Consider the following 144,179-nt stretch of genomic DNA (forward strand, 5'->3'; position numbering starts at 1 on the left):
CAGACTACATGCAATTTGTTTTAATTAGTCTGTGTTGTCAGTGACAAGAATTCAGTTAACAGATGGGCAATGTCATGCTTTGCTTCCCCTTCTCAACTGTCAAATTCTTACCATCACCCCTGTGATGACACAAAACCCCTCTTAGTGTTTTATATTCTGTTCACACATTAAAATGTGTCAGAAACAACTGAATCAATAAGAAACATACTGATGAGACAATAGAGTACCCACAGTTTGAAACAGTTTCAGAAAGTATACAATTGCTTGTGGCCACTTAAAAAGCTACATGTTGTAATGTGTACATAGATGCTAAAATCTTCCAACAAGATTAATTTAAAGTCTCTTTACAAAAGAAACATTGAGCAACAAAATGCCAAACCTGTTCTTAATAGTTTCAGTGAGATTGCTTATCAAAGTTTGTTAGCCTTGGAGGAACATTATCTTACTGAAAGTTTTGAGAGTACTGCTAAATTCATCAAAATTAATCTGTACATGGTGGAATATTTTAAGTGTTTGCTGTCCTTGTAGAGGTATACCTTTCAAAGATGCACTGCAGGAATCACTTTCCAGCACAAGTGAAGAAAATATCAGATATTTAGAAAGTGTTTTTTTATCATGGGTGGATGTATGGAAATGTTGTCCTGATCACACATTTGGATTATCCAATAACACACATTTGGCCATATCAGATACCACTCACATTCTAGAAATGTTCAAGTATTGCAGTGGGGACTCGAATTTTAAATATGTTTTGCCAGGTAATGTTCAGACAGTTGCTCTAGAAGCGAGATTTGGAAAACATCGAACAATGGCAGGATCTCAATGGTTGGTATCTTGAGACAGGTATTTGATAATTAATTGCTGTCCTTCACAATTCCATTATCTGCTCATGGAGAAGTTGAGATAGATTCAGACACTTTTAAAACTGACTGTGTAGATGATGTGAGCTCTCCTCCACCACCACCAATAAACATTTACAGTATAATGAAGTTCAGTGAGGAACAAATACAATATGTTCATGAATACTTGCCTGTTTTCACATACTTGTCAGGGTATTATACCAGAGCTGTTCTTGAGAAGCTGAGATGTGAAACATCTAAAACGTATTTAGAGCTAGATAAATGTCTTTTAGTAATAGAAAATGATGAACATGTAAGAAAGATGGACGGAAATAGGACGTATTGCCCTAATAATGAAGTTATTAATGCTGTTATTTTTACTTATTTGGTTGCTAAAAACTTGATGTCTAGAGAACATGAACACAGCTTCGTGAGATGCTCTTCCCAGAGAAATTTACTGTTGATGTAATTAAAAGAGGAGACTTCTACCTAAGGGAGTTTTCTTGTTGCAAGGTAGATCACACTGACTACAGATTTCTTTAGTGTGTAGTAAATGTAGGGTGTAATATGTTTCTCAATAATTATGTTAAAAAAATTGAAGATAGCCTAACGGTAATAACAGCAAAAAGAGAAAATTGTCAACTGTAAAGTAGTTTGGAATAAATTTTGTGACAGGTTAACTAACATACACATTTGTCGTTTTCCCTTGATTTCTAATTTTCCCTTATAGATATGCATAATTGCATTTTTAACACTGAATGTGCATAATATTAAGCCTATACTTTACTTACAATATATCTGTAAAGAGGTTGACATTCTTGCATACAGGTGTTAATACTACATAGTTAACCAACGTACTGCCATGAGCCAAAGACTGACTACCGCGCTGCTATCTGTTGGCGACGCAAGGCAACAGCTGTGTGGCCCACCGTTCGCCGTCCAGTGGCAGCCTACAGCGGCAGTCAATTTTATTTCGCATTTTGTCATCTTGTCGCAAAGTATTTTAATTAGTGCTCTGCTGAACAACTGCATATCTCTTGTTCTTTAAATACCTTCATATAAGTGAACTATGCTTTAGAGTACTTATACCAAAAATATTTAATACTCGTTGTCGAAGTCAGTGGCCAATGCTGTATAGCTTACAGCATTTATACCTTCTGCACACCGGGATACACTTACCAGCCACCGGCAATTACAGCGACACATCCGCAACCTGCTTGTTGCGAAGAAACGCCGAGCCTGGCGCCAGACATGTACACAACTCAACACCACGCTCCCCATCAACTCTTCCAAGTATTGGTCTGCTTTCCACCGCCTTACTGGGAACCGCCCCACCCCCCCAGTACCCTCTCCTCCTTAATGACCGTCCCTTTCCTGACAACCTCAGTAAGGCCAACCACTTTGCCTCCCACCTCTCTGATGTTTTTTCCATCCCAGATGATCCCCACTTTGATTATTCCCTCTTCCCTGATGTCATGGACCATACGAATACCTCTGTTCCTCCCCTTGCTCCTAGCTTCCAGTACTTGGGCCACACCCCTCCTTCTGCACTTAACACTCCCATCACTACACAGGACATCAGCCTCACACTCCGCACTAAACGCAACACTGCTCCCGGCCACGACTGCGTTACCTACCGCCACCTCAAACACTGCCCTCCCTCCTTCCTTTCCCTCCTTGCCACCCTCTACAAGGTCATCCTTACCACTGGCTTCTATCCCGCCCTGTGGAAAACCTCCCGTATCCTGATGTTCTCCAAACCCAATAAGCCTCCATCTGATGCCTCTTCCTATCGTCCTATCTGTCTCACATCGGTGTTCAGCAAGCTCTTGGAATCCATCCTTTCCCGGCGCATCCATCTCCACCTCCGCCAAAACCACCTCCTCCCAAACACCCAATGTGGCTTTCGACCTTCCTTCTCTGCTGATGACCAACTCCTCCACCTCACTCATCTCCTCTCCCTCCAGCTTCCGTCGCTCCGCCATTTTTGTCTCACTTGACCTCGAAAAGGCCTACGACCGTGTCTGGCATCCCGGTCTCCTGTTTAAACTCCAAACCTACGCCCTTCCTATCAACTATATCCGTCTGGTGGCCTCCTTCCTCTCCCACCGCCCCTCCTAAGTTACCATCCATAATGCCAATTCCCACACCTTCTACCCCTCTGCCGGTGTGCCCCAGGGCTCTGTCCTCTCCCCTCTCCTCTACCTCCTGTACACGGCAGATATGCCCCAACCCCCCCCTCCAGTACACCTCTTGCAATATGCTGATGACACCGCATTCCTCGCCCTCGCTCCTACCCTCCAACGGTCCCAACGCCTTCTCCAGAATCACCTTGACCTTTTTGCTGCATGGTGTAACCAATGGCTCCTGAAACTCAATCCTTCCAAGACCCAGGCAATCATCATAGGTCGTACCACTCGCTCCTTCCGGCTCCTGGATTTCTCCCTTACTGTCTGCGCACGTCCTGTCTGCCTCACCCCCACCCTCACCTACCTTGGCCTCACCATTGACCGTCACCTCACCTGGATACCTCATCTCCGCTCCATCCAATCCAAAGCCCGCAACCGCCTCCGACTCCTCAAACTCCTCTCTGGCCGGACATGGGGGTTGCACCCCTCTACCATCCTCCACACCTACAAATCCTTAATCCGTCCCAACCTCTGTTACGCCAGTCCTGCCTGGATATCTGCCCCCCCCCCAAATTCTATCAGTCCCTCCAGATCCTTGAGCGTCATGCACTCCGCCTTGCCTTCCGTATCCGCCTCCCGTCCCCCACGCGGATCCTCTATGATCTCATTCCTTTCCTCCATCTCCTCCTATTCCTCGAACATATCCACATCCTCTACACCTCCCGCCATCTTGATCCCCCTCACCCAAGGTTGCTCCTCTCCTCTCCCATCCCCGCCCCCTGCCACGTCTTCACCGTTGTGTCCCCCCTACCCTCCATCTCTACACCCCCCATCTCCTTTCCCAAGGTGGCTTCCGTCAACTCCCCCTCCCGGATGATGCCCTCTCTCCCTCCATTTATCCTTCCTATCAACTCTGATCCTCCCCCCCTCCTTTCCTCCGTCCTTTCCCTGGGCTCCCTCTTCCTCCCCCCCTTCCCACCTGTGTTTTCTCCCCGCCCATCATCACCCTAGGGCAATTCTCCCCCCCCCCGAGTCCTTTTGCATTCCCCTCCTCTGCCTTCCCCACTCCCTGGCCCGTCTGCTCAGCGCCCCCCACCCCTCTTATGGGTCCTCATTCTCCACTGGCTTATTTCCCCCCTCCCACCCTTCCCCTTTTCCTCTCCTTCCCCCCCTTTTTTATTTCTCCGTCATCTGTCCTGTTTCCCCCCCACCTGCTCTCGGCTGTGGTATGTCATGTTTGTGCCCACTTTTTAGTGCCGTGTTTAAGTGAGTGTTCAGTGTTGTGCGTCCTTCCACAGTGATGCGAACAGAAATCATGCTGTCGCTGGGTGTGCATTTTATATTTTGCGAACAGAAACCAGACTGTCGCCGTGTTTTTTAACTGTCTGTCTGTTATTTTTCTGCTTCTTGTGTGTTTTCTTAGTATCATCAACCCTGTGTTTTATGTTTTAAGTTCTAGAATTTTCTGCCATTTTACCTTTACGTCAGCGTTTTTATCGCCAACTGTTATTTTTTCCTATCTTCATCTTTTTAACACAACTTCTGTAGGCTGAAGAGCAGCGTAGTAAGCTGCTGCCAGCCCGCCCCCTTCGGGGGGAATTGAAATTCAATAAAGAAAAAAAAAAAAAAACGGGATACACTTACCCGCCACCGGCAATTACAGCGACACATCCGCAACCTGCTTGTTGCGAAGAAACGCCGAGCCTGGCGCCAGACATGTACACAACTCAACACCACACTCCCCATCAACTCTTCCAAGTATTGGTCTGCTTTCCACCGCCTTACTGGGAACCGCCCCACCCCCCAGTACCCTCTCCTCCTTAATGACCGTCCCTTTCCTGACAACCTCAGTAAGGCCAACCACTTTGCCTCCCACCTCTCTGATGTTTTTTCCATCCCAGATGATCCCCACTTTGATTATTCCCTCTTCCCTGATGTCATGGACCATACGAATACCTCTGTTCCTCCCCTTGCTCCTAGCTTCCAGTACTTGGGCCACACCCCTCCTTCTGCACTTAACACTCCCATCACTACACAGGACATCAGCCTCACACTCCGCACTAAACGCAACACTGCTCCCTGCCACGACTGCGTTACCTACCGCCACCTCAAACACTGCCCTCCCTCCTTCCTTTCCCTCCTTGCCACCCTCTACAATGTCATCCTTACCACTGGCTTCTATCCCGCCCTGTGAAAACCTCCCGTATCCTGATGTTCTCCAAACCCAATAAGCCTCCATCTGATGCCTCTTCCTATCGTCCTATCTGTCTCACATCGGTGTTCAGCAAGCTCTTGGAATCCATCCTTTCCCGGCGCATCCATCTCCACCTCCGCCAAAACCACCTCCTCCCAAACACCCAATGTGGCTTTCGACCTTCCTTCTCTGCTGATGACCAACTCCTCCGCCTCACTCATCTCCTCTCCCTCCAGCTTAACTCCCGTCGCTCCGCCATTTTTGTCTCACTTGACCTCGAAAAGGCCTACGACCGTGTCTGGCATCCCGGTCTCCTGTTTAAACTCCAAACCTACGCCCTTCCTATCAACTATATCCGTCTGGTGGCCTCCTTCCTCTCCCACCGCCCCTCCTATGTTACCATCCATAATGCCAATTCCCACACCTTCTACCCCTCTGCCGGTGTGCCCCAGGGCTCTGTCCTCTCCCCTCTCCTCTACCTCCTGTACACGGCAGATATGCCCCAACCCCCCCCTCCAGTACACCTCTTGCAATATGCTGATGACACAGCATTCCTCGCCCTCGCTCCTACCCTCCAACGGTCCCAACGCCTTCTCCAGTATCACCTTGACCTTTTTGCTGCATGGTGTAACCAATGGCTCCTGAAACTCAATCCTTCCAAGACCCAGGCGATCATCGTAGGTCGTACCACTCGCTCCTTCCGGCTCCTGGATTTCTCCCTTACTGTCTGCGCACGTCCTGTCCGCCTCACCCCCACCCTCACCTACCTTGGCCTCACCATTGACCGTCACCTCACCTGGCTACCTCATCTCCGCTCCATCCAATCCAAAGCCCGCAACCGCCTCCGACTCCTCAAACTCCTCTCTGGCCGGACATGGGGGTTGCACGCCTCTACCATCCTCCACACCTACAAATTCTTAATCCGTCCCAACCTCTGTTACGCCAGTCCTGCCTGGATATCTGCCCCCCCCCCCAAATTCTATCAGTCCCTCCAGATCCTTGAGCGTCATGCACTCCGCCTTGCCTTCCGTATCCGCCTCCCGTCCCCCACGCGGATCCTCTATGATCTCATTCCTTTCCCCCATCTCCTCCTATTCCTCGAACATATCCGCATCCTCTACACCTCCCGCCGTCTTGAACACCCTCACCCCCTGGTTGCTCCTCTCCTCTCCCATCCCCGCCCCCTGCCACGTCTTCACCATTGTGTCCCCCCTACCCTCCATCTCTACACCCCCCATCTCCTTTCCCAAGGTGGCTTCCGCCAACTCCCCCTCCCGGATGATGCCCTCTCTCCCTCCATTTATCCTTCCTATCAACTCTGATCCTCCCTCCCCCTCCTTTCCTCCATCCTTTCCCTGGGCTCCCTCTTCCTCCCCCCTTCCCTCCTGTGTTTTCTCCCCGCCCATCCTCCCCCTAGGTCAATTCTCCCCCCCCCCGAGTCCTTTTGCATTCCCCTCCTCTGCCTTCCCCACTCCCTGGCCCGTCTGCTCAGCGCCCCCCACCCCTCTTATGGGTCCTCATTCTCCACTGACTTCTTTCCCCCCTCCCACCCTTCCCCTTTTCCTCTCCTTCCCCCCTGTTTTTTATTTCTCCGTCATCTGTCCTGTTTCCCCCCCACCTGCTCTCGGCTGTGGTATGTCATATTTGTGCCCACTTTTTAGTGCCATGTTTAAGTGAGTGTTTAGTGTTGTGCGTCCTTCCACAGTGATGCGAACAGAAATCATGCTGTCGCTGGGTGTGCATTTTATATTTTGCGAACAGAAACCAGACTGTCGCCGTGTTTTTTAACTGTCTGTCTGTTATTTTTCTGCTTCTTGTGTGTTTTCTTAGTATCATCAACCCTGTGTTTTATGTTTTAAGTTCTAGAATTTTCTGCCATTTTACCTTTACGTCAGCGTTTTTATCGCCAACTGTTATTTTTTCCTATCTTCATCTTTTTAACACAACTTCTGTAGGCTGAAGAGCGGCGTAGTAAGCTGCTGCCAGCCCGCCCCCTTCGGGGGGAATTGAAATTCAATAAAGAAAAAAAAAAAAAAAACGGGATACACTTACCCGCCACCGGCAATTACAGCGACACATCCGCAACCTGCTTGTTGCGAAGAAACGCCGAGCCTGGCGCCAGACATGTACACAACTCAACACCACACTCCCCATCAACTCTTCCAAGTATTGGTCTGCTTTCCACCGCCTTACTGGGAACCGCCCCACCCCCCCAGTACCCTCTCCTCCTTAATGACCGTCCCTTTCCTGACAACCTCAGTAAGGCCAACCACTTTGCCTCCCACCTCTCTGATGTTTTTTCCATCCCAGATGATCCCCACTTTGATTATTCCCTCTTCCCTGATGTCATGGACCATACGAATACCTCTGTTCCTCCCCTTGCTCCTAGCTTCCAGTACTTGGGCCACACCCCTCCTTCTGCACTTAACACTCCCATCACTACACAGGACATCAGCCTCACACTCCGCACTAAACGCAACACTGCTCCCGGCCACGACTGCGTTACCTACCGCCACCTCAAACACTGCCCTCCCTCCTTCCTTTCCCTCCTTGCCACCCTCTACAATGTCATCCTTGCCACTGGCATCTATCCCGCCCTGTGGTAAACCTCCCGTATCCTGATGTTCTCCAAACCCAATAAGCCTCCATCTGATGCCTCTTCCTATCGTCCTATCTGTCTCACATCGGTGTTCAGCAAGCTCTTGGAATCCATCCTTTCCCGGCGCATCCATCTCCACCTCCGCCAAAACCACCTCCTCCCAAACACCCAATGTGGCTTTCGACCTTCCTTCTCTGCTGATGACCAACTCCTCCGCCTCACTCATCTCCTCTCCCTCCAGCTTAACTCCCGTCGCTCCGCCATTTTTGTCTCACTTGACCTCGAAAAGGCCTACGACCGTGTCTGGCATCCCGGTCTCCTGTTTAAACTCCAAACCTACGCCCTTCCTATCAACTATATCCGTCTGGTGGCCTCCTTCCTCTCCCACCGCCCCTCCTATGTTACCATCCATAATACCAATTCCCACACCTTCTACCCCTCTGCCGGTGTGCCCCAGGGCTCTGTCCTCTCCCCTCTCCTCTACCTCCTGTACACGGCAGATATGCCCCAACCCCCCCCTCCAGTACACCTCTTGCAATATGCTGATGACACCGCATTCCTCGCCCTCGCTCCTACCCTCCAACGGTCCCAACGCCTTCTCCAGTATCACCTTGACCTTTTTGCTGCATGGTGTAACCAATGGCTCCTGAAACTCAATCCTTCCAAGACCCAGGCAATCATCGTAGGTCGTACCACTCGCTCCTTCCGGCTCCTGGATTTCTCCCTTACTGTCTGCGCACGTCCTGTCCGCCTCACCCCCACCCTCACCTACCTCGGCCTCACCATTGACTGTCACCTCACCTGGCTACCTCATCTCCGCTCCATCCAATCCAAAGCCCGCAACCGCCTCCGACTCCTCAAACTCCTCTCTGGCCGGACATGGGGGTTGCACCCCTCTACCATCCTCCACACCTACAAATCCTTAATCCGTCCCAGTCCTGCCTGGATATCTGCCCCCCCCAAATTCTATCTGTCCCTCCAGATCCTTGAGCGTCATGCACTCCGCCTTGCCTTCCGTATCCGCCTCCCGTCCCCCACGCGGATCCTCTATGATCTCATTGCTTTCCCCCATCTCCTCCTATTCCTGCGGAAAATCGTAACACGGTCCCTGACTTCAGCCGTCGCACGGACGCCAAAATGGAAAATATTGAAATAAACGATATCGGAATTGAAAAACAACTGCTATCACTTAGTAGCGGAAAAGCATCCGGACCAGACGAGATACCCTTAAGATTCTACAGTGATTATGCTAAAGAACTTGCCCCCTTTCTATCAGCAATTTATCGTAGATCTCTGGAAGAACGTAAAGTACCTAGCGACTGGAAGAAAGCGCAGGTCGTTCCCATTTTCAAGAAGGGTCATAAATCAGATGCGAATAATTATAGGCCTATTTCGCTTACGTCAATCTGTTGTAGAATAATGGAACATGTTTTATGTTCTCGTATTATGACGTTCTTAGATAATACAAATCTCCTTCATCATAACCAACATGGATTCCGCAAACAGAGATCATGTGAAACTCAGCTCGCCCTATTTGTCCAAGAAATTCACAGTGCCGTAGACACTGGCGAGCAGATTGATGCCGTATTCCTGGACTTCAGGAAGGCATTTGATACGGTTCCGCACTTACGTTTAGTGAAAAAAATACGAGCTTACGGAATATCGGACCAGGTTTGTGATTGGATTCAGGATTTCCTAGAAGAAAGAACACAACATGTCATTCTTAACGGTTCAAAATCTGCAGATGTAGAGGTAATTTCGGGAGTACCGCAAGGAAGCGTGATAGGACCTTTATTGTTTACAATATACATAAATGACTTAGTTGACAACATCGGTAGCTCCGTGAGGCTATTTGCAGATGACACGGTTGTCTACAAGAAAGTAGCAACATCAGAAGACTCGTACGTACTCCAGGAAGACCTGCAGAGGATTAATGAATGGTGCGACAGCTGGCAGCTTTCCCTAAACGTAGATGAATGTAATATAATGCGCATACATAGGGGCAGAAATCCATTCCAGTACGATTATGCCATAGGTGGTAAATCATTGGAAGCGGTAACGACCGTAAAATACTTAGGAGTTACTATCCGGAGCGATCTGAAGTGGAATGATCACATAAAACAAATAGTGGGAAAAGCAGGCGCCAGGTTGAGATTCATAGGAAGAGTTCTAAGAAAATGTGACTCATCGACGAAAGAAGTAGCTTACAAAACGCTTGTTCGTCCGATTCTTGAGTATTGCTCATCAGTATGGGACCCTTACCAGGTTGGATTAATAGAAGAGATAGACATGATCCAGCGAAAAGCAGCGCGATTCGTCATGGGGACATTTAGTCAGCGCGAGAGCGTTACGGAGATGCTGAACAAGCTCCAGTGGCGGACACTTCAAGAAAGGCGTTACGCAATACGGAGAGGTTTATTATCGAAATTACGAGAGAGCACATTCCGGGAAGAGATGGGCAACATATTACTACCGCCCACATATATCTCGCGTAATGATCACAACGAAAAGATCCGAGAAATTAGAGCAAATACGGAGACTTACAAGCAGTCGTTCTTCCCACGCACAATTCGTGAATGGAACAGGGAAGGGGGGATCAGATAGTGGTACAATAAGTACCCTCCGCCACACACCGTAAGGTGGCTCGCGGAGTATAGATGTAGATGTATCCGCATCCTCTACACCTCCCGCCGTCTTGAACCCCCTCACCCCCTGGTTGCTCCTCTCCTCTCCCATCCCCGCCCCCTGCCACGTCTTCACCGTTGTGTCCCCCCTACCCTCCATCTCTACACCCTCCATCTCCTTTCCCAAGGTGGCTTCCGTCAACTCCCCCTCCCGGATGATGCCCTCTCTCCCTCCATTTATCCTTCCTATCAACTCTGATCCTCACTCCCTCTCCTTTCCTCCGTCCTTTCCCTGGGCTCCCTCTTCCTCCCCCCTTCCCTCCTGTGTTTTCTCCCCGCCCATCCTCCCCCTAGGTCCCTTCTCTCCCCCCCGAGTCCTTTTGCATTCCCCTCCTCTGCCTTCCCCACTCCCTGGCCCGTCTGCTCAGCGCCCCCCACCCCTCTTATGGGTCCTCATTCTCCACTGGCTTCTTTCCCCCCTCCCACCCTTCCCCTTTTCCTCTCCTTCCCCCCTTTTTTATTTCTCCGTCATCTGTCCTGTTTCCCCCCCACCTGCTCTCGGCTGTGGTATGTCATGTTTGTGCCCACTTTTTAGTGCCGTGTTTAAGTGAGTGTTCAGTGTTGTGCGTCCTTCCACAGTGATGCGAACAGAAATCATGCTGTCGCTGGGTGTGCATTTTATATTTTGCGAACAGAAACCAGACTGTCGCCGTGTTTTTTAACTGTCTGTCTGTTATTTTTCTGCTTCTTGTGTGTTTTCTTAGTATCATCAACCCTGTGTTTTATGTTTTAAGTTCTAGAATTTTCTGCCATTTTACCTTTAAATCACCGATTTTGTCGCCAACTGTTATTTTTTTCTTATCTTCATCTTTTTAACACAACTTCTGTAGGCTGAAGAGCGGCGTAGTTAGCTGCTGCCAGCCCGCCCCCTTCGGGGGGAATTGAAATTCAATAAAGGAAAAAAAAATACCTTCTGCACATTAGAGGGTTGGATCCCCTCCTTCGAAAGCGTCGGATTGCAAAGCCTGGGCTACTCTCAGGGTGGAATCTCCGTCTTCGAAGATTGTGTTTGTTTGTTTGTTTGTCTGTGTGTCTGCTGCTGTCGCTGTTCGTCCGTCGGTCCGTTCGTCCGTCCGCCTGCCTGCTCGCTGTCCCTCGCCGTCGTCGTAACCGCTGCCGCCATCGCCGCCGCCGCTGACCATCGCCGACGCCGACGCCGCCGCTGCCTGCTGCACGTCCGTCTGTCCGTCGCCGTTCGTCTGCAATGAGTACTCCCACCTCCACCGTCATCTACACCTCCCCCTCCCCCTCTCCCACAGTCACTTCCTGGAGTGCCGCTCCTGGCCTCCCTCCTAACCCTTCCCCTTCCCTTCCCCCACTTACCCATCACCCTATCTCCTCCCCTGCTGTATACCCACACCTCTACACCCTTCCTCCAGCCTCCACACCCTCAACAGCTCCCACTCCTAGCCCCGCCCTCACGTACGCCTCTGTTGCCGCCTCTGCTGCCGCCCCTCAGGTGGTTGGCTTCCCCTCTCTCACCGACCCCGTCGCTTCGTCTTCTGCATCTCCCGCACGCATCACGTCGCGCCGCGCCACCATCGCCGCCACTGAACCAGCTGCTTCTCCCAGTGCCTCCGTTACGCCACAGGGATCTGCCACCCGCCACCTCCCTCTCCTCCCCGTCCCTCTCCCCACCTCCCAGCCTCCAGTCTCCAAAAAACCCCAAAAGCGCGTCCTTACCGACTCTGATCCCGCCACTTCCCACAAAAAATCAACACCACCTCCCCCTCCCCCTGCCGTCACCATGGACATCACCCCTCCTCCTGCCACCCATACCTTGGCGCCCACCCTCCACACTTTTGTCCTGTCAACTCCCGATCCTAAGTTCCTCGACGCTCGTACCCTCACCAAGGAAATACGAAAGTACTTACCTGGTGCTCCCATTTCCCAACTCATTCCCCGCAGGGACTCAGTCCTTATCAAGTCCCCGTCCCCATCCTTTCACACAGACCTCCTGCGAAAACTCCCACGAGTTATGTTTGGACCCCACGCCTCTCTGACACCCTTCCTTTCCGCTTCCACTCCTCGTCAGCCTCAGCCTCCCCGTCGCCCCCCCACCTACACCGCTGTGATCACCAAGCTCAGCCCGGTGATCACAGAGGATGAAGTGTTGGTAGAACTGAACTCCCACCCGGACTTGGAAATCCGCTCTGCCCGCCGTATCCACAATGCCTCTGGTCCCACCTACCTCATGCGGGTATTCTCTGAATCCGCCCCATCTATAGACCATCTCCTCACCCAGGGTGCCCTGATATACCACCGTCGCCACCCTGTTGAATCCTCCAAATCCCCTCCCCAATCTTACCGTTGCCAGTGGTGCCTGATGTACAATGACCACCTGAATCCCAACTGCAAAAACCCCCCCACCTGTCCCCATTGCAAGGCCTCCCACTTTCTTAAGAACTGCCCCAACCTCGCTGCTCCTCCTTCCTGTAATACCTGCAATGGCCCCCATCCCACATACTCCCACAAGTGTAAAGCTAAACCCCCTCCAGCCACACCTGAGCTCACAGTCCCAGTTCATCCCGTCGATCCCCCTGTCCATCCCAACAATTCCCTCCGTCCACCCCCCACGGCCGAGGACATCATCCGGTTCATTACCGTTGTCCTCCAAAACATTCACCCTTTTCAGCGCCCCCACACCTTCCAACAAATATCCCTTGCTGCTCGCTCTGTTTTCCACCTGAACGCCTTCGCCACTTACTCCCACAACCAAGCCCACTTCACCTTCACCCGCCTTGAGACCCTCGTTTAAGTCTCTTCCCTTCCCTCTCTTCCCCCCCCTCCTTCCCGTCATTGCGCGGCCCGAGTCTCGCATCCTCTTCCAGAACATTCGCTCCTTCCGCTCCAGCAAATACCTCCTCATGCACACCCTCTCCCACCACCAGGTCGACGCCTTCCTCTTGAACGAAACCTTTCTCCAGCCCCACCATTCTATCCGCACCTCCCCCTATATCCTCCACCGCACTGACGCTCCTGGTCCTCGTGCACAGGGTGGAGTCACGATTGGCCACCTTAAGCATATCCCTGTCCGGCCACAACCTCTCCTCAATGACCCCACTGAACACCTTATCCTTAGCGTCTTCTTCCCCTCCCTCACCATTACCTGTGCCACCATCTATGTCCGCTCCACTGCTCCTCTTCCTTATGACTTCATCTCACACATTGACCACACCTTCTCCACCTATGTGATTGCCGCCGACCTCAACATCCATAGCCGCACTCCTGCTGCCCTTCGGCGGTGGCATCAGTTCCTCTCCACACTTCAAGGTGACCTTGTTGCTCTTCCCCAGCACACCCGACCTGAAAGTAACACCACCCCCAATGTTGTCATTGCCTCCGCCAACCTCCTTGGGCGTATCACTGTCGCCGTCCTTGACCCCACAGGTAGCGATCACCTCCCTGTCCTTCTCACCATCACGTCTGCAAACCGCCCCCCTCCGGCTCCGCACCCTGCACCCCCTCCCAAGGTCGTCCATGACTATCGCCGTGCCAACTGGGATGCCTACCGGGACTCCATCTCCGCCCAGGTCGAAAGCCACCCTCTTACCTATCGCCATCCTGACGACATCAACCACGCCTCGTCCTTCCTTCAGCAGGTAATTATTGACGCCGTGGAGGCCCATGTTCCTACTAAAACCATCCACCCACACCGTCCCACTCTCCCTCCGCGGGCTGTCCTCCTCTTCCGTGAATCCCGCTGCCTCTATCGCTCCTTCCTGCGCACTCGTGACAGGGATACACTCCAACGCCACCGGCAAATACAGCGACACGTACGGAACCTTATTACAGCAACGAAACGCCGAGACTGGCACCAGACCTGCACACGACTCAACGCCACCCTCCCTATCAACCCCTCCAAGTACTGGTCCGCCTTCCATCGTCTTACTGGTTCCCTTTCCGCTCCCCACTACCCCCTTCTCCATAACGATCGCCCCCTTCCTGATAACCTCAGTAAGGCCAACCACTTCGCTTCCCACCTTTCCGAGGTCTTCTCCATCCCCGATGATCCCCACTTTGATTATTCTCTTTTCCCCACGGTCATGGAACGTGCCAATACCTCGGTCGCTCCTCTTGCTCCTAGTCTCCAGTACTTGGGGCAGTTGCCCCCCTCTGACATAAACACACCCGTCACAGCAGAAGACATTAAACTTATTCTCCGGTCCAAATGCAACACAGCCCCTGGTCACGACTGTGTCACCTACCGTCACCTTCGCGAAAGCCCCTATTCCTTCCTGACTGTCCTCGCCCATCTCTATAATGTCGTCCTCTCTACTGGCTTCTACCCTGACCTGTGGAAGACCTCCCGCGTCCTCTTATTCCTCAAACCTAACAAACCCCCTTCTGCCACCTCTTCCTATCGTCCCATCTGCCTCACCTCCGTCTTCAGTAAGGTCTTTGAATCCATCCTCTCCCGCCGTATCCATCAGCACCTTGCTCAACACCACCTCCTCCCCCTTACCCAGTGTGGCTTCCGACCCTCCTTCTCTGCTAACGACCAACTCCTCAACCTTGTTCACCTTCTGTCCCTCCAGCTCAACTCCCGTCGCTCCGCCATTTTTGTTTCCCTTGACCTCCAAAATGCCTATGACCGTGTATGGCACCCCGGTCTCCTCTTTAAACTCCAAACCTACGCCCTGCCTATCAATTTTGTCCGTCTGGTCGCTTCCTTCCTCTCGCACCGTCCTTCCTATGTCACCCTCCACAACACCAACTCCCGTCTCTTTTATCCCACGGCTGGCGTCCCCCAGGGCTCTGTCCTCTCCCCTCTCCTTTATCTCTTGTATACAGCTGATATGCCCAAGCCACCCCCACCAGTCCACCTTCTCCAGTATGCTGATGACACCACCTTCCTGGCTCTCTATCCTACCCTTTAACGGTCTCAACATACCCTCCAAACCCACCTTAACCAGTTCACCACTTGGTGTAACCAGTGGTTCCTCCGTCTCAACCCCTCCAAAACCCAGGCAATCATCATAGGCCGCACCACTCGCTCCTTCCGCCTCCATGATTTCTACCCCACCCTTTATGGTCGTCCTATCCAACTCACCCCCACCCTGAAATACCTTGGCCTCACCCTTGACCGACACCTCACCTGGACCCCTCATCTCCTGACCATCCAGCAGAAAGCCCGTTCCCGCCTCCGCCTTCTGAAACTCCTGTCTGGCCGGACATGGGGATTGCATCCTTCTACCATCCTCCACACCTACAAATCCCTCATCCGTCCTATCCTCTGTTATGCCAGCGTTGCCTGGATCTCCGCCCCCACCCGCTTTTACAAGGCCCTCCAAATCCTTGAACGCCATGCGCTCCGCCTTGCCTTCCGTATCTGCCTTCCTTCCCCCACATGGCTCCTGTATGAACTGATCCCCTTACCCCACCTCCTCCTGTTCCTCCAACATCTCCGCATCCTTTACATTGTTCGCAGGCTTGATCCCCCCCACCCTCTGGTTTCCTCCTTCCTCTCCACCCCCCGCCCGTTGCCGCGCCTCTATCGCTGTATCCCTCCCTCTCTCCACCTCCACACCCTCCATCTCCTTCATCAGGGCAATTTCCAACGCCTCCCCCTCCCGGATGACGAACTTCGCTGTGACATCTACCCTTCCTTCCAACTATAACCTGGCCTTGTTCCCCCCCCTCTCCAGGGCCCCCTTTTCCTCTTTCCTCCTCCTCCCAGAGCGGATTTTCCTCCGTCCCCCCCCTCCCCTGAGACCCTGCACCCCATACTTGCCTCTCTCCTTCCCACATCCCTCCCTACCTGGCCCTCTTCCGCGCGCCCCCCCGCTCACCTCCCCCATCTCTTCCCCTCCCTCACTGTCGCTTCCCCTCCCTCACTGTCACTTCTCCAGGTCTCCCTCATCTCCTAGCGCCTGGCAGATCCTCTGTGTTGCTCTTCATCAGTGTGCCACATCAGTGTTTATTTAGTGCTGTTTTTCGTGTGCGTCAAGAGGTGTGTTTTAATTGTGTCCTGCCTTGAGGTTCGCCGCCAGTGTTACGTTATGTGCTCTGCCGTCCGTCGCTACCTTTATGCTCCAGTCTTACTGTGGCTTGTGTTCTTTTAACCGTCGCAGTGTGTGGCTTTTTTTGTGTGCTACTTTTAAACAGTTTTTTTATCTCCATTTTACAGTCACCCCGTTTTTTGTCTATTGCCTTCCATAATGTTCCCCTTTTTTATATCTATGTTCACCTTATTCTCTCCTTTGCTGTTTTTAAATGTCTTATATTGTTTTGTTCTATGTCTTTCGGCTGAAGAGCAGCGCCTATGCTGCTGCCAGCCTGCCCCAATGGGGAATTGAAATACAATAAAGGAAAAAAAAATACCTTCTGCACGGAAGGGTTGAGGCCTGATCCTTGATTAATTTTTGTGGGGACACACCAATTTGGATGTGTGCCTTTAGGTGAGATGGACTTGGGGTGCCGTGCAGAGGCTGAGACTGTTTGTGAAGTCAATTACAACTGTTCAATGAATAAGCAATACTTGAAGAGTTAAAAGCACTTTCGTAGTTAGTGATCAAAAACAAGGTAATCGTGCTTAATATGCAGAGGATCCTCTGGTCACTCTTGATTCATATTTCCCTTTGAATGCAGCGAAAACTTTCTGTGGCAGTATTGCACCGCGTCATGTTCAATAATGTGCTTGACCACACACCAGAAGTCGCTACGACGTCTCATATGCTGAATGCCCTAAGGAATGTATGTAATAATGTCAAAAGGTCACCCATTTCACAATCCAGAAGCACTATAATTGTTGCGTTTCGAACGAGCAAGACGGAATCACACTGCAAGAAATAATAAAGGCGCTATAAAATAATAATATTCAACAGTGGTGATCACTTCCCTTGTAACGCGGAACTTAATTGAACGTGCTTCAACTTCTTTCTGTTGGAGCAGAGCACGTACCATATTGGAACATAATTAGATGAATAGAGAACTTCAGCCCATTAAAAAATGTTCGACTGAGGGCGAGGCTGGAACGACATAACCAGGCAGTCCGACGTCACATTCAGCTCTCGACAGTGAGGCGCGCAGAAGACTGAAGGGGGTTGAACCCACAGCTTCTGATACACATGCCTCACGGTCAACTGGGACGTCATCGCCGCTAGGCCGTCGCTGCATTACCGCAAAAGCCTGCACTTCTTTCATGAAAGCCTAACAAAATCACGAGACTTACATCTCGACTACCACTCTGTACACCATTTACAGAGAAATTGTGTCGCCTTTTATCATTTATAAAGAAACTATGTGGATCCTGTATGCTGTAGTGCAAAATGCATATTACGCTGCTTACAATCCTCTGTGATTTCCTTCTCTTGTGTTTCAGATTGTATGCAGGATAACGAGTGAATCCAACATACAACACAGCCTGTAATTTACACTACGTGATAGGGATAGTTTTAGTAAAAGTTATCAGACAGGATGAATATTGTGGTAATAAAATGTCGTGTGACTAGGGCCTCCTGCCGTGTAGACCGATCGCTGGGTGCAAGTCATTCGAGTTGACACCACTTCGGCGACTTGCGCGTCGAATTATTCTGGTGATCGTAATTTTAATCACATTGAAAAAAAATGTAATTCAGTGAGACATAAATGACTCACCAAAGATCATATCGATATTGTCGCTGGGATCGGTTTAATAGTAAATCGTCATGTTACCAAGTTTTAACCAACAAAGCAAATAGAGTGATTTCATAAATCTGACACCTCCGTCTGTCTGTGTCATCAGAACTGTCAAATATATACCAGAATAATGCTGTTAATGAAATGAAATCTTTGTAAGTAAAATATAGGCTAAGTATTACGCAATTTCAGTGTTAACAATGCAATTACACAGATCAAGAAGAAAAAATTAAGACTGAGGGAAAAATGACAAATGTTAATGTTTGTTAACCTGTCACAAAATTTATTCCAAACTGCTTTACAGTTGACATTTTTCTTCTTCTGCTGTTATTGCTGTTATAGGTATCGTTTTTTAAATATAATTATCGAGAAACATATTACACACTACTTTTTATTACACACCGAAGATCTGTGTAATCTACCTTGCTATGAAAAAACTCCCTTAGGATGATGTCTTCTTTTTAATTGCATCAACAGCTAATCTTAAAAGTAAATTTCTCTGGGAAGAGCATCTAGTCAAGCTGTGTTAATATTCTCCTGAGACCATGTTTTCAACATCCCAATAATCAGAAGTGGCAACATTAATAACCTTATTGGCCATCATCATTTTCTATTGCTGATAATGTTTTATCTCGCTCTAAATATGTTTCACGTGTCTCACATCTCAACTTCTTAAGAAGAGCAAATTTGATCCTCACTGAAATCCATTATACTGTCAATATCTGGTCGTGATGGTGGTAAGGTGACATCATATACACAGTCAGCTTCCAAAGAATCTAAGTCTGTTCCAACTCCTCCAAAACAGATGATGGAATATTCAAGGGTAGTGGGGCCTTAATACTTAGCTTGGATTCAATTTTAAATACCAGCCCCAGAGATGCCAAATAGTGACATACTACCATTGTTCGATATTTTTTTCTACAGCAACTATCTGAAACTCTCGTGGCAAAATATATTTAAAATTCGAGTTCTCAGTGCAATAATGGACATTTCTAGAAGAGCATGAGTGGTACGAGACATGTGCAGATGAGTGTGATTGGATAATCCAAATGTGCGATCAGAACAACGTTTCCATATATCCATCCATGATAAACACTTTTCTAAATATCTGACACTGGTTTCTGCAGTGCATCCTTGACACAGGTATCTCTACCAGATCAGCTAATATTTAAAATTTTCCACCATGTAAAAATTAATTTTGATGAATTTAGCAGTGCTGTCAAAAGTTTCAGTAAGATGATGTTCCCCCAATGCTAGCAAACCCTGAACAGTCCTCTCACTGAAAATATGAAGCACAGATTTGACAGGTAGTTTTTATAATGAGACTTTAAATTAAATTTTTTTACAAAAATTCATTATCTGTGAACTCTCCAAGTCATAACAGCTTTTTAATTGCAGAGATTTTCGCCATACTTAGTTGTGTATGTTCTGAAATGTTTCAAACTGTGGAAACTTTATTGTCTGATCTGGATCTCCTTTATTGATCCAGTTGTATGTGACACATTTTAATATGTTAAACTAAAATATGTTAAACTAATTTAAATATGTTAAACTAAAAACAGTGTTATGTGTCATTAGAAGGGAGATTGTAGACAATTGACAGTTGAGAAGGGGAAGGAAAGAATGACGTGGCCCATCTGTTAACTGAATTTCTGTCACTAACAACACAGACTAATAAGTGAAGCAATGTGATCTGATTTACAAAGGATTGGAACTTATGCTTTGTATACAATAGGTAACTGTCACCTAGCTTCTAACCGGCTGAGTGTGTTTGAAAATGCCGACAAATCTTATGCAGTGTATTAGCATTGGGTAGCACAAGACAGTGTGTGTTCCTTATATACACGTAAGTGTGTGATGATATTGACAATAAAATACTACAAAACATAATACAATCTGCCGAGTATCTGTAATCCTTCTTTTGGACACCCATTAAATTCACTTGCTCGCATAAAACATTAATGTTGCTACTTTCATTTTTACTACTCGTGGCAAATTTTCATAATTTCTTCTGCAACGAGGCACAAACACTTCTACAAAATTTCGAACGATTACACTTCACTGTCACATATATCAGCTTTGTAAATAAAGCATAGTAAATAATGGATGCAAGTATGAGAACTTCAGTTGGTTAAGACACGTTGCTGCAAAACGATATGGAGTCTGCTACAGATGGTCTTGCCATCGAACGGTGTGCCATGCGACTACCCCTGTTGCAAGCCGGCGCCACAAGATGGCAGCACGGTAGGCAGCCTCACGCTTGTTGTGAGCGATCGTTACTCTGCTTGCAGTTTGTAGCATAGAGCTCGCCGTCGTCAGGCAACGCCACCTGGAAACAAAGCCTCACAGCAGGTGTCGTGTTGTCACAGCAGGGGTGAAGCAAATATCGGCACTTTGGCACGCTCTGCTAAATGGACTGTCCAATTAAGTGAATATATCATTACTTAATGCGTCTTGCATAAATAGAAATTGTCATTTCAAATATACATGTTCATAATTTCCTTCACTGATGCCTATTATGACTGCAAATCTCATATTCGCAATATTTCGACTTTTTTCAGGTGCAACATTGTAATTTTAACATTTGCTCATAGAGTGACCATACATAAATCGTAATTTGCACCTTTTTGTGTTTCAATTAGCGATTCACATCTGTGCATGTTTTATGATAAAATGTCTGTATGTATATGGTTGATCAGAATAAAACATTAACAGCTTTTAGTGGGAAACAAGCGCAGATGTGAATCACTAATTCTAAAATATAGCAGGAGCATACCATGTTCATTTTCTGTTACTGGAAAATTACCGAATTAGCTGAAAACTAACCACCAAAATTTTGTTTCGTACGAATTTAAAGAAGCAGCACACAAATTAAAGCAGACATTACAGAATCTATTCCTTCATGTAATGTTAAATAATTGAGAAATTATGTTACATGTAAGTTTTACACCCACAGACAGATAAAAACCACACACACATAAAGCGAGGGGTGGGAAGAAATGGAACATAATTAAATAAAAATGTAAAAGTGAATTTTTTAATTCATCTTATAATATGATTTCCAAAACACTCTTTTGCGTGTCAACAAAAGAATTAAAGTAAACTTTAGTTACATTTTTCTTTCTTTTTTTTAAAAAAATGTTTTTCTTCATAGTTGCATCCTTTCTTCTCATAGTATGACTATTTAATACGATATTTAGACATCAGAGCTGTATGGAACACCCGACAGATTCAAGACTATGTCTGTTTTTACATTGGAAATCACTAAACAAATCACTAGAAATCTTACAGAATGCTATCTTCGAAAGTACACACCTTTGATTTGCCTACTGGAGAAACAAAGTTTCATTTTCTTTTACAATTTTTTGAAAGGTTAAATTTAATAGTCATGGGTGACTGGAATTCGGTAGTAGGAAAAGGGAGAGAAGGAAACGTAATAGGTGAATGTGGATTGAGGCTAAGAAATGAAAGAGGAAGCCGCCTGATAGAATTTTGCACAGAGAACAACTTAATCATAAAAGAAGGTTGTGTACATGAAAGAAGCCTGGAGATACTGACAGGTTTCTGATAGATTATATAGTGGTGAGACAGAGATTTAGGAACCAGGTTTTAAATTGTAAGACATTTCCAGGGGCAGATGTGGACTCTGACCACAATCTATTGGTTATGAACTGTAGATTAAAACCGAAGAAACTGCAAAAAGGTGAGAATTTAAGGAGATGGGACCTGGATAAACTGACTAAACCAGAGCATACGGGAACAATTGACAGGAATGGGGGAAAGAAATACAGTAGAAGAAGAATGGGTAGCTTTGAGAGATGAAGTAGTGAAGACAGCAGAGGATCAAGTAGGTAAAAAGACGAGGGCTAGTAGAAATACTTGGATAACAAGGTGGTCTAGGAGTAGTGTCTTTGATTCATAATCAAAACGTCTTCGGTCCCAGGTTCGATCCCCGCCACTGCCTAAATTTAGATAAATAATCAGCATTGGCGGCCGAAGACTTCCGGCATAAGAAGTCAGCCTCATTCTGCCAACGGCCTTGTCAAAGAGGGCGGAGGAGCGGATAGAGGTTCAGGGCACTCAACAGCAGCAGAAAATGGTATAACAGGTGTAGGATTCTCGTTATGAATAGGAACGTAGGGCAGAGGGTGTGTTACTGTGAACAGTTCAGTGACCGGGTTGTTCTAATCAGAATCGACAGCAGACCAACACCGACAACGATAGTTCAGGTATACATGCCGACGTTGCAAGCTGAAGATGAACGGATAGAGAAAGTGTATGAGGATATTGAAACGGTAATGCAGTATGTAAAGGGGGACGAAAATCTAATAGTCATGGGCGACTGGAATCCAGTTGTAGGGGAAGGAGTAGATGAAAAGGTTACAGGAGAATATGGGCTTGGGACGAGGAATGAAAGAGGAGAAAGACTAATTGAATTCTGTAACAAGTTTCAGGTAGTAATAGCGAATACCCTGTTCAAGAATCACAGGAGGAGGAGGTATACTTGGAAAAGACCGGGAGATACGGGAAGATTTCAATTAAATTACATCATGGTCAGACAGAGATTCCGAAATCAGATACTGGATTGTAAGGCGTACCCAGGAGCAGATATAGACTTAGATCACAATATAGTAGTGATGAAGAGTAAGTTGAAGTTCAAGACATTAGTCAGAAAGAATCAATACGCAAAGAAGTGGGATACGGAAGTACTATGGAATGACGAGATACGTTTAAAGTTCTCTAACGCTATAGATACAGCAATAAGGAATAGCGCAGTAGGCAGTACAGTCGAAGAGGAATGGACATCTCTAAAAAGGGCTATCACAGAAGTTGGGAAGGAAAACATGGGTACAAAGAAGGTAGCTGCGAAGAAACCATGGGTAACAGACGAAATACTTCAGTTGATTGATGAAAGGAGGAAGTACAAATATGTTCCGGGAAAATCAGGAATACAGAAACACAAGTCGCTGAGGAATGAAATAAATAGGAAGTGCAGGGAAGCTAAGACGAAATGGCTGCAGGAAAAATGTGAAGACATCGAAAAAGGTATGATTGTCGGAAGGACAGAATCAGCATACAGGAAAGTCAAAACAACATTTGGTGACATTAAAAGCAACGATGCTAACATTAAGAGTGCAACGGGAATTCCACAGTTAAATGCAGAGGAGAGAGCAGATAGGTGGAAAGAATACATTGAAAGCCTCTGTGAAGGTGAAGATTTGTCTGATGTGATAGAAGAAGAAACAGGAGTCGATTTAGAAGAGATAGGGGATCCAGTATTACAATTTAAAAGGTCTTTGGAGGACTTACGGTCAAATAAGGCAGAAGGGATGGATAACATTCTATCAGAATTTCTAAAATCATTGGGGGAAGTGGCAACAAAACGACTATTCTCGTTGGTGTGTAGAATATATGAGTCTGGCGACATACCATCTGACTTTCAGAAAAGCATCATCCACACAATTCCGAAGACGGCAAGAGCTGACAAGTGCGAGAAATATCGCACAATCAGCTTAACAGCTCATGCATCGAAGCTGCTTCCAAGAATAATATACAGAAGAATGGAAAAGAAAATTGAGAATGCGCTAGGTGACGATCAGTTTGGCTTTAGGAAAAGTAAAGGGACGAGAGAGGCAATTCTGACGTTACGGCTAATAATGGAAGCAAGGCTAAAGAAAAATCAAGACACGTTCATAGGATTTGTCGATCTGGAAAAAGCGTTCGACAATATAAAATGGTGCAAGCTGTTCGAGATTCTGGAAAAAGTAGGGGTAAGCTGTAGGGAGAGACGGGTCATATACAATATGTACAACAACCAAGAGGGAATAATAAGAGTGGACAATCAAGAACGAAGTGCTCATATTAAGAAGGGTGTAAGGGTGTAGCCTTTCGCCCCTACTCTCAATCTGTACATCGAGGAAGTAATGATGGAAATAAAAGAAAGGTTCAGGAGGGGAATTAAAATACAAGGTGAAAGGATATCAATGATATGATTCGCTGATGACATTGCTGTCCTGAGTGAAAGTGAAGAAGAATTAAATGATCTGCTGAACGGAATGAACAGTCTAATGTGTACACAGTATGGTTTGAGAGTAAATCGGAGAAAGACGAAGGTAACGAGAAGTAGTAGAAATGAGAACAGCGAGAAACTTAACATCAGGATTGATGGGCACAAAGTCGATGAAGTTAAGGAATTCTGCTACCTAGGCAGTAAAATAACCATTGATGGACGGAGCAAGGAGGACATCAAAAGCAGACTCGCCATGGCAGAAAAGGCATTTCTGGCCAAGAGAAGTCTACTAATATCAAATACCGGCCTTAATTTGAGGAACAAATTCCTGTACGTGTGGAGTACAGCACTGTATGGTAGTGAAACATGGACTGTGGGAAAACCGGAACAGAAGAGAATCGAAGCATTTGAGATGTGGTGCTATAGACGGATGTTGAAAATTAGGTGGACTGATAAGGTAAAGAATGAGGAGGTTCTACGCAGAATCGGAGAGGAAAGGAATATGTAGAAAACACTGATAAGGAGAAGGGACAGGATGATGGGACATCAGCTAAGACATGAGGGAATGACTTCCATGGTACTAGAGGGAGCTGTAGAGGGCAAAAACTGTAGAGGAAGACAGAGATTGGAGTACGTCAAGGAAATACTCTGAGATGAAGAGGTTAGCACAGGAAAGGAATTCGTGGCGGGCCGCATCAAACCAGTCAGTAGACTGATGACCAGAAAAAAAACAAAAGAAATATGGAATTTAATTGATGAAAGGAGAAAATATGAGTCGAAGGGTATGAATGGGAAGTAGTGGTTGGGAAGGGAATGAGACAGGGTTGTAGCCTCTCCCCGATGTTATTCAATCTATATATTGAGCAAGCAGTGAAGAAAACAAAAGGAAAATTCGGATTAGCTTTTAAAATCCATGGAGATGAAATAAAAGCTTTGAGGTTCGCCGATGACACTGTAATTCTGTCAGAGACAGCAAAGGACTTGGAAGAGGAATTGAACGGAATGGACAGTGTCTTGAAAGGAGGATATAAGATGAACATCAACAAAAGCAAAACGAGGATAATGGAATGTAGTCGAATTTATTTGGGTGATGCTGAGGGAATTACATTAGGAAATGAGACACTTAAAGTAGTAAAGGAGTTGCGCTATTTGGGAAGCAAAACAACTGATGTGGTCGAAGAAGAGAGGATATAAAATGTAGACTGGCAATGGCAAGGAAAGCGTTTCTGAAGAAGAGAAATTTGTTAACTTCGAGTATAGATTTAAGTGTCAAGAAGTCGTTTCTGAAAGTATTTGTATGGAGCGTAGCCATGTATGGAAGTGAAAATTGGACGATAACTAGTTCAGGCAAGAAGAGAATAGAAGCTTTCGAAATGTGGTGCTACAGACGAATGCTGAAGATTGGATGGGTAGATCATATAACTAATGAGGAGGTATTGAATAGGATTGGGGAGAAGTTTGTGGCACAACTTGACTAGAAGAAGGGATCGGTTGCTAGGACATGTTCTGAGACATCGATGGATCACGAATTTAGTACTGGAGGGCAGCGTGGAGGGTAAAAATCGTAGAGGGAGACCAAGAAATGAATACAGTAAACAGATTCAGAAGGATGTAGGTTGCAGTAGGTACTGGGAGGTGAAGAAGCTTGCAAAAAATAGAGTAGCATGGAGAGCTGCATCAAACCAGTCTCAGGACTGAAGACCACAACAACAACAAAGTAAATGTAAGCTACACATGCCATTATATCTTTTTTAGGGTATGACAAGCCTCTTCGATCCCCTGCCATTATCAGATGATCATCGTGCTTTACTACATCTGAAATGAGAAATACGCACAGTCCAATAGTCACAGTGTGTTTTTTTCAGCACTTGGCGTGAGCAATATCCTTGTATGTAGGGCAATAATGGCTAGGTGTCCTCTACTGTCCCTTCAAAATCATTCTCATCTGGTACCACAATTAATAAATCTTTTAACTCTTGAATTTGAAAAATTTGTTTCAAAAATATATGACACCTTAGTAACCACATCTTCAACTACTTAACAATGTACTCTCAGCCATAAGTTTTTGCTCTGTTTCAAAAACCTGCCTAAGAGAAATGCGATAATTTCCCCCGCTTAGTTGGCGGTAATTACCGAACCTATCTTCCAAACTGTCAGTCTTTACTCTTCCAAGCAGCAAATAAGACCTGTTTTAGTCAGACAGCCAATAGCTACTGAAATCACTCAAAGCAGTTGTTGCATGTTTTAGAGCAAAGTGTGTCTCTTTACAAAGTGTCCTGCAGCATTCAACCCATGCCACAAACATAACCAAGACACTAAGCTCTTTAAAAAGTCAAATCTGGGAATTAGGTCCCTGCAAAACATTTATTAGCCTCTGACCCATAGGTAATGTTTTCTCGTTCACAATCACCACCGAAGATTTAGAATTTTTATAAATGTCGCAGTGCTTTCCCAATTTCGAATTCCTTTCTTCGAGCCTAGTCTCTGCAAAGCAACAACTGTCATATCATTAAAGCTACAAAGCACCAGTTTAGAAAACTTGCCTTTCAATTGAATTTGGAAACAGAGTTTTTAAAGTTAGAGAGTGTCCATATTGCAATAGATCATCTTTTTCAATCATATGTAGCTCTTTTAGTGTTGATGCGAAACCTCCCTCCATGCTCTCACTGAAATCAGGAAAACACAGAATCTGCTCCATTTCATTGAACCAGTTGTTACAGATACACTTTAAAACATGAACTGCATCCACAAAATACTATAGTGGGCGATCTACAGAAGTTTGTGCAGGGTAACAGTACTTCACTTCTGGCAGAGTACAAAACTTACGTATTTGTTTTCTGTAAAGTGAATTGTTGCTTCCCACTAAAATAACCACCTCAAATCAAGCCGCTTCTAATTTAAGAATTACCTCTTTTATGTATAAGAAAAGTACATCAGCCTGAATTGATTTAAGTGGGAGAATGTATACAATATCCTTGTGAGGTGAATCTAAACATTGTATCATAAAAACATAAGCAGTTGTTGCACACAAAAAATTGTCACTGTTGAAGGCACCACCTACAATATTCCCACCTTCGTAATCAAGCTGGCATTTGAAATCTGCTCCATTTCATTGAACCAGTTGTTACAGATACACTTTAAAACATGAACTGCATCCACAAAATACTATAGTGGGCGATCTACAGAAGTTTGTGCAGGGTAACAGTACTTCACTTCTGGCAGAGTACAAAACTTACGTATTTGTTTTCTGTAAAGTGAATTGTTGCTTCCCACTAAAATAACCACCTCAAATCAAGCTGCTTCTAATTTAAGAATTACCTCTTTTATGTATAAGAAAAGTACATCAGCCTGAATTGATTTAAGTGGGAGAATGTATACAATATTCTTGTGAGGTGAATCTAAACATTGTATCATAAAAACATAAGCAGTAGTTGCACACAAAAAATTGTCACTGTTGAAGGCACCACCTACAATATTCCCACCTTCGTAATCAAGCTGGCATTTGAAATGTATTTTATCAATTAACAGAAGAACTGTTTTATCCTGTGAGGCTTCCTGTGAGATATAACTCATAAGCTGATCACTTTGTTTTTCAATGACTGGTCTAGTTAAAAGCTTAGTACAAAGCCTGGACAGTGTATTTGGATTTGGCATATTAATAATGACCACATAATTAGAGAGTCAGCATAATACCCAAACTGAGATGAACTTCTACATTTCAGGAATGAAACCTGTCCCTTTAAAATGTATATTTCAGTTTGCATTTCTGGCAACATCTCTACTAAATTCTGCAAATTATCTTCAGTGAACGACTGAACACTATCAACAGGAATCTCATCTTTACTACACACCAAATAAATTTCGTTAAGAGCATGACTCACCTCTTATGTGTGGTGCAGACTGTTTTTGGAAGTTTCATCTTTCCAACACATACAATTCCACTGCATTAATAAAAATTTGAGAAATGAATCACAGTTTATAACAGAGTAACAAACAACTCTAGGGTAAGGATTGTGGTTAATTAAAAATAAGCACACACTGTCTAATTTGTGATCTATGATCCAGTCACTATGCTTATTGCAGTCACTTATTTTACTTTTAGTTGCTCTAAATTACAGAGAGAAGTCGCTTCTATCAACTTCTCCTGCGTTTCTCGAATGTCAGTGAGAAGAGCACTGTTTTCTAGTCGCTCCCTGAGACTTTCTGGGTCCCCTCGGACTGATGTTGGCGTATTGGACAAATATGTAGGGCATCCCAGTAACTTTGAAGATACAGCATCTGAGAAAGCAAAGCTTAACATCAAATGAGATGCAACTATTCAACCAGCTTCCTCCCTATGATACTGTAATTTGCAAATGTAAGCCTCTGCCTAACATTTGGCTCTTTAACCTACCTTTTCTTAAGCGTCAACGATCCAATGGTACTGTTAACAGTTTGCCAGTTCTTGGGTCATACATACTTGTACTGCTTAATATTCTTTCTTCGGTGAAATGCAGCTCACAGACCTTTAAAGAAGCGTTCAGTTGATTGTTAATGATGTTATGAAAATGACCGTTCAGATGGGCGGCACTGTGTATTGCTTTCATTCATAATATATTTCAGAATAAAAGTTATGGGTTACGATTTATGTAATGGTGTTATAGTAGTTAAGAAAAACAACGAGTCTTACAACTGAATGTTTATTGGGCCTCGAATCTTGTCTGTGAACAGCCCAGATCCATTTCAGTCTTAGAGACTCATAGATGGAAAATAAAATACAGAGACTTTAGGCCCAATGCCGTAATTGCCTCTCCATTTTTGCACGCAACACCTCCGTGGCATTCTGACCAGCGCTGTAACTTGTTTAGCACAATCTAAAACCTAAACAGTCACTCGATCCAAAGCACAACACACCATGTGGTACTTGCAAAAGACTCAAAGAGTTCGGTTTGTTATGACTCCAAAGTCTGACGTCACAGATGCCTGAGACGTGAGCTGTGAGGCTTCGTTCCGAGGTGGCGCTGCGTCAGGTCCCAGACTCTCAGAGCTCTGACGGCGCCGTAATTCGCACAGCGCGTAACCGCGGCGCACCCTGAACACTGCCGGTACTCCACGCAGCACCGCGACTGGCGACACAGCTCTGCAGGCTGCGTGGCTGAGCGGTCGGCGCCTCAGTCACCCGGGTTTCCGACTCTCCATCTGCAACCGACAGTGTTGCACTGTTTCTGACAGTGAAACGTTTAGGACTAACTATCGACACATTACTACTGTGGAACGTACACCTCGTCACCATCCAACAGCACCCACTGTCCTCGCATTCAATTCCCTCCTCACCCATCCCACACGGCGGTGCAGGGCTGATCCTTTTGGCTTTTGCAGAGCCGCCACAGCTGCGCCGCCCCCACCCTCTCCCACTGGAAACTACTTTTTTGCAAATGGATGAATTATCGATCTTTGTAAGTTGAAAGGTGAAAAGAAAGAAGCGTTATTGAAAAATATTATTTCAATGAGCTATAGAAGTGAAAAATTACGTATTATTCGTGTATGGAAGAAACAAAATATTAACTTGCTAAGACAATTGAAAGTTAACCAAAAACTAAATATAGTTTAGTCGATTTTTTTAGTGCTATCGCAAACATAAATGCCAATAAGTTTTTGAAGAAAGTAATAAATAATGCCTGCAAAAATGGACGATAGTTAAAATATACTCTCTCGGTGAGATACGATTCTGCTTCTTCTTTTTTGTGCTATCAAATATTTGATTATATAGTAGATAATACATAGCAGAAATTTTCACATGATATCTGCAATGTTTTTTTTCCATAAATGAGGGCCTCTGAGTTTAGTTAAATTAGTAGTTTTTGTTGCTAATATCAATATGTACTGTCTAACATTTTTTTCTATAACGTTATTTTTTTTGTTTTATCACGATTTTTCTTCATAACGCTACGCTACGTTAAGCCTAGACATTTACTGAACGATACAGCAATTATAGCGTCGCAAATGTGTTTGACGTCAGCATATGTCTTTCAGATGGCGATGAGTTTTCGTTGCTGCTTATCGTGCAATTGCTCGCCGACACTCACAAGCACGAGTGACAGTAGTGGAAACATTGCGATGCCTCGATATGTGTACCTCAAGTTATGCGAAAGAATGGTTAGCAATGAGTGTAAACATCCGCTGTTAAGTTTTAGCCACAATTATTCACATTACTTCAAATCCAACTGACGGTGCTCACATCTCACATTTCCGTCAACGGAGTCCGTCACGTTATGAAACTGAACAATAACTTCAACTGTCAGGGCGGATACTGTCTTAGGTTAAGAGACTACACAGGAATTTGCAGTATTATTTACGTCTCGTTGTGCAGAAACAGAGTCCTAGCAGGATTCGAGTCAGCTGTTCTGGCAAAAGCTGACAGAGGTTATCCTCCTAATTTTCATTTTTGTTCAAATCTGACGCAACAGAAATACTGTGAGCGTCAGAAATTCCGTTTCCGATTGTAACAAAATTTTCGACCGAGATCTGTTTTCTGGGCACTTTTGTCGTTACATGTCATCTTAGTTGTTCCTTTATCTGATCCTTACGGACTGAAAACTGGTGAGCTGGTCTGAAATATAGTGACGATCACTTCGGACCTCCGATATCGGTTACGAAACATCTGTGGGTCCCGTCATACCACGATACTCAACTGTGTGGGACCCATACGACACAGAACCGACATATCCGCAGCTCGTGGTCGTGCGGTAGCGTTCTCGCTTCACACGCCCAGGTACCCGGGTTCGATTCCCAGCGGGATCAGGGTTTTCTCTGCCTCGTGATGGCTGGGTGTTGTGTGCTGTCCATAGGTTAGTTAGGTTTAAGTAGTTCTAAGTTCTAGGGGACTGATGACCATAGATGTTAAGTCCCATAGTGCTCAGAGCCATTTGAACCATTTCAACCAGAACCGACAGCGGCTAATGAACGCCTACAGAGAAGGGCAGCAGAAATCGTGGAAGGTTTGTTTGACCCACAGGAGAGTGTCGCGCATTTGTTGAAACAACTCAATGATGAGAGACGCAAGCTATGCCACGAGAGGGCGCTTACGAAATGTCGCAGACGACTGGTAAGCGAGGAGTCCAGAGGCGCTCTCCAGCCACTACTCGTCGCTGAAGGCAGTCAGGCCGTCCACAGCACGGAGACGTCTCAGCACTCACCCTCCCGGAACGGGAAAAAAATACTTCCAAAGCAGCAACATGTGAACTTGTGTGTGCAGCTCCACATAAAGAGAGATTCAATTGTTATATTTGTCCGTGCGTTCTCATGTTGATTCTTGCTCGGGAACTAACGATAAATGACCAGGAATCTTGTCATGGATACTAACGATAGAGTAGCGTTATAAATCGTCTTGCTAATCTTACGGTAGGTCAAATAAAGATTGAAATTTAGTTGGAATCCTAACATTTCAAGATTCTTATTATGCTTAGCATTCAAACTACCCAACCGTCACATTATTATGCACTGTTTACGGCTCAAACGTTAGAGCTCGCGACCGGTGGAGGAGAAACCTAGTCGGGCAAGTCATACGAGATGCGAGGTGGGAAAGTCGACTACAAATTACTTACCAGAAGTGTGCGGAGGACGCACTGGACTTCGATACGTGAATCACAAATAGGGGCACTGTGCACCCCCGTCTACGTATTGTGGCAGACGATATTTCAAACATTCGTTCCGCTGTCTGTTGTGATAGAGTTACGCTTTGCATCCCTGTGCATGGATGTGTGACTAAAGTGGCCAACGATATACTGAACAAGAGCTTTTGTAGCCCTCTTGTGGCAATGTTATTGTTGGAAGCCGTACAACTCCGTTTGCGGACGATAGGGCAGTCTATAAGAGAGTGGCGACGCGAGAGGACAGTATCGATTTGCTTAATGACTTGCAGAGGACTGATGAATGCTGCAGCCTCTGTATTGAATGTAACATATTGCGCATAGATAGGAAAAGAAATCCACTACTGCACAACTACACTATTGATTACAAATTGATTGAAGCAGTATCTAGGAGTAACAATCCAGAGCGACCCTATGTGGAATCACCATCTAAACCAATGATTAGTCTCATAAGGAGAAGAATTAGAAAATGCAACGCATCCACGAAACACGTGGCTTACAAGATGCTTGTACGGTCGATTCTTGGGTACTGTTCAGCAGTCTGGGACGCTTACCGGGTAGGGCTGGTAGGAGAGACAGAGGAGATCCAACGAAGAGCGGCGCGTTTCGTCTCGTCATCGTTTGGTCGGTGCGAGAGCGTCGCAGGGGTGCCCAACAAACTCCAGCGGCACACGCTACAAGAGAGGCGCTGCGTACCACCGAGAGTTTTGCTGCTGAAATTTCGAGAAGGGATGCGTCGGACGGCGCGTTACTTCCACCCAGAAATTAGAGCTAACACTACCGACAATCATTTTTCCCACACGCCGTCCGAGACAGGGATGCGGAGGGTTAGGATCAGTTAGCTACACGCTCCCATGCTTCAGTGTCACACTTGAGTCGTTGCTCTAAATGCTTTACGCGTTCACAAAGGTCGTGTGAAACTTCCTTACGCTGTCCATTTATCTCATACTGACCTCGTTGCAGTTTCATTAGAGATCGCACTTCTGACTTCTCGCCCTTCCCAAACGGTCCAGTCTTGTCTTATCTTCACTACTATCTTTGCCATTTCGGCCTCCAGCACATGGATCGCCTGTGCGCTCTCGTCACCTGGACCTTAATGGCTTCCAATACCTGCGCCTCTACCCTTTCGACTCCTGCTTGCAGTTCCTTGTGCTGCTGGCTGCACGACTCACTTACTGCTTGGAAATCCCCAAGATGCTGTTCTTCCTGCAGGCTAAGTTGCTCGTCGACTCGAACCTGCCCCGCTTCCAGTGCACTAAGTCGCCGATCGACTATTTCAATATGATCTTTAAATTCGGTAACCACATCCTCTCTAATTTTCACTGCGAAACTATTAAACTGTTTATGCTTATCCATTACGGATATTTTAGAACCGTGACTGTATATTAATGTAAATAAATTATACACAACTGCAACCAGTCACTTTTTTCATTAATAATGCTTTATTACATTAACCGGTTTTCGAACCTGAAAGGGTTCGAAAACCGGTTAATGTAATAAAGCATTATTAATGAAAAAAGTGACTGGTTCCAGTTGTGTATAATTTATTTATATTAAACTGTTGATCCACATCCTTGGGTAACTTTTTTGCATGATTCTCATTCTATTCCGCCAGTTTTCTTAATGCTTTTGATTTTTTGATCAGATAACTTTTTTGCTAGGTTTTGATTTTCCTCAGATAACATATATTTCAGGTTTCTTATAACATTCTGATTTTCCTCGGATATTTTCTTTGTATCTGTGCATATCTGCTGCTGTTCTCATTAGTTATGCCATATCGAAAGGGGTGCTAACCATAGGGCTGATTCTGGTTTCAACCGCACTTTCAATACTGCATCGTAAATTTTTCCGAGCACTGTCCGACAAATCTGGGGATGTTGTCCGCCCACTTTCGAAGTTTGAAGAGTGCGGCGGCTTTACTAGAGTCAGGCGCTACAAAATCATGTTATTCAAATTATTACGACCACTAACGCTCTTAGACCTGCTACGCATCTCCATAAACAATCCTACTTCCGCGAAAGGATTGCTATAACACTAACAAACCCTGTATCTCCAAAATATAAGACAATGTCTTAATCAAAATTTCACACGCAACCTAGCACATACAGTCACACTCAATAGATCGCCGTACAGCATTAACATGAAAAGAACCCCCAAAAATTCACAAAAATAAGGCACAAAACAACGCTGTGAATTGATCAGAAATTTCGTCTCTGAACAACGTGGAAGTTGTTCGATAGCTAGAGAACAAGAAGTGTGCGGTTAGTACATCCTAACTACTGACTGCTTCTCATTACTGCCTCTGGTAGTCTCACCCTGTGGCAGCGGGCGGCCATATAAATGGGTTATACTGAAACGCGGTGCGTGGCTTTCTAAACTTACTGGACCACCGAATGCTAATACAAATAAACACTCGGATATTTTCTTTTAAGGTAAATTATTTAGGCAACGAAGTTGGAAATAAATTAATTACAATTAATTAATGAAATTATTAACTTGTTGCAAAGCAACCATTTACAAGTCATTACTCTCATAAAATGGATGCTGAAATTTATTTACTCAAATGCGTGATCATACTGAATGAAAGCAGTTAGTTAAACTAAAACATAATTCTTTAGAATATAATTAAAATTCAGAGTTTGGGTCTGCAAGAATACTGCGCTTTGGTAATGACAGGATGGGTGTACTAAAATCGATTTCGGAGGGTGTGGCTACGTTGATGGACACATGAAGCATAAACACCATTTATTTCAAGCACAAACACAAGTTAAACACTATACAATAACTGGCCATTGCTTAAGTTAAATTTAACACTGTTTCAAATGGTTAAATGGTGATAGACCACATGAAGGGGAAGGTACGTGAAAATTCTGGGAATGAATAAATGCACGTACTTACGTAAGATCCATACTAATAAAGCTCAAGCCACATTACACCTACACCAAAGAGACAGGGAAAGAGATTCGTTCCTTCCGAAGTAGTAATCTTTCGACAATTCAGTTGCTTAAAACATTCACAGACAAATAAAACTGATGCAAGGTGGGGATGGAGTGGGGGCAAGGAGACATAACGAACCGCAAAAAATTTATCCCTCGCTGGACACAGAGAGCTGAGAGCTCAACTGGCTGGTCCAAACACCTAGTTCAGATTAACAAAGCAACCATTTGAAATTTCACACAGTAAAATACTCTATGATCCATTACTAATTAATATACAGAATATTTAACACAACATAAATACACTCAAGGAAACACGACTGATTATCACTGACAAACACGGTAGGAGAGTTCGCACCATGTGGTGCGAAGCATAAGGGTAAATTTATCAAATCACAGGTGAAACCGAAAGCATTCAAACTGCAGTAATAAATGAAAACATTCACACGAGAATGTAACCATGCACACCTACACACTTCGGAAAATCTTTTGCAAAGTAATGTCAGCATTACTAGATGGGAAGGCTTTGCACACTAGAAGTTCTGGTAGCACAAAGAAAGTACCAAAGGACACTTATTGAAATTGGTAAATTGCACCGTGGTCTTTCCTGCGTAAACTGTGGATCATATAACTCACGTATCGCTGTAATAAAAGGTGCACTCTCCTACTTCAGCTAGCCTTAAGACCTACACATCTCACTCTAAGCTCAGTCTTAAGCTACCGACCACACTCACCGACTGCCCAGCGTCAAGTGCTTAAGCACCCCCGAGAACAACGAATCTCCGCAGGTAGCCAGAACACACCAAAGGGGTTGCTTCCGGTACCAACCTACCCACGGTCGATGAACACGAGTCAGAAGGCACAAGCCTCTTTCCTTTGACTGAACACCCAAAGTTGGCCAGACTGACCACAGCATACAGCAAGTTCCATACTACTCCCTACCAATGGAAACACGAAAAATACGTACACATGCACCTTCACACGGGCAGTAATGAGAAGGTTGGAAATCTAGGAGCATAAAATGTATTCAATGTAAATCTAATTAAGGGCTTGCATGTGAACAATTAGATAATTAAAGTACTTTTATAGCGATGCAGTACACAGAGACCTTTCAGTGGTGCGAGGTCAGATCCCAGTTGCCTTCACAGTCAAATGACGGTCCTCTCTCTCTCTCTCTCTCTCTCTGATGTCACACACGGTCGATCTCTACAGACCGCCAGCTGTTTGTTGCTTTAATTTGGGACACCAGTGTATTTCAAAATGTTAACGACTATCATTTTAAAAGTCCGTACCTCCAACGTTTCCGCAAGGTATCTAAACCTGTCCGAAACTATCTTCCGAATTAATTTTCATTACAGCTTTAGACCTCTGCTAACTACAATTACAAATTATGTCGAAATTACTGTTAGATCCTGAACTTGCCCATTATAATTTTGTTAATAATTTTTTATGTTCCACTTGACGTGCAGTATTTGTTAATTAAGTAGATAATAAGAAAGCTCAGTATTTCGAGGATTATAAAACATTTTAAGCAAGATGGCTGCCATCAATAATGAGTATTGTAGAACATATTGCTCACAGTCGAAGCTATATATGGACCTAGCACAACTGAGGTCAGGCAGTCTGCGGCTGAGGGTAAGTGGAGCAACACCTGTGTCTCTTGTCGTGAGCTGTGTGCTGTAGTCCGATAACTAACATTCTGAAATATTCGCGCATATTGTGTACAGTTCGTTGTCTTCACTCGTGGGCTTCATTCGTGACTTTTCTGACGGTAATGAATAATTAATTCTGAGCGAGAACTTTTTACACGTTGATCATTGACTCCTATGAACAATCAGCATTTAGCAGGGCAGTGTTAATGGACTCGATTATCTTTGTGCACTATCTTAACTGTTTTGAGTTCCTTAAATGCGTATGAGGGCAGTGACATGGTGCATTGATACGTTAAATTTTTGTCACATATGAATTGTTCCGCCGGCCGCTGTGGCCGAGTCCTTCTAGAAGCTTCAGCCCGTAACCACACTTCTGCTACAGTCGCAGGTTCGAATCCTGCCTCGGGCATGGCTGTGTGTGCTGTCCTTAGGTTAGTTACATTTCAGTAGTTATAAGTCTAGGGGACTGATGACCTCAGATGTTAAGTCCCATAGTGCTTAGAGCCATTTGAACCATTTTTCAACGGTTTCACCCACTGGAGCGTTGTGTGTTATTACTAACACCAGGAATGCAAATGAACACATTAGAGTGAGTGGCTAGAACAGAGTGTGTTTGACATTTGCTTTCAGACTCACTTCCTCCTGTTTGCCTCAGAGAAAGGAGGACAAAGAGTAATTATTAGAGATAATCCTTCTTCTCACATCTTAATAAAAACTATGGGGCTGTGTGAGGAAAACAACATAAATTTCATTTGCAGTCTTTGGATGTGGCTCATTCTTCTTCTCTGAAGAATAACGAGAGAGATTCTTTGTCAGTGGGTGCAGAAGAAACATCGTTTTCCGAAGGGTGTATTTATTGGCCCACAGTCGAAGATTTTTTAGATGAACAGAGAGCTTCTACAAATTTAGTGAAAGGATTTAGAAATGTCGAATGCGCTGGAAGTGTGATAATGATAGAAATAATTCTTGTGTTATGAGAAGTGTGGAAACTGAATTCTAGGAACATTTGGAGAAAGCGAGAAAGACAGTCAGACTTCAATGTGAAGATCGTCAAAACGTATATGTTCCACATAGAGCCAGGGATGATATGGACGTTGTTTCAGGGTAGGGTATGCATTAAAAGAACAATCATCTTTCATAGCCATCTGTTTTTATGTAATTTAAAATATGTTTTAACTAGCTTGAACTTTGACAGAACAGCGGTTTATGAGCCGTCAGCCTGCCCCTTACTGGGCAACCAAAGTATCAGCAAAGAGGTCCACATTCTGGCATACAGGTTGTAATGGTTCATTATTTACGTGACCATGAAAGGTCTCTGTTGGATTCCTTTCATGTTAATTTCTTAAATCTGTTGTCATTTACGACATACATTTCCCTTCTGAATTTACTGTGGTGTTTCTGACTCCTTCTGGGAGAAGACTGAGCAGTGGAACGTGTTACTTTTACACACAAACAAGAACGATCTGTCACACTACTACACTTTAAAACACAGTTTAGATGTAATTCATGTCACGCAGTTTCATATGGAATCGATATGTGCTTTTTGTATGTAGTGTATATGATAAGATACTGTCATCCCCCTTCCCTTCTGTGTGGAAGGATGAATGGGCAAATGTATTTCTAGTTGCATGCTTGATGGTAGCAGACAAGCCTGTCTGCTAGAGAACAGTAGGACCAACGTCGGAACAGGTAGCTACGCTTTCTAAAAGCAAAGAGGTTTCTATTCTTAGTATGGTCCTGTCTGTCCCTTGTCATGTTGGTATAGGAAGCTGCCTCTCTGGTCACTTCTGTTTGTATCTGTGAAGCACCCTCAGTAGGGGCCCACGGGAGTCTGTCCGTGGTGAGCGTTTGAAGTGGTAAGATCTCCAGCTAAGTGCATCTCTGCTAAGTCTGTAGGACAATGGATTTCTTAAGTTCAGCCTAACTGAAAACTTAATCACCTTTGTTTCAGGTTTAGATCTAAAATATCTTATGTTATCTTAAATTGCAACACAGTGTAATTCGAGTGTGAAGTTCAGAATATCTTCCAGTAGTTGCTTAGTCACTACTCTGTAAGCAAAGTGGAACGACGTGTTGATGATCCGTAACTCTAACTCAGATCATTAATCTTAAATGCGAATGTGCGTGAGATTATAACGTCTCGCCTTGAAAACATTTTTCAATATAGCAACTTCTCTTTATGTTCAACCCATGTGGCGTGTACTTTGTGAGACCAGTACCAAGTGCTTATATAATTGTTTGACCCATCAGGTTAATAGTATGACGATAGTAACCAGTTCGAGGTTTTTCTTTTCGATGTAATTTATTTCAATTCTCAACATTATTGTGGAGTTACACTCTTTGTGTAAACCAAGTTGACAACGTTAAGCATGTGGTGTAATCATTAAAGTAGCCCTCAGCTATTCTTTTCGAGAAGATTTCACAGACAATTAGTATGAATTTAGCATACCATTGTGTGTAATTTCATGACAGACAGGACTGCGCTTAGACCGTAACTTCTTTGGGTGAAAATTGAATTAGTTGGTTTAGCTTAATTTCCTCTTGCATATGTTTCAACGTTCTTCGTGTGTTATTTTATGAATGCAGTGCTGTATGCAGTCTCCCAATCTTGGCTCTATATTTGATGTGCTCAAACTCACATTTTCATAGTACTAAATAAGGCACCAGTTTGGTTATGAATCAACTTTAATATGCTGAAATTTTACCGAACAATGATAAATGTTAATATAAATGTCCAAATATAAACTGATTTATTTCTTTTTATTTAAATTCTCTTTTTATATACATATCACAAGTTGTTGTAAGATGAATATTAAAAGATTATAATTAACGTTAGTCTGGTTGGGAATTTGGTAAGCTAGACTGGATACCTGGTGAAACAGTTACTCAGTAATGAAAGGTTGACTCCCCCAGATAGTTCACAGCTTTTAACCCGCTTTTATTGTCTTGAATATCAGCACCGCTTTCATAAAAACTTATTGCATCAACATTACATCCATTACGACATTTCAACCCCCACCGCTTTCAGAACAACTTATTGCATCAACATTACATCCATTACGACATTTCAACCCCAGTTCTCGATACCACTAATATCGTACTACTTTTCTGCGAAATAACAGACATATTTTTGTGACAGTATTCACATGTGGTTTTATTAATGTGTAGGTACTCCGATGTATCGATATATTACAGTGATATCGTTCTTGTGTGTATTCATTTCTGTGAGACTGTTATAATCTTTGACTTACTTGTAACCGTTTGGGTGCGAATGCAGACAGAGCAGTCTGTGTTTCACTTTGCCGAAGTTGATATATCGCTTTGTAAAAGAACAGTCAAGTCTTGTGTTTGGTTAAAGTGGAAATTAAATGTATGAAGACTGATACAAAACTGTTGTCTTGATGATGTAACAATTAAGAAGAAGTATATGTGAATTTACAAGAAGTTGAATAAAAATGTGAATCGTGAACACCAAGTCAAAAATTATTTCTACCATACCATTTTCTGATCTGGAATTGTTTGATCATTAAGAATTTCCTGAAAGACGCATTTGTTAGATCTTCAAATATTGCCTAAATACAGACCTGGACCTTCTAGCAGTCAAAGTGGAATCACCCTAGAATCAACAGGATGAGCCATAACAACTTCGACGAAATCTACGTGGGAATCCATTCAAGATAAGTGCCAAAATTAATGACTTTTTTACAGTGACTTTATTATTTCCATTCTGACGATACCATCCACAGTCAATAACTTTGTTGTTGCCTGATAAAGCAAACATATGCTGCGTGAGCAACATTACTAATCTGATTTCTAACCTACTTTGCAAGTGGTGGTATTGTTAGAAGGTGTTAGTACTACTTAGGTAACCAACACCTGCTGCTGTGAGCAAAGGACCCGCTACCGCTCTGCCATCTGTTGGCGACGCCCTGCCACAGCTGTGCGGCCCGCCGTCCCCGACCAGTAGCAACAGACAGCTGGCAATCGCATTTATTTCGAATTTTGACGTCTTGTCGAATAGTATCTGAAGTAACGTTAATCTCAAGAACTGTATATACTTTGTTCTGTAATGACGTTGATGTAAATGAACGAATATTTACAATACTTCTTCCAAGAATGTTTAATACTCGTTTTCATGGTTCGTGGCAAATGCTATATAATTTACAGTAACTGTGGTATGTGTTCACATTCGTAATTTGCTCGCGGCTAAGAAACGCCGGGACTGGCGACAGACATGCACCCGTTTCAATGCTACCCTACCAATAAACTCGTCCAAGTTCTGGTCGGCCTTCCGTCGCCTTACCGGAACTAAACCCACCCCTTATTATCCTCTTCTCCATGATGATCACCCTTCCCCTGACTCCCTTAGTAAGGCCAATCACTTTGCCTCCTACCTCTCCGATGTATTTTACATCTCCGATGTTCCGCAGTTCGATTACTCCCTCTTCCCGGATATCCGCGATCGAACTGACACATCTGTCCCTCCCCTCGCTCCTGGTTTCCAGTACTTGGACAACATTACACACACGGAACTCAATGCCCCTATCAGTACACAGGATCTCATTACTACCCTCCGCACAAAACGCAACACCGCTCCTGGTCACGATCGTGTCACCTACCGTCACCTTCGTGAAGCTCCTGTTTCTTTCCTCTCCACCCTGGCCAGGCTCTACAATGTAGTCCTGTCCACCGGTTACTACCCCGACCTGTGGAAAACCTCCCGTATCCTCATGTTCCTTAAACCCGGCAAACCGCCGTCCGCCGTCTCCTCCTACCGCCCCATCAGCCTTACCTCGGTCTTCAGCAAGGTCCTGGAATCTATCCTCACCCGCCGCATCCACCAGCATCTCCGCCAGCACCGCCTCCTTCCCGTTACCCAGTGTGGCTTTCGGCCGTCCTTCTCTTCCGACGACCTTCTCCTTCACCTCACGCATCTCCTTTGCCAACAGCTTAATTCCCGTCGCTCCGCAATCTTCCTCTCCCTTGACCTCGAACGTGCCTATGACCGAGTATGGCATTCCGGTCTCCTCTTCAAGCTCCAAACCTTCGCCCGTCCCATTAACTACGTCCGTCTGATCGGCTCCTTTCTCTCCCGCCGTCCTTCCTATGTCACCATCCATAACACAGATTCCTACACCTTTTTCCCCTCCGCCGGTGTGCCCCCAGGCTCCGTCCTCTCCCCCCTTCTGTACCTTTTGTACACGGCGGACATGCCGCCGCCGTCACCCCCCGTCCACCTTCTCCAGTTTGCCGATGACACTGCCTTCCTTGCCCTTGCCCCCACCCTGCAGCGCTCCCAACACCTTCTCCAATCCCATCTTGACCGGTTCACCGCTTGGTGCAACCAGTGGTTGCTCAAGGTCAATCCCTCCAAAACCCAGGCGATCATTGTAGGCAAAACCACCCCTTCCTTCCGCCTCCTTGATTTCTACATCACCGTCTATGGCCGTCCTATCGCCCTCACTCCAACCCTTAAGTACCTTGGCGTCACCCTCGACCGTCGCCTCTCCTGGACTCCCCACCTCCGGACAATCCAAGCCAAGGCATGCTCCCAACTCAGTCTCCTCAAGCTCCTCTCCGGCCGCACGTGGGGTCTGGACCCCTCCACCATCCTCCACACTTATAAATCCCTCATCCGCCCTATCCTTTGTTATGCCCATCCGGCTTGGATCTCCGCCCCCCCTACCTTTTATAAATCCCTCCAAATCCTTGAACGTCATGCTCTCTGCCTCGCCTATCGCATTCGTCTCCCCTCCCCCACGTGGATCCAGTATGATCTCATCCCCTTCCCCCACCTCCTCCTTTTCCTCGAAAGGATACGGATCCTGTACACCTCCCGTCAACTCGACCCTCCTCACCCACTCGTCTCCAGGATCCTCTCCCACCCCCGCCCGCTGCCGCGCCTGTATTCCCACGTCCCGCCCGGTCTCCATCTCTCCACCCTCCTTACGCTCTCCCTAGGTGGCTTCCGCCAGCTCCCCCTCCCTGATGATACCCTCCTCCCCTCCATCTACCCCTCCTACCAACTTTGATCCTCCCGCCCTCCTCCTGTGCTTGCTCCTCTGGGCACCCTCCCTCCCCTCTCACCGTTTTCCCTTCCTCCTCCTTTTCTCCCCCCTCCTCCCCCGGGCCTCCCCCCTGTCCCTCTCCTCCTGCCCCCGTCTCCTCCGCCATTGGCATCCTTTTTCTCCCCTCTCCCCCACCTCACCCCTGTTCCCCGCTTGGCAGGTCCCCGGACTCGCACACGGTAAGTGGACATTCGCGTGCCGGAGATCACCGCCATCAGTGTTTCGTGTGTGCAGTCGTGTTTAGTGTTCCATGTTCACCGTCACACTCCCTCGTTCACCAGTGCCATCGTCATCTTCAGTGTTTGTGCGTCGTCTCATCGGTTAGCAGTGTGGATTATCGACGAGTGTGAACGGCTCCGTGTTTGTCTCTATGTGTCTCCTGTTTTATTGCCCACCGTTCTGTAACTTATGTGTCTTCTCCTGTTTTTGCTGCTTGTATATTCTATGGCTGAAGAGCAGCGTAGTGTGCTGCTGACAGCCTGCCTGTTGGCTTTAAAATAACAATAAAGTAAAAAAAAAAATGGTATTAGTTGGCACTCAGTGTTCATGATCACTGTAAAATCAATTATTGTCAGGCACAGATAAAGTAAAAGTCTGTGCCTCGCAATGTATGTGAACGATGGTCTTAGTGATATCTACCCTAAAATTTAGTAGATAAGATGTCGTAATTATTCTGGTGATCGTAAGTTTAATTACTTCGACTTCGATATGTCGGTATTCAATTTCATGTCGTAAAAAATCGATATATTTTGGAAAGGATATTGATATTTTAGGAACAGCTCTAGATTTTACGACCGCACTCCCCTACCGTTTGACAGCTAAAGTGATAATAGCGCCCCGAAGGGTGAGAAAGCAGTCACATACGTCTTTTGCGTTTCATGTACTAGGAAGTTATCAAGAGACGTGAAGTATCATTAAATGTATGTGAAAACAGCCGAACCACATTGGTTCGGTGATGCAAGCTATAGCTCATTCATTAAGAAATTCTTTCGAATACGTGTATTTGCAGCGTACTCCACTGAAAGAAAGAGAATGTAAACACGTATGTCATGCATGTGTAGCATATATTTCTGTTGTTATTGCCGTGGGCACTTTACAAGACACTTAAAAAAACTTATGGAGTCTAGTGATTTGCCCTTTCTAACACATCACTCGACTTCCTAATACACAAGTATTTTTGTAAATCTAAGTGCTTTTGCTTCAAAAGTGCACGTGTTGAAGATTCTTACCGTTCACGGCCCAGGTTTAGCAAATAATACTTGAAATGAATTTTTCCGTGTCGAGACACAGTTTTATTACTTTTGACGATTTACTATTACGTCTGTGTGGTTTTCCCTTAAGCTACAGTTGTGGGGGCTTATTTGCTACTTTAAATAATGTAGGAATTACTTCCCATGTAGGTCTCATACTTCCCAGATTTACTGATGTGGCTGGAAGCATAGCGAATATATCTCTGCTTTTTTGTGTAGATATAAGACGTATCTCTCCAGAAGGTCAGGTCTTCGGGAGTTTACTAGCACTTTCTTGTTTCAGGAGAATCGTAAATAAACTGCCCTGTAATGTAGCGCTTCATACCGCCGAGGGTGCTTACAACAGAAACTCCCAATGGCAGCCCCATCAGATTTGGTGGCTCAGTGGATAGCCCGTTTAAAAATGAACACAGATCAAGCATGGAAACAGGAAGAGAGTGTTCTGAACTGTGGAAAAAGAAAAAATACAAACAGTGAACGGACAAGTGCAATATTGACCTGAATAGCCACGGTGTCGTGGTTAAGTGGCCCTGGTGTGGGACCATCAAGTAAATGGGTCATGTTCAAAACTCCCTCATGCCATTTACTTCTGTTTCTTTTTTTCACAACATTATGAACTGCCCGTCCCGTCAATGTTTCTTCTCTTTCTGTTGGCTAAGCAGTTGTCATGCTATACGTTGGTTATAGAATATGAGTCATGTGGTAAGAATGCGTTACCGTCGCGAGTAAACGTGATGAATAGTGAGAGCAGTTGAGATAACACACACACTCCTCACAGAAATGAAAACAACAAATAAACGGGTGTAAACTACACTCCTGGAAATGGAAAAAAGAACACATTGACACCGGTGTGTCAGACCCACCATACTTGCTCCGGACACTGCGAGAGGGCTGTACAAGCAATGATCACACGCACGGCACAGCGGACACACCAGGAACCGCGGTGTTGGCCGTCGAATGGCGCTAGCTGCGCAGCATTTGTGCACCGCCGCCGTCAGTGTCAGCCAGTTTGCCGTGGCATACAGAGCTCCATCGCAGTCTTTAACACTGGAAGCATGCCGCGACAGCGTGGACGTGAACCGTATGTGCAGTTGACGGACTTTGAGCGAGGGCGTATAGTGGGCATGCGGGAGGCCGGGTGGACGTACCGCCGAATTGCTCAACACGTGGGGCGTGAGGTCTCCACAGTACATCGATGTTGTCGCCAGTGGTCGGCGGAAGGTGCACGTGCCCGTCGACCTGGGACCGGACCGCAGCGACGCACGGATGCACGCCAAGACCGTAGGATCCTACACAGTGCCGTAGGGGACCGCACCGCCACTTCCCAGCAAATTAGCGACACTGTTGCTCCTGGGGTATCAGCGAGGACCATTCGCAACCGTCTCCATGAAGTTGGGCTACGGTCCAGCACACCGTTACGCCGTCTTCCGCTCACGCCCCAACATCGTGCAGCCCGCCGCCAGTCATGTCGCGGCAGGCGTGAATGGAGGGACGAATGGAGACGTGTCGTCTTCAGCGATGAGAGTCGCTTCTGCCTTGGTGCCAATGATGGTCGTATGCGTGTTTGGCGCCGTGCAGGTGAGCGCCACAATCAGGACTGCATACGACCGAGGCACACAGGGCCAACACCCGGCATCATGGTGTGGGGAGCGATCTCCTACACTGGCCGTACACCACTGGTGATCGTCGAGGGGACACTGAATAGTGCACGGTACATCCAAACCGTCATCGAACCCATCGTTCTACCATTCCTAGACCGGCAAGGGAACTTGCTGTTCCAACAGGACAATGCACGTCCGCATGTATCCCGTGCCACCCAACGTGCTCTAGAAGGTGTAAGTCCACTACCCTGGCCAGCAAGATCTCCGGATCTGTCCGCCATTGAGCATGTTTGGGACTGGATGAAGCGTCGTCTCACGCGGTCTGCACGTCCAGCACGAACGCTGGTCCAACTGAGGCGCCAGGTGGAAATGGCATGGCAAGCCGTTCCACAGGACTACATCCAGCATCTCTACGATCGTCTTCATGGGAGAATAGCAGCCTGCATTGCTGTGAAAGGTGGATATACACTGTACTAGTGCCGACATTGTGCATGCTCTGTTGCCTGTGTCTATGTGCCTGTGGTTCTGTCAGTGTGATCATGTGATGTATCTGACCCCAGGAATGTGTCAATAAAGTTTCCCCTTCATGGGACAATGAATTCATGGTGTTCTTATTTCAATTTCCAGGAATGTAGATTACAACAAGGGTATTCAAGAGTCAAAACTTCCAACATGAAACGCAACTTAAAAAACCGATAAAAACGTATGTTTTGACAGAGCACAGTGAGACTGTGTGACAACTGTTGCGTTCATTTGTTGCAGCTTGTGTGACAAAGTATTATATTTTCAGCATTTCCTTGGAAGTGATCACATTCATACGGACACCTATACCGGGCAAGGAGGCATATCTCACTCACTTATCGGGCATACAAATTACGTGCGTTGGTAAGAGGTTCTTACCACACACACGTACTGTCACTAATGCCGTGTATCACACCAGACGTGGTTTGCGATGCAGGATTCGGCTGACGTGTCGCCTTGTCCTCAAACGATTGCGATGCCCATTCGAAAGCCATTTCATTTCTGCTTGTAATAGAGCAGTTGTGCGGAATCTACTGTCCCTTTCTTGCATCCCGTTGTTGCAAACGGACGTTACACCATGACACGGACACAAATTTGAATATAGCGAACAGCGAAAAAAAAAAAAGGAGTTATCACGAGGTAGGTTTGAACGCGACTCGATTCACTCAATTTTACTACAGAGGCCAGTTCACCCTCTCCCCAAACACGCTGAGCTACCGTGCCGGCTCTTAACTACAACTCCGTTACTACACTGCAAGCGCCAAAGAAACTATTGTAGGCATGGGTAGCCAAATACAGGGACATGTAAACGTTTGGAATACAGCATCTCCGAGGTAGCGAAGAAGTGGGGATTTTCCCCTACGACCATTTCACAAGTGTACCGTGAATGTCAGGAATCCGGTAAAACATCAAATCTCCGACATCGCTGCGGTAGGAAAAAGATCCTGCGTGAAGGGGACCAACGACGACTGAAGAGAATCGTTCAACGTGATCGAAGTGCAACCCTTTCGCAAATTGCTGCAGATTTCAATGCTGGGCAATCAACAAGGATCAGCGTGTGAACCATTCGACGAAACATAATCGATACGGGCTTTCGAGGACGAAGGCCTACTCGTGTACCCTTGATGACTGCACGACACAAAGCTTAACGCCTCGCCTGGGCCCGTCAATACGGACATTGGACTGTTGATGACTGGACACTGTTGCCTGGTCGGACGAGTCTCGTTTCACATTGTATCTAGCGGATGGACGTCTGTGGGTATGGAGACAACCTCATCAAACCATGGACCCTGCATGTCAGCAGTGGAGCGTTCAAGCTGGTGGGGGCTCTGTAATGGTTTGGGACGTGTGCAGCTGGAGTGATATAGGATGCCTGATACTTCTAGATACTACTCTGATGGGTGACACATATGTAAGCATCCTGTCTGATCACCTGCATCCATCCATTTCCATTGTGCATTCCGACGGATTTCGGCAATTCCAGCAGCACAATGCGACATTCCACACGTCCAGAATTGCTACAGAGTGGGTCCAGGAACACTCTTCTGGGTTGAAACACTTCCGCTGGCCACCAAACTCCCCAGACAGAACATTATTTCGCATATCTGGGATGCCTCGCAACGTACTGTTCAGAAGAGTTCTCCAGCCCCTCGTGCTCTTAATGTTTTATGGAGAACCCTGCAGGATTCATGGTGTCAGTTCCCTCCAGCACTACTTCAGACATGCCACGTCGTGTTGCGGCACTTCTGCGTGCACGCGGGGACCCTACACGATATTAGGCAGATGTACTAGTTTCTTTGGCTCTTCAGTGCAGTTACAAGTTGTTTGAGCATTCATTGTCTGTACATTATTGGTTCATTTATTAAAGAAATCAATATAAATGTTATGCAAATGTCAATTGTACTCTTCATGTAAATATACTGTAAATGATCGGTATTTCAGTTTCGAAAGGAAAAAAAAAATGTGACAAGAGGAAGACGATGAAAAGAGTGTACATGAAATCCATTTCTCCAAAGATAGCGCTGTAGCTCGCAGTGAGCTACGTAGATTGAGCTCACTGGTATCTTGTCACTGTCATTTATCTGTCTCGATTGTCGTTGGGAAGGAACAGAAGATCTAATGAGATTATAAAATGTTTTGCATGCTTGGTCTGCGTCTAAATCTGGGAGGAATCTTCTAGACGTGAAAGTAATGCCTTTCACCATGTAAAGTCCACCTACTCTACGTGTTGCTTCTTCTGCTTTGTCACAGTGCGTGGCATGTTGCGAGTCTTAAGGGAGGAAGGGAGGTGGTAAGTACATTGCGCTTTCTTGAAGTTCGATTGTCAACGCAACAGTTTAGTCTTACGTATCAAAACACCGGAAACGTACATTTATAAACGTAAAATTCATGTTTAAGGTCGTGCAAATGTGACGAATATATAGTGCAATACTGAGTCTGCCATTTGGCACGAAGTTTCTCAAGATATACAAATTATAATATTAAGAAATCAAGTCGTTTCTCGATGGAGTAACTGATTATGTCGATATCTGTCGAGACTTAGCGTAGATTTGCGATTTGTTTTAGAGAATAAGCTTTTTTATTTCTTACCATTTGTCGTGGTCTCATTACAAGTATAGTTTAATACAATCGCGACATTCGTTAGTGTGAAAATTTTTACCGTCTTGACAGTTGGTGGGACACTAGCGCCCCAAGCGACGAGAAAGCAGCCGTAAAGGTAAAGTTGGTTTTTAACAGTTTTTCTAGTTAATTAGTGAAATAGTTGTTACAGTTTTCCGTTCGAAGCATTAGTAGGTTATCAAGAGGCGTAAATGACCGTGAAACACATCTAGAAACAGCCGAATTTTCCTGGTTCGATGACATAAGCTATAACCCAATAGTGAAGTTATATTGTCAAATATGTGTATAATTGTAGCCTACTCTGCAGAAAACAAGAGAACAGAAATATATATTTCATGCATCTTGTCTCTTCTAATTACAACAGGCGCTTTCCTTGACACGTAAGGAGCCGAATGTTTCGCATAGTCTTACACGTCACTTCGCTTTCTAATACATAAATATTTTTGTAAATCTAATTACTTTTTCTTCAGAAGCAAATGTGTTGAAGATTTATGCTGTATGTGAATTAGACACAGCAACAATTGTGAAGTTGGTTTATTCTGTGTTGGGAAACAGTTTTATTGCTTTTATTCTTTCATTGCCACTCCAGTCTGCTTTTTGCTTCAACTACAGTTGTGGTACTTTATCTGCTACTTAAAGTAATGTGGGCATTGCATTCCTTACATGTTTCCTATATTCCACATTCACTGATTTGACTAGAAGTGTAGCGAAGAAAACTTCAAGTTTTTGAGTAGATATATTTCTACATCAGGGAGATTCTAGAAGTATGTCAAGGGGTGGGGGCTAATGGCAAGGGGGAGTGGAATATTGCTTAACATAAGGAGAGTTGGAGTCCTCCACCGACAAATTGGTAAAATTTGGTGTTGCTTAAAGAAGTTTTTGTAACTGTTTTGGAGTTCGGGGTAAAAACGTGTCTACAGAATGTATGTGCTTGAGAAAATAATACCATTTGACCCAGATGTCCAACGATTTCGACATTTTTTTCTGGGGTTAGCAATTTAAGTGTTGGTAGCCATACTCGCATATTTACCTTTCTTGATTACTGTAAGTGGTACTCGTACATTAATATACATCCAGTGTATACTAATAAATAATAAGACGCCCATTTTAAGTTAAATGATATTCATTGGTTTGTATAGTAAGATATTTGGAGCTCTTATTCTTTTGTTAAAATGTCTTTGAAAGACATTGCAACCTATATTGCTACATAATTATAAAAAAATGATCGGATCTGTTGAAGTAATATATTCGCTGATTTTTGAGGTCATTTTATCCAGTGTAATATGATACTTCATTGAGCGGGGGAGGGGGGGGGCGTCTATAGCCTGCATGGATACTCTGCAAATCACACTTAAGTCCCTGGCAGAGAGTTCGTCGAACCACCGTCGCTGTAATTCTATTACTCTCATCTCTAAAAGCGCGCGCAAAAACCACATCTATATCTTTCCGTGAGAGCTCTGATTTCTCGTATTACAATGATCGTTTCTTCCAATGTAGGTCGGCGTCAACCAAATATTTTCGCATTTAGAGGAGAAAACTAGTGATTGAAATTTCGTGAAAGTATTCCGCTGCAACCGAAAACGCCTTTCTGGAAAAGGTCAGATCTCCTGCTGTTTACTAGCGATTTTTTTGTTCTTAAAGAACACAGCATTCTCTAGTAAATATCTGTAGGTTACAAGAAAATCGTAAATAAACTGTTCCATAATTTTTCTTTTTACATTACCTTTTACATAGACAATTTTACATTTGTCGCTTTTTCGCCGTCGGTAGTATTAGTGTCCTATTTTTCAGTTGATACTAGTGCCATCGAAGGTGAAAAAACCGATAAACGTAAAATTTGTGTATATGTATCAACATAGGGGACTACTGAAGAACGGGATACAACCTGTCGGCTTTGATCAATGACGTCATAATTTGCCAGAGATGATTTATTAAACATATTTAACAGCAAAGATGAGTGTTCGTATACAAAGAAATGCAGGAGAAGGAGAAAAGAGAGTATACATACACTCCTGGAAATGGAAAAAAGAACACATTGACACCGGTGTGTCAGACCCACCATACTTGCTCCGGACACTGCGAGAGGGCTGTACAAGCAATGATCACACGCACGGCACAGCGGGCACACCAGGTACCGCGGTGTTGGCCGTCGAATGGCGCTAGCTGCGCAGCATTTGTGCACCGCCGCCGTCAGTGTCAGCCAGTTTGCCGTGGCATACGGAGCTCCATCGCAGTCTTTAACACTGGTAGCATGCCGCGACAGCGTGGACGTGAACCGTATGTGCAGTTGACGGGCTTTGAGCGAGGGCGTATAGTGGGCATGCGGGAGGCCGGGTGGACGTACCGCCGAATTGCTCAACACGTGGGGCTTGAGGTCTCCATAGTACATCGATGTTGTCGCCAGTGGTCGGCGGAAGGTGCACGTGCCCGTCGACCTGGGACCGGACCGCAGCGACACACGGATGCACGCCAAGACCGTAGGATCCTACGCAGTGCCGTAGGGGACCGCACCACCACTTCCCAGCAAATTAGGGACACTGTTGCTCCTGGGGTATCGGCGAGGACCATTCGCAACCGTCTCCATGAAGCTGGTCTACGGTCCAGCACACCGTTAGGCCGTCTTCCGCTCACGCCCCAACATCGTGCAGCCCGCCTCCAGTGGTGTCGCGACAGGCGTGAATGGAGGGACGAATGGAGACGTGTCGTCTTCAGCGATGAGAGTCGCTTCTGCCTTGGTGCCAATGATGGTCGTATGCGTGTTTGGCGCCGTGCAGGTGAGCGCCACAATCAGGACTGCATACGACCGAGGCACACAGGGCCTACACCCGGCATCATGGTGTGGGGAGCGATCTCCTACACTGGCTGTACACCACTGGTGATCGTCGAGGGGACACTGAATAGTGCACGGTACATCCAAACCGTCATCGAACCCATCGTTCTACCATTCCTAGACCGGCAAGGGAACTTGCTGTTCCAACAGGACAATGCACGTCCGCATGTATCCCGTGCCACCCAACGTGCTCTAGAAGGTGTAAGTCAACTACCCTGGCCAGCAAGATCTCCGGATCTGTCCCCCATTCAGCATGTTTGGGACTGGATGAAGCGTCGTCTCACGCGGTCTGCACGTCCAGCACGAACGCTGGTCCAACTGAGGCGCCAGGTGGAAATGGCATGGCAAGCCGTTCCACAGGACTACATCCAGCATCTCTACGATCGTCTCCATGGGAGAATAGCAGCCTGCATCGCTGCGAAAGGTGGATATACACTGTACTAGTGCCGACATTGTGCATGCTCTGTTGCCTGTGTCTATGTGCCTGTGGTTCTGTCAGTGTGATCATGTGATGTATCTGACCCCAGGAATGTGTCAATAAAGTTTCCCCTTCCTGGGACAATGAATTCACGGTGTTCTTATTTCAATTTCCAGGAGTGTATATAACGTCCATTAATATATAGAACATAATGTTAAGTATATCGCTTGCTTCTGTCCTAGTACTTCTGTAAAAAAATAAAGGAAAAAAGGTATAGGAGTAACGTTAGCATGGTATACTTCAGTTGACATATTAACGATTTGTATCCGAAAGTTCAGCCGATCTGTATAGGTTAACTGCAGTACCGGAAACAAATTTAAACTATGTCGATTTATTCTTTTTCATAGTCATTAGTAAGCTATTCTTCGGTAGGTCAATTGAAGTACGGGGTACAAATTTTACTGGTGTTGATTCTTTCGCTTCCGCTACTACTAGCATTCTGTTCTTACATATATACTATTACTAGGGAATGCAGGAGACCTACATACATAATATTTGTATCCCATATCTCAGTTGACCTATATAGGTCAGCTGAAAAATAGGATTCTAACGCCAGCGAAGGCGAAAAATAGCCACATAAATAACATTTGTATGCTCTTCTTTAGTTACCTATATAGGTAAATGCTACCAATGTTACATATGTCGCTTGTTTTCTAGCTAGCACCAGTATACGGACCTTCAATAGAACTATATACGTCAGCTGAAGTAAGGGATACTAATTCTTTGTATGTTGGTCTTTTCGCCTTCAGTAGGGCTAATGTAGATTTGAATTTCGATCCTCGCCACTGCCTAAATTTTGATAAATAATCAGCATTGGCGGCCGAAGACTCCCGGCATAAGACGTCAGCCTCATTCTGCCAATGGCCTTGTCAAAGAGGGCGGAGGAGCGGATAGAGGTTCAGGGCACTCTATTGTCCTAGGGGTGGGAAATTGCCCCTAAAGACGGAAGAATCAGCAATGATCAACGACATGAGGATACAGAAGGCAATGGAAACCACTGCATTAAAGACACGTAACGTGTATCCACAGGACATGTGGCCTGTATTTGAAGAAGTATCATGATGATCTCTCCATTGGCAAAAGATTCCGGAATAGTTCCCCATTCGGATCTCCGGGAGGGGACTGCCAAGGGGGAGGTTACCATGAGAAAAAGATTGAATAATCAACGAAAGGATAACGTTCTACGAGTCGGGGCGTGGAATATCAGAAGCTTGAACGTGGTAGGGAAACTAGAAAATCTGAAAAGGGAAATGCAAAGGCTCAACTAGATATAGTAGGGGTCAGTGAAGTGAAGTGGAAGGAAGACAAGGATTTCTGGTCAGATGAGTATCGGGTAATATCAACAGCAGCAGAAAATGGTGTAACAGGTGTAGGATTCGTTATGAATAGGAAGGTAGGGCAGAGGGTGTGTTACTGTGAACAGTGACAAGGTTGTTCTAATCAGAATCGACAGCAGACCAACACCGACAACGATAGTTCGGGTATACATGCCGAAGTCGCAAGCTGAAGATGAACAGATAGAGAAAGTGTATGAGAATATTGAAAGGGTAATGCAGTATGTAAAGGGGGACGAACATCTAATAGTCATGGGCGACTGGAATGCAGTTGTAGGGGAAGGAGTAGAAGAAAAGGTTACAGGAGAATATGGGCTTGGGACAAGGAATGAAAGAGGAGAAAGACTAATTGAGATCTGTAACGAGTTTCAGCTAGTAATAGCGAATACCCTGTTCAAGAATCACAAGAGGAGATACGGAAAGATTTCCATTAGATTACATCATGGTCAGACAGAGATTCCGAAATCAGATACTGGATTATAAGGCGTACCCAGGAGCAGATATAGACTCAGATCATAATATAGTAGTGATGAAGAGTAGGCTGAAGTTCAAGACATTAGTCAGGAGGAATCAATACGCAAAGAAGCGGGATATGGAAGTACTAAGGAATGACGAGATACATTTGAAGTTCTCTAACGCTATAGATACAGCAATAAGGAATAGCGCAGTAGGCAGTACAGTTGAAGAGGAATGGACATCTCTAAAAAGGGCATCACAGAAGTTGGGAAGGAAAACATAGGTACAAAGAAGGTAGCTGCGAAGAAACCATGGGTAACAGAAGAAATGCTTCAGTTGATTGATGAAAGGAGGAAGTACAAACATGTTTCGGGAAAATCAGGAATACAGAAATACAAGTCGCTGAGGAATGAAATAAATAGGAAGTGCAGGGAAGCTAAGACGAAATGGCTGCAGGAAAAATGTAAAGACATCGAAAAAGATATGATTGTCGGAAGGACAGACTCAGCATACAGGAAAGTCAAAACACCCTTTGGTGACATTAAAAGCAACGGTGGTAACATTAAGAGTGCAACGGAAATTCCACTGTTAAATGCAGAGGAGAGAGGAGATTGGTGGAAAGAATACATTGAAAGCCTCTATGAGGGTGAAGATTTGTCTGATGTGATAGAAGAAGAAACAGGAGTCGATTTAGAAGAGATAGGGGATCCAGTATTAGAATCGGAATTTAAAAGAGCTTTGGAGGACTTACGGTCAAATAAGGCAGAAGGGATAGATAACATTCCATCAGAATTTCTAAAATCATTGGGGGAAGTGGCAACAAAACGACTAGTCACGTTGGTGTGTAGAATATATGAGTCTGGCGATATAACATCTGACTTTCGGAAAAGCATCATCCACACAATTCCGAAGACGACAAGAGCTGACAAGTGCGAGAATTATCGCACAGTCAGCTTAACAGCTCATGCATCGAAGCTGCTTACAAGAATAATATACAGAAGAATGGAAAAGAAAATTTGGCTTTAGGAAAAGTTAAGGGACGAGAGAGGCAATTCTGACGCTACGGCTAATAATGGAAGCAAGGCTAAAGAAAAAGCAAGACACTTTCATAGGATTTGTCGACCTGGAAAAAGCGTTCGACAGTATAAAATGGTGCAAGCTGTTCGAGATTCTGGAAAAAGTAGGGGTAAGCTATAGGGAGAGACGGGTCATATACAATATGTACAACAACCAAGAGGGAATAATAAGAGTGGACGATCAAGAACGAAGTGCTCATATTAAGAAGGCTGTAAGGGTGTAGCCTTTCGCCCCTACTCTTCAATCTGTACATCGAGGAATCAATGATGGAAATAAAAGAAAGGTTCAGGAGTGGAATTAAAATACAAGGTGAAAGGATATCAATGAGACGATTCGCTGATGACATTGCTATCCTGAGTGAAAGTGAAGAAGAATTAAATGATCTGCTGAACGGAATGAACAGTCTAATGAGTACACAGTATGGTTTGAGAGTGAATCGGAGAAAGACGAAGGTAATGAGAAGTAGTGGAAATGAGAACAGCGAGAAACTTAACATCAGGATTGATGGTCACGAAGTCAATGAAGTTAAGGAATTCTGCTACATAGGCAGTAAAATAACCAATGACGGTCGGAGCAAGGAGGACATCAAAAGCAGACTAGCTATGGCAAAAAAGGCATTTCTGGCCAAGAGAAGTCTACTAATATCAAATACTAGCCTTAATTTGAGGAAGAAATTTCTGAGGATGTACGTCTGGAGTACAGCATTGTATGGTAGTGAAACATGGACTGTGGAAAAACCGGAACAGAAGAGATGTGGTGCTATAGACGAATGTTGAAAATTAGGTGGACTGATAAGGTAAGGAATGAGGAGGTTCTACGCAGAATCGGAGAGGAAAGGAATATGTGGAAAACACTGATAAGGAGAAGGGACAGGATGATAGGACATCTGCTAAGACATGAGGGAATGACTTCCATGGTACTAAAGGGAGCTGTAGAGGGCACAAACTGTAGAGGAAGACAGAGATTGGAATACGTCAAGCAAATAATTGAGGACGTAGGTTGCAAGTGCTACTCTGAGATGAAGAGGTTAGCACAGGAAAGGAATTCGTGGCGGGCCGCATCAAACCAGTCAGTAGACTGATGACAAAAAAAAAAAATCTACATCTACATCTACATCCATACTCCGCAAGCCACTTGACGGTGTGTGGCGGAGGGTACCTTGAGTACCTCTATCGGTTCACCCTTCTATTCCAGTCTCGTATTGTTCGTGGAAAGAAGGATTGTCGGTATGGTTGTGTGTGGGCTCTAATCTCTCTGATTTTATCCTCATGGTCTCTTCGCGAGATATATGTAGGAGGGAGCAATATACTGCTTGACTCTTCGGTGAAGGGATGTCCTCGAAACTTCAACAAAAGCCCTACCGAGCTACTGAGCGTCTCTCCTGCAGAGTCTTCCACTGGAGTTTATCTATCATCTCCGTAATGCTTTCGCGATTACTAAATGATCCTGTAACGAAGCGCGCTGCTCTCCGTTGGATCTTCTCTATCTCTTCGATCAACCCTATCTGGTACGTATCCCACACTGCTGAGCAGTATTCAAGCAGTGGGCGAACAAGCTTACTGTAACCTACTTCCTCTGTTTTCGGATTGCATTTCCTTAGGATTCTTCCAATGAATCTCAGTCTGGCATCTGCTTTACCAACGATCAACTTCATATGATCATTCCATTTTAAATCACTCCTAATGCGTACTCCCAGATAATTTATGGAATTAACTGCTTCCAGTTGCTGACCTGCTATTTTGTAGCTAAATGATAAGGGATCTATCTCTATGTAATCGCAGCACATTACACTTGTCTACATTGAGATCCAATTGCCATTCCCTGCACCATGCGTCAATTCGCTGCAGATCCTCCTGCATTTCAGTACAATTTTCCATTGTTTCAACCTCTCGATATACCACAGCATCATACACCAAAAGCCTAAGTGAACTTCCAATGTCCTCCCCTGCGGCACACCTGAAATCACTCTTACTTTGGAAGACTTCTCTCCATTGAGAATGACATGCTGCGTTCTGTTATCTAGGAGCTCTTCAATCCAATCACACAATTAGTCTGATAGTCCATATGCTCTTACTTTGTTCATTAAACGACTGTGGGGAACTGTATCGAACGCCTTGTGGAAGTCAAGGAACACAGCATCTACCGGTGAACCCGTGTCTATGGCCCTCTGAGTCTTGTGGACGAATAGCGCGAGCTGGGTTTCACACGACCGTTTTTTTTTTTCGAAACCCTATGCTGATTCCTACAGAGTAGATTTCTAGTCTCCAGAAAAGTCATTATACTCGATGTGACGATTGTCTAGGTTTAAATGCTAAGCATAATAAGAATCTTAACAAGTTGGATGCCAACTAATTTTGTTTTATTTCACCAAGTAAGACGAGTTCCAAAGCCAGTCCATCGTTAATATCCAAAACAAGATTACATTATAAAATAACAATGACAATAATACAGGAGACTGCCTTAGAAGGCCAGATCACTTATACAAATAACAAATAAATTTCTTTAATCGGAACAATACCCATAAAACTTTAAATTTGAATACGACTAGGTAAATATACTCAGGCAAAGCTTTACTTAAATACTACAAATGTCCATACAAGTCCCATCAAAACTCTCATTACTTCCAGTCAGCTGAAGAACAGGTTAAGGGTAAGTACACAGATCTTTTAAGGTGTGGCTAGCCAACTTTCCTAAACAAAACTATATACAAATGACTAAAGCAATCAAGGAGGTGTTTGAATTTTGAGCAAACCAATCTTCAAATTTACTTACTCAGTTGATTAATCTTCAATATTCTTAGAATGATTACAACTAGACCATGACCATATGTCAATACCCCTAAAATGAGGTTGCTTCAGTATTGTGTGTGAATTAGCGATATACGTGAGCAGACCAAGGATCAATACGAGAGATCCACGAGACAGGAAATGACATAGAAATGTACTCAGCTCCGCACTGTAATTGAACTTCGGATGCTACAATTCTCAACCTGAAAGACGGAATCTCGCAACAGTGACAACATAACCCAAGATGTAAAGGAGAGGAAGGGACCTTAAATATCTCTCTGCTCCCGTGGTGCTCTGCTCTCAGTATGCTCGCGTCGACCACTGCCAGTTATCTGTAACACAACACACATCAACGGCAGACAATACTCTGAGACATAAACTACACAATCTTATCTAGAGAACAGGTGATCAGTACAACTGAATAGAAACAAATTAGCCTCTGTGAGTTACTTGGCCAGTGGCAGCCCTTAAACTTTGATTAATAAGTTCGCCAAAAATCATGCCCTAATATTAAGATGACAAGAATTATCTCGGAACACTTTTACACGCCAAACTACCAAGTGCATTACAAGGTAGAATTGAGGACGTAATTCGGCGTGACTTGAAACGCCAAAGCCGGACTTACTCACTCCTCGTTGCACTTCTAGCTGCGTCTTTAACCACGCTTCATGTCGGTTGGTTGGGCGTAGCCACACTTCCTCAACTGCCGCCAAGATAGTTAGTCACGACACCGAGGTAAGTGATAAACAACTAAAACAATTCCAAAGGATTTTCAGTACTCTGTCATATTCAGTTAAGGCGCACGCAACCCACTGAAGCAACTTGGCGACTCCAATTCAACTGGCCGGCGTAGCTTATAACAGGCTACAAGGAGCTCGTCCTTCCCACCTTTAGGAAAACCAAATCACCGTGGGCGGAGGATCTGCCCTCACGACTCAACACGCCGTAGCCGCTGCCCCGCTCCTCCGTCGTCCGACTCGTCCTCTCGCCGCCCTGCCTACGTACACAGCCCCACGTGACTCTCGCTCACCGCCGACCCCGACACACCTCCCCAGCAGAGCGCACGCACCGCCGCTAAATCCGCGCCACCAAAGATGAGCAGAAGACAAACAAGCACCGAAGTCGACTCAAAGACCAAAATGACGATCGATGGAAACTGGTTCCAGAAACGCACCAGCTCAGTAGCTAATTAGGAATCTCAGTGTTTTGAGGATCATAAAATATTTTATGCAAGATGGCCGCTGTCATAATGAGTAGTATAGAACATTTTGTTCGTAGATGAAAGTACATATAGACCTAGCACATCTGTGGCCGGGCTATCTGCGGCTGAGGTTAAATGGAGCAACACCTGTGTCTCTTGTCTTGAGCAGTGTGTCGTAGTTCGATAACAAACATTCTGAAATATTCGCTTGTATTGCATATGGTTGGTTTTATTCAATAATGGGCTTCAATCGTGACTTTTGTGACTAATTAATTCCAACACTAATGAAGTGTTAGGATTGCAGGTGCCAGCCAGCCAGCCAGCAGCCAGACAGCCAGCAGCGGTCCAGCCACGCAGCAGCGGTCCAACCAGCCAGCAGCGGTCCGGCTGAGCAGCGGCAGCAGCGGCAGCAGCATGGGACTTTAGTCCACGTCTTCGTCCGTCTTCGTCCATCCCCGGCTTTCCTCTCTCGTTTCGTCCTGTACTGTCTTTGTTCCCACTTGTCGTCATGTCCGCCCCCACCACTACTACCACTACCACCACATCCGCAATAGTTTATACTTCCCCTTCCGCCGCCACCACCACCATTACATGGTGTGCCCAGTCGCCACCCCGTCTTTCCATCCCTCCTCTTCTCACTCTCCCTTCACCCTCACTCTTCGTCGCCTCCTCCCCAACTTCTTCCTCCCGCACCTCCACCTCTGATCCTTTCCCCCCACTCCCCCAGCCTGTCACTGCAGCTCCTGTTAGGGTGGTGACCCTACGGGCCACTGCCCACGCCCAACTTCCCCCTCGCCTTCGCCATCACACTCATCTCCGCCTTCACGATCGCCGTCACCTTCACCATCACCATCTCCGGTGCTGGCTCCTGCGTCCACGCTGGGACCTACCACTTCCCGCCACCTCCCTGTTGCTCCTGTGCAACACACCTCCACTCACCCTTCCGTTGCCCTCAAACGCCCTAGTGGCACCACCTCCTCGTCAGCTTCCAAAAAGGCCCCGCCCCATCCTCCTTCCCCCCCCACCAGGATGATATGGATGTCTCCCTGCCTGGCCCTGCTCCTTCCGCCTCCTCCTCCTCCTCCTCCCCTACCTGTTCCTACAAATACCTCCTCTCTCATCCCGATCCTTCCCTCCTCGAGGCCCGGAACCTCTCACTCCTTCTCCACCAACACTTTCCTGGAGCCCCCATCTCCCTTCTCACACCCATAAGAGACTCAGTTCTCTCTCCTCCCCCAGCCCCACCCTCCATACTGACATCCTCTCCCGAATCCCCATCACCCAGTTTGGCCCCAGTGCCTCCCTCACCCCTGCTCCTTCCCCATACCCTTCCCACCAACCCCAACCCTATGTCACACGCCGACCCTCACCGCTGTCATCACTCGGCTTATTCTGACGATCATGCAGGTTTTCTCAAACTGCCTCCATTGACTGCCTCCATTGACTGCCTCCTGAAGGAGTGTGCCCTCCTCTTCAACCAGATATACAAGGACGACCGCTCTCATTCCCCTCCTCAATCCCTCTGCTGCCAGAGGTGTCTGCACTACAATGCACAGACAGCAGCCGAGTGCCACAAGGCCCTCACCTGCCCACACTGTAAGCAAGCACACTACCTCCGGCAGTGCCCTAACCTTCAGTCCCCTCCCTCCAGTAATATCTGCAATCTCCCACATCCCACCTACTCCCAAAAATGTAAAGCCCGACCCCTATGACCACTGCTGAACTCACCTGTCCGCACCCACAGCTCCTGGCAATTCCCTTCGTCCCCCCCCCCTCCGCCGCTGAGGACATCATCAGCCCATTTTACCTTCTTCTGTCTTGACACCCTCGTCTAAATCCCCGTCATGGCGCGACAGCACCGTATCCTGTTCAACAACATCCGTTCCCTTCCCGCCAACAAGAACCTATTTATGCATATCCTCACCACCTACCGCGTGGATGCCTTCCTCCTCAATGAAACCTTTCTTCAGCGCCACCACACCATACACACCTCGCCCTACCTCCTTCACCGCTCCGACAATCCCTTCCCGATAGTGCATGGTGGAGTTTCCATTGGTCACCACCACCAGATCCCAGTTAACCTCCAACTCTCCTTCCTGACCCCACTGAACACCTGATCCTTAGTCTCTTCTTCCCTGCCCTTACCATCACCTGTGCCACTATCTATGTCCGCCCTAAAACCCCTATTCCTTTTGACTTCCTCTCCCACATTGACCGTACCTTCTCCTCCTACGTGATCGCCGCCGACCTCAACATCCATAGTCGTTCCGCCACCCAGTTACAGTGGTGGCATCGGTTCCTCTCCTCCCTTCGGGGCGACCTCGTCCCCATTCCCCTGCACACCCGCCCAAATCCAATCCTGATGTCATCCTCCTCACCATTTCAGACGATCGTCGCCCCCACACTGACCTCCGTCATGACCCACCCCCAAAGTATGTCCATGATTATTCCCATGCCGACTGGAATGCCTACCAGGATACCCTATCCACCCAGGTCGATGGCCACCCCTTCACCTACCGCCAACCCGATGATATTACCCACGCCGCCTCCTTTCTTCGTCAGACCTTGTCTGAGGCCGTGGAGGCCCCGTCCCTTTTGTCGCCATCCCACAGGCCGTACTCCTCCTCCGCGAATCCCGCCGTCTCTACCGTCAATTCCACCACACGGGTGACCCGGACACACTACGATGCCACCGGCAACTCCAGGCACACATCCGTAACTTGCTTGCGGCTAAGAAACGCCAGGACTGGCAACAGACATGCACCTGTTTAAATGCTACCCTTCCTATAAAATCCCAGTACTGGTCAGCCTTCCGCCGCCTTACTGGATCTAACCCCCCCCCCTTCTATCCTCTCTTTCATGATAACCAACCGTTCCCTGACAAACTTAGTAAGGCCAATCACTTTGCCTCCTACCTCTCCGACATCTTCACCATCCCCGACGATTCCCAGTTCGATTACTCCCTCTTCCCTGATGTCCGTGCTCGAACTGACACCTCTGTCCCTCCCCTCGCACCAGGTTTCCAGTACTTGGACAACATTGCACACACAGAACTCAATGCCCCTGTCACTACACAGGATCTCAATGCTACACTCCGCACGAAATGCAACACCGCTCCTGGTCACGATCGTGTCACCTATCGTCATGTTCGTGAAGCTCCTGTCTCTTTGCTCTCAACCCTGGCCAGGCTCTACAATGTAGTCTTGTCCACTGGTTACTACCCCAACCTGTTGAAAACCTCCTGTATCCTGATGTTCCTGAAACCCGTTAAACCGCCGTCCACTGTCTCCTCCTACCATCCCATCAGCCTTAGCTCAGTCTTCAGCAAGGTCCTGGAATCCATCCTCACCCAATGCAGCATATCCGCCAGCACTGCCTCCTTCACATTACCCAGTGTGGCTTTCGGCCGCCCTTCTCTTCGGATAACCTTCTCCTTCACCTCACTCATCTCCAAACAGCTTAATTCCCGACGCTCTGCTATCTTCCTCTCCCTTGACTTTGAACGAGCACATTACCGCGTGTGGCATTCCAGTTTCCTCTTAAAGCTCCAAACCTTCGCCCTTCCCATTAACTACGTTCGTCTGATCGGCTCCTTCCTTCCTACGTCACCATCTACAACATGTATTCCTGCACCTTTTTCCCCTTCACCTGTGTGCCCCAAGGTTCTGTCCTCTCCCCTCTTCTGTACCTTTTGTATACGGCGGACATGCCGCCGCTTTCACCCCCCGTCCAACTTCTCCAGTACGCCGATGACACCGCCTTCCTTGTCCTTGGCCCCACCCTGCAGCACTCCCAACACCTCCTCGAATCCCATCTTGACCGGTTAACCGCTTGGTTGCTTAAGGTCAATCCTTCCAAAACCCAGTCGATCATTGTAGGCAAAACCACCCCTTCCTTCCGCCTCCTCGATTGCTACATCACCATCTGTGGCCATCCTATCGCCCTCACCTCCACCCTTAAGTACCTTGGTGTCACCCTTGACCGTCACTTGTCCTGGACCCCTCACCTCTGGATGATCCAAGCCAAGGAATGCTCCCGACTCTGTCTCCTCAAGCTCCTTTCCAGCTGTACTTGGGGTCTGGACCCTTCCACCATCCTCCATACCTATCAATCCCTCATTCACCCTATCCTTTGCTACGCCCACCCTGCCTGGATCTCCGCTCCCCCTACCTTTTACAAATCGCTTCAGGTCCTAGAACGCCATGCTCTTCGCCTCGCCTATGGCATCCCTCTCCCCTCCCTCACGCGGATCCTGTACGACATTATTCCCTTCCCCCACCTCCTCCTTTTCCTCGAATGGATACGGAGCCTCTACACCTCCCGTAAACTCGATCCTCCTCACCCCCTTGGCTCATCCATCTTCTCCTGTCCCCATCCGCTACCACGCCTGTACTTCCACGTCCCACCTGCTCTCCATCTCTCCACTCTCCATACCCTCTCCCAAGGTGGCTTCCGCCAGCTCCCACTCCCTGATGATGCCCTCCTCCCCTCCATCTACCCCTACCACCAACTTTGATCCGCCCTCCCTCTTCCTGTGTTTGTTCCTATGGGCAACCTCTCTCCCTTCCCCTTCCCACCCTCCTCCTTTTCCCCCCACTCCACCCCCGGGCTTCCCCTACCCCCATACCTCCATTCCTCCTCCTTTGCCATTGGCATCTTTGGTCTCCCCTCTTCCTCCCATTCTCCCTTGTTCACCTCTTGCAGGCCCCCGGACTCGCACACGTTATGTGGACATCGCGCGCCAGAGATCATTACCATCCATCTCTTGTGTGTGTGCCATCGTGTTTGTGTTTAGTTTTCGCTGTCACGCTCCAACGTTCACCTGTGCCGTCGAAATCATCAGTTTTGTGCGCCGTGCCGACAGTTTTTCGTGTGTTTCTCGTCGAGTGTGAACGTCTTCGTGTTTTTTGTATTCTGTGTCTACTGTTTTTTGCCCGCCAATTTGTTCAGTCTCTTATGTCTCTTCTTTCTGTTTTCTCATTGTTAACTCTGAGGCTGAAGATCAGCGTAAGATGCTGCTGCCAGCTTACCTGATGTACAGGTGTTGAAATAACAATAAAGGAAAAACAAGTCGGTAGGATACTCGATTCTGCAGTGATTACACTTGTTATTAATTTTTCAGAGAGGCACATCCAAATGTGGATTGTATCCCTAAATGTTTGATCAAAATTGGTAGCGTGTGCGAGTAGCCGTCATCATTCAGAACGGGAAGAGGATGTTAATGCTTCTGAAAGCTATTTGTTATTACGGCAGATGAATGGACAGTCAGAACTTGAGGATTTGAAAGCGATGTTGTAATTATTATTTATTATATCTAGGTAACTGTGTTTAACATGCAAAGTTTTAGCTGGTCACTCTTGATTCATATCGCACTTTGAAGGCAGCTAAAGCTTTCTGTGGCAGTATAGCACTGGGACATACAATAAACTGCTTGACCGCACCTCTGAAGTCGCTATGACGCCTCATATGCTGAATGCCCCAAGGAATGTATCTCAACTAAGAAGCGTAATAATGTCAATAGTTCATTCATTTCACAATCCAGAAGCACTATAACTGATGCGTTTCGAACGATCAAGACATAATTCCTCTGCAAGAAATAATACAGGCGCTATAAAATAATAACATTCTACATTGGTGATCATTTCCCCTGTCACGCGTCAACTTAATAAAGCGTGCTTCAACGACATGAAATTAAATAATTCTGAATCTCTCGTGAGGCGAGATGCTACTTATAAATTTCTTTGAGATTACGAAAACACAAATTAAACGCTTTTCGGCATGCTACAAGTCTACTGACCTTCACTTCAAGCAATAAAAGGTAAGAAAGAGTAGAATAAACTAAGAAGTGAAGTGATCATCTTATGCATTAGACAGTATTGTGTGCATTTGCTGATAAAAGTAATTTTTGTTCTAAGAACTAAAAAGTGGCGTGTGTGAAATACTTAATTCATTTACTTTAATGATAAGAAGTGATACGTCTAATTACCGATGTTCTAAATGTTGTGTGTGATATTTAAGTAATAAAAATAATCAATGTCATGCTCATATTGAAAAATAAATAAGAATAATTCGAATAAATTAAATTGAAGCAATTACGCTTGGTAATCGAAAAATGCTAATTTGTTCGAATTACGATAACAACTTGAGCTTTCGTCAAACTACTACTTCGAGACATAATTAGTTTGAAATATTTATTCAATTATTGAATTGTTACATATATATGGATATACTTAAGCTTATTTTACATCCATTACAATCTAGGCTAGCCAAAGCATAAATTTCAATAACTCCATAATCGTATCCACCCATATGCATAAACTATGGTAGTTACAGCTTTTGTATACTACCCATTCAAGAATCCTGTCGTCTGTGTGATATATGTGACTATAAGAAAACTCCCTTAGGAAGAAGTCCTCTTTTTTTAGTTACATCAACAGTTAATCTTAAAAACTAAACGCCTCTGGGAAGAGCATCTAATGAAGCTGTGTTGGTGTTCTCCAGAGACCAAGTTTTTACCAACCGAATAAGCCTTCATTATTTTCTCTTGCTGATAATATTTTATCTCGCTCTAAATATGTTTTACATGTCTCACCTGTCAGCTTCTTAAGAGCAGCAATGGCACAATACCGTGACAAGTATGTGTAAAAAAAGGCAAGTATTCCTGAACAGACTAAATTTGGTCCTCACTGAAATCCATTATACTGTCAAAGTTTGGTCGTGCTGAAGATAAGGTAACATCATCTACACAGTCAGCTTCCAAAGAATCTAAATCTGTTCCAACTTCTCCAAGAACAGATAACGGAATTTTCAAGGGTAGCGGGGCCTGAATTCTTAGCTTGGATTCAATTTTAAATACCTGTCCCAGAGATAGCAAATAGTAACATACTGCCATTATTCGATATTTTCAATTTCTTTCTGTTTAAACCATTCCTGGCAAAAGATATTTAAAATTCGTGTGCTCAGTACAGTACCTGGTCATTTGTAGAAGAGTGGTACAAGATATGCACAAATGAGTGTCATTGGATAATTCAAATGTGCAATCAGGACGTTTCCATACGTCCAGCCATGACAAAAATCTTTGGAAATATCTGATACTGTGCTGGAAAGTAATTTCTGCAGTACATCCGTGAAACGGATATCTCTAGCAAATCAGCTAATATTTAAAATGTTCCACCATGTACAAATTAATTTTGATGAATTTAACAGTGCTCTCAAAACTTTCAGTAAAATTATGTTCCCCCAAGTTTAACAAACCTTGAACAGTCCTCTCATGGGAAATATTAATCACAGGTATGACATTTTGCACTCCAGGTTGCTTTTATTAAAAAAAAAGCTTTAAATTAAGTTTTGTGGCAAAAGTTTATCATCTGTGTACACTCCAAGTCATATGCTTTTTAACTGCGGAAATTTTCGCCATAATCAGTTGCGTACTTTCTGAAACAGTTTCAAACTGTGGGTACTTTATTGTCTGAATTGGATATTCTTTATTGATCTAGTTGTATGTGACACATTTTAATATATGAACGGAATGTTAAACTAAAAAGGGTGTTGTCTGTCATTACAAGGGAAGCTGTAAGCAATTGACAGTTGAGAAGGCGAAGCAAAGGATGATGTGGCCCGCCTGTTAATTGAATTTTTGTCACAACACAGAGTAATCAGTGAACAGCATGAAGTGATTTACAAAGCAATTTTAAGTGCTGATTTGTATACAACAGTAAATTGCCCCAGCTGCTGAGTGTTTGAAAATGCACACGTACATCATGCATTGCAATACGAAGGGGTAGTGCAAGACAATTTGTGCTCCTTATAAACTCGTAAGTGTGTGGTGATATTGAAAATTAAAGTAGTACAAAAAATAATACAATCTGGCGAGTATCTGTAATACTTCTTTTGGACACCTATTAAATTCACTTGCTCACATAAAAAATTAATGTTGCTACTTTCAGTTTTATCAAAACAATTTACAATTTTTTCAAATAATTGGTTCTGAATACTAATAAGATTGTTACTTAAGTATTATTGTTCTTTCTGGTGAAGTTTTCTGAGTTATCTATGATGTCAATTTAGTTATTTAATCCTTCTGTGCATTACCTATATTTTCTGCACATTTGCATACCCTGGGTCCAATGGACCTGTTATGCCTAATTCGAAAATTTAAATGCAAAAAGTATTTTGTGGATTTTAACATACAGAAATTTTTGGTTTTAATGTTTATCAATATAATATAAGACAGCTGAGATCATTTTTAACACTTTCACTGAAACATAAGCCACCAGTATTAACACAAATTGTTCTCAGATCAGTGGCTATGATATTCACAAAGAACAATTCAATAAGCAAACAAGGATGACAATAATTTTACAATTGTTATGCACCACACTGCTACGTTCCTGGCTCACGTTTTCTGCATTTACAGCACACTGTCTTCCTTTTTCTGTCCTTCGAAGCAGGTCACAATGAACGCCGTACCTTCTGACAACTCACTGTGCTGTTGTTGTTACTACTGCTGTTTTGTCTTTTAGGAATAGTAATGAACTTTTCCATATCGACGTATATGGAGTTCCATAGAAGGGGATTAGGCGATCTTCAGGTCATAAACTGTTGGATCATCTCGACTCAAAGGTCTTTGATGAAGTCTCCTCTTGTTCAAAATCCATTTGTGATACATGGGGTGTTGTGTTTTGTAAAGAGTAAAGGCATTTGGAGTGTGTACATCCCTTATGTTGCAACAGAGAGCCATTGGCCGGCGTTTAGTTAGTATTTTGCATGTATAATCACGCATTAGTTGACCCACAACATCCACACTATGATTCTTTTGGTTATAAAATTTCACAATCTCAGGCTTCAGATTTGGATACAGTTCTTCTATAGATTTATCATGATGTATGGAGCATAAGAGGGCTACACATGTGTTTTTATTTGATGAAAAGCTAACCATCTTGCAAATGGCCTTGAATTTACTGCTCTGCAGCGGGCCATTGTGGCCGTGCGGTTCTAGGTGCTTCAGTCTGGTACTGTTTGGCCGCTACGGTCGCAGGTTCGAATCCTGCCTCTGGCATGGATGTGTGTGATGTCCTTAGGTTAGTTTGGTTTAAGTAGTTCTAGGGGACTGATGACCACAGATGTTAAGACCCATAGTGCTCAGAGCCATTTGAACCATTTTACTGCTATGCACCAATTGTGCTTCATCTATTTTGGAATTTCTCTTTTATTCATCCTCATTGTTTCCACAGCAATCAGCTTTTTACTCAACAGATGTTCTGCCAATGGTACACTTGTGAAATAATTATCTATGGTAACATTTCTGTAAAGTAACATTGCTGTACCAGCAATGTTGCCTGCAAGGGACTTCACTGTGGAAAAGCCCAAATTTTTCTGGCCTGGCTCACCTGGTTCTCTTCCTGTGTACTCAAGCCTGTAAACTGCATAATCAGCTTAGCTTCAGACATTCAGAATATTTTCATTCCACACCTTCCAGGCTTGTTTGTCATATACTGGACAAATTCACAATGGCTCCTAAACGGAACTAGCTGTTCATCCATCGTAACATTACTTTTAGGGGTCATTATTTTCTTGCACTGTCCGGTAAATATTTTCCATGCATAGAATATAGCAGCAAGTTTATTGGTTTGTCACCTAGGCTCTTTGTTCATTTTTCATCAAAATTAATGAATCTTCTTATTGCCTCAAACCACCTCACAGACATTGTAGCTCTATATAATGGATTGCAATACCTTCCCAGAAAAGTTCCCTGATTGGAACATCCCAAACCTTATCTGCTCCATTATGAAGTAAAATTCCCCAGTAGGCGAATATTTCTGCTCCAGCTAAATCAGTCTAGGTTTATTTTTCTTGGTACACAAACTCTTCTTCCTTCTAGCTTTGTGCGTCTCTCAATTCCATCCTCAATGGCTAGAGGAATAAATAAATTCCAAGCATCTTTGGAGGTGTAAGTGATTATGCTGCTTGCTGGTCCTGTAACAAATTTCACCAAATTGTGTGAAGGCATTTTATTTGGCACTGGGGGGTGGGGGGGGTGGGGGGGGGGAGGCACTTACTCCATTGCATACCATTTGGAGTAATATGTTTGCTAGCATTTTCACTGTTTGTTTTTCAGAGACATTATTACCTACATCATCGTCGCCATCATTATCATCATCATCAGTAACATCATCATCGCCACCACCACAACTTTGTTCTTCACTCAGAGAGTTGCATGCCGCTGCCTAAGGAACAATTTCATGTTTTTCATTTGAAGCATTACTTACATCTGAAAGGAAATCATCATCTTCAGCTACCCATTGACTAACAACTGATTCAAAATTTCGGCTTGATATCTTCTTTCCTGCTCCCTTTTTTAGATGTAGGTTCTGTCATTATATCTGAAAAAAATAATGTGAAGAAATAACGTCTTTTCTTTGGTCGACTGTAGGACTGTAATTGCTGTTCATTTTATTGTTTACTGTTACAAATGACACCTTTCTTCTGAGCTTATATCGAATATCAGACACTCCACTGTTGTGCAGGAAACTACCACATCATTACTATATTTCTTCACGTACTCGTAGTAATAAACTACAATATTTCGCTCTGTTACCAACAGAGCAGAATGCTATCTGTTGAAAGTTGTAACAATACACTTTCTGGTGTGACAACAAAGTCTAGGTATACCGATAATGCATTCTCTGATTTTCAAAAAATGTAATCGATTACAACCCAGTCTAAATTGATAACGCTTCATCATAAACCATAGGTTTCCTAGGACCCAGGTTATATAAGTGTGTGGTATAAAGACGAAAATGTAACTCGAATCTCTCTAATTTTACATTCGTGATCTCCTCGGGAGGTATAAGTAGGGGGAAGCAATATATTCGATACCTCATCCAGAAACGCACCCTCTCGAAACCTGGCGAGCAAGCTACACCGCGATGCAGAGCGCCTCTCTTGCAGAGTCTGCCACTTGAGTTTATTAAACATCTCCGTAACGCTATCACGGTTACCAAATAACCCTGTGACGAAACGCGCCGATCTTCTTTGGATCTTCTCTATCTCCTCTGTCAACCCAATCTGGTACGGATCCCACACTGTTGAGCAATACTCAAGAATAGGTCGAATGAGTGTTTTGAATGCCACTTCCTTAGTTGATGGACTACATTTTCTAAGGACTCTCCCAATGAATCTCAACCTGGTACCCGCCTTACCAACAATTAATTTTATATGATCATTCCACTTCAAATCGTTCCGCACGCATACTCCCAGATATTTTACAGAAGTAACTGCTACCAGTGTTTGTTCCTCTATCATATAATCATACAATAAAGGATCCTTCTTTCTATGTATTCGCAATACATTACATTTGTCTATGTTAAGGGACAGTGTCCACTCCCTGCACCAAGTGCCTATCCGCTGCAGATCTTCCTGCATTTCGCTACAATTTTCTAATGCTGCAACTTCTCTGTATACTACAGCATCATCTGCGAAAAGCCGCATGGAACTTCCGACACTATCTACTAGGTCATTTATATATATTGTGAAAAGCAAAGGTCCCATAACACTCCCCTGTGGCACGCCAGAGGTTACTTTAACGTCTGTAGACGTCTCTCCATTGATAACAACATGCTGTGTTCTGTTTGCTAAAAACTCTTCAATCCAGCCACACAGCTGGTCTGATATTCCGTAGGCTCTTACTTTGTTTATCAGGCGACAGTGCGGAACTGTATCGAACGCCTTCCGGAAGTCAAGAACAATAGCATCTACCTGGGAGCCTGTATCTAATATTTTCTGGGTCTCATGAACAAATAAAGCGAGTTGGGTCTCACACGATCGCTGTTTCCGGAATCCATGTTGATTCCTACATAGTAGATTCTGGGTTTCCAAAAACGACATGATACTCGAGCAAAAAACATGTTCTAAAATTCTACAACAGATCGACGTCAGAGATATAGGTCTATAGTTTTGCGCATCTGCTCGACGACCCTTCTTGAAGACTGGGACTACCTGTGCCTATTACTCTTGCTAAACAGATAAACCTTCCTCCCTTTTTTTATATTCCTATTAACTTCCATATTCAGGGATGCTGCAACGGCCTTATGGACACTGATTCCCTTTTCTGCACATACAGAGTCGAAAAGTTCGGGTCTGTTTGTTATCAGTAGGTCCAAGATGTTATCTCCACGAGTCGGTTCTCTGTTTAATTGCTCGAGGTAATTTTCAGATAGTGCACTCAGTATAATGTCACTCGATGCTCTGTCCCTACCACCCGTCCTAAACATCTGAGTGTCCCAGTCTATATCTGGTAAATTTAAATCTCCACCTAAGACTATAACGTGCTGAGAAAATTTATGTGAAATGTATTCCAAATTTTCTCTCAGTTGTTCTGCCACTAATGCTGCTGAGTCGGGAGGTCGGTAAGAGGAGCCAATTACTAACCTAGCACGGTTGTTGAGTGTAACCTCCACCCACAATATTTCACAGGAACTATCCACTTCTACTACACTACAGGATAAACTACGACTAACAGCGACAAACACGCCACCACCGGTTGCATGCAATCTATCCTTTCTAAACACCGTCTGTGCCTTTGTAAAAATTTCGGCTGAATTTATCTCTGTCTTCAGCCAGCTTTCTGTACCTATAACGATTTCAGCTTCGGTGCTTTCTATCAGCGCTTGAATTTCCGGTACTTTACCAATGCAGCTTCGACAGTTTACAATTACAATACCGATTGCTGCTTGGTCCCCGCATGTCCTGACTTTGCCCCGCACCCGTTGAGGCTGTTGCCCTTTCTGTACTTGCCCAAGGCCATCTAACCTAAAAAACCGCCCAGCCCACGCCACACAACCCCTGCTACCCGTGTAGCCGCTTGTTGCGTGTAGAGGACTCCTGACCTATCCAGCGGAACCCGAAACCCCACCACCCTATGGCGCAAGTCGAGGAATCTGCAGCCCACACGGTCGCAGAACCGTCTGAGCCTCTGATTCAGACCCTCCACTCGGCTCTGTACCAAAGGTCCGCAGTCAGTCCTGTCGACGATGCTGCAGATGGTGAGCTCTGCTTTCATCCCGCTAGCGAGACTGGCAGTCTTCACCAAATCAGATAGCCGCCGGAAGCCAGAGAGGATTTCCTCCGATCCATAGCGACACACATCATTGATGCCGACATGAGCGACCACCTTCAGATGGGTGCACCCTGTACCCTTCATGGCATCCGGAAGGACCTTTTCCACATCTGGAATGACTCCCCCCGGTATGCAAACGGAGCGCACATTGGTTTTCTTCCCCTCTCTTGCTGCCATTTCCCTAAGGGGCCCCATTACGCGCCTGACGTTGGAGCTCCCAACTTCAATGTGTTATGAATACTGGAAGAGAGCATACGTGATGAGCTGGGCCACAATTTTAAGTCCTTCATATAGTAATTAAAATTTGTCTCCAGGTCCATTGGACCCAGGGTATGCATACCAGGGTCAAATGCTTTATAGTTAATGGGAACGTCCTTGTACCAAGTTTTGAGGTTACACTTTTACCAAGATGTAACTGCATACTTGGGCCAGTATTCACCACAGCAGAAGATGGAAGAGGATCTGTCGTTTCTATTAGAGCAACACTAATGACACTATCTGACTTTATAGCATGCAATCTTCGGGCACCTTGATCCCCTCCAAGGTCTAAAGAAAGCCATTCAACTCTACGAAATGTCTTTCATGTTCATAATGGGCATAAGTTGTTACATTGGCTGCAATAGCTAGGTATAAGTTTCTGTTTTCCACGCACTTCCATTGAACAAGAATCAGACGAAAGGTACTTCAGACAGTTAGGCAGAATCAATGGTACAGTTGCAGGTTTAAGGTGAGGTTTCAGATGAGGCACAGAATATTTCTGTCCTGTGGATCTGTCGAAATATTTACCTCGTCTCAGAATGAGGTCCTCAGTGAAATGGAGTTCGCAGACCTTGAAATAATGACAATTTTTTTTATAGCTACATATGATAATGCCCAAGGGCTAGGTTGCCACTAATACTAACGCATACATGCGATTAGTGGTGGTTACTTTCAGAAGAAATCAATCAATGCTGACTCGGTATTTTGAGTTATACAGCTACATATGTATATACATATTACAGTCTGCTAATGATTCAGTACTGTATACTGTATACTTGCTGTGACGTAGATTGGTATCAGGTCAACTGAAATTACATTGTTCCTGAACAAGTGGACATCAGGCTAACACGAATACACGGCAAGTTGGTCATGCTCTCTATATTAAAGCACACATTCTGTGACACAATCTAAGTGACTTATAAGATGCTGAGCTTACCTTCTAATTCTGTGTAACCTGGATATTTTCTCGATGTATCACAGTCAGCTATCCAGATCTGCTGGAGCTCCACCCATTTAGGAGACGAAAACACCGCTACTCGTGGCCCATTTTCATAATTTCTTCTGCAACGAGGCACACAACACAAATATATCAGCTGTGTAAATAAAACAAAGTAAATAACTAAACTTCCTCTCAGATTAAAACTTTGTGCCAGACTGAGACTCCAACCAACACAAGCACAGACAGACATAACACATCCGGTATTTACCAGCTAACATGTCAGGACTGCAAATCAGTTTATATAGGACAGACAAGAGGAAACTTTAATACCAGATACACAGAACACAGAAGTGCATTAAAAAGTAACAGCTGTCATCCACATTTGCTGAACATCTTGTGAACAAGAAACATAGCCCAACAGACATCAATACTAACTTGAAAATTCTCAAGTGCAGCAACGGCCCTCCACAAAAATTAATAATTGAAGAAAACTATCAAATACTAAAAGCCAACATTGAAGGAAAACAAGTAATAAATGAATACACAGCTCTCTGCAATGGAACTCTGTTCTCTGCCCTCAAACGATTATTAGACAACACCAACCTACTGAACCCCCCTCCAACACAACCTTCCACTTAGAATTAAATAATTTCAGGCCTAGCCATAACAGATTTCAAATCGTAATTTTTGCTAAATAATTTGTCTACATTAAGTTCTATATGATTTCAGATGACAGGCTGAGGCACTATAAAAAACATAATAGCTGAGGAAAAAATATTATATGGTAAAGGCTATAAATACATAACTTTATGTGTTCTCCAAATCTTTGTAATTACGATTTTAAAAACTAATATTTACACATATACAAACAGCAATAAAATAAAAGGCCAATGATGATGATGCAGCTGCAGTGAAACATGTTTGGGATGTAAAACAAAATTGTGCTCTGCTAAAGAACATCCGAGAACATATGTATGTTTTTAGTTTCTTAATATTGGTTAATATACACACACCAAAAAAAAGTTTTGCATCACCTCGATTCCGTGAGTTCCGGAACCTGTACAGAAAATCGGAATTCAGATCAACATGAACATCATTTCCACCCTATTCATTGCTCATGAAAACCACACATTGCATGTTGTACCACCATACAGCGAGCCCTTCAGAGGTGGTGGTCCACATTGCTGTACACACCTCTAACACCCAGTAGCATGTCCTCTTGCATTGATACATGCTTGTATTCCTCGTGGCATACTGTCCACAAGTTCATTAAGGCACTGTTGGTACAGATTGTACCACTCCTGGATAGGGTTTAGGTCTGGAGAACATGCTGGCCACTCTGGTCGAGCGATGTCGTCATCCTGAAGGAAGTCATTCACGAGATGTGCACGATGGGGGCGCGAATTGTCGTCCATGAAGACGAATGCCTCGCCAATATGCTGCCGATATGGTTGCACTATCGGTCGGAGGATGGCATTCACGTATCGTACAGCCGTTACGGCGCCTTCCATGACCACCAGCGGCGTACGTCGGCCCCACATAATGCCACCCCAAAACAGCAGGGAACCTCCACCTTGCTGCACTCACTGGACTGTATCTAAGGCGTTCAGCCTAACCGGTTTACGTCCAAACACGTCTCCTACGATTGTCTGGTAGAAGTCATATGCGACACTCGTCTGTGAAGAGAACGTGATGCCAATCTTGAGCAGTCCATTCGCCATGTTGTTGGGGGCATCTGTACCGCGCCGCATGGTGTCGTGGTTGCAAAGATAGCCCCCACCATGGGCGTCGGCAGTCAATTTGCGTATCATGCAGCCTATTGCTCATAGTTTGAGTCGTAATACGACGTCCTGTCGCTGCACGAAAAGCAGTATTCAACATGGTGGCGTTGCTCTCAAGAGTTTCCCCGAGCCATACATAATCCGTAGGTAGCGGTCATCCACTGCAGAAGGCCTGAGCGAGACAGTTCCTGTCTCTCTGTATCTCCTCCATGTCCGAACAACGATCGAATCGCGGCATTGATTGTCTAGGCATGATTGAACACATACAACACGAGCCATGTACCTCCTTCCTAGTGGAATGGCTGGAATTGATCGTCTGTCGGACACCCTCCGCCTAATAGGAGCTGCTCATGCATGGTTGTTTACATCTTTGGGCAGGGTTTAGTGACATCTCTGAACAGTCAAAAGGACTGTATCTATGACACAATACCCACAGTCAACACCTTCCTTCAGAAGTTCTGGGACCCTAGGTGATGCAAAACTTTCTTTGATGTGTGTATATTCACATGTATTTCTATGAATCCTCAAGCGATTACATCATACAGGGCGGCGACAAGTTCTCAACGTCGTACCATGTTGTAAAACGCATACAGAGACGTAAAAATGTACTTTGGACAGTGCCGTATTTTTCTGCTGATGGCTCCATGTGTCACGCTATTGTACGCAATTGTGACCTTAACTCCTCCACTTACGCGACGTCTTTACAAGCTCCAAAGCCACCGTCACTTCAAAAGGTACACCCCCATACGTACACTGCAAACCACTATCAAGTGCACGGCAGAGGGTACTTGGCACGGTAACAAGGGTTGAAATTTTTCCCGTTCCGTTCGCGAACGCAGTGCGTTAAGGGCTAGTGCTGAGACGTCTCCGTGCTGTGGCCGGCCTGACTCTGCCTTCAGCCTCCTTGCGGCAGCGACGAGTAGTGGCTGGAGAGCGCCTCTGGTCTCCTCGCTTCAGGGTCTTTGGGTCAAAAAAATCGATTTTTGAAAAATATTATTTTCTTGATACATGCAGTTTAATCTATGTTGTGTGTGAATTTTATCCCGCTAGCAGCTTTAAAACTGCCTTTAAATTGTTAAACTGATTAATTCTACACTGGCGGCCACTCCCACCTTTCCAGACATTTGAGAAACTACTTACTTCAGTGGAATTCTTGTCAATGTGAAGGCTATTTTCTTTCGTTATTTTTGGTTGACATTTATATCTCTGGCTGACATCTAGATCTTTGCCTGAAAACATTCTTGCGTGTGGCTTATATACGTTTTGAAATACCAACACATATCAGTAGGTGGAAGATCGCCAATCCTTACGTGGAAGTCGATTTATGCATAACGGTGGTGGAAAAACTGTGTTTGGGTGACGGAGATTTAATGGAAATTGGTTTACCAACATAAAAGAGGAAGCAGATCGAAATGAAGAACATAGCTTCAAGGACAGGAGAATTGTACAGGTGCGTGAAGGATGTTGATATGGATTCCACTGGATTCGGACTTACTGATTTAGAGCTTCTATGCCAGGCTATAAGGTTTTCATGTTCGTGTGTTTGCTGTAAAAATGCGAAGTGCATGATTGTTGTTGAAGAAAGAAGAGTGGGAATAGCTTGTGATTTTAAATTAATTTGTAATTCGTGTGGCAATGATTTTCGATTTCCTCCTCCAAAAAACCTGACACTGGTACCTGTGAAAGCAATTTCAGGTTAGCATATGCTCTAAGATGCGTAGGACAGAGCAGGGAAGGAGGAAATTTATTGTGCTGTTTTCTGAACATGCCTCCACCTTGTGAAAGGTGCGAAAAAATAAATAAAGCAATGTCTGATGCTGTATGCGATACTGCTACAGTTTCTATGAAGAAAGCAGTGCAAGCACTGGTGGAAATAACCCAAAGAGATCCTGTAGTAGATAATCATGACAGTGAATCTCGTTCAAATATAATGACCAGTGTGTGTTTGTAGATGGGACCTGGATGCACATACCTCCTATGGAGTTGCATCTGTTCTTGCTATTGACTCAGGTAAAGTTTTAGATGTAGAAACTATGTCTAAATACTGCCACCAGTGTGCTACAAAGGAAAAGTCCAAATATGAAAGTGAGAAGCTGTGCAATGACAAGCATGCAGTAGCATGCCCTACAAATTATAGTGGCTCAAGTGGGGGTATGGAGGCTGCTGCAGTTGTGAAGATGTCCTCCAGATCTGAGGACCAGTATGGTGTTAGATATACTAAATACATTGCTGATGGGGACTCCTCTTCGTTCAAAGCTGTAACAGATAAAAATCTCCAAAAATACAGCAATAGAAAAGTTGGAATGCGATGACCACATCCAAAAGAGGCTTGGTGGTAGACTTCGTCGCTTGCTGAAAGAAAGGAAAGATAAAGTAATTAAGGATGGAAAACCACTAGGAGGGAAGAACCTATTATGAATGCAATTAAGCCCACAGTCAGCTTTCTTGCAAACCCTCATTTATTGAGGAAATGTCTTCATCGAAAGACACAAAGTGCAAATGAAAGCATCAATAATTTAATTAGGATTGGATACTCAAAAAGAACATTCTGTGGACATGAAGTACTTAAAATAGGTGTCTATGATGGAGTTTTAGCTTGCAATAACGGAAATAATGGCAGAATTGAGGTACTGAGGAGAATTGGTTTAGATACTGGTAGTTTACAACAATAACGTTTCACACAATCTATACTCCTCCAAATTAATGGAAAAGCACTGTATGTTCAATTATAAATAAGCTGAAATATTCATTCTAAGCCTCCAATTAGTCGGGAATTTAAATAGTACGGTAGGCTTACTGAGCCGTGACGCTATCGATTACTCCTCTGGTTGAGGTTGGCACTATGTGCGATCTCGAGCGCCTCCTGTCGGAGTGGGGCCTGACAGGGAGTGAGTACGAGTACCGAGAGTCTGGGGCGGACAGCAGGGGAGAACGGACATGGCGGCCGCACTCTGAGGCGACAAGAGAAGAGTTGTTGAGCAAGTCGAGCGGGGAGTGTTGAGCAAGGCGGGCGTCAGTATCTCTTTCCGGGGGACAGAGAGTTGTGGCAGTCCAGCGAGCAGACACCAGCTCCGGGAGCAGTGCTCCGGTTTGTGGGCGTGACGTGGGTCGTATTTTGGCGCAGTATAGTTTGCTTGGTACGCATCTGCTACTCCCTTTATGCCCACGTGTGGTGTTCTGTCCGTATGTGCATTGAAAAGGTTACGCTCCGGCTGGAACAGTGGCTTGTGCTTTACGTTCATGCACCCTGACTCATTTGTTTTGCTGCAGGCAGCTGTAACTTCAGAGATTTTTTTCGTCGCTATTTTCTTAGCCTGGTGGTGCCTAGTACCTGAGAACAAGACAGCTAACGTGTGACCTGTTGTTTTGGTTTTTGGAGTCCCGTTTGGGCAACCCAGTTATCACGCACACAAATGTATTGCTGCCGAGTGAGGTTAATCCTAATCTTCTGGAACTGAGCTTTCAGTGACTGGCTCGTCTGCAAATTATTTAATTTAACCATTGTGGTGTGTTTTTTTTTTTTTTTTGCTTTAAATGGTGAATTTCTTGTAATTCATTTGTGTATGTTTCGCTGTTAATGATGACTGTGAGTAAGTGTAAGTAGGCTGTTTATGTTTTCTTATTGGCAAGGTTACGTAGCGCTCTGTATGAAACTCACTGGCTGTGCTGTGTGCAGTCTGTGGCTAGTTTGCATTGTTGTCTGCCATTGTAGGGTTGGGCAGCTGGATGTGAACAGCACGTAGCGTTGCGCAGTTGGAGGTGATCCGCCAGCAGTGGTGGATGTAGGGGGAGAGATGGCGGAAATTTGACAGCCGATGATCTGGACGTATGTCCATCAGAGACAATGCATTTGTAAGACTGGATGTCATGAACTGCTATATATATTATGACTTTTGAACACTATTAAGATAAATACATTGTTTGTTCACTATCAAAATCTTTCATTTGCTAACTATACCTATCAGTAGTTAGTGTCTTCAGTAGTTTGAATCTTTTATTTAGCTGGCAGTAGTGGCGCTCGCTGTATTGCAGTATCGATTATTTGTGCAGAGAGCAGCTAGCTTATGAGTTGGAGGTTCGTGGGGCTCCTTCCGATAGTACCGTGGCAGAGTTGGGCGCGTGGTTACGGGGCGTCTTGGACCAGCCGACATGCGCGTCGGTGAGGTAGGTGCCGCGCTTGCCTTGTGTAGCACGTCCCTTTAAAGTGTGCAAGACAATTTGGAGTTTATGGGTGGTAGTAATCCTTCTCACAAACAGATCGGTCGTATTGAAGCCCATCTCAATCACTGGGCGGGTAGACTGCAGGATTTAGAACGAGTGCCGGTTACTCCGGAGCAAAGTACTACACTTGGACAGTTAGCCAGAAAGGTAATGCAGATGCAGACTCAACAATGCGGTAGGTTGCCTTGAAGAGGGCGTAGGGTACGTTGAAGAGTTAGTTTACCGCAGGGGGTATGAATGATCTAGCAGGTGGTGGCGTTAGGACTAGTCCTTGTCCCCCTGAGCCCTTTGCTAAGCTACCTAACCCTTTGCTCGTATTAGTGCATGGAATAAATAAACTGACCTTGGATGAGCTGCCTGGAGTTGTTTGAAAATTGAAGCTGATATATTAGAGGTGACACATCGTACTATTTTGCAGTTTATTTATCCCCTGTGTGAAGGAATGTTGAGTTCTATCATTGGTCAAGTCTTCGAGCATGGAGAGGGCTTGTCGGACTTGCGTAGGAGGATTATTGGTAGTCGCTTGACCGAACGCATGAGAGCAGATTTAGTTAACCAGTACTACCGCCGGGTTCAGAGGTCGACTGAGAAACTCCAGCAGTATATTGAGGATGTTAAGGTTGCCATTCGAGCTCTCAATCTAGATGTTGTTGAAGGAGAGGCGATAGACATTATTTTGGAAGATATTAGGCCGAAGGATAGGTCACGAATAATGTTTGCCAATAAGCCCATGTCCTTCCGGGATCTAGATAGGCTCGTGTTGGCCATTGAAGGATTACGTTATGCTGACAGTAGGCGTGGTGGGGCAGGTCATGCGGGGGCGCAGACCTGTGTAGGAAAATATGTTGGGAGTCGAAATCTAAGTTCCGGGAACCCCGTGGCCAATTTATCTAACCGTCAGCTTAACCGAGGTGGGGGATCGGGGATGGCAGGTACAAAAGGCGCTTGTTTCCGTTGTGGTGCTTTGAATCATTTGGTGCGTGAATGTCCTGAGCAGAGGAAGCCGCGTCCAAGCAGCTGACGCCAAGTTTTTGGAGGTACTGGACGCGATAAGCCACCTTTGAGGTCTTGCAAACGGATAAGGGCCGTGTTCGGTCAGTCCTTGCCATTGATCTGTGCCTCCCTTAACCACGAACCAGTCTGCGCCTTGTTGGATTCAGGAAGTAGTGTTTCTTTGTTGGATTACCAGTGGTATCTGGATAATAAACAAAAGTGTCGCTTACCCTCCCTGCCATTTGCCCTACAGGGATGTCGTGCTGTCAATGGACAGATGTTACCTCTAGTAGGCTGCTGTAGGGGGAGTGTGTCTCTCGGTGATTTTTCTTGGCCTGTCGAATTGTTGGTGGCTAAGAATCTTGCTGTTCGTCTGTTGCTCGGATGTGATTGGATCCAGCGTACCGGCATGATTTTGAATTACACTGCTAAGAAGTTTTCCTTTAATTTTTGTCCTAATAGGGAGTTTTTGTTGTGCTCTTGCCAGAGGGTATCGGGTGTTAATAAGGTTTTGGTGTCTGATTCCGGCTTTGGTGTCGGTCATCTGGAGAATGGGGAGCAAGAAAGCACTTTGGGGCTCTTGCGCTAGTTCCCTGATGTGTTAACTGATGAGTTAGGGGTGACTGACCGCATATGTTACAAGATACAATTAACTGATGTTCCTGTTAGGCTGCCGCCTTATAGCCTGTCGCCCCCTAAGATAGATGCTTCGCGCCGTATTATAGATAAAATGTTAGAACGGGGAAATTAGACCATCCACTTCTGCCTATTCGTCGCCCATGTTCCTTGTCCCCAAGGGGGATTCAGGCCACAGGCCAGTGGTTGATTATAGGCAGTTTAATCAGAAGGTAGTTTTGGAATCGGTGCCATTGCCAGACCTACATCACTGCTTTACTTGGTTTTTGGGGGCAAAGATCTTCACTGTACTCGACTTGAACCAGGCATACTACCTGATTCCTCTTGCTGAGCAGTCTAAACCAGTCACTGCATTTTGCACTGACTTGAACTTATTCGAGTTCAATGGAGTCCATTTTGGTTTGTCTACCGGTGCTGCCGTCCTTTCTAGGTTGTTGGATAATGTCTTAGGCGATGTTAAGTATAAATTTGTTTACAATTATCTTGACGACGTGGTAATATTTAGTGCAAGTTTTGAGGAGCATCTTCAACACCTTGAACAGGTCCTTCTACACTTACGTAGTGCGGGCCTTACCGTCAAACCATTTAAGATTAAGTTAGCATCCAAGGAGATTTCATTCCTGAGGCACTTGGTGTCGGCCGGTGGAGTCCATATTGATCAGGACAGAACTAAGGATCTTCAAAAATATCCTCCTCCAAAGAAGAGACAGGCAATTGCTCGCTTTATTGGAATGGCGAACTTCTTTAGGAAGTTTGTACCCCAATTCGCTCAGTTGGCTGCGCCCTTGAATCTTCTGTGCAAGAAAAATCGAGCATTTCAGTGGGGTGAGTCCCAGCAGTCAGCATTTGAGGCAATCAAGGCTGATCTGGCGAACCCACCTGTTCTTGCTGTCCCCGATTTTCGTAAGGCCTTCATAGTTCACTGATGCTTCGAGTTCTCTCTCTCCCCCCTCTCTCCCCCCCTCTCTCCCCCTCTCTCTCCCCCCTCTCTCTCCCCCCTCTCCCCCTCTCTCCCCCTCTCTCCGCCCTCTCTCCCCCCTCTCTCTCCCCCTCTCTGTCCCCCTCTCACTCTCCCCCTCTCTCTCCCCCTCTCTCCCCCCTCTCTCTCCTCCCTCTCCCCCCCCTCTCTCCCCTATCTCCCTCCCCCCTCTCTCCCACCTCCCCCCTCTCCCCCCTCTCTTTTTCCCCTCCCCCTCTCTCTCCCTCTCCTCTCTCTTTACCCCTCCCCCTCTCACCCCCTCCTCTCTCTCTCTCCCCCTCCTCTCTCTCTCTCCCCTCTCTCACCCCTCTCTCCGCCCTCTCTACATCTACATCTACATCTACATCCATACTCCGCAAGCCACCTGACGGTGTGTGGCGGAGGGGTGGGCCTTACCGTCAAACCATTTAACATTAAGTTAGCATCCATTTCATTCCTGGGGCACTTGGTGTTGTCCCCCCTCTCTCCCCTTCTCTCCCCCTCTCCCCCTCTCCCTCTCCCCCCTCTCTCCCCCTCCCTCCCCCCTCTCTCCCCCTCTCTCTCCCCCCACTCTCTCTCCCCACTATCTCTCCCCGCTCTCTCTCCCCCCTCTCCCCCTCCCTCCCCCCTCTCCCCCTCTCTCCCTCCCCCTCTATCTCTCCCTCTCTCTCCCCCCTCTCTCTCCCCCACTCTCCCCCCTCTCTCTCCCCCTCTTTCTCTCCCCCCTCTCTCTCCCCCCTCTCTGTCTCTGATGTCAGACACGGTCGGCCCTGCTCTGGCCTTCGGGATACAGTTTCGATCTCTACAAACTGCCAGCTGTTTGTTGCTTTAATTTGGGACACCAGTGTATTTCGACCACAGCAGACTGGCCTTGCTGTGCAGAAGCTATATGGATGGTGTGGCTACAACATAAACCACGTGACTGTTGGCAAAACGTGGCGGGATTTCAAAACAGCGGTCTGCCATCCTATGTTTGTATCATATTTTCCCCACATTTCTCAACTGACTGCCACACGCATCCAACAAAAATCACATTTTTATTTGCGAAAAATTATGCCGGAACTATATTTGACCTGGATTTGTTCACAGTAACATTTATAAAATCTAACAAATACATCGAACGCCTTTCTGGTGGGCAGTGGGACGAAACTACTATAAACTATCAATTAAAGTAAAACGTCGTTAAAATTCTTTTAAACAGTAAGAAGGGGCTCATGTCAAAACTTTAAACATTGGATTCGCCGCGTTTTGAGCTCTAGCGACTTATAAAAGAAAATGAGATATGGGAATTATGGCAACTATAGGTGCCAAAATTGTCGACTTTAGGAGCAGGACCATTTTAGAGTATCAATTTTAGGTGGACTTCAAAGGTTCAGTTGCCACTATTTTTACAAAAGTTTCAACTATCAGCTTAAAAAACTATATTTTAGATGAAAGGTGATACTTTGAAGTTTCAGAAAATAATTTTGGAGCCTACATTTATTTAATAGTATTAGAAGGTAGAAAAAAATTCTCTTCATGTGTCGGCTATATGTGCTCTTACCTTATTATAACCTCTCTTGTATATACAAATCCTTGGTATCTCTGGGCTATTAAGTGCCTCAAAATGAATAATGAATATACCAAAGTGAATATTGTGCACTGTAGTAAAAGCTGTCAATTATGACTCAAGAAACACCTATAAACTTTCAACTGAAACAGTCGTTACAGCTCTCAATTTAACCAGGGCAGGCCATAAATTAAAAGTTCCAAGAGACTATGCAATGATTTTAATTTTTTACAGGTATTTCTTCACAGTTGATGAGAACAATCTCAAGAAAAGCTCTTTTCAAGGTTAAAACACTTTTGTCAATTTCTGTCTTAAGATAGTCATTCTGTGGGGAAACAAACTGCAAAATAATTCCTACAATGAACTGTGACAGTATATAATTTTTTAAGAAAACTATCTAAGGGATACTTCCCACCTAATATTGCAAAACTGTACTGACGCTCATCCAGATTAAGAGCTATTTTCCAGGGCACAAACACGTTAGAGCTCATCTGCCAAAACAAAAACGGTCTGCTTACAGTTGACAGTCTCTCAGTACTAAGAATAGGGGCTCTTATTTTAGAAAAATAATGCCTGTACAGTGATCTGATTTTGTTCTGACACTGTGCGGGATCATGAGGACATTTTTCCTTGCCTCTGCATAATAATCATGTGAGCATAAACTAAATAAAACTCCCCTTTAATTACATATTGATGTTTGTCATTGCAGTTTGTGAACAACTTGAATAGCTTACTACAAATCCAGCAGAAGACAATTAGTCAACCTAGAGCTTAAAAACTTACTTTTTAATAGAAATTTTAGGCTTACCTTAGGAGTAACCTTTAAAGATAGGAAAAGTAGTTCTTACACTGAAAAGGGTGTTTTCTGCAGAGTTCATAAACTGCCAATGCCATGCACAATTTCACATTTTCATGAAGTTTTGTACCAAATTTAGGAAACTGTTGCATATGAATGAAATATACAGATCTGTACTTGCTTCACTCAAACAGCATTCTGCATTTTTTATTGAATACTATCCATTGCAGTAACAACTGAGATAATAGAAATACTTTTGTGTTTGACACTCCAATGATATTTACAAACATGCACTGCCAACACCATGCACAATGCCATGTTTTCACTAAGTTCCATAGCAAATTTTGAAAGCTGTTGCATATGAATGAAATACATATACCTCTACATGCTTCACTCAGAGCCTACTGAATTTTGTATTACAATCTCATCTGACAAATCCTTACTACCTGGTGGCAATTACGTCTCTATAGCAGACACATTTTACCGAAGTGAACACTATCCATTGCACCAACTACAGTTGCCTAAGAATCAAGAAACTGGTTTAAACTTTTACGTGAAACAACTATTGGGGGTTTGAGTTTCTATAGATAACAAGAAAAGAAGTACATGTTGATTCTTCCAAGAGTTTTTCTCATTTTAAATTTATTACACTTTTTTCTCAGTTGCTGCAAGTATTCAAAGAAAACTAACATCTCTTGGGAAAAAATAGATATGCAGAAAAAATTAACTCAATACTTTATTTCACAACATTATTTTATTTCTTAGAAAATTTTATTTCACATTTTCCTTCTTACAACACAATATTTTCCAACAGATTTATTTCTTAAGCCCATATTCTAAGAGGGCAGAACAATGTTTAACAGATAAAAAGATATAGAAGACACTGACAAGAGAGTAAATCTAGTAAAAATATAAGGGCCCAAACAAATTAACACAACATACAAATCTAGAAGAAACAAAAAATAAAAAGTACATAAATATATATTCTGTTATGAGAAAAAGAGTATCTAGGTTTACATAAAAGAAATGAATCCAATTGTTATGATAACAGAAGTCCAAACATATACTGAAAAAGGCTTTGTGGATGCAATATGGGCACTTAGAAAGGCTAAGAACTCCAGGTACCTCTGTCTGTACTTTGTGTAGACATCAAGGTTCAAACATCAATAATAATAAACATCACCTTGGCAATTATTAATTCTAATGTAATAGGGATCAAGCATTGAATATTTAATGTCCCTTAAACAACACAGTTTTTGTGTAAAAACTTCTCACACAATCTTTCTGGAATGTTTCTGTCACAGTCTTTCCAAAATGGTGATTTCTAATTTTAAAATACTCAAATAAAATTGATTTAATTAGAGCATTTCTGTGATATTCTGTGGACTCAAAGGCCATAATATGTTCGTCGATGGATTGAAAAACACTACAATCAACATCTTCCATAGCACATGAAACATGAACAAGCATAACATTTTTCTTTTGCAACATTCCCTTCGCCTGTTGCAACCGATGAGCTTGCTCTGCTGCTTTGAAATTTTTAATAACGTCAGCAGAAGTCTTAGCTAAAGCTCCCACATTCTTTCTTCTGATTAGTCCAATGTCAATGTCCACTGCCCCACATAAGGAATTTGCACATTCTACACAATGTACTGACAGTCAATTTACGCACAATGAATCCTATGTATGCAACAACATTCCATACATAATTTGACAGCTGTTCAAATGAGACAGCAGGAATGCTGTAGGGGTGATCATGAGAGACTGATGCAGCATCTAGGCCTAACTTTTCTGAATTACAATTGATAAGTGATGTAAATGGGTTAGATTGCGTCACATCCAGTCCAGAAGATGCACTGAGAATGGGACAATCTGCAGTATCCAAAGTAGATCCTAATTCCGACCCTCTTACCTGCTGATGGATAAGCAATAGTTTGTAGGCTGCTTTGAATTGAGCTGCTGTCGGGTTGTTGTGATCACCACCATATCTTCTGATTGAGCTGAAAAATGTCTCTATGTGGTCCTGTAGCAATTGATATGTAAGCAAGAAATTTAGTTTTGGTTGAGCTGTTTATGACAGAAAAATATAATTTTCTTAGGCTCTATATATATACAAGAAAGCCAAGGAAACCAGTCTTTCTGTTAGTATACAAAATAGATGGCCCATTAGCCTCGAGTCTCAGCTCCTGAATATATTTTTCCACTTCATCAAGAAATGGTAAAATATGGCCAGCTGTCTGCATTGACAGAGGTGATTTATACCCCTTGGACAGGAGATTCCTACTACTGAAACAATCGAAAAGGTTATTCACTGTCCTTATAAATTTAACTGTATGTTAACAGCCTTTAAAGTCAACTAGCCGCAAGTCTTTGTCAAGGAATTCTAGAGAATTAACTACACTACCACTAAATGTTTGCACAGCAAACCTTACATTCGTTTTATGACGATAACACTGAACGTGTTTTATTCTTACTTTTGTAGCAGTCAGAAGTTTCTCCATTTTTTGCAGCTCATGTAATTTTAATACATACTCCCATTTTATTGGATTTCTATTTACATAAAAATGACCCCTTTACCAGCTAATGTATTGCGTATTAACTTGAACATGTGACATGGATCAAGGAATATGCAAACATCATCCTTACAATTTCTTACCTTTACTAATGAGTTCCTGACTCTTTATTCTAAGCGCTATTACTGCTTCTTTACTGAAACCAGGACCCCCATCAACAACACTGTACCACTTCCTTAATGTTCGTGGACAGGCAGTGATGTTTTAAAATTTTTCCTTACATAGCTATATACCTTGCTACTGTGAAAAGTTTGTGTTAGAGCAAATGTCCAAAGAGCTGCTGAATACATATTTGCTTCTTCACCTTTACTGGCACGTTGGAGCAACTCTGAAGTACCAGGTGGCAGCATCTGATAGCGAAAAGCCACAATCATTTAAGCATAAGTATTCTAACCTGCAATCAGTCATACATTTTAGTAACGACAGGCATTCTAAATATACTTGCCTTTAGTAAATTAGCCAGGGATTCATTTATAACACGATTTTTTTCAAGATTATTTATCAAATATTTCAAAGACAAGACTTCCTTCTTCATCCCACGACATGACCGCTGCAAGTTCTTTAACTTTCTGGCTTTGATGCTAATCTGCCATCTTGCCACACCTACCATATTTTCTGCTATGCCCGGAGTACACAAATCGCTATTCGAAAAGTCCCCAATATACCTGGAACTTTTGTTTTTCGGGGCTTCGTTTCCATATCGCATAACGTCACTGTAAACAAAACAAAAATGCATGTTTTGAGGTATAATTTGTAGGTGAAGCATGTCCGAAGTGACACTTAACGTAACGTGTTACAGTTCTATTCTAATACAATATTTTACTAACTCGCAGTTATCACAGACATTATAACAACATTCAGACTTACAGGCATTGGAAGCACAGATTTCAGAAGACCAGGCATCATCTAACGAACGCCTTCTAGTGTGTGATTTACGGTGCTTAGGCCTCTTCGATTTCATATGAACCGGAAAATCAAAAAGTGTCGGGATAGCATCACTACTTAGCCAGTTCCCTCCAGTTTTAGCCCTATAAAAACATCAGGTTTAAAATGACAGACACTGTAAATATAAATTATAAATATACATTGTAAATAATAACTAACCTATCAAAACACTTCTCCTCGAAGTGCTTCGACGGCAGACGGCAGACGGCTTAAAGTTTTTTCCGTTTCAGGGCATGTATCCAAAGCTGCCTTCGGTTTTCATCCTTAGCGAACCTATGAGTAGGAACGAGAAACAGTTACCTTACTTCTGTAACCGAATTATCACGGATACTTTCCAAAATGTAATATGAGTCTGACTTTACAGGCATCACTTTCTACACTTTAATTTACGTGATACTCTATTTCAAGTGTAAAAAACATATAAAAGTCACTTCAGCAGATTTCAATAAACGGATCTGCACTATCCTAGAAACACTTACACCTGAAATGTAATACCATTTCCCCCGACAAAACGCTGAGTACAGACATAAGCGCAACACGAAACAACCATGTTTTGCCAACATTCACGTGACTTCAGCCCAGAGATGTTGGAGGCACGGAAATGACGTCAGGGCCAGTATACCATATTTATGGTCGGATATCAACACGTACTGCTGTGAGCAAAGGACCGGCTACCGCTCTGCCATCTCTTGGCGACGCCCGGCAACAGCTGTGTGGGGCGCAGTCCGCCGACCAGTAGCAACAGACAACTGGCAATCGCATTTAATTCGAATTTTGACGTCTTGTCGAATAGCATTTGAAGTAACGCTAATCTCAACAACTGTATATACTTTGTTCTGTAATGACGTTGATGTAAATGAACGAAGGTTTACAATACTTCTTCCAAGAATGTTTAATACTCGTTCTGCTAGTCTGTGGCAAATGCTATACAGTTTACAGTAACTTCAATGTGAGTCATAGATTCTCAACTCATAACCACCATTAATTTTTGAACGGCACAGATTGAGTAAAATTCTGTGCCGCACAATGAATGGGATACATGGTATTTAAATTCGGCAGAAGGTCACGTCCATCACAAACTGTGAATTTACAAAATGAGTTTCAGAATTTTTGTGTTTCTTGAATGTATCTGGGGCAGAGAATGTTCGGTATTGGAATATAATTTGATAAATGAAGAACTTCGGCCCATTAACATAATGTTCATTTGAGGGCGATGCTCGAACCACCAAACCAGGCAGCCCAATGTCACCTTCAACTCTGGACAGCCAGGCCTGCAGAAGAGAGCAGGGGGCTCAACCCACACCCTCTGATACACAGGACTCACGGCGCAACTGTGAGGTCACTGCCTCTAGGTCGCTGCTGCAAACAAGCAGCAGCGCAAGAGCGCTCACTTCTTTCCCGAAAGTATAACGACTTTGTTCTCGACTGTCAATCGGTGCATCATTTATGAAGAAATGGTGCCGATCTTTATCATTTACAAAGAAACTGTACCGTTGCCGTATGCTACGATGCAAAAATGCATTAAGCTAGTTACAATTCACAGTGATTTCCTTGTGTTCTGCTGGGGGTCATATGCAAACTTTTACTACTTGCTAAGAAAAACGTTACGACAGAAACAGATACCATAGCCTGTAAATTACACTAACAAATTCACTGTGACAGTGGTATCTACACTAAAATTTAGTAGATAATAAGTCGTAATTATTCAGGTCATTGTAAGTTTAATTACTTCGACAAAAATGTGATTGACTGGGACATAAATGACTCATTCACTCGGCGAAAGTAAAATTACACTCCTGGAAATTGAAATAAGAACACCGTGAATTCATTGTCCCAGGAAGGGGAAACTTTATTGACACATTCCTGGGGGCAGATACATCACACTGACAGAACCACAGGCACATAGACACAGGCAACAGAGCATGCACAATGTCGGCACTAGTACAGTGTATATCCACCTTTCGCAGCAATGCAGGCTGCTATTCTCCCATGGAGACGATCGTAGAGATGCTGGATGTAGTCCTGTGGAACGGCTTGCCATGCCATTTCCACCTGGCGCCTCAGTTGGACCAGCGTTCGTGCTGGATGTGCAGACCGCGTGAGACGACGCTTCATCCAGTCCCAAACATGCTCAATGGGGCACAGATCCTGAGATCTTGCTGGCCAGGGTAGTTGACTTACACCTTCTAGAGCACGTTGGGTGGCACGGGATACATGCGGACGTGCATTGTCCTGTTGGAACAGCAAGTTCCCTTGCCGGTCTAGGAATGGTAGAACGATGGGTTCGATGACAGTTTGGATGTACCGTGCACTATTCAGTGTCCCCTCGACGATCACCAGTGGTGTACGGCCAGTGTAGGAGATCGCTCCCCACACCATGATGCCGGGTGTTGGCCCTGTGTGCCTCGGTCGTATGCAGTCCTGATTGTGGCGCTCACCTGCACGGCGCCAAACACGCATACGACCATCATTGGCACCAAGGCAGAAGCGACTCTCATCGCTGAAGACGACACGTCTCCATTCGTCCCTCCATTCACGCCTGTCGCGATACCACTGGAGGCGGGCTGCACGATGTTGGGGCGTGAGCGGAAGACGGCCTAACGGTGTGCGGGACCGTAGCCCAGCTTCATGGAGACGGTTGCGAATGGTCCTCGCCGATACCCCAGGAGCAACAGTGTCGCTAATTTGCTGGGAAGTGGCGGTGCGGTCCCCTACGGCACTGCGTAGGATCCTACGGTCTTGGCGTGCATCCGTGCGTCGCTGCGGTCCGGTCCCAGGTCGACGGGCACGTGCACCTTCCGCCGACCACTGGCGACAACATCGATGTACTGTGGAGACCTCACGCCCCACGTGTTGAGCAATTCGGCGGTACGTCCACCCGGCCTCCCGCATGCCCACTATACGCCCTCGCTCAAAGTCCGTCAACTGCACATACGGTTCACGTCCACGCTGTCGCGGCATGCTACCAGTGTTAAAGACTGCGATGGAGCTCCGTATGCCACGGCAAACTGGCTGACACTGACGGCGGCGGTGCACAAATGCTGCGCAGCTAGCGCCATTCGACGGCCAACACCGTGGTTCCTGGTGTGTCCGCTGTGCCGTGCGTGTGATCATTGCTTGTACAGCCCTCTCGCAGTGTCCGGAGCAAGTATGGTGGGTCTGACACACCGGTGTCAATGTGTTCTTTTCTCCATTTCCAGGAGTGTATGTTCTAGTATAATTTAAAAAGAAAACAGCTTCAAATATTTACCGAAAATTTCGAAAAAAGAATATAACAGACATTTTAAATAATAATAACTAAAATAAAATAATATAAAATAAAATAGTAAAAATAAATTATAGAAAGTCAATAGAAAAAAAAAAGAATATAAAATAAAAACATCGGAACTCGACATAACCGTTTTTATATAAATATGTCGATATGTCGCTGTTGAATTCATGTCGGTGAAAATCGATATATTTTGGAAAGGATATCGATATTTTAGAAACAACTCTACATTTTATGGCCGCACTCCCTTACCGTTTGGCAGCTGTTTCCATTTGGCAGTTAGAGCGATACTAGCGCCCCGAGGAGGGAGAAAGCGATCTCATATGAAACAGAACAAAAGTGTTCTCAACAGTAAAAAAAAAAAAAATACAAGCAGTGAACGGACAAGTGAAATATTGATCTGAATAGCCACGGTGTCGTGGTTAAGTGGTCATGGTGTTGGACTATCAAGTAAATGGGTCATGTTGCAAACTCCCTCGTGCCATTTACTTTTGCTTCTTTTTCTCACAACATTATGAACTGTACGTCCCATCAATGTTTCTCCTCTTTCTGTTGGTTAAGCAGTTGTCATACTATACGTTGGTTAAAGAATATGAGTCATGTGGTAAGAATACGTTACCATTGCAAGTAAACGTGATGAATAGTGAGAGCAGTTGAGACACCATACACACGTCTCACAGAAATGAAAACAACAAATAAACGGGTGTGAACTATATTACAACAAGGGAATTCAGAGTCAAAACTTCCAACATGGAACGCAACTTAAAAAACCGCTAAAAACGTATGTTTTGACAGAGCACAGAGAAACTGTGTGCTTGTGAAACAGTTGCGTTCATTTGTTGCAGTTTATGTGACAAATTATTGTATTTTCAGCATTTCCTTGGAAGTGATTACATTCATATGAACACCTATACCGCGCAAGGAGGCATATCTCACTCACTCATCAGGCATACAAATTAGGTGCGTCGGTAAGAGGTTCTTATCACATGACACACGTACTGTGACTAACGCCGTGGATGACACACCAGACGTGTTTTCGATGGAGGATTCGGTTGCCTTGTCCTCAAACGTTTGCAGGTCCCATTCTAAAGCCAATTCCTTTCCGCTTCTAATAGGATACTTGTGCGGAATCAACTGTCCCTTTCTTTAACGCTGTGGTTACAAACGGACGTTACACCACAACACGGACACAAATTTGAATGTAGCGAACAGCGGAAAAAAAAAATAATAATTATCCCGAGGTAGGTTTGAACAATACTCTCCCGCCGTGACGGTGAGCGCAAACCGAGACTCGTACAGCACGTGTGACGTCACACGACACTACAGCGCGACGCATACGTTCCACACGTGTCGCGCGGATCCTACGCATACAGAGACGCGTACACATACTTTGCTCGCGCCGATTGGCGACGCTCTGCGCTGACAGAAACGAAGCGCGCGCACACTGTATTCTTTCTAAAACTATTTTACATAAAACTATTCGTAGTGTTATATGTCAGCTCCGTGGCGAAGTGCACATCATCTCGCTAACGTTCATACTTGTGGTATACAAATTTTAGTAAGAGGCTACGCAAAATTCTAAAAGCTTGCAATGAAAATTAGAGGTCGCTATGATTTTGCGTTCTGTGCGTATTACACCATATGTTGCTGCATATGAAATTTAGCTAACATGCTGAATTTTTCTTTAGACTTGGGAGGAGGTCCCTATCTGCCTCCGATCTCGAGAAAATGCATCCTGTATAGCGCACTCACGCCCGCGAGAATTAAATATTCAAAACATCCCTGATATCTCCTAAACGCTGGAGACATCGAAACGAGAGTTTTGCGAATGACGGCACACGAACGGGAGAGTGTCTCGCCAGTTAGTAAACACACGGAACATTCTTATATGTGGCGATATATCAGTAGTTACACACCCTTTCTTATTTTTTTCACTCCAGTGAAATTTTTTAAGAGTTATCGACAACTAGTTCAAATGGCTCTGAGCACTATGGGACTCAACTGCTGAGGTTATTAGTCCCCTAGAACTTAGAACTAGTTAAACCTAACTAACCTAAGGACATCACAAACATCCATGCCCGAGGCAGGATTCGAACCTGCGACCGTAGCGGTCTTGCGGTTCCAGACTGCAGCGCCTTTAACCGCACGGCCACTTCGGCCGGCGACAACTAGTGGAACAAGAGTTGCCGTGTATTAAAATAAACATGAAATCTCTTATGTTACTGCAAACCGACGCTATGAAGTTTTTCGTAAGATCTTCAGCTCTCTGATTGCTAGTTACTTGTTTAATGAGTGGCTCTGTTTCAGAATTCTGTCGCAATAGCTGCTGTGAGATGAGTTTGTGCAAATTGTGCTTTTTTTTGGCAAAGGAAGTACAGTTAAACCTGTCAATAAGAGATATGTGTCCATTACTCATAAATGCTGATGCTTCTTCGAATGGGAAAAGGTTAATAATTGACACAAAAATAAACTGCCAATTCTGATGCAATTTTGGTTAAATCCTCGTAACCAATCGTATTTTTAACCCTGAACGACTAGGGCGGAAACTTACGAAAGGATTTTCTTCCTTTTCTTCATCTGAGCAGTATTAAAATAACGACGAACTTATCCTTCAGGCGGAATGATAGGCACATGCCAGATGCTGGCTACTCACCTATGCCCAGCTAAACTGACAATGTGTGATTCGCGGATACAGTAGTAGTTACTGAGAAAGGTAAACAATTGCTACGTGGCAGGAGACTGATGACCTCAGAAGTTAAGTTCCATAGTGCTCAGAGCCATTTTGCTACGTGGCACAACACAATGGTCCTTGTTTTGTTCAGCAGCCGAGAATAGTGCGCGCGACAGAATGCGGAAGTTAGCCAAGTGTGCTTTGTGAGAAGAAGGGTTCACGTCGTTCGTGAAAGTGGATCTGCCTTTGTCAGCAATACATTTCGACAAATTAAATGTATCAAATCACCACACACTTTCAGGATACTGATACTTTCGGAATAATAGCGATCACTACTTCATTTGTGTAGCCTCTTGTATAATTTATTTATGCTAATAGTGTGTATACAACCACTGAAATGCTTTTTCTCGTCACGACGAGCCGATTAAAACGTCGTTATTCGTGAGGACTTGTCGACTGTTTCTAGCTTGCAGTGGAAACGTTACGTCCACATGCAAATAGTATAATGTCTCTCATTACAGCCGTATCCAGATAATGATAGTGGAACTTACGTCAATCTTGGACGATTTTCGCCATGAGCACAAAGGGGTCATATCTGTAGCAATTACACCTCTTCGACTTTTTGTAACAGGTCGTAGAGATACGTCAGCACAGGCGACAAGTACATAACCTTGTTTTACTTTCCTGTCTTGCTTCCAGATCACATGATTTTATAATGCTCCTTACTTCCTAATTAACTACTCTTACAGTAAATCGTCTGTCCCTTCTTACCATCTGAAAACATTGTGGAGGCAGAAGATATAATCCCAGTGGCTGATGGCTCACCACTGAGTGAACTGTGCATTGGTCTTGCGAAAAGAGTAAACAAAAGGAAAGAACTGCACAGATATCTGTAAGTGAAAACTATTACGTACTAAAGAAAAGAGATGGAGCACTTAAACGTCGAAAATCGAAACACTACTCAGTGAAAATAAACTTCAGTACACAGTAAGGCCGTATTTTTCCACTGCCCATATGCGCCGTGCCTAAGCGACCACACACAGCCCCCCCCCCCCCCCCCGCTCCCCACCTCACCACTCCTCACGAGGCGAGAAACTGCTGGCGCAGGGTTGTGTCGCGTCGCGTCCCAATCTGCGCGGCCCCATTTGAACCTGTGAAGTTACAAACATGCGCGATGCGCTGCGCCCTGCCACACTCGCTATACGTGTCACAACTTGTGCTTAGCGTGACCCTACTATTTTTTTTTTTTCGTTGTTCATTGCATTTATTCGGGGTCGATGTCCCATCACACCCTTCCAAGTTCGTCATTGATTGATTCACTCCATTTTACTACAGAGGACACTTAATCCTCTTCCCAACACACTCCCTTACTACACTGAAGCGCCAAAGAAACTGGTATAGGCATTCGTATTCAAATACAGAGATATGTAAACAGGCAGAATACGGCACTGCTGTTGGCAACACCTGTGTAAGACAAGCGTCTGTTGCAGTTGTCAGATCGGTTACTGCTGCTACAAAGGCAGGTTATCAAGATTTATGTGAGTTTGGGACACAGCTTCTCCGAGGTAGCGAAGAAGTGGGGATTTTCCCACACGACCATTTCACGAGTGTACCGTGAATATGAGGAATCCGGTAAAACATCAAATCTCCGACATCGCTGCGGTAGGAAAAAGATCCTGCGTGAAGGGGACTAACGACGACTGAAGAGAATTGTTCAACCTGATTGAAGTGCAACCCTTTCGCAAATTGCTGCAGATTTCAATGCTGGGCCATCAACAAGGGTCAGCGTGTCAACCATTCGACGAAACATCATCGATATGTTCTTTCAGAGACGATGGCCAACTTATGTACCCTTGATGACTGCACTACATAAAGCTTTACGCCTCGCCTGGGCCCATCAATACGGACATTGGACTGTTGATGACTGGACACATGTTGCCTGGTCGGACGAGTCTCATTTCAATTTGTATCTAGCGGATGGACGTGTATGGAGACAACCTCATCAAACCATGGACCCTCCATGTCAGCAGTGGAGCCTTCAAGCTGGTGGGGGCTCTGTAATGGTGTGGGACGTGTGCAGCAGATGGGATCCCTGATACTTCTAGATACGACTCTGACAGGAGACACATACCTAGGCATGCTGTCTGATCACCTGCACCCATCCATTTCCATTCTGCATTCCGACGGATTTCGGCAATTCCAGCAGCACAATGCGACGTCCCACACGTCCAGAATTGCTACAGAGTGAGTCCAGGAACACTCTTCTGAGTTTAAACACTTCCGATGGCCAGCAAACTCCCCAGGCGTGAACATTATTGAGCATATCTGGGATGCCTTGCAACGTGCTGTTCAGAAGAGTTCTCCAGCGCCCGTGCTCTTACGGATTTATGGACAGCCCTGCCGGATTCATGGTGTCAGTTCCCTACAGCACTACTTCAGACGTTAGTCGAGTCCATGTTACGTCGTATTGCGGCACTTCTGCGAGCACGCGGGAGTCCTACACGATATTAGGCAGGTGTACCAGTTTCTTTGGCTCTTAACTGTAGTTACAAGAAGTTTGAGCATGCATTACTGGCTCAATTATTAAAGAGATCAATAAAAATGTACCGACTTTTATGCAGATGCCAAATGTATTTTGGATGTAATTATACTGTAAATTATCGGGATTTCAGTTTTGAAAGGAAAAAAAAAACAAGTTTTGACTAGTTGAAGACGATGAAAAGAATGCACATCAAATCCATTTCGCCAAGTATAGCCCTGTAGCTTGCAGTGAGCTTCGTAGTATTGAGCTAACTGGTAGCTTGTCACTGTCATTCATCTGTCTCCATTGTCGCTGGGAAGGAATAGAAGTTCTAATGCTATCAGCAAATGTGTTGCATGCCTGGTCTGAGTCTAAATCTGGGACTACTCTTCTAGATATGAACGTAATGCTCTCGCCATGTAAAGTCCACCTACTCTACGTGTGGGTTCTTCTGCTTCGTCACAGTGCATGGCATGTTGCGAGTCTTAAGGGAGGAGAGGAGGTGGTAACTACATTGCGCGTTCTTGAAGTTCGATTGTCAACGTAACAGTTTAGTCTTGCGTATCCAAACACATGAAACGTACATGTATAAACGTGAAATACAGGTTTATCATCGTGGAAATGTGACGAATATGTAGTGCAATAGTGAGTCTGCCATTTCGCACGGAATTTCTCAAGGTCTACAAATTATAATATTAAAAATAAAGTCGTTTCTCGATCGAGTAACTGATCATGTGGACATATATCGCAATTTAGCGTAGTTTAGCAATTTGTATTAGAGAATAAGTTTGTTCTTTTATTCGTATCGTTTGCTGTGATGTCACTACAACCTCAGTCTAATACAATCGCGACATTCATTAGTGTGAAAATTTTCACTGTCTTGACAGTTGATGCGACACTAGCGCCCCAAGCGATGAGAAAGGAGTCGTAAAATTAAAGTAGGTTTTTAATTGCCTTTATAGTTAATTAGCGAAATAATTGCTACATTTTTGCGTTCGATGCATTAGTAAGCTATCAAGAGACATGAATGACAGTGAAACATATACAGAAACAACCGAATTATCGTGGTTCAATGACGTAACCTACATCTTAATGATGAAGTAATACTGTCGAATACGTGTATAATTGTAGCTTACTCTGCAGAAAACAAGAGAACAGAAATATATATTTCATGCATCTTGTGTGTTCTAATTACAACAGGCGCTTTCCTTGACGCGTAACGACCTTCTAAGGAGCCGAATGTTTCGCATAGTCTTACACGTCACTCGGCTGTCTAATACATAAATATTTTTGTAAATCTTATATTCTTCAAAAGCAAATCTGTTGAAGATTCATGCTGTTTCAAAATCAGAAGCAGCAACAATTGTGAAGTTGGTTTCCTCTGTGTTGGGAAACAGTTTTATTCCAGAATAACAGTTTTATTGCTTTTATTCTTTTATTGTCACTCGAGTCTGGTTTTTACTTCAACTACAGTTGTGGTACTTTATATCTGCTACTTAAAATAATGTAGGTATTGCATCCGTTACATGTTTCCTACATTCCACATTTACTGATTAGACTGGAAGTGTAGTGAACGAAACTTCACGTTTTTGAGTAGATATATATCTGCATCAGGGGCGACGATTCTAGAAGTCTGTCGGGGGGGGGGGGGGGGGGGGGAGTAAAATTTGGTGTTGCTCAAAGTAGTTTTTGGTGACTGTTTTGAAGTTCAAGGTAAAAACGTTGCAACGTAACGTTCCAGTACTGGTGGTGGTAAAAGTCTTCCTTAGTAGGTAGATTACCGTCGCTTTGACATGTCCTACCGCTCCTGCAAGCTACCGTATGTAGTAAATGGTTTCTTACATTCGTGTGGTCCACGAAATTACTGGCCCCTGCGAGTTATTGCTGGGTATTAATAATTTCTAGCGGAAGGCTTTAACGAACCGGTAGAAATTTTAACGCATTTTTTTTTAACCACTACAGAAGGCACCTATACAGGGCTTAATAGGCAGTATATAGCTTTTATTTGTTTTCATGACCCAGCATTCGCATGTGGTACTGACTGCCAGCTATTCTGTATGATGGAAGGAGTAAATAATCAGTCGAGGGTAGAGATTAATTGGTATTTATTCAGTACCGATGGTATTTCAACTACTAGTCGTCTTTCTCTTTCAATGTACATCATCATAACCGGTCTCTAGTTAACATGGTTCAGTTTCGCCACGTAATTATGGAATGGGACAGAGGAGCGCAGACCTCGATTCAATGTAATTCTATACAACTGCACAATTATACCTAAACCCTCGGTTATTACATTCAGTTGCTATAGGTTACTCAGGGCAAGTTCCGCAGAGACGATACAAGCAAAACTAGGTCAGGGTGGAAGAGTATTTCGCAAATGTTTATCAAATCAGTGGGCATTAAAACCCGATACTTTTCCTTGTGGCACGAGTATTTTACTTAACGCACAACATCGCCAACAAATCAAATCGTTATGTGGGTGCACACAAACATCACTTGAATGCTGTTCAACCCACATGGCCAAGTTTCAGTAGCCAACAGAAACCCGGAAAAAATATGGACACACACGATTATTCTTTCCCTATTTTACACTCGCTCACTATCGTATGATTATTCATCGTGGAAAATATATTTTCAGACCGAAACTACAATTTATCAATGCGGCGGTTGCTCCAACCGACCACGTGGCGCGAAAGCAAGTTCACAAAGAAAACGTTTGGAAAATAAATAAAAATCCCCAAAATATTACTGTAAATGGAAGAGCAGATTAAAATACTTAGAATGGGTGAATTTTCGTTAAGCACAGAGCAATAACGTGACCGTGAGCTTAAGGCACATGGTGCGTTGCCTGAACAAGGCACTAACGCAAGGTCTACTGAAATTCGAGTAAATTAAGAAAATCCATTCCCTTATGGGGTTCAGTGGTAATTTCTCACCTGATTTCAACATCTGGACTTCATTACAGAGCAGATTTCAGACAATCTAATACCTATGTTAACATTACCAAAACGAGAGCTGCGTCTCCATGTCTGTCCAGCACCACGACCCTGGAACAAGAGCACTTCCAACCGAATACGCCTAACCGTTCCGCGTACAAACGTGGTGGGGGTGGCGCGCCAACCTGACAGAGCCAATACGCGCGCCTACGTGTCATCTTTGCCCTGACCTGCAAACTTGGTCTCTGCTAAACTTGTTCACGCTTGGGGGGGTTGGTACTACCCTACCCCAGAACGACCATTCATGCAGTGTTACAATCTGTGCCTAAAGCTTTCTGCTAGTTCACACACTCACTCATTTATACCGTCCAGGCCGCAAAAAGGAAAGGAAAATGGGAAACGTGGTACACAACAGAAAAAAAATTCAATAAATAAGCCTGTTTAGTCCATTCTCTCCTTTTGGACACCAGCTGAGATATTACCTGCAAGAGAAGAAACTCTAGCTAATAATTTGTGCGTGCTAAGAATTTAATAAAACATTGGAACGGTACAACAAGTTCCGTTTCATCACACTCGGATGTCTTTGACATCCGATGGAACGACAGTCCAGAACATTTTTCAATTGATGCCACGGCGAGGAGACCCTAATCTCCACGCTGCACCAATCCGCTTTATATATATATTTTTTAACATGCTATGCTAGGCACTGTTCAAAGTACAACATTTGACAGTTAGTCTGCCAAGACCGCACAAAATTGACACAGTGACAATTGCAACAAAGATTCTCAGCATTGTGAATTTTCTATAAGTGACATCTCCTCAGGTAATTAATCTCAATTATAAAGTACAGATGGGTATACATTATGGAAACACAATGAATTATTGCAACAAATCTTCAGACCATCCTTGAAAGTTCTAGAAACGATATCACCTTAAGTAATTAATCACAATTGTAGAATACAGATGGTTACACATTATGGAAACACACTTAATTGTTTTAACACACTGTGAATTGGAACACTCATAACAAGGGGGGGGGGGGGCAGTTAGCGGTTCTTAATAGGCATCACAGAAGTTCCGTTCAAAATATTACAATGAGTAAATTTTCACGTAATTACAAAAACAAATAAATACACATAGTGGAAACACTCTTAGTTATGTCAAGACACTGTGAGATGAAACATTTATAGCAAGGGTGGCATTTACTGTTTAACAACACATCAAAAATGAATAAACAATCACTTAATAAAAATATATCTCCTTCAGGGGCTACAAAACATTTTCTATTATTCGTCTTATCAGAAACTCTAATAAAAAGTCTAATTTCAGTTTCATTAGCTATTGAGTCTGCTAGCCTATAACTAAACCCTTAATAAAGTATTCTCATTATTAATTGCAATAAATCTACGTGGGACATGAAAGCAATGTTATGAACAATTATATAGGGACAAATAGCTCACAAAACAATATCCCTTTACACATGTCTTAGGTCCAGTTAAAATCAAGTATCTTATCCCTGCTACACCGAGGCTTATGGCCGCCTTGTCATGACACACACTTAATTCTGGCCAGACAGGATTGAGAGAAACATTGTCGACCTAGGTTCCGATTAACTCATTAGACGTACATCTTGCTTTGGGTCAGAAAATTTACCCCATCTTACAACCCCAGTTTCAGGCTGGTAGATGACAGCCTAACGACATGCACCTTACTATACTTCTAACTTCAGAGATAATACTTCATGTTAAAACCAATGGTCCTCTCCTTTTCATCTCTGCTCAGTATCCGCTACGAAGTCATCAAAGAAGGATACACTAATGACATGACTAACCTAGGGCAAGTAACATTTTATACATCTTACTCAACATATTTACATGAATAATATACAACATTCTCTCTTGAGTTTAGAGTGGCATGATACAGAAACACTTGAAAGAAGGGGCTAGCTCTCTGGTTAGGTCGGTTATCACTGGCACTTGCTACACTTAAGCAGTCACACGCCACTGCTAAGTCACACGCACACAATCTACGGTTATCTTCGGGGAGGGCTTCCTTCCCAAGTAACTTGGGGGGGAGGGGGGGGGGGTGTAGCCTATTGCACTCTGCCGACTCTCCTTCCTCACACGCTGTCTCCTTAAGTTTTATTGCGCCCAGCGCAATTATCTTCTGCGGGATTCTGGCGGCAAGCTAGTCGTCCGTTGGCAGTGAACACACTGTTAAAGCGGTTGCCTTTGTTGTCCTGCAAGCACCCTGACTAGTGTAATGGGCTGGACTAAAGGTACAGCAGTTCCCATAAGACAACTTAAATCACCTGTCATACACTCGTTCTGAACGTTTGTGTCCCTTTATGGCTTGAAGTTTTCCAACTGTCCTCATTCAACCGCTAAGTTATTGCGTGGCAGGTTTACTAGCGTTTATTGTCTTAACTTTCGGTGGCGAACAGTTTGTAGCTCTCTCACCAGGCCCTGCTGGTGGTGTCTACACCTCAACGTCATTGATCACTGAAAATGCAAGTGAAGTTCATCACAACACACTTTTCTTAGTTAAATATCGGTGGGTCCATGTCCTATTTACGTCAAAACCTATCATGGATCACGAAAAGTGCGAGTGAAGTTCACCGTGATACCATCTACTTAGTTAAATATCGGCGAGATTATGTCCTCTTTGAGTCCGAAACCTATCATGGATCACTAAAACTGCTAGTGTAGTTCAACATGATCTAATTAAATATCGGCGAGTATATGCCCTACCTCGAAGTCCCCAATCCACTGTCTTTATACTGCCAGTCTTTCACGGGTTCTCCCTCATTTCCGTGTCCATAGTCACTACAGGGGTTACCTATGAGACTAGGAGCCTTCAGTCTGTACCCCATCATCTCTTAGCTCCGGAAACAAACCGAACAGCAACCTACTTCTCCACCTGACAAGTTCGGTGACGCTAATGGCTTCTGCTAAAGTCATTACGACCGCCACCTCTAGCGTCCCGTCGTAACGTCATGCGAGTCGCCGCCTGGCAAGATGCGCCAGAGCGATAACATCAGGGCCTCTTCAGTAGTTAAAGGCTTAGCCGCTCCGGCTGGCCGTGAATCCCCGCAGGTAGCTGCCCGAGGCCGTCGGCGCGTGCCAGCAGCTGAGAGTGCTGCGTCAGCGCGGGCCTCCGTGGACGACGAGCCACGCCCCGGCTGTGCCGCGAGGGGTGGGGGTGCGGGGGGGGGGGGGGTTGCAAGGCTCCATTCATACCGCCTGGCCCGTGCGTGCGCGCCCTTCCACACTCAGCTCAGCCGGGAGGGACAGGTTCTCCCGTGTCCTTGCCACCTGGACTCGGTAAGCCGCCCTTTTCTCGCCATCGCCTTGCAACATTCAGACAGAACAATTGTCATTCTCCTAAATTTTAGTGGTCATCATCTCCTCACTTGATTACACCAAGTACATTTCTCAATTAACCTACAGTACACAAAACTTAATTATTTACAGGTTTCACCAGGGCTCTACAATGGATGGCAAATAGTTACTAATACAAAATAATTCTTAACCTCTACATATTACATTTAGTTTATACACAGGCCTCTCTGAAATCTCACGCTAATCTGTTTGGCAATTTACAGTAACCGAATTCAAATACAAGTTTCTTCATTCCTGAATAATAATTACGACAAAGGAAAAAATGCACACCCCACTGCTTTCGTCGTGCAATGTATCCATCTCTGCTATGCTTTTCACGTGCGCTCTAGTAATAATCTGACTCACTACCTATGTTTACGGTTTTAATCACTGTCCCCTACTCACTGCACAACGTACAAAAAAATTACCCAGAAATATCTAATGAACTGATCGATTGTAACAAAACAAGCGAAAATTGAACAGTAGGACAAGAGACAACAAGAATACAACATAGATAGAAGCAACGCTGTATTCAGCACAGCCGGCCGCGGTGGTCTCGCGGTTAAGGCGCTCAGTCCGGAACCGCGCGACTGCTACGGTCGCAGGTTCGAATCCTGCCTCGGGCATGGATGTGTTGATGTCCTTAGGTTAGTTAGGTTTAAGTAGTTCTAAGTTCTAGGGGACTGATGACCACACATGTTAAGTCCCATAGTGCTCAGAGCCATTTGAACCATTTATTCAGCACAAACAGAATTGTGCTTCACTATACAAGAAAAACAAATTATTATTTCATTCAGTTTTGTTAATTTAATGCAACCTAATTACTGATCAGAAAGACCTGTGACACGAAATCCATGGCAGGATCGCTAAGTCCACCTAGTAGGCAGATTACCATCGCTTTGACATGTCCTACCGCTCCTGCAAGCTACTGTCTGTAGTAAATTGTTTCTTACATTCGTGTGGTCCACGAAATTACTGGCCGGTATTCAACCGAAATACCGCTGGAGATGCCCTCACCTTCTAATTCTGTGTAACCTGGAAATATTCAAGATGTCTTGCAGTCAGCTATACAGTTCTGATTTAGCTCTGTCCATTTAGGACAAGAAAACAGCACTACTTGTGGCACATTTTCATAATTTCCTCTGCAACGAGGCACACAACACATATATCAGCTGTGTAAATAAAACAAAGTAAGTAATGGATGCAACTGTGAGAACTTCAGTAGGTTAATACATGTCCCTGCATAATGTTAGGAATCTAAATCAGTTACGGCTGGTGCTGCCATCGAACGGCGCGCCACGCAACTACCCCCTGCTGCAAGCCGTCGCCACAAGATGTCAGCACGGTGGGCAGCCTCACGCTTGTCGTGAGCGATCGTTACTAGACGTGCAGTTTGTAGCGTAGAGCTCGCTGTCTTCAGGTAACGCCACCTAGAAACAAAGGCTCACAGCGTGCGCATAACGTCATACAGTATTGGCCATTTGGCAGGTCTTGCAACACGGACTCTCCAATTAAGTGAATGCACCATTACTTCCTGCGTCTTGCAAAATCTAGTAGTAGAAGTAGCTTTATTCATCCATAGATCTCTTTTTACAGGGATATAGGACATGTCAAAGTATTTAGAAATTTACATCAATTTAAAATAAGTAAGTTAGAGACTAACACACACAGTGGTTACAGTTACTACAAGCCACACCACAAGTTGGAAAACGGGGCCAAATTTCTAGTAGTTTACTGTTGAGTTGAGATTTTCACATATGCTTTATTCGTATCTTATAGAAACTAGCAGTATGGCAATAAACAGCCTTTTAAACACGCCGCTAATGGCACTCAAGTAATTTATAGCAATACAGCAGTTTTAAAAAATAATAAAAAACACAGAAACTAGCAGTAAGGCAATAAACTACTTTTTAAAACACGCCGCTAACGCCAATCAAAGTAATTTATAGCAAAACAAACATTTTAAAAAATTTAAAGAACATTAGTAAACAGGCTACTAAAGTACATACAGAACTTTGTTAATAAAGTGCGGTGAGGTAGTGAAGCTACCAACACCACCATTAAACAAATTAAACAGGTCTCAGCAAACACACGATTAATGGCCATAAAAGGAATTTACAAAATTGGAGGAATTTCAAAAAATTTTAAACAAAATTGTCCTGGAATATCATTAGAACATAACAGATATGACGGACCCGTGTAAGGCGGCCACACATCACCCACTCAGGGATGCTCAGGCTAGGCAGAATACTGACCAGTTTAAATATGCCTGTAAACACAATTGCCACGCTCAGGCTGGTCACTGCACCGTCTTTTAGCCAGCGAAAACTTGTTATAAGATGGCTTAACTTGCTGACAGAATTAGAGCTAACCTCATGCAAGGAACATTACACCACACAGTCCTGAACGAGCGACCACATGATCAACCAACAAGGAGCACGAATTTACTCATAACCCACGACAGAATAGCGAAAGAATTAAATTGCCAAAACTACACCTCCCATCGGCCAATAACGAGAGGAGGAGGAAAGATCACTGTCTTCAGTTACACTAGTGCCAGGGACAGGAAACCCGGTCGCCGGAGGCCACAAGGCAGAAGAGACGCTGGTTACACAAAATTATTACTTAATGATTAAACTTTCCACGAACTTAACAAACAAACGATTGAAGTACAGAGGCAACAGAACGGGGACTTGTATCATGTACATCCATATTTCGTATGTAATGTGACGTATATAGCTTTTTCTTAGAGTAGAAAACCCTAAAGTGATATATGTTATATTGGCATGGGGCCCATGTTGATATATATACGAATTTTACGTTTATGAGTTTTTTTCACCTTCGCTGATTTTAGTGTCAACTGAAAATAGGATACTAGTACTAGCGAACGCGAAGAAAGGGACGAACATAAAATTTGTATCCTGTACTTCAGATGACTTACATAGTCCAGTTGAAGAATGCGATACTAGTACTAGCAAAGGCGATGAAGTACTATTATTTTATATATATATATATATATATATATATATATATATATATATATATATATACAATTGAAGAATGTGATACTAGTACTTGTGAAGCCAATGAGGTACTAGCATCCTATTTATATATATATATATATATATATATATATATATATATATATATATATATATACACGTACATATGCGCTGCTGCTACGGTCACAGGTTCAAATGCTTTCTCGGGCATGGATGATATATATATATATATATATATATATATATATATATATATATATATATATATATATAGTACTTCATTGCCTTTGCTAGTACTAGTATCGTATTCTTCAATTTATATATATATATATATATATATATATATATAATATATATCATCCATGTCCGAGAAAGCATTCGATCCTGCGACCGTAGCAGCAGCACATACGTACTTCATCGCCTTCGCTAGTACTAGTATTGTATTCTTCAATTTATATAGAAGAATATGATACTAGTACTAGCGAAGGCGATGAAGTGCTATTATTTTTTTTCCTTTATTGTATTTCAATTCCCCATCGGGTCGGGCTGGCAGCAGCATATATGCTGTTCTTCAGCCGAAAGACATAGAACAAAGAGTAGCAGACATTTAAAAATAACATATACGAGAAAACATGGTGTACATAGATATTAAAAAGGGGAAACATCATGGAAGACAATAGGAAAGAAAGGGGCGACTGTAACATGGAGCTAAAAACTGTAAAAAGATAGCACACACAAAAAACCATATACTGGTACAATTAAAAGGACACAAGGGGCAGTATGACTGGAGTATAAAAGTATAGATGGATGGCGTGGCACATAACAATCACTGACAGTAACACTAAGTACAAGGCCAGCACACAATTAAAATCACACCTCTCGAAACACAGGAGAGCAGCACTAAATACAACACTGACATGGCACACTGATGATGATCAAAATGGAGGATCTGCCAGGAGCAAGGAGATGAGAGAGGGAGGTAGGGAGGGAAGAGAGGGGAGAGATGAGCAGGGGGCGCGCCGAAGAGCGCCAGGAAGGGAGGGAGGGATGTGGGAGGGAGAGAGGCGAGGATGGGGTGCAGGGTCTCAGTGGGGGGGGGAGGAAAATACGCTCTGGGAGTGAAAAGGGGGCCCTGGGGAGGAGGGGAACAAGGCCAGGCTATAGTAGGAAGGAAGGGTAGATGTCACGGCGAAGTTCATCATCTGGGAGGGGGAGGCGCTGGAAACTGCCCTGAAGAAAGAGATGGAGGGTGTGGAGGTGAAGAGAGGGGGGAGGAAGTACTAGCATCCCACTCGTATATACAGGGTGGTCCCTTGATCGTGACTGGGCCAAATATCTCACGAAGTAAGCGTCAAACGAAAAAACTACAAAGAACAAGACTCGTCTATCTTGAAGGGGGAAACCAGATGGCACTATGGTTGGCCCGCTAGATGGCGTTGCCATAGGTCAAACAGATATCAACTGTGTGTTTTTAAAATAGGAACCCACATTTTTTATTGCATATTCGTGTATTAAGTAAAGATATATGAATGTTTTAGTTGGAGCACTTTTTTCACTTTCTGATAGATGGCGCTGTAATAGTCACAAACGTATGGCTCACAATTTTAAACGAACATTTGGTAACAGGTAAGTTTTTTAAATTAAAATGCAGAACGTAGGTACGTTTGAACATTTTATTTCGGTTGTTCCAATGTGATACATGTACCTTTGTGAACTTATTATTTCTGAGAACGCACGCTGTTACAGTGCGATTACCTGTAAACACCACATTAATGCAATAAATGCACAAAATGATGTCCGTCAACCTCAATCCATTTGGCAATACGTGTAACAAAATTCCTCTCAACAGCGAGTAGTTCGCCTTCCGTAATGTTCGCACATGCATTGACAACGCGCTGACGCATGTTGTCAGGCGTTGTCGGTGGATCACGATAGCAAATATCCTTCAACTTTCCCCACAGAAAGAAATCCGGCGACGTCAGGTCCGGTGAACGTGCGGGCCACTGTATGGTGCTTCAATGACCAATCCACCTGTCATGAAATATGCTATTCAGTACCGCTTCAACCGCACGCGAGCTATGTGCCGGACATCCATCATGTTGGAAGTACATCGCCATTCTGCCGTGCAGTGAAACATCTTGTAGTTTACATCGGTAGAACATTACATAGGAAATCAGCATACATTGCACCATTTAGATTGCCATCGATAAAATGGGGGCCCATTATCATTCCTCCCATAATGCCACACCACACATTAACCCGCCAACGTCACTGATGTTCCACTTGTCGCAACCATCGTGGATTTTCCGTTGTCCAATAGCGCATATTATGCCGGTTCACGTTACCGCTGATGGTGAATGACGCTTTGTCACTAAATAGAACGCATGCAAAAAATTTGTCATCGTCCTGTAATTTCTCTTGTGACCAGTGGCAGAACTGTACACGACGTTCAAAGTCGTCGCCATGCAATTCCTGGTGCATAGAAACATGGTACGGGTGCAATCGATGTTGAAGTAGCATTCTCAGCACCGACGTTTTTGAGATTCCCAATTCTCGCACAATTTGTCTGCTACTGATGTGCGGACTAGCCGCTACAGCAGCTAAAACACCTACTTCGGCATCACCATTTGTTGCAGGTCGTGGTTGACGTTTCACATGTGGCTGAACACTTCCTGTTTCCTTAAATAACGTAACTATCCGGCGAACGGTCCGGACACATGGATGATGTCGTCCAGGATACCGAGCAGCATACATAGCACACGCCTGTTGGGCATTTTCATCACAATAGCCATACATCAACACGATATCGACCTTTTCTGCAATTGGTAAACGGTCCATTTTAACAGGGGTAATGTATCACGTGATACCACGTACTTATACGTTTGTGACTATTGCAGCGCCATCTGTCACAAAGCGAAAAAAGTTGTCCAACTAAAACATTCATATTTCCTTACGTACTACACGAATATGTAATAAAAAATGGGGGTTCCTATTTAAAAAAACGCAGTTGATATCCGTTTGACCTATGGCAGCACCATCTAGTAGGCCAACCATTGCGCCATCTGGTTTCCCCCTTCAAGCTAGACGAGTTTCGTTCTTTGTAGTTTTTTCGTTTGATGCTTATTTCGTGAGATATTTGGCCTGGTCACTATCAATGGACCACGCCCGAGGCAGGATTCGAACCTGCGACCGTAGCAGCAGCGTGAATCCGGACTGAAGCGCCTAGAACCGCTAGGCCACATCGGCCGACTTCTTAATATCACATTCATTTATTTCTAGTTACAATTACTACGTTTCGCCACAGAAGGTCACCGATTTATTACCCATGATTCGAAATTAAATAAATATCGGTGACTAAAATATGATGTCATTGATCAAAGCCGACGAGTTTTATATCATTTTTCATTTGACCCTTACCACCTCCCAAAATATGGATAGCAAAGAGCTGCAGTAGAAGAGATTTGTTTCTAGCATCTAAGATGACGAAGTATGTATGTTAGAGCTCATGTTTCCTAGACATTTTTGTTTCTAATGATCATTCCTGTAATATATTCGAATATTGGCTGTTGCTCCTGGGACTCCCCGTATGTAGCAGTAGCAAATCAAAACGGTTATCACAAAAGAACTTCAACTATTTATCGAAATGCGAACGAACCAAGTACCGCAAAACAAGGAAAGACTACAGCTGCGGCACAGTCTTAACATGGTGATAAACATCTTAGTAAATTAGCTTACTACGCCTATTTTCACTCATTGCTTTCATATGGCATCATATTTTAGGGTAATTCATCACTGAGGAATAAAGTATTTATTGCACAAAAGCGTGTAATCAGAATAATAGCTGGAGTCCACCCAAGATCATCCTAGAGACCTAGGGATATTCACAGTAGCTTCTCAGTATATATACTCTCTTATGAAATTTGTTATTAACAACCAAACCCAATTCAAAAGTAATAGCAGTGTGCATAACTACAGTACTAGGAGAAAAGATGATCTTCACTATTCAAGATTAAATCTAATTTTGGCACAGAAAGGGGTGAATTACACTGGCACTAAAGTCTTTGGTCACTTACCAAATAGTATCAAAAGTCTGACAGATAACCAACAAGTATTTAAGAGGAAATTAAAAGAATTTCTGAATGACAACTCCTTCTACTCCATAGAGGAATTTTTAAGATATAAATTAAGGGAAAAAAAAGGTTGTTATATTAAGTATGTTGTTAAATTAACTTAATTATGTCATGTATTGGAAAATTTGACTCGTTCCACATCATTACGAAATATCGTATTCATGATCCATGGAACTGGTATTAATCTAATCTAATCTAATCATAACAGTCACGGCGCTCCATTTCTTTCTTGTTACCCACAGCGGTTGCAGCGCACCAAGCGGCCAGGAAGTTACACTGTTGAGTTCGGTGAGATCTTTTAAAAGCGAAAGCGTTGCGTAATTGTTTATATTGGTCTTTAGAATGGTTTTCACAAACGGAAGCGTATGTAGCGCTGCACATTGGGAACAACAACAAGAAGAAGACACCACATTTTTCTTTTTTTAGTTTCCTAGCATACCTAGCGGATGTGAACTGCTACATTATGGAACAGTTCATTTACAATTTTCTTGTAACCTACAAATATTTCCTAGAGAATGTCGTGTTCTTTAAGAACAAAAACATCGCTAGTAAACAGAAGGAGACGTGACAGCTTGCAGAGAGGCATTTTCGGTTGAGGCGGAATCTTCTCACGAAATTTCAATCACTAGTTTTCTGCTCCAGATGCGAAAACATTTTGCTGACGCCCACCTACATAGAAAGAAACGATCATTATAATAAGATAAGAGAAATCAGAGCTCGCACGGAAAGATATATGTATTCGTTTTTTCCGCGCACTGTTCGGAGATTGAAATAATAGAGAATTATTGTGAAGGTGGTTGGACGAACCCTCTGTCAGGCAGTTAAGTCTGATTTGCAGAGGATCCATGTAGATGCAGTGGCGGATACATACGGGGTGGAACCCCCCCCCCCCCCCCTCCCTTGCGTGGCCGATTCGTTCGTTTCTTTCGGCAGTAGACTCGACTGAATCGAGATATGAAGTAGTTGTACTAAAAATAAAATAATTGTGCTTGCATAAGGCTGATTTCCAAAATAACCCAGTTTTAGTTGTACTTTCCTATGTAGCACGCGCGTCCGCGTGATCGTATTTTATACGTTTTTGTCTGGCACATAAATAGCTAACACACACCTATGAGTAAAGTCGCGACCATTCTAGTAATCTCGATTCGTTATCCTGTTTGGCATTTGTTCAAGAGAGTCGCGAATATTCTATTGTTTCCTTGTACAGAGAACCTTCGATACGTAGCGTTATAAATACGGACTATTCGCCGAATAGGAAGCTAGTTTACATTCAGAAGCAGAAATATGAATACTGAAGAATGAATAAGTAAAAAGTCGTAGTTGTAGCAAGTGCAAGTGTGAAGGCTAGTCAAGAGTGAGAGTGATCAATTGATTGTGAAGTATTAATAATAGTAATTCGTAGAATTTTCTCAGTAAAAATATTGTTATGAGACTCGTAACAACATTTTTACCAATAACGTAACAGTAATTTCCCTTACCTAACTCGTAATCTACGGTAATAGTGATTTTCGAGAAAATGCCTAAAAACGCATTTTTATTACAGTTAAAGTAGAGGTAGCTCAAGATATTTTGAAGCAAAAGTAATTACATTTACAAGAATACTTGTGTATTAGGAAGTCGAGTGAAGCGTTAGAAAGGGCAAATCACAAGACACCATAAAATTTTTTTAAGTGGCTTGGAAAGTGCCCACGGCAATAACAACAGAAATATATGCTACTCGTGCATGACATATGCGTTTACATTCTCTTTCTTTCAGCGCAGTACGCTGCAAATACACGTATTCGAAAGACTTTCTTAATGAATTAGTTATAACTTACATCATTGAACCAGTGTGGTTGGGCTGTTTTCACATGTATTTGATGATACTTCACGTCTCTCGATTACTAATACATGGAACGAAAAATGTAACAGCTGTTTCCTGAATTAAATAGAAAATAACTAAAAACAAAACACTATCCTTAATACGCATGTGACTGCTTTCTCACCCCTCGGGGCGCTAGTATCGCTCTAGCTGTCGAACGGTAAGGGAGTGCGGCCATAAAATCTAGAGCTGTTCCTAAAATATCGATATCCTTTACAAAATATATCGATTTTCAACGACGAGAAATTCAACGCCGACATATCGACATATTTATATCTAAACGCCTATTTCGAGTGCCGATATTTTTATTTTATATTCTTTTCTCCTATTGAATTTCTATTATTTATTTTATGTTATTATATTTTATTTATTATTATTTGTATGTATATTATATTCTTTTTCACAATTTTCGGTAAATATTTGAAACTTTTTTAAAAAATAATAGTAGAACATAATTTTACTTTCTCTGTGTGAATGAGTCATTTATGTCTCAGTGAATCAAATTTTTGTCGAAGTAATTAAACTTACGATCACCTGAATAATTATGACATCTTATCTACTAAATTTTAGATATCACTGCCACAGTAACTCTGGTAGTGTAATTTACAGGCTATGGTGTCTGTTTCTGTCGCCACATTTTTCTTCGCACGTAGTAAAACTTTGCATACGACCTCCAGCAGAACAGAAGGAAGTCACAGTGTATTGTAACTAGCTTAACATGCATATAGCACCTTAGCATACGGCAACGACACAGTTTCCTTGTAAATGATATAGAGCGGCACCACTTCTTCGTAAATGACACACCGTTACACTTTCGGGAAAGAAGTAAACGCTCTTGCGCTAACGCTTGTTTGCAGCAGCGACCTAGCGGCGATGACCTCACAGTTGCGCCGTGAGGCCTGGATATCAGATGGTGTGGGTTGTCTTCTGCAAGCCCGGCTGTTCGAAATCTAACTGCTACTTTGCATCACATTAGGTCAAAATCGTTTTACAGGGAAAGTATCTACAATTAGATTACGAAGACCATTCACATACTTTAGAATGCACAGACTCTAATGCGGTCTGTACATGCCAAACATTAATCCAATATCATCATAAATTTGATCCCATGCTACATTGAGTTACTGAACACTATATAGCATTTGCCACAAACCGTGACAACGAGTATTAAACATTCTTCGAAGAAGTATTGTAAATCTTCATTCATTTACATAAACGTCATTACAGAACAAAGTATATACAGTTGTTGAGATTAGCGTTACTTCAGATACTATCCGATAAGACGTCAAAATTGGAAATAAATGCGATTGCCAGCTGTCTGTTGCTACTGGTCGGGGACGGCGGGCCACACAGCTGTTGCGGGGCGTCGCCAAGAGATGGCAGAGCGGTAGCCGGTCCTTGGCTTGCAGCAGTACGTGTAGTAGTAGTAGTATTAACACCTGTATGCAAGAATGTCTACCTCTTTGCTAATACTTTGGTTGGCCAATAAGAGGCAGGCCGACGGCAAATAAAAAGCTCTTCTGTCAAAGTTCAAGCTAATTAAAACGTATTTTGAATTACTTAAAAACAGATGGCTATGACAGATGATTGTTCTTTTAATGCATATCCTACCCCGAAACAACGTCCATATCATCCCTGACTCTATGGGGAACAAATACGTTTTGACGATCCTCACAATGAATTCTGACTGTCTTTCTCGCCTTCTCCAAATGTTTCTGGAATTCAGTTTAGACACTTCTCATAACACACGGCTTATTTCTGGCATTATCACACTTCCAGCGCATTTGACATTTCTCAATCCTTTCACTAAATTTGTAGAAGCTGTCTGTTCATCTAAAAAATCTTCGACAGTGGGCCACTAAATACACCCTTCGCAAAACGATGTTTCTTTTTTCCATTTGCAGTCTACCTCCATTGACAAAGAATCTCTCTCCAGTCATTCTTCAGCCGGCCTGAGTGGCCGAGAGGTTCTAGGCGCTACAGTCTGGAACCACGCGATCGCTACGGTCGCAGGTTCGAATCCTGCCTCGGGCATGGGTGTGAGTGATGTCCTTAGGTTAGTTAGGTTTAAGTAGTACTAAGTTCTAGGGGACTGATGACATTAGAAGTTAAGTCCCATAGTGCTCAGAGCCAGTCATTCTTCAGAGAAGAAAAATAAGCCACATCTAAAGACTGCATAAGACTAGTACAGTTCGGTGGAATGCAAATGAAATTTGTGTTGTTTTCCTCACACAGCCCCGTAGTTTTCATTAAGATGTGAGAAGAGGGATTATCTCTAATAATTACTCTCCGTCGTCCTTTCTCTGAGGCAAACAGGAGGAAGTGAGTCTGAAACCAACTGTGAAACACACTCTGTGCTAGCCAATCACTCAAATGTGTTCATTTGCATTCCAGGAGGCAGTGTGCGATTTGCAGGGGGGGGGGGGGGGATTGGGGGGATTTCACTCCCTCTTTATCAGACCATCCCCTCCTCTGGCTTTAATTTATGCATCCCAACCTGGGATGTTTATTTCCCACGCACTGGAGTAAAACTTTACATGTAATTTAAATTTGTGGAGCCGGACACTGAAAGTATTTAATACAGTCTTACTATTAATACTATTAATATGTTTCCTTATTAATTTTGAAAAAGTGTTACGTAGTAGTTAACCATTTCAAAACATTTAGAACTAAATCATCATTCCCATGTTGTCATTGTTGCTTTCGTCTAAGGTGCGTCATCCGTTTACTTGTGAGCTTGCGAGGGAAGTAGTGTGGCAGTCATACCGCAGCAGTCGTACCGCAGAGTTGGGTGACCTGGGGGCTGAAAGTCCCACCCCGGGCCCTGACACAGGGTGGTGACCGTCCCGGTACCTGTGCGAACATTTACCGTTAGGCCACCTTTTGGCAACGGCATGGCGCGGACTAACGCGCCTGGGACGAGAGAACACATTACTAAATACCGCACCATCGTCTGCATCTAGTTCCTGGGATACTATTTCGTGGATCTTCTTTAAGTACTCTTCTCTTCCACCATCGTTTTGTTTTTCTTTGGTTTTCATTTCCGTTGTTAGCCGCATGTGCAAGCACCAAGTAGGCCGACGTTGCGATACTTTATCATCCTTTATACTGTGAGACCGACACACGTGTGGCACAAATTCTGTTGCTTTGGTATAAATTAACCTGCCGCATGCAACATACGTCGCAAGATGTTGCCTGTTGTAGCATGCTACAAGACGTCGCCCCAGCGTAAACGAGGCTTTAGAGCCAGGTCTGTATTGTATGATGGATGTGAGGTGTTGCGTACGAAACTATAACCTACAATCAGATTCAAACGTCGTGGAGAACTGTGAAGTTCCTGCAGCAACATAACGCTCGCCCACATTCTGCCAATCGGACAGCCGACGCAATAAAGGAGTTGAGATTCGAGGTATGAAACTTCCTGGCAGATTAAAACTCTGTGCCCGACCGAGACTCGAACTCGGGACCTTTGCCTTTCACGGGCAAGTGCTCTACCATCTGAGCTACCGAAGCACGACTCACGCCCGGTGTTCACAGCTTTACTTTTTGAATTCCCGTCGTATACTTGTATGTAGAAGAATTTTGTAAATAAGTTTTACCTATAATGTACTTTTAAAGATATAACAAGGGATGGCTTTTCTGATATTGCATACGCATGAATAGTGAGTTTCGGCACTAACATCTATTTATAAATAACTGTTTAACCACGGGTAACGCCACGGTCCAAGCTAATAACATATGTAATTATACTAACCCCCTAAGACATCCCCCCCTCTGGTAAAAGCACAAAACGCACACTGCGTTGATGTTGTTTTTCCATGTGTGTGTGTGTGTGTGTGTGTGTGTGTGTGTGTGTGTGTGTGTCAGTCATGTGGATCCCTAAGAATTTGGTGTGGTGAATTCAAGAATTCGACGTTACTGTCACTTAGTGTTACTGTTGGAGCCTGGAGAGTTCTGTTCTGAATGGTGTGGAAGGTTAGGCATACTGTCTGTTTTCCACTGAAGTCCAGTCCATTCGCTTCAAGCCATGCGTCTAGTTGGATTGTATTCCTTTTTACTGCTGACTGGATAGATTCATCTGTATTTGATGTAAGGACATCAGTATAGTCAGCAAATGGAAACGCTTTACTAGTGGATATGTGGGGGCAAGTAGAAGTAATGAGGTACTAAAAACTGATCCTCATGGCACATCATGTTTAATGACTTGTCTCAAAGTGACCACTTCTAGGAGTCGTGATTGATTTTATTTATGTGGACGTATTGTATTCAGTCTTCAATATAACTGCTGAGACAGCCATGGGCAGTGCCCCTTACCCATGCAAATCCAAATTTTGTAAGAGTATGTTGTGGTTTACTGCATGAAAGGCCACTGTGAGGTCAAGAAAGACACCTATAGCTGGGAATTTTTCATCAAAAATATGTAGAGCAGTATCAAGAAATTCAAATTTTGTATCAGTAGCTGTTTTATTTTCTTGGAAACCATAATGGGCAGAAGAAAGAATTGCTGCTTTAAAAAAAGTATAGGCATTGATCTGGGAAATACTTGAAAATTTTTCACAACTGTGGCCAGAAAGTAGAAGTTAACATACTGATGGACACGTCCGGTAGCAAACACTAGCGATGTTGTTACTAAAAAAGCAGTTCTGCAGGGCATGATTACAACACTGCTCACAGGTGAGGATGCATAGCCTGACAGGCACTATATACAAATTTGGATACAGATGTGGAGTGATAAGGTGGAATAAAGGGCATTGACATGGCATGAAAAACCCATATGTTGCAGTTACAACTGCATAATTATTAAGGAACGTACCACTCGTGCCCTCCAGAGGGACTATGCCAGAGGTGTAAGGAAAGGAGTATAAATAAGGGAGCCCAGAGGCTCAAAGCAAGCAGTCATGTCACCAAACTTTGTGTCTGGAACCAGAGAGAGTAACGATTGTTGCAGGCCAACCGCAACAACCGTCTGGATGAATTTCAGCAACTGTCCCACTGAATGAACCGTCATCTCTGCTATAGACATGAGCCACAGTCGTGGCGAGGCAGGTCCCAAACTTCGTACTGCAGAGGTGTGGGCAGCAGGGGGCAGTCGTCCTTTGCTCTCTGGGCAATATCGTCCGACAGACTGCGAGCCACTGTCTGCACGGCGGAGCTGGGATGTGATATCGTGGCCTCCCCGATTTGAGGCTGTCCTGTCACTGAAAGAGCTGCCCCGAATGGGGGACTGGAGCTGCTGAGGCTTTACTACAGTGACGGATGCCGGCTGTTATACTTCGGTGCTATATGCGGTGAACGCAAGGAATGCTCGAGGGAATAACCAGCCGAGCTCCAGAGAGCAGCCTGGGGATTTCGACTCGGCCAACACGTGCTGCTGGTCGTGCCACCCAGTCCAGGACAGTAGTCATTTCATGACAAGGATGGAGTAGCCGGGTGCTGTAGCAGCAGATCCAGCACTGGTGTTTGTGCCGACACATGTACACGTACTGCACCACCGTCGTAGGGATCGACAGAGGCACTGTGTATTCTTCAGCAGAATGTAAATCGATGCCAAACTTCTCTGTATCCCTCTGCATGCCCCGTGCCAGTGAGCTGTTCATTTTGTAATTTGTCCGGGCACAATTTCCAGTGTGGCAGACCTGTAGTAGCTACTTGTTCTGTGTGTAAGCAAACTGAACATCTGGCTAGTAGCTGTACTCAGTCTACATTCTAGATGAGCACTGATTCACCAGAAGAATTAATTAGTGGTTAGACTTTAGTGTGTGTGGAGAAGGGTTAAATGGGAAGTTTTCTTTTCATAGCAGTTGGCAATTGAATTGCGGTAGAAGTAAGAGTATGCAAATGGTGGAAACACTAGCTACTACTAGTGTGGATGCAGTTGCTGCTGTAATACAGTGACTACTCGTGTTAAAACATGAATTTGAGAACGAGAGGCAGAGAAAGTTCGAACTTAATCGTGAGTAGACACTGAGGAAGTGTCAGGTTCAGCATAGTTGGAATCAGCCGAAAGTAAGTCTGGGTTGACAGTGCCTTCTGCTCCGTATGACCTGGCAGTGTTCGCAGTAATTTGTTGCTTCTCAGACGAGGCAATGGAGGATGTGATGGTTTTTAATAGGACATTAGGGATGCTGTGGAAGTGCACAGGTAGTCAGACAAAAGGACACTGTATGTTGATAGTAGGCATTTGGCAGGGGACACTGAAGCATATGCTGTATATCGTGAGACATCCAGTAAAGCACAAACGTGTAAGAATTGCGTCTCGCAAGCCTGCAGGAATCGCTTCGTGGTGTCGTCAGAAAGCGTGACAGTGTTGCCTGGTATCTAGACCTGTAAGCAGCTCTGTTGACGTAACTGCCATCATCACCTGTTGGCCACAGCCTTTATACAGACTTGTTTCAGTTGTCGTTTTGGAATGTCGAGCCACTCCAGATTGTTTGAACGAGGCTTCCATAAAAAGAATTAAATGTAGAAACAATCTTTGAATGTGAATAATCTCGATTAAGGTGACATACTAATCCGCAATAGCGTTGGAGTTACATAATAGTCTTACGTGATTGATTGAAGCCAAATGATTACGAATTATTGGTTGAATGGCAGAGAGTTTTATAGTATAACAAATATTATGCATTCAGGACAATGTTTTATTTATTAAGTGCAGCTTACTAAGACATTTACAGCAAGAATTTGTCTTTGCACCCACACAAGCAGTACCAAATGTGGGAAAATGGATGAAATGTAAGGGATATGTAGTGAAATGCCTCTTACATTTTTCCAGTTTGTGTATGATATCTGTACTTAATATGCATCAAAACACACGTCGGATGCTTGCTTATTTTCTAATATATGTTTTTGGGCTTGACCTAGTAGCTTTATTTTTTATTATGAAAGTGTGTTAGTTATGGGAAAGTGCATTTAAATATGGCGCAAACAAAGTATCAGGCAAACACAGATATCTGTCTGTTATCACAACCTTTATTTCTCATCCACTGAGTTCCACAATTCCAGTTATCACTTTTCAACCTAATGTAGGCCTCAGGCTATATTACAATTAAACTTGTTACTCCAGCCAAGCATTCAAGGAAAAAGGGGGCAGGGGGGCATGAAATCTAATATAGTACTCTAGCTCAGATATGTGCTCTTACCCAATCTGTGTTACCGATACGCTTAAATTTAGATCGTTGTTGATCTGTAAACAAACAGCTATATGTCAATCATGTTTTCTTCAAATCCAGTTTATTTTTATGTGATCTTTTGACAAAAACAGATGAATGAGGGATTTTAATAGTATCTAAGCAATACTGAGATCTCCAAATTGTATGATTGTTATAGTTGCAAGTCACTGATTGTCAGAGTGTATCAGGTAGAGATAAATGGTGAAACAAAACATTTTAAATAAATCATGAAGCTTTCGGTCAGTTTCAACTAATATTTTTTATGTAGTAGACAGTCACAATTTTCTTCCATATTTCGATATATATACATACTACACAAACAACCAAATGATACATGGTATAGGGTACCTTGTACCACTACAAATCATTTTCTTTCCTGTTCCACTTACAAGTAGAGTGAGGGAAGAAAGGCTATCTATATGCTTCCATACGAGCCCTGATTTCTCATATATTCTAAATTTTCTCCGTAGAGTTGTAGAAAAAGAGCTCTGTCTTCCCTCCATTCTCATATTAGTTTGTCAAGCATCTTTATAATACTCGCACATTATTTGAACCTATCGGTAACCTTCGTTGATCCATAATGGAAATTTACCAACAGCCGTATGTATTGTAGAAATTTATTTTATTTTATGAACTTCTATGTGCTACCCCCCCCCCCCCATGAACCATGGACCTTGCCGTTGGTGGGGAGGCTTGCGTGCCTCAGCGATACAGATAGCCGTACCGTAGGTACAACCACAACGGAGGGGTATCTGTTGAGAGGCCAGACAAACGTGTGGTTCCTGAACAGGGGCAGCAGCCTTTTCAGTAGTTGCAAGGGCAGCAGTCTGGATGATTGACTGATCTGGCCTTGTAACACTAACCAAAATGGCCTTGCTGTTCTGGTACTGCGAACGGCTGAAAGCAAGGGAAACTACAGCCGTAATTTTTCCCGAGGGCATGCAGATTTACTTTAGAGAGCTGCATCAAACCAGTCTCAGGACTGAAGATCACAACAACATGTGCTACCCAGTTTCGGCATTACATTGATGCCATCTTCAGGCCCCATTCGTCATACTCGTAAAATTGGTATACACGGAAGCAGCCATATAACTTGATCCCTGAATCAATCGTCCTACAACAGCTTAACACCTGAGTCTGTGTCGCCTAGCCACCAAGAGCTGTTGCAGGACGATTGATTCACGGATCCTATTATATGTCTCCTTCCGTGTATACAGATTTCACGACTATGGTGAGTGGGGCCTGAAGATGGCATCAATGTAATGCCTACAATGCCTACAATGCATACGGCTGTTGGTACATTATTGCATCAAGAAGAATATTGGTAACCTATCTAGAAGCCCACCTTCGAGTCACTTCAATGTGTTGCTTTAATCTGACCTGGTGGATATCCAAACATTAGGTAAGTACTCATGAATGGGTCACACAAGTGCTCTACTGGGGTGGTCTTCCCCTCATTCCCAATCTTGCAAAACATATCCATCTTCCCAGAGGAAGGAACTAATGGACCTGAAAATTAGAAATGTTATTTTATTCTAGTGCTGTTCTTATCTCATACTTCACACAAAGCATTTCATAATTTTACAATGAGTATTGTCAGCCTCACATATAGCAGTAACATTGAAATCCTGTTTAATATGAACCGTAGTGTTAAACAGCATATGCATCCTTGAGTCCAAGGATTATTTTTAATTGTAATTAATTATAGAAGGAGAGGCTAATAAAGTAGTTTTTCACTTTGTATTTTTTTCATATCTTAGAATTTCCAGTTTTCTGCCTGGTACCTAGCAGCAACCTGTTTGACTGTTGTATTAGAATATAAAATTCTATCCTGAATCATAGACAGGGATGTGTAGTCTACATGAACAACATTTTTACTTCCAGCATTTTGCAAGTTCATTTCACTGAACATAGCAAAACTACCCCTGTTATTAACAACATATACTATTAGTGAGTAAATATATTAACATGTAGGTGAGACTCCCAAGGACACTGAAGAGAGTTTTGTAAGGTGCTGAGCTATCAGTTTTACACAATAATTTGACTCATGTGGCTAAAAAGTTACGTTAAACTTCCACATCAGATTTGTATAAAATCCCAAGATTTTCAGATAGCCTCAATCACCGTCAGCATGGACTAAGTCTGACTGTCATAAAACTGGTGAGGTTCACAGTTTTACGCCCAGTGGATGGCACATGATTGGCTAAATTACATCATGATGACAACATGGAGATGGCATACGCTAAGATGACAATCTCTGCATTCATAGGCTATATTAGTGTTGCTGTCCAGCATGGCTTGCAGTGCCATCACTCATATCGGATTATGACTATCATACAGTATAGGTACCCAGATATACGAGTGGTTTGAAGACTTCTTATGTAATAGAATCCAGTACATTATCAACAATGAGACAGGAGTTCCATCAGGAGTGCCACAGGGAAGTGTGATAGAACTGCTATTATTTTCTGTATATGTAAGTGATTTGGCAGACGGTGCACAGAAATCTACAGTTGTTTGTTGATGATGTTGTGGTGTATGTGAAGATGTCTTCATTGAGTGACCTTAGGAGGATACAAGATAACTTAGACAAAGTTTCCAGTTGGTGTGATGAATGGCAGCTAGCTCTAATGTAGAAAAACGTATATAACGCAGATGAGTAGGAGAAACTGTTGTGTAATGTTCGAAATACTGCATTAAAGTTAAGTTTTTTAAATAATTCAGCATAATGTAGCAAAGTGATATGAAATGGAACAGGCATGTTAGGGTAAGGTATTAATGGTAGACTTTGGTTTATTAGGAGATTTTTGGAAAAGTGTAGGTCATCTGTAACGGTCTCTGCGCATAGGGCACTAGTGCGACATGTACTTGAGTACTGCTGGAGTGTCTGGGATCCCCACCAGGATTAAAGGAAAGGTGGGCTGCAGATTTGTTATGAACAATATGCAAGTATTATGGAAAAGCTTTGGGAACTCAAATGGGAATCCGTGGAGGGAAAGCAATGTTCTTTTTGAGGAATAGTTTTGAGAAAATTTGGAGAACCGACACTTGAAGCTGACTGCAGAAAGATTTTACTGCCACTAATGTACATTTCACCACTAAGATCAGATGAGAGAAATTGGGGCTCTTACAGAGGCATGTAGACAGTCATATACCCCTCTCTCTATTTATGAGTGGAACAGGAAAGGAAATGAATAAAATATCATCGGTTTCCAAGCCACGTCAATTTGAAAACTCCGAGGCAAGAAAATGACCGGTAGCGGTACAAGATACCCCCTGTCACACTCCACATGGTGGCTTGCAGAGTATGTGTGTAGATGTCAAACTATGTAAAGTTCTCCTCTGCAATTTTTCTTTCTCAAGTGCATGTTTCCATGTATTGATTTAGTTATACTAGCTAATTTGAAACTGTTTTAAAATATTAAGTTTTATATTCAGATATATTAACTTGTGTGTTGAGATTTGATCTGTTCTTGTATCTAGCTAAAACTAAAACCAAGAGCAAGTAAACAAATAAATAAATAGCTAGGTGTGTTTCCAGTGTCTCTTGAAGCTGTGACCATAAAGTCTAATTTCTACTGCTTCCCTAATCACAGACACAGTTGGAGTCATGGGCCTGAATCCTCGTCTGTACAAACAGCCTGTTTATTCATTAGGCTGTTCTTGGAAACTGCTGCTTTTAGTGTTCCTGTACTTAAGGTGGCAATGTTCAACACAACAATTAGCAACAGTCTGTATAGAGTGTCCTTCATAACAGATACCGCAATTACAAGTAATTTTATAAATCCTCAGTACTCTGAGGCTAAGAGTATTTTTGACAGATCGTGTGTCTCTAATTTTCCTGGTTGGCCAAAAGATCGATCTGATTCTGTGGCCAGTTTAGACTCTACTTATCTTACTTGTTGTTGCACCACAGAATGGGAAGCATTTTACATGCTGGACCACATGGCTCAGTTGAATGGTATCAAGCTTTGTTTTCTTTGATAGATTTGACCTAATTACACAGGCAGAATATGCACTGCGGTGGTGGAGGTGGGTTGGATTACGCATGAGTAATGGAAACGTGAACAGGCATGGGCAAGGGACGAACTAAGCTAAATATGAAATAAAGGGGTGAGGGTGAGGGCTTGAGGTGATGAGATGTTCAAAGCCATAAGAGATTATATCACAACATTAAGATAAGACTGTGGAATGCACATCCTAATGCATAACTGAAATTTTTATAGCACTGTACTATACGAATTAATAGCAGCCCCACTTTCATCACATCATTTGTTAGATAGCCAATACCTATATTACACAACATCTCAACAAATGCGAACAATCTCATGCTTGAATATAATAGAGGGAAACATTCCACGTGGGAAAAAATATATCTAAAAACAAAGATGATGTGACTTACCAAACGAAAGCGCTGGCACGTCGATAGACACACAAACAAACACAAACATACACACAAAATTCTAGTTTTCGCAACCAACGGTTGCCTCGTCAGGAAAGAGGGAAGGAGAGGGAAAGACGAAAGGATTTGGGTTTTAAGAGAGAGGGTAAGGAGTCATTCCAATTCCGGGAGTGGAAAGACTTACCTTAGGGGGAAAAAAGGACGGGTATACAAAATACTACTCATGAAGATAAAAAAAAGTCCTTAAAAATAGAAAACAGTAGACAATATCCAAACACGGGGAGAAGAAAGAAAGCCTTCACCCGTCCGCAAAACCACAGGCCAGACCAGTTTCACAAAGACCGTATAACTGCACCCAGCACCTAATGTCTGTCAATACCAGTCATTATAAGATGACCTCTACATTTACCTGTTAGTGTTGGCATATGCAGTCACCAGTACCAAGAACTTTCTGTTTACGTCTTCCTTTGATCATGCATGATCATTTTCCATTTAATCACCCACAATCAACTCCACCTTTTTTTCTTGCTCCCCTACCCTCACTTGCGCATCCCACCAGTAATCATTGTAAAAATAAATTGATGTGTTTCTTTTAACCAGGATGAGTGATTTGTGTTTAACAGATAGAATAGATGACATCTTATCAGATATGAAAAACAGTACTGTAATTTTAATGCTATTCATTGTGTATTCAAATGCATATCATTTTCTTATATATAATGTTGGAGTACATGATCTCTTAAACTATTGCTTCTCTTCATTGCATTTTTGGTGTTTGTAAATTTTAAGGCACGTTATTGTAATGTGACTTCTATAGTGCAGTGGCATTATAAGTCAATAAAGATAAATTTGCCAAGGGCCCAATGCTTCTCCACAAACATCCTACCTATTCCGGTGCATATTTATCCATGCTTCTTCCTATCCCGACTCACTCATCGATTGTAAATAATATTATGTGTAATACATACCTATATACAATTGCGATAATTTAATAACATGTTAATGCACAATGAAATTTCACTTTCGCCTTATTATGTGTTTTTGCAACACCTGGTAGACTTACAGTAGGTCTCCCTCCCTTATTTTAAGTTTGGCAATGCTACAGATTGCTAGCTGTCATTTATACAAGGTGTGAAACTTTGCTTCTGCCATTTTTCCCCAATATTGAGGCTTTAATGAAACAAATTGGTTACACATGTATCATTCACTGTATTTTCCATCGCTGGCCACTACTTTCTCCCATCTTTTGGACAATGTACGAATCCCGCATCGAAAAAATTGTTCATCTTTTGAAGCAATCCACGAATTGATCCAATTTGTAGCTTCTTCATGAGATCGGAAGTGTTGGTCAGCCAGGCCATGTGCCATTGATCTAAACAGATGATAGTCAGAGGGAGCAATGTCTGGAGAACATGGGAGTCAGGTAGGGCTTCCCATTTTAATGTTTAGAAGTACATTTTGACCTCTTTTGCAATGTGGGGTCATGCTGCAAAATCTCTTTATTGTGCCTCTCACTGTATTGCAGCCGTTTGTCTTTCAATGCACCCGTCATTGTTTCACTTGGTTTTAACACCTCATAGTACAAGACGCCGAACTGGTCCCACTAAATGCAGAGCATGATCTTGGAGCCGTGAATGTTCGGTTTGGCCGTCGACGTGGAAGCATGGCCGGGATATCCCCATTGTTTAGGGTCATCGTAATGAACCCATTTTTGTCCCCGGTTACAATGTGATGCAGAAATCCCTTCCATTTTTGCCTCTGATGCAACTGTTCACAAACACACAAATGCTGTTCACCGTCTCTTGGTTTCAGCTCACAGGGGACCCAAGTTCCTTCTTTTTGAACCATGCCCATAGCCTTGAGACATTTTGAAATGGTTTGCTGCGTCACTCCCACTAATCGTGCCAATTCTTCTTGAGTTTGAAGCAAGTCTTCACTCAGCAATGTCTCCAATTCTGCATGTTCAAAAACATTCTCTCTTTCACCACTATGCCGGTCTGCGACGTTAAAATCACCGTTCTTGAAGCATTGAAACCACTCGCAACACATTCTTTCACTAATAGCATCCTTACCATACATACTTGAGAGCATTTGAAGAGACTCAGCCGCTGTTTCCTTCATATTGAAACAAAACAGTAACATATGATTCTTCAGTGTCACCTGGTGTATTTCTTGCTTGAACAGTCCACGGGTGTACTGTTCGAGCAAAACGGTAACACCTCCCACAAATGACGAGAATTAGGCTCGTACACTGACATTTTGAATCAAGAACAACTTTATGATGCATACACAAATAGAGTAATGATTGAATGAGGTTACGCTGACCGAGGTCCAAGCTAACTGCCTGACATCTGCGATCTGTTTCTTTCGACCGCTATATACATGGTGGCAGCCAGTCAAAGAAATTGGTTTAAAAAATGTATTTCAAAGGCGCAGTCAAATCTTTAGAAGTTTACTCCTAGATTAACTTATGCTGTGCCTACGTGACACAAGTCGCCTGTCTTTCAAAACTGAGGCAGTTCTGTCGAGTTAAAGCTGCTGACAAGAGACACCCTGAGACCTCTGCTGAAACGTATTCACGCCATTGGTTTTAGCCAATAGTGTGTGTGGGATACGGGTCACGTGTGTGGATGCTAGAGTGTTCTGCGGTGTGGAACACAGTTGCCTCACTCTGTTGCAATCCAGACCTCGAGCAGAACAGACGTCTTTTTGGAAGGCAGAGGCTCTGGCTCTGCTTTTCATGACCAGCCACCAATGTAAGTTAACATGAACTGCTTCCCTTCCATTGCCCGTATCAATTAATTGTTTGACCTCCTAGACCAGCCATAAACCTGCTAACTTCTGACCGTAGGCGCACCCCTTGTATGCCATACGCTGAAATATTATATCTTTCCTGTGCTGTCATTTAACAGCAGCCCTGGATGCCCACTCTCAAGTCCCGTCCACTCGACCTCCTGCACACTGTCGTCACGAGGCATATGTAACAACCTTCCCCCCTTCCCTGCCCATATACAGTATAGCTACTTAACGTTGTTGCCACCTATCAGGAAACGGTGTAAGAAAAGTTGTACACGATGTATAAGCTGAGATTATTTTGTACTCCTCCCACTGTGTTGTCTTGTTTTTATTTATTTATTTATTTATTTATTTATTGTTCCATGGGACCAAATTAAGGAGAAATCTCCATGGTCATGGAACGAGTCAATACATGAAATTATAACACGATATTAGAAACAGATAAAATAAAATATAAAAAAACATATTCAGGTGACAAGTCGTAAGTTTAAATGAAGACAATCAACAATGTAACACTGGAATTTGCTTAATTTTTTAGCTCTTCCAGGAGCTCCTCGACAGAATAGAAGGAGTGAGCCATGAGGAAACTCTTCAGTTTAGACTTAAAAGAGTTTGGGCTACTGCTAAGATTTTTGAGTTCTTGTGGTAGCTTATTGAAAATGGATGCAGCAGAATATTGCACTCCTTTCTGCACAAGAGTCAAGGAAGCGCATTCTACATGCAGATTTGATTTCTGCCTAGTATTAACTGAGTGAAAGCTGCTAACTCTTGGGAATAGGCTAATATTGCTAACAACAAACGACATTAAAGAAAATATATACTGTGAGGGCAATGTCAGAATTCCCAGATTTTTGAACAGGGGTCGACAAGAGGTTCTCGAACTTACACCACATATAGCTCGAACAGCCCGTTTTTGAGCCAAAAATACCCTTTTTGAATCAGAAGAATTACCCCAAAAAATAATACCATACGACATAAGCGTATGAAAATATGCGAAGTAGACTACTTTTCGTGTTGAAGTGTCACTTATTTCAGATACTGTTCTAATGGTAAATAAAGCAGCATTTAGCTTCTGAACAAGATCCTGGACATGGGCTTTCCACAACAGCTTACTATCTATCCGAACGCCTAAGAATTTGAACTGTTCCGTCTCGCTTATAATATGCCCATTCTGTCTGATCAAAACATCGGTTCTTGTTCAATTGTGAGTTAGAAACTGTAAAAACTGAGTCTTACTGTGATTTAGCATCAAATTATTTTCCACAAGCCACGAACTTATTTAATGAACTACATTATTTGTTACTGTTTCAATATTACACACAAGATCCTTCACTATCAAGCTGGTGTCATCAGCAAACAGAAATATTTTTTAATCACCTGTAATACTAGAAGGCATATCATTTATATAAATAAGAAACAGCACCGACCCTTGGGGAACGCCCCACTTAACAGTGCCCCATTGGGACTGAACATCACTACCACTCTCAATATTGCGGAGAATTACCCTCTGCTTTCTGTTCTTAAAGTAAGAAGCGAACCAATTGTAAGCTACTCCCCTTACTCCATAATGGTCCAACTTCTGCAGTAATATTTTGTGGTCAACACAGTCAAAAGCCTTCGTTAAATCAAAGAAAACACCTAGCGTTCGCAATCTTTTATTTAATCCGTCGAAAACCTCTCAGAGAAAAGAGAATATAGCATTTTCAGTTGTTAAACCATTTCTAAAACCAAACTGAACATTTGACAGCAAATTATGTGAATTTAAATGCTCCAGTAACCTTGTATATACAACCTTCTCGATAACTTTAGCAAACACCGATGGCATAGAAATAGGTCTAAAATTGTCAACATTATCAATGTCTCCCTTTTTATAAAGTGGCTTCACTACAGAGTATTTTAATCGGTCAGGAAACCTACCACTCCTAAAGGAAAAGTTACAGATATGGCTAAGTACTGGGCTAACATACATAGAACAATACTTCAGTATTCTGCTAGATACCCCGTCATATCCATGAGAGTTCTTGGTCTTTAGTGATTTAATTATTAACTCAATCTCCCTCTTGTCAGTATCATGGAGGAGCATTTCAGGTAACAGTCTCGGAACACTTTTTTCTAAGAGCGCTATATGATTCCCTGTTGGGACTAGGTTTCTATTTAGTTCACCTGCTATATTCAGAAAGTGATTATTAAATACTGTACATATATGCGACTTATCAGTAATACGGACATTCCCACTACGCACTGATTCTATATCCTCGACCTGTCTCTGCAGACCAGCAACTTCCTTTATGACTGACCATATGGTTTTAATTTTATCCTATTCTATCTGCATACCACATACTTTTTGCCTTCCTAATAACATTTTTAAGCACCTTACAATACTGTTTGTAATGGGCTGCTGCATTTGGATTTTGACTGTTTCTAACGTTTTGATATAATTGCCACTTTGTTCTACAAGATGTTCTTATCCCTCTAGTCAGCCACCCAGGCTGCCTGTTTGTGCTAGTACCCTGTTTTAAACGTTGTAACGGAAAGCAACTTTCAAAGAGCATGAGAAAAGTCTTGAGAAAAGCATTATATTTATCGTTTACTGTCTCAGCGCTATAAACATCTTGCCACTCTTGTTCCTTTATAAGGTTTACAAAGGTCTCTACAGCAACCGGATCAGCTTTCCTGAACAGCTGATGACTATATTTAACACGTGTTGCAGCATAAAAATCTTTTAAAGTTAAAATTTGCGCATCATGATCTGAAAGGCCATTCACCTTTTTGCTAACAGAATGCCCTTCTAGTAATGAGGAATGAACAAAAATGTTGTCTATGGTTGTTCTACTGTTCCCTTGCACTCTCGTTGGAAAGAATACGGTTTGCATAAGATTATATGAATTAAAGAGGTCTACCAGCATCCTCTTCCTTGCACAATCACTTATACAATTAATATTGAAGTCACCACATATAACTAACTTTTTGTATTTCCTATAAAGTGAACCAAGAACCTCCTCTAGCTTTAGCAAAAATGCTGTGAAATCGGAGTCTGGGGATCTATAAATAACAACAGTTACAAGTTTAGCTCCGTTAAATTTAACCACACCTGCACAACATTCAAACACCTTTTCAGTGCAGTACTTTGAAACATCAATTGACTCAAATGCGATGCCGTTTTTCACATACATGGCTACTCCCCCACACCGCAAAGAGCTCCTCGAAAAGCAGCCAGCCAACCTGTATCCTGGTAAAGGAAGCCTCTGAATTATCTCCTTATTTAAGAAGTGTTCAGATATACCAATAATTTCAGAGTCAACATCTATAAGCAGTTCACTAACTTTATCTCTAATACCTTGTATATTTTGTCCTTCTGCCTTCCCTTCACTTTCCAAACCATCCTCCCTTACTCATACCACACGTATTAATGATGAACTTTTGTTGGGATGTGATCTTTTGTGCCTTTATGATTCTTATTTATCATGAAGGAATAAACCCTTTACATTTATTTTATGGTCTTACAGTTGATTTTGTTAACTGTCCATCAAAATTTGACACTAGATCCTAGCACCCCTACCACCATGCTACCTAGTTATATGTTATGATTGCTAATTTTGTAATGGCATAGCACTGTCAGTTGAGCACCAATGTTACAATAGATAATACTTGACATAATGAGATTTTCACTCTGCAGTGGAGTGTGTGGTGATATGAAACTTCCTGGCAAATTTGTGTGCTGGACCGAGACTCGAACATCGGACCTTTGCGTTTTGTGGGCAAGTGCTCTACCAACTGAGCTACCTATGCATGACTTACGCTTCGTCCTCACAGCTTTTCTTCCACTAGGAGATGAGGTACTGACAGAAGGAAAGCTGTGAGAACGGGGCGTGAGTCATGCTTGGGTAGCTCATCTGGTAGAGCACTTGCCCGCGAAAGGCAAAGGTCCCGAGTTAGAGCCTCGGTCCGGCACACAGTTTTAATATTCAAGGAAGTTTCAATTCTTGACATGATATTCTGAAATTAGGTTTTTCTGTGGTATGTTAACTAGTTTGTTGATGAACCCACATGTTTGCTCTTAATGTGTCATACAGAATTTGTGCACGTATGGCAGCTGTGATGTTTTTTGACAGTCTAAAGATGGGCATTGCCTAAAATGCATTAATAAGAAAATTTAAATTACAATTGGGCTCTTCTTGTTAGTGACTCAAAACGGTAATAGATACATGCTCAGTTACTCATATAATCGTCATGGGCCTCTTGAGTGACTTCAGTTTGAAAATTTAACTGGAAACTGCAATAAATTATCACTACAATTACATATCTTGCATCTCAAAACAGCTTCTGTGTTCCAGTTACAATATTTAGCTGTCACTTACCTGTTATTGCTTGTTTAACATCTAGTCAACTATCTGGTGATTAAATTTTACATTCCACCTCATTTCCTCGTGCATTTATTAAAAAAAGGAAATAATTGAAAATACTCACAACTTAGAAATAATAGTACTTCGTTGTTAGAAAACCCACCTTTATTTGTTCCATTTCATGATCCTGCCATTGTTTGTTTCTACCTTTTTTTAAAATTCAATCATTTTACAATTTTTTGCTACCTTTAGTGTATTTAAAAATATATAGCAGGTGATTCATACAAGCTACTGAAATACCAAGATGAGTTTAATCACAGCACTCCCAGAAATTCTATAGAATGAGTTAATACTGTGGTTAAGATCACTTTACAGAGAACCCTCTAAACAATCATTTAAAGTCTCATGTTGCAGTTTATCACTGTATTTGGTGAGATGCCAGTGTTTATTTAGGCAAATACACTCCTGGAAATGGAAAAAAGAACACATTGACACCGGTGTGTCAGACCCACCATACTTGCTCCGGACACTGCGAGAGGGCTGTACAAGCAATGATCACACGCACGGCACAGCGGACACACCAGGAACCGCGGTGTTGGCCGTCGAATGGCGCTAGCTGCGCAGCATTTGTGCACCGCCGCCGTCAGTGTCAGCCAGTTTCCCGTGGCATACGGAGCTCCATCGCAGTCTTTAACACTGGTAGCATGCCGCGACAGCGTGGACGTGAACCGTATGTGCAGTTGACGGACTTTGAGCGAGGGCGTATAGTGGGCATGCGGGAGGCCGGGTGGACGTACCGCCGAATTGCTCAACACGTGGGGCGTGAGGTCTCCACAGTACATCGATGTTGTCGCCAGTGGTCGGCGGAAGGTGCACGTGTCCGTCGACCTGGGACCGGACCGCAGCGACGCACGGATGCACGGCAAGACCGTAGGATCCTACGCAGTGCCGTAGGGGACCGCACCGCCACTTCCCAGCAAATTAGGGACACTGTTGCTCCTGGGGTATTGGCGAGGACCATTCGCAACCGTCTCCATGAAGCTGGGCTACGGTCCCGCACACCGTTAGGCCGTCTTCCGCTCACGCCCCAACATCGTGCAGCCCGCCTCCAGTGGTGTCGCGACAGGCGTGAATGGAGGGACGAATGGAGACGTGTCGTCTTCAGCGATGAGAGTCGCTTCTGCCTTGGTGCCAATGATGGTCGTATGTGTGTTTGGCGCCGTGCAGGTGAGCGCCACAATCAGGACTGCATACGACCGAGGCACACAGGGCCAACACCCGGCATCATGGTGTGGGGAGCGATCTCCTACACTGGCCGTACACCACTGGTGATCGTCGAGGGGACACTGAATAGTGCACGGTACATCCAAACCGTCATCGAACCCATCGTTCTACCATTCCTAGACCGGCAAGGGAACTTGCTGTTCCAACAGGTCAGTGCACGTCCGCATGTATCCCGTGCCACCCAACGTGCTCTAGAAGGTGTAAGTCAACTACCCTGGCCAGCAAGATCTCCGGATCTGTCCCCCATTGAGCATGTTTGGGACTGGATGAAGCGACGTCTCACGCGGTCTGCACGTCCAGCATGAACGCTGGTCCAACTGAGGCGCCAGGTGGAAATGGCATGGCAAGCCGTTCCACAGGACTACATCCAGCATCTCTACGATCATCTCCATGGGAGAATAGCAGCCTGCATTGCTGCGAAAGGTGGATATACACTGTACTAGTGCCGACATTGTGCATGCTCTGTTGCCTGTGTCTATGTGCCTGTGGTTCTGTCAGTGTGATCATGTGATGTATCTGACCCCAGGAATGTGTCAATAAAGTTTCCCCTTCCTGGGACAATGAATTCACGGTGTTCTTATTTCAATTTCCAGGAGTGTATATTATTGACTTAACGTGAAAGTTCAGTGGTTTTTAGAATACATGAGATTTGAAAATATACTCCAATTATTAGACAAAATTTACTTCCTGTATTTGCTTTTAAAGTGCATCTGAATTCAATTATCCGTACTCTTTACTTTCACTTGGTTCTTTTATTTCACTGCATCAATTCACTTCCTTGTATTTTATTGTTGTGACAAATGCCTGCCCACTCATCAGACCTAACATATTTAACCTGTAACTAGTACCACCAGATTGGCCGTGTTTACAGCAAGGAAGTTTGTGACTACACCATTTTTTGTTTTAGTGTGGTGAGACAGACACCATCCTACTGCTTGAAAGATTGCTCTCCCAGACAGAAGTGGTGTTACATTCTCATAATGAAATGAAAGTAAGTGAACAGATATGTTAATGTTGAGGTGTAACATGAATTTATGAGGACCAGGAAGCTTGCTGTTGGTTGTGTTTCTATGTACAAAAGCTGTTGTATACATGTGTCCACATAGCATGAAACTGGATACAGATTGTGACACACACATCACCAACATTTGGAACTGGCCAAAGACCAAAACTGGCCAGTAATGCAATGAAGGCATCTTGCACAATAACACAGACAGCCTACAGTGGTTTCTCGAAATGGTTTCATCATTTAGAAATGTGACAGATAAATGGTTCTCTTCAATAATAATAATAATAATAATAATAATAATAATAATTGTGACAGATAATAATAATAATAACCCCTGTGGAGGCCCGGGAAAAGGATAGGCCTCTGGTATGTTCTGCCAGTCGTAAAAGGCGACGAAATGAACAAACCACTAATAGGGCTAACCCCCCTTTTAGTGTGATTAGTTGGTTCAGGACAGAACTAATGAAGCCTCGGACAAGCACTGTCATGGTCGGGGACGACGCTTGAACCCTATGCCCGTCCACAATGGTAACGACACTGCTAGCCACACGGAAAATTATTTAAATCCAAATAGAGGTGTTTTGCAGGAGATGCTTCCTGCAAAAACCCTAGAAGGAAAACAAAGACAGAGGATGAGATGGTCAGATGAAGTTAACCGACACCTCACGTTCTGTTATTACCTAGCAACAAACTTAGGAACCAACACAACTGGATACAGATCACAAGTGTACACAAAATTTCTTACCAGATACCCAGAATTAAAATTTTTAACAGAACAACGACTAGCTGATCAGATCCGTGTAATAATCAAAAATAACAGGATACCCCAGTCAGAATTAGAAAACATCAAACAAAAAGATCAACAAATACTGGAACAAAATAATGTGCAATCAGAAGAAGAAGAAGAAGAAAATACAGTAATGGACTCAAACATCCCAGAGCAAACAAACAAAGAACAACACGCATCAATTAAACAATCAGAGGAAAACGAAATCTTAAGACAGCCACCAGAATAAGCACAAATAGAACACGAAGTGATGCACATGTTAGATATAGAAGAAAAATTTCAGCTGACATATATAGAATACAAAGACACAAATACAGACATTAGACCATTCTTGCATAGACCACCAAATAACCCACAAGTCGAAACAATAACAACTATCAACACAATCATAAGGAACAAAATAAATGAAAATACAACTATGGAAGAGTTACAACTACTGGTTTATATAGTAGCACTCACTACACTAAATATACACACTAGGCAGAGATCAGAACAAACCAACACACAAAAGAAACCCACAAAACCAGCATGGCAACACAGGCTACAGATCAGAATAGAAAAACTGAGAAACGACATCGGACAGCTAACACAATTTATAAGAAATGAAATATCAGACAAAAAACGAAAAAGGTTAGGCAAAATCTCACAACAAGAAGCGATAGAGCAATTAGATGAAAAGAAGCAGAAATTACAAGCATTGGCCAAACGACTTAGAAGATACAAAAAAAGTGAAAATAGAAGGAAACAAAACCAAACATTCAACACAAACCAAACGAAATTTTACCAGACAATAGATAACACACACATTAAAATAGACAATCCACCAAACATAACAGACATGGAACACTTCTGGAGCAACATGTGGTCAAACCCGGTACAGCATAACAGGCATGCACGGTGGATACAAGCAGAAACAGACACATACAAGATGATACCACAAATGCCTGAAGTGATAATTTTGCAACATTAAGTCACCCAAGCAATTAATTCTACTCACAATTGGAAAGCCCCCGGGAAAGATAAAATAGCAAATTTCCGGCTAAAGAAGTACACCTCAACACATTCACATCTAACTAAATTATTTAACATATCTAAAAAGAAAGATGATGAGACTTACCAAACAAAAGCGCTGGCAGGTCGATAGACACACAAACAAACACAAATATACACACAAAATTCAAGCTTTCGCAACAAACTGTTGCCTCATCAGGAAAGAGGGAAGGAGAGGGAAAGATGAAAGGATGTGGGTTTTAAGGGAGAGGATAAGGAGTCATTCCAATCCCGGGAGCGGAAAGACTTACCTTAGGGGGAAAAAAGGACAGGTATACACTCGCACACACACACATATCCATCCACACATACAGACACAAGCAGACATATTTAAAGACAAAGAGTTTGGGCAGAGATGTCAGTCGAGGTGGAAGAGTAGAGGCAAAGAAGTTGTTGAAAGACAGGTGAGGTATGAGTGGCGGCAACTTGAAATTAGCGGAGATTGAGGCCTGGCGGATAACGAGAAGAGAGGATATACTGAAGGGCAAGTTCCCATCTCCGGAGTTCGGATAGGTTGGTGTTGGTGGGAAGTATCCAGATAACCCGGACGGTGTAACACTGTGCCAAGATGTGCTGGCTGTGCACCAAGGCATGTTTAGCCACAGGGTGATTCTCATTACCAACAAACACTGTCTGCCTGTGTCCATTCATGCGAATGGACAGTTTGTTGCTGGTCATTCCCACATAGAATGCATCACAGTGTAGGCAGGTCAGTTGGTAATTCACGTGGGTGCTTTCACACGTGGCTCTGCCTTTGATCGTGTACACCTTCCGGGTTACAGGACTGGAGTAGGTGGTGGTGGGAGGGTGCATGGGACAGGTTTTGCACCGGGGGCGGTTACAAGGATAGGAGCCAGAGGGTAGGGAAGGTGGTTTGGGGATTTCATAGGGATGAACTAACAGGTTACGAAGGTTAGGTGGACGGCGGAAAGACACTCTTGGCGGAGTGGGGAGGATTTCATGAAGGATGGATCTCATTTCAGGGCAGGATTTGAGGAAGTCGTATCCCTGCTGGAGAGCCACATTCAGAGTCTGGTCCAGTCCCGAAAAGTATCCTGTCACAAGTGGGGCACTTTTGTGGTTCTTCTGTGGGGGATTCTGGGTTTGAGGGGATGAGGAAGTGGCTCTGGTTATTTGCTTCTGTACCAGGTCGGGAGGGTAGTTGCGGGATGCGAAAGCTGTCGTCAGGTTGTTGGTGTAATGTTTCAGGGATTCCGGACTGGAGCAGATTCGTTTGCCACGAAGACCTAGGCTGTAGGGAAGGGACCGTTTGATGTGGAATGGGTGGCAGCTGTCATAATGGAGGTACTGTTGCTTGTTGGTGGGTTTGATGTGGACGGACGTGTGAAGTTGGCCATTGGACAGGTGGAGGTCAACGTCAAGGAAAGTGGCATGGGATTTGGAGTAGGACCAGGTGAATCTGATGGGACCAAAGGAGTTGAGGTTGGAGAGGAAATTCTGGAGTTCTTCTTCACTGTGAGTCCAGATCATGAAGATGTCATCAATAAATCTGTACCAAACTTTGGGTTGGCAGACCTGGGTAACCAAGAAGGCTTCCTCTAAGCGACCCATGAATAGGTTGGCATACGAGGGGGCCATCCTGGTACCCATGGCTGTTCCCTTTAATTGTTGGTATGTCTGGCCTTCAAAAGTGAAGAAGTTGTGGGTCAGGATGAAGCTGGCTAAGGTAATGAGGAAAGAGGTTTTAGGTAGGGTGGCAGGTGATCGGCGTGAAAGGAAATGCTCCATCGCAGCGAGGCCCTGAACGTGCGGAATATTTGTGTATAAGGAAGTGGCATCAATGGTTACAAGGATGGTTTCCGGGGGTAACAGATTGGGTAAGGATTCCAGGCGTTCAAGGAAGTGGTTGGTGTCTTTGATGAAGGATGGGAGACTGCATGTAATGGGTTGAAGGTGTTGATCTACGTAGGCAGAGATACGTTCTGTGGGGGCTTGGTAACCAGCTACAATGGGGCGGCCGGGATGATTGGGTTTGTGGATTTTAGGAAGAAGGTAGAAGGTTGGGGTGCGGGGTGTCGGTGGGGTCAGGAGGTTGATGGAGTCAGGTGAAAGGTTTTGCAGGGGGCCTAAGGTTCTGAGGATACCTTGAAGCTCCGCCTGGACATCGGGAATGGGCTTACCTTGGCAAACTTTGTATGTGGTGTTGTCTGAAAGCTGACGCAGTCCCTCAGCCACATACTCCCGACGATCAAGTACCACAGTCGTGGAACCCTTGTCCGCCGGAAGAATGACGATGGATCGGTCAGCCTTCAGATCACGGATAGCCTGGGCTTCAGCAGTGGTGATGTTGGGTGTAGGATTAAGGTTTTTTAAGAAGGATTGAGATGCAAGGCTGGAAGTCAGAAATTCCTGGAAGGTTTGGAGAGGGTGATTTTGAGGAAGAGGAGGTGGGTCCCGCTGTGACGGAGGACGGAACTGTTCCAGGCAGGGTTCAATTTGGATGGTGTCTTGGGGAGTTGGAACATTAGGGGTAGGATTAGGATCATTTTTCTTCGTGGCAAAGTGATATTTCCAGCAGAGAGTACGGGTGTAGGACAGTAAATCTTTGACGAGGGCATATCACTTTGCCACAAAGAAAAATGATCCTAATCCTACCCCTAATGTTCCAACTCCCCAAGACACCATCCAAATTGAACCCTGCCTGGAACAGTTCCGTCCTCCGTCACAGCGGGACCCACCTCCTCTTCCTCAAAATCACCCTCTCCAAACCTTCCAGGAATTTCTGACTTCCAGCCTTGCATCTCAATCCTTCTTAAAAAACCTTAATCCTACACCCAACATCACCACTGCTGAAGCCCAGGCTATCCGTGATCTGAAGGCTGACCGATCCATCGTCATTCTTCCGGCGGACAAGGGTTCCACGACCGTGGTACTTGATCGTCGGGAGTATGTGGCTGAGGGACTGCGTCAGCTTTCAGACAACACCACATACAAAGTTTGCCAAGGTAAGCCCATTCCCAATGTCCAGGCGGAGCTTCAAGGTATCCTCAGAACCCTAGGCCCCCTGCAAAACCTTTCACCTGACTCCATCAACCTCCTGACCCCACCGACACCCCGCACCCCAACCTTCTACCTTCTTTCTAAAATCCACAAACCCAATCATCCCGGCTGCCCCATTGCAGCTGGTTACCAAGCCCCCACAGAACGTATCTCTGCCTACGTAGATCAACACCTTCAACCCATTACATGCAGTCTCCCATCCTTCATCAAAGACACCAACCACTTCCTTGAACGCCTGGAATCCTTACCCAATCTGTTACCCCCGGAAACCATCCTTGTAACCATTGATGCCACTTCCTTATACACAAATATTCCGCACGTTCAGGGCCTCGCTGCGATGGAGCATTTCCTTTCACGCCGATCACCTGCCACCCTACCTAAAACCTCTTTCCTCATTACCTTAGCCAGCTTCATCCTGACCCACAACTTCTTCACTTTTGAAGGCCAGACATACCAACAATTAAAGGGAACAGCCATGGGTACCAGGATGGCCCCCTCGTATGCCAACCTATTCATGGGTCGCTTAGAGGAAGCCTTCTTGGTTACCCAGGTCTGCCAACCCAAAGTTTGGTACAGATTTATTGATGACATCTTCATGATCTGGACTCACAGTGAAGAAGAACTCCAGAATTTCCTCTCCAACCTCAACTCCTTTGGTCCCATCAGATTCACCTGGTCCTACTCCAAATCCCATGCCACTTTCCTTGACGTTGACCTCCACCTGTCCAATGGCCAACTTCACGCGTCCGTCCACATCAAACCCACCAACAAGCAACAGTACCTCCATTATGACAGCTGCCACCCATTCCACATCAAACGGTCCCTTCCCTACAGCCTAGGTCTTCGTGGCAAACGAATCTGCTCCAGTCCGGAATCCCTGAAACATTACACCAACAACCTGACGACAGCTTTCGCATCCCGCAACTACCCTCCCGACCTGGTACAGAAGCAAATAACCAGAGCCACTTCCTCATCCCCTCAAACCCAGAATCCCCCACAGAAGAACCACAAAAGTGCCCCACTTGTGACAGGATACTTTTCGGGACTGGACCAGACTCTGAATGTGGCTCTCCAGCAGGGATACGACTTCCTCAAATCCTGCCCTGAAATGAGATCCATCCTTCATGAAATCCTCCCCACTCCGCCAAGAGTGTCTTTCCGCCGTCCACCTAACCTTCGTAACCTGTTAGTTCATCCCTATGAAATCCCCAAACCACCTTCCCTACCCTCTGGCTCCTATCCTTGTAACCGCCCCCGGTGCAAAACCTGTGCCATGCACCCTCCCACCACCACCTACTCCAGTCCTGTAACCCGGAAGGTGTACACGATCAAAGGCAGAGCACGTGTGAAAGCACCCACGTGATTTACCAACTGACCTGCCTACACTGTGATGCATTCTATGTGGGAATGACCAGCAACAAACTGTCCATTCGCATGAATGGACACAGGCAGACAGTGTTTGTTGGTAATGAGGATCACCCTGTGGCTAAACATGCCTTGGTGCACAGCCAGCACATCTTGGCACAGTGTTACACCGTCCGGGTTATATGGATACTTCCCACCAACACCAACCTATCCGAACCCCGGAGATGGGAACTTGCCCTTCAGTATATCCTCTCTTCTCATTATCCGCCAGGCCTCAATCTCCGCTAATTTCAAGTTGCCGCCACTCATACCTCACCTGTCTTTCAACAACTTCTTTGCCTCTACTCTTCCACCTCGACTGACATCTCTGCCCAAACTCTTTGTCTTTAAATATGTCTGCTTGTGTCTGTATGTGTGGATGGATATGTGTGTGTGTGCGAGTGTATACCTGTCCTTTTTTCCCCCTAAGGTAAGTCTTTCCGCTCCCGGGATTGGAATGACTCCTTATCCTCTCCCTTAAAACCCACATCCTTTCATCTTTCCCTCTCCTTCCCTCTTTCCTGATGAGGCAACAGTTTGTTGCGAAAGCTTGAATTTTGTGTGTATATTTGTGTTTGTTTGTGTGTCTATCGACCTGCCAGCGCTTTTGTTTGGTAAGTCTCATCATCTTTTTTTTAGATATATTTTTCCACGTGGAATGTTTCCCTCTGTTATATTCATATCATAAATTATTTAACAGTTACATTGCAGACCCATACACATTCTCTGATACACTTACACATAGAATAACTTATCTGAAACCTAAAGATCAAGCAGACACAGCAAACCCAGCTAAATATCGCCCCATAACATGCCTACCAACAATATACAAAATATTAACTTCAGTCATTACACAGAAGTTAATGACACATACAACACAGAACAAAATTATAAATGAAGAACAAAAAGGCTGTTGCAAAGGAGCACGAGGATGTAAAGAGCAGCTGATAATAGATGCAGAGGTGACATATCAAGCTAAAACTAAACAAAGGTCGCCTCACTACGCATACATTGATTACCGAAAAGCTTTTGATAGTGTACCCCACTCATGGTTACTACAAGTATTGGAAATATACAAAGTAGATCCTAAATTGATACAGTTTCTAAACATAGTAATGAAAAATTGGAAAACCACACTTAATATCCAAACAAATGCAAATAATATCACATCACAGCCAATACAGATTAAGCGTGGAATATACCAAGGAGACTCATTAAGTCCTTTCTGGTTCTGCCTTGCTCTGAACCCACTATCCAACATGCTAAATAATACAAATTATGGATACAATATTACTGGAACATACCCGCACAAAATCAGACATTTGCTATACATGGATGATCTAAAACTACTGGCAGCAACCAATCAACAACTCAACCAATTACTAAAGATAACAGAATTATTGAGCAATGATATAAATATGGTTTTTGGAACAGACAAATGTAAGAAAAATAGCATAGTGAAGGGAAAACACACTAAACAAGAAGATTACATATTGGATAATCACAGCGACTGCATAGAAGCGATGGAAAAAACAGATGCCTATAAATATCTAGGATACAGACAAAAAATAGGAATAGATAATACAAATATTAAAGAAGAACTAAAAGAAAAATATAGACAAAGACTAACAAAAATACTGAAAACAGAATTGACAGCAAGAAACAAGACAAAAGCTATAAATACCTATGCCATACCAATATTGACCTACTCATTTGGAGTAGTGAAATGGAGTAACACAGACCTAGAAGCACTCAATACACTTACACGATCACAATGCCACAAATATAGAATACATCACATACATTCAGCAACAGAAAGATTCACATTAAGCAGAAAGGAAGGAGGAAGGGGATTTATCGACATAAAAAACCTACATTATGGACAGGTAGACAATTTAAGAAAATTCTTTATACAACGAGCAGAAACTAGGAAAATACACAAAGCAATCACTCATATAAATACATCGGCTACACCACTACAATTTTATAACCACCTCTTCAACCCTTTAGATCACATAACATCAATAGATACGAAGAAAGTAAATTGGAAAAAGAAAACACTACATGGCAAGCACCCATATCATCTAACACAGCCACACATAGATCAAGACGCATCCAACACATGGCTAAGAAAAGGCAATATATACAGTGAGACAGAAGGATTCATGATTGCATTACAGGATCAAACAATAAACACCAGATATTACAGCAAGCATATTATTAAAGATCCCAATACCACAACAGATAAATGCAGTCTTTGCAAACAACAAATAGAAACAGTAGGTCACATCACAAGCGGATGTACAATACTAGTAAATACAGAATACCCCAGAAGACATGACAATGTAGCAAAAATAATACATAAACAACTTGCCATACAACATAAACTAATAAAACAACACGTTCCCACATACAAGTATGCACCACAAAATGTACAGGAGAATGATGAATACAAATTATACTGGAACAGAACCATTATAACAGATAAAACAACAGCACGTAACAAACCTCACATCATACTCACAAACAAAAAGAAGAAATTAACACAACTAATAGAAATATCCATACCCAATACATCAAATATACAGAAGAAAACAGGAGAAAAAATTGAAAAATACATCCAACTGGCTGAGAAAGTCAAGGACATGTGGAATCAGGATAAAGTTGACATTATACCGATTATACTATCAACTACAGGAGTCATACCACACAATATCCACCAGTACATCAACGCAATACAGCTACATCCAAACTTATATATACAACTAAAGATATGTGTAATTATTGATACCTGTTCAATTACCCGGAAGTTCCTAAATGCAATGTAACATATACCGTACAGTTAAAAGGAAGTCACACTTGATCAAGATCCGTGTCACTTTCCATTTTTAACTAGACATAACGTCTGAGAAAGAAAAGAAATAATAATAATAATAGTAATTATAATGACAAGAACTTTATTCATCATCTTATGATACAAGGATAATTTTGCTTAATTCATGAGTTCATAACAAAGGGCTACACATATGGACATTTTTTATAACAAACTTTGATACAATAAGGCACAGGTCTAAAAGTAATTTACTTGTAGGTGAGCCTTCATTTGAAGGAAGAGAGCCTTTCACTTTAACAGCTAAGATGTGTATCAACAATATAAGGAAAATACAGATTACTAGTCACTAAAAATACAACACATTGAGTTACAGACAGGACAGGCATAATAAAAGGACACTTTAAACCAAAGCCTCCTTTGTTTTAAAAAAGGAAGACAAAAACACCCCCCCCCCCCCACACACACACACAGAGTGAATGAATGACTGTGTATGTGTGTTTAATTTTCTGAATAAGGCTTTGGCAGAAAGGTAATGCTTCACGTCCTTTTGTTGTGCCTGTTGACAACTCAACATGTCTTCTTTATGGTGAGAAGCAATCTACCTTTTCCTCATATTATTGTTATTCCAGCCTGAAGTTTCCACTGTTTGATTTCAACTGAGATCTAATTTATTACATTAGTTATTTAAGAAATAACTTAAAACTAATATTGGATAATAAAGCATTTCTATTAAATGATGCTAAAAGTACATAATGAGGCCTTTACGAAAATGCCTTTATTCAGTGTAAAACCGAGATACTCATCCAGTGGCTAATGTGGGTTGGCAATAAATATTCTTTCTACTTTGGCTTTAAATTTTGCAGTGAAGAGTGATCTGACTGAACTGACAAGCATCAATCTTGCATCTAGTAGGTTTCTCTGATAAAGTGCAGTTTGGTGGCTTATAAGATGAAACTGATGTATGTTTCTGGTATTATGCTTGTTCAGGTCAGTGTTTACATTTAGACTAAGAGCTTGGGGCAACATAATCGGTTTAAAAGTATATACTGACCAGCAAGAATATTATGATCATGAACCTACTATCAATATAAACCCATCCAGGCAATAGCAGCGTCACCTGGTGAGGAATGACTGCTGGTGAGACACACACATGGTGCATTGTAGTATCAGTGAATATGCTGTCCGTGTATAGAATGGGGAAGACCCATGACCTTTCTGAATTTCACCAAGGGCAGATTGTGATGGCCTGCAGGCTCAACATAAACATTTCAGAAACGGCACCACTTGTTGGGTGCTTAAGCAGTGCTGTGGTGAGTGTCTTCAACAGGTGGTGAAACTAACTACAGGCATCATGGGGTTGGATGACCACCCCTCAGTAGAGATGTCGGACAGTGTAGGCTGGGCAGACTGTTGGTTGGTTTAGGGATGAAAGGACCAAACTGCAAAGGTCATCGGTCCCTTTTTCCAAAGTGCTAAAAAATTACCCACAGAGAATAAAATATGTTCAACAGAATAGGAGACAGATTACACAGAACAAAAGAAACGTAGACAAGGACCAGACAAAACAAAATAAAATCACACGGAGTGCGACGGTGGTTGGCCGACCATAGGAACAAAAAAAAAAAAAAAAAAGGAAAAGCCAACCACCGAAAACACATTAAAAACTGAGTTTAGAACCGTAGGCCAAAGGCCAGAATCAACACAAAACAATCAAATAAAACAGAAACACTCAGATTAAATGATGAAAACCCCCTGCCCGAAGAAAACGTAAAACTAAGTCAGCCATAGCAGAGTCATCTGTTAAAAGGGCAGGGAGCGAGTCAGGCAGTGGGAACGACCGCCTGAGCACAACTAAAAGTGGACAGTCTAATAAAATGTGGACCACTGTCAAAACGGAGCCGCAGCGACATAAAGGTGGGTCCTCACGTCGCAATAGGTGGTCGTGCGTCATCCATGTGTGCCCTATGCGCAGCCGGCACAGGACTACAGACTCCTTGCGAGAGACCCGCAAGGAGGACCGCCACACATCGGTCGTCACCTTAACAGCCCGCAGCTTATTCGGGGTTGTCAGACCACGCCACTCATCAGCCCACATCCCAAGCACCTTATGGCGCAACACCAGCTGCTGATCGCGAGCCGTGAGGCCGATCTCCAAAGCCGGGGCGTGAATCGCCCCTTTGGCCAGGCTGTCAACACGTTCGTTCCCCGGGATGCCAACGTGACCTGGCTTCCAAACAAAGACCACCGAACGACCAGAACGGGTAATGGCGGAAACAGACTCCTGAATAGAGGACACCAGAGGAGAAGAGACGTAGCAGCGGTCGATGGCCTGGAGGCTGCTCAGGGAGTCACTGCAGATGACGATGGACGTACCTGAGCAGGAACGCATATGCTCAAGAGCCACCAGCTCTGCAGTAAAAATACTGCAGCCAGCCGGCAAGGAGCGCTGTTCAACATGTGCAGCGTGAGCAAAAGCGTAGGCAGTGCGACCATCAACCAGGGAACCATCAGTGTAGACAGTCTCTCAGCCCGAAAATGAGGCGAGGAGCGCAAGAAAACGGTGACGGAGGGCCACAGGCGGAACCGAGTCCTTGGGTCCCCGTGCCAAGTACAGACGGACGGATGGCCGGGGCAAACACCAGGGAGGCGTAGGTGCACGGTCTCGGAAGGGAGGCAGAAGAGGGAATGACCCCAGTTCCAGCAGCAGGGACTGGACGCGGACAGCTATGGACAGCCCAGACCGAGGTCGCCATTCGGGCAGATGGAGGACCATGGCAGGGAAAAGCAGGCGACGATTGGGATGGCCCGGTGAGCAATGCACGTGGACAGCATAGTCGGCGAGCAGTCGATGGCGGCGAATCCGCAGCGGGGGAACCCCGGCCTCCACCAGTAGACTATCCACGGGGCTCGTACGAAAAGCGCCAGTTGCAAGCCGAACCCCACAGTGGTGTATGGGGTCTAACAACTTCAACACTGAGGGTGATGCAGACCCATAGGCCAGGCTCCCATAATCAAGCCTGGACTGCACAAGG

Source organism: Schistocerca nitens, chromosome 11 (genome assembly GCF_023898315.1).
Source record: "Schistocerca nitens isolate TAMUIC-IGC-003100 chromosome 11, iqSchNite1.1, whole genome shotgun sequence".
NCBI lineage: Eukaryota > Metazoa > Arthropoda > Insecta > Orthoptera > Acrididae > Schistocerca > Schistocerca nitens.